The sequence below is a fragment of the Chanos chanos genome, chromosome 6 (assembly GCF_902362185.1).
Source record: "Chanos chanos chromosome 6, fChaCha1.1, whole genome shotgun sequence".
In the NCBI taxonomy this organism is placed as follows: Eukaryota; Metazoa; Chordata; class Actinopteri; order Gonorynchiformes; family Chanidae; genus Chanos; species Chanos chanos.
Window position 1 is genome coordinate 45930753 of NC_044500.1, and position 118805 is coordinate 46049557.

The 118805-nt window shown below is 41.4% G+C and overlaps 5 protein-coding genes across 5 annotated transcripts; all 5 read right to left on the minus strand.

Annotated features, from left to right (window-relative positions):
• Positions 1 to 11544: 11544 nt before the first annotated feature.
• Positions 11545 to 16311, minus strand: LOC115815466 (tripartite motif-containing protein 16-like). The gene is made up of 6 exons (XM_030778421.1): positions 15724 to 16311; positions 14554 to 14649; positions 14092 to 14325; positions 13766 to 13925; positions 13476 to 13535; positions 11545 to 12080 (listed from the first exon to the last, which is right to left on the minus strand). Exons 1-6 carry the CDS (start codon positions 16309 to 16311, stop codon positions 11545 to 11547), a joined length of 1674 nt encoding a protein of 557 aa, XP_030634281.1.
• Positions 16312 to 20095: 3784 nt separating this feature from the next.
• LOC115815467 (uncharacterized) lies at positions 20096 to 52938 on the minus strand. The gene is given in 25 exon segments (XM_030778422.1): positions 20096 to 20628; positions 21694 to 21753; positions 21890 to 22049; positions 22196 to 22429; positions 22675 to 22770; positions 28056 to 28658; positions 30288 to 30446; positions 30531 to 30736; positions 32957 to 33155; positions 33157 to 33476; positions 34518 to 34577; positions 34714 to 34873; positions 35016 to 35249; positions 35480 to 35530; positions 35533 to 35577; positions 36444 to 37035; positions 39264 to 39376; positions 39511 to 39596; positions 39687 to 39799; positions 45856 to 46369; positions 48349 to 48408; positions 48545 to 48704; positions 48895 to 49128; positions 49377 to 49472; positions 52345 to 52938. Coding segments are annotated over 25 exon segments (5682 nt in total).
• A 1971-nt stretch (positions 52939 to 54909) lies between these two features.
• On the minus strand, positions 54910 to 63864 carry LOC115815468 (tripartite motif-containing protein 16-like protein). The gene is made up of 7 exons (XM_030778423.1): positions 63271 to 63864; positions 61957 to 62052; positions 61474 to 61707; positions 61142 to 61295; positions 60940 to 60999; positions 55164 to 55654; positions 54910 to 54915 (listed from the first exon to the last, which is right to left on the minus strand). Exons 1-7 carry the CDS (start codon positions 63862 to 63864, stop codon positions 54910 to 54912), a joined length of 1635 nt encoding a protein of 544 aa, XP_030634283.1.
• Positions 63865 to 64365: 501 nt separating this feature from the next.
• LOC115815469 (tripartite motif-containing protein 16-like) lies at positions 64366 to 74718 on the minus strand. The gene is made up of 7 exons (XM_030778424.1): positions 74125 to 74718; positions 70761 to 70856; positions 70298 to 70531; positions 69996 to 70155; positions 69800 to 69859; positions 68662 to 68739; positions 64366 to 64457 (listed from the first exon to the last, which is right to left on the minus strand). The coding sequence occupies exons 1-7, from the start codon at positions 74716 to 74718 to the stop codon at positions 64366 to 64368; spliced, it is 1314 nt and encodes a 437-aa protein (XP_030634284.1).
• Positions 74719 to 77096: 2378 nt separating this feature from the next.
• On the minus strand, positions 77097 to 90305 carry LOC115815471 (tripartite motif-containing protein 16-like protein). The gene is made up of 6 exons (XM_030778425.1): positions 89712 to 90305; positions 89291 to 89386; positions 88803 to 89036; positions 88551 to 88710; positions 88404 to 88463; positions 77097 to 77668 (listed from the first exon to the last, which is right to left on the minus strand). Exons 1-6 carry the CDS (start codon positions 90303 to 90305, stop codon positions 77097 to 77099), a joined length of 1716 nt encoding a protein of 571 aa, XP_030634285.1.
• Positions 90306 to 118805: the final 28500 nt, after the last annotated feature.

The following is a 118805-nucleotide window of genomic DNA, read 5'->3' on the forward strand; positions in this document are numbered from 1 at the left end:
ATTCCTGTGTGTTATTTTCAGAGGCAACACTATTCCCAGTGTACGAAGGCCTTGTGCTTTCCCCCGCTGCACTCCTCCCTGCTGCTACAACCCTCCCCGCGGGTTCAGAAGTTGAATCCCTCAAGATGTCTTTATCTGCCCTCTCAGGGCACGAACGTCTAGTGCAGGGCTGGGCAAATCCGGTCCTGGAGGGCCAGTGGCCTGCCGGGTTTTTGTTTTCACCTCTTAGTTATCTGTTGATTTCCACCTTGCAAACAGGTGTGCACGCTCTTCAGCCAATCACAGATTGTATTTAGTTAGCTGACAAGAAAAACAGCAGGACCATGGCCCTCCAGGGCCATGTTTAAAACTTTGTTTAAAACTTTTTATTGGTTTATTAAACAGTAAATTAAATTTAGTATTTGAATAAAGTTGTTTCTCCTTGCATGAACTCTCTTGCAGCTCTTTCTTCCATTACAGCAATTTGAAATAAACTTACTCTGATACTTGAAAACCACATCTCTGCTCTTGCTTTACAATAAAGGACCTGCGCAATACTTACTGTATCAAAGGATTAGGTATAAAACTATTTCTTTGGGCGAAATTCCCAGTGGCGTTGTAGGTACATACGTTGTCCCAGGGGGTGCCCTTTTCCCTACCCATCGACCCTGGCCTCCTCCTCCCCGGTCACAAACAGTAGCATACAAAAAAGAGGCTTTCAGAAAAAGCATCAACGTAACTGACAGACAACTTAACCACTTGAATTATTGTAAGATTAAATAAGATTGAACACTTGTGTATATTTTCTGGTATAAAGTACGCCGTACCCTCTCGACACTACATTTCAGACACCGCTCTACCGAAGCTTTACAAGAAGGTGCACTTTGTTATTTTGTAAAATAAAAAAACGTAATTATATATAAAAAATAATAAAATTAAGGAACAGCTTGGCTGCATGCGATTTTTTTCTTAATGCATTTGCTATTCAGTTGTCAAGCATATACATTGAATTGGTTTTAATAAATTTAATGTACTTGTAATGTGCACTGTGCAACTGTATTACCTAGGAAAATACAAGTATCGGATCGGGACTTGGTATCGGCAGATACTCAGTATCAAATGACTCGGATCGGGATCGGGGGCAAAAAACTTGATCGGGACATCCCAACCTAAATGGCACTATTCATTCTTGATGCTCACAATATGCTGTCGAAACCGACAATTTCACTCAATGCCAAACCACATTCCTCCACGCCATGTCTACACGTAAGGTGTTCAAATCTTATTTTCTCTGTGCCTGCCATGCTGACCAGTAAACGCTGGCTGGCATTGTCCGACCACCGTGTCTACTCCCTACTCTTACTTTAATGACTTCACAACACAATTATAACTAAACTGAAACTTAAAACTAAATTTTAATTGATTATAAGTAGTAGAAAAAACCTTGAGAACTGAAAGAAAAAAACTCAGGCACACCACAGCACACTCTCACTCACACATGCTCCGCCCACTCACTCCCAGCATCCACTGTGAGAGAGAGAGAGAGAGAGAGAGAAACAGAGACAGAGAGAGATGTTGATATGAGAGACTTTATATTTGTTTATCTCTGATGTGACTTTAGGATTGAATGGTGAGGAGGGATCCCTGTAAGAAAGTTTGTATTGATGTGAGTGAGTGTGTGTCAGAGAGAATGAGTTTATACATGTTAATCATTGAGTGTGTCTGTTTTAGAGTCAGTGTGAAAATGTGTTTATGACACATTGTGTATGACTGCACATGTATGACAAAACAGAGAGAGAGAGACAGAGAGAGAGAGAGAAACCTAAACAAGAATCTCCGATCAGTTTGGTTTCTCAGAAAGTGGCATCATGGTTCTGTGTGAGAGAGAGTAAAGCAGACTAGTCTTAAAGTGTCACAAACACCTGAGTTTTATTCAGAGGTTTGTCAACGTGATAGAGGGAGAGGAAGAGATCCAAAGATAAAGAGAGAGAGAGGGGGTACACTGTTCTCAGACTGATATTATCAACAATGTAATGAATTCAAGAACACATGAACAAAGTGGATTACAAATGAAGCTTTTTCAGAGTCAAGAATCAAAACTCAAATTCTAGGAGAATAAAAACTTACGCAATGTATGTATGACAGTCTTCCTGTACAAAATTCTCCTTCTCTGATTCACACACAAACTCTCAACAATGGGTGCACACTGAGCTTCACAAAATGAAGGGGAAAAAAACAACAAACACATTCAGAGAAAATTACGTCCAAACCTACACTCATAACCCCGTCCTTTCCTCCTGATGTCTTTATATGACACTGATATAGAAACCCCTCTACCCCCACTCCACTCAGTCTCCCAGTAACAGCGTTCAGACACAATCTCTCTACACAACACCTGAGGCCAATAATCAAATCTCTCTGGATGATCGGATAGGCCTGTTCTGTGTCAGTCCATGTCACCACTCTGTTTCCCTCAGACAGACAGAGGTGTTTATGTGCTGTGTTGGGATCCAGTGTGAGATCACAGGAATCTGGTGGAGTTGAGGAATAAAAATCACAAATGAACATCAAGACATTTTAAAAATGAAAACTTAAATGACTGAAATCAGTAAAAAACATTAACAGAGACATAAATGAAATGTAATATTCACTTTATGTGAAACCTGTGTTGCATTACATTGAATTAAAATATTTAAACCAGAATTTTTTTTCAAATCTCAGCTGTTTGTCATATAGATAATCTTTCTCATTTTCCTTTTTTAAAGGTAAATTTGATTCCTTCTCAGGATCATGATAACCACCAAACAGTTCCCTCTCTCTTTCTGTTTCCTACTGCCTGTGACACTTAGCCTAGACTCCCCCCCCCCCACACACACGGAAAAAAAAAGCATCATTCTACACTAACTGCAATTTTTAATCAGACTTTTGGAACAACACATATAAAAAATGATAATATTTAAAATTGTACACAAAATAAGACTCATAAATATCAAAAAGAAGTAACACAGATAAATATCCATTTGTGTTGATTTGACACTCCAGCATCAATACATTACCCATCCCCCAACACTGAAAACCAAGAGTCAAGACTAAACCAATTCACGTTGGTGGCGTGTATACCGGCGGCGCTGAAATGAGTTTCAAAGTGGGGGAGTAAGAACATGAGGTAAACCCAGACATTTAGGGGGGGTCCGGGGGCATAATCCCCTGGGGCAAATTTTCTTAATTCTAGCAGCTGAATGCACCATTTTCCTGTAGTTTGAGACAGAAAGTGAAAACCTAAAGGCAGTGTCATTACCAGGACGTCATAGCGTATGCGACATTGCAACTTCACCACTTCTAATTTGACGCAATCAAAACTGTCAAAACACAGACACCAGAGCTGGAGAGCTGGAGCTTTGAAGGCACCAGCAGGATAGGAACGTATTTTCAGCGTCTAGGGTAGCCTACTTTAGATGGAATCACAAAGAAATTGTGCTTTACAACCAAGTAATCTCTGTTGGTCATTCCAATATCATCAAAATACATTGCACGCAGCCAGTGTACGCTTCGCCCTCCTTCTTGAACATTATCACGTTACATACATTGCGGTCTAGACATAAGATTGCTTGGTGGTCATCATAACCAGGAGTGAAACATTAATCCTAAAATAATGTACATTGGGCTTGCCATGAGCTCCATCGTTTACCAGCAAGAATGTGTTTCTGCTCGTTCAGTTTTTATAGATCAGCTAAAGAAAGGCGTTGTGACACCACTCCCGTCGCCCCAGGTGCAGACTGGTTTTATATTATTCTTGATGACTTCGCACAAACCCGAAAAAAATGCAGCAATATGTTTGTGAAACTATATATTCACACTATTATGAATGAATTGTGATTTATTTGGTAGCATTTCGTAGAGTGACTGATTTTAGTGATTGCATTAGCACTGTACAAAGTTGGAGGTGCACTATTTGATAGACTCCCCCGCTCCCCCTACCACGGGCTTCCAGTGGGGAGACTTGAGGTCAACCTACCCCCACCCACCTCCCCATCTTGTACTTCTGAGTGGGAGACCTTCCCGGGCAGTATCCTACTTACCTCAGAAAACTACAATCAGGGCGCCCACTCCGACGAGGCTAATTGACCCACACAGTGACATATCATTGACGTGATGTGCAAATGAGCGGTAGAAAACTGATCGCGCAAATGTCACCATTCCGAATTTGTTTGTGCGGGCGCCGGGTGCCGCCCCCTGCAAGATGCCACTCTGGGCGGCTGCACATGCCTAAATCCTCCCCTGCCTAGACTGATTACAGCTACTAATACGGTCTCATTTTAATGCATTTCCCAACACAATCAAGATAGCAAAATGTGGATCCTACGTCCGTGTTTATGCATCTCTTCTCACATGACGTCTTTCCAGCCAATCATGCTTGTTGTGATGATGAACGTGACTCACGAGCATGGTTGCTACTGGATTTTCAACTGGAATTTCAACTAGGGTGTCGTTAACTTAACCATTAATCAAATTCTCTTCACATTTTTGAAAATTTTAGGTATTTTATATTGAATGCAGTAACTTACGGGTATTCTATTTACCCAGTGCATCGATATAATTATCGTGTTATAGTTATCGTCATAATATTACAAGCTGTGAGTTTGCACCAATATGGCTAGATTTGTAGGCGGTGTCAAAAAGTTATTCGTCTCAATAAATACACATTTACGCCTATTTGTTCTCTTGGTTATGACTCGCGTACGATCATTTCCCCCAAAATTCGATAGATAATTTTAAGCCTGTGGTACCATACTTTAACATTTCCCATCTGGCAACGCTGGAGAGGTGGGAGTGACAAAAAAAGTTTGACCAAGATGGCTAAATGCTACATGTTGCATGAAAACATGTATGTGATTAAAAGATGTATGGGCAACGATTTATGTCTACATCAACATCGGTTGTTGTTTACATGTTACGTGAACTTATTCGGGGTCAGAGTGGTAGAAAAAACTTTCTCAACAGCTCTGGTTGGGGCAAGTAGACCACTGTAGACCATCATTTCAGCACTCGAACTTTTGAACTAGGTGGCTTGCTTACTGTATTCGTGATCACGCCCCCAGTGCTAAATTTCACAGTGCAAAATTTGCAAGATGTTTCGGTGTGTGGAGACCTAGCATTATTGTGATTGTGTAATGTTTGGAAACTGTCAGCAGTAACAGTCATAACTGTCAACTTCACTCATCAACTCTCTCTCTCTCTCAATTCGATTCAATTCAATTTAATTCAACAAGCTTTAGTGGCATGTCTGTAATATATGTACTGTTGAGAAAAAAAGTAGATCATTTTACGCCAATAAATATTAATAGTGAATTAACAAGGAAACGCTAAAGCAGAACAGGAAACAGGGCAAGTGACAACAACAACAGTAACACTGTTATATGAGAAAACCAATAATATTAATAATAATAATAATAATGATAGCTAAGAAATCACTAACGCCATCTATGTTGTAATCATTCAGCTATAAGTGATTGCATGCATGGGTGTATTTGTGTGTGTGTGTGTGTGTGAGAGAGAGAGAAAGAGAGAGAGAGAGAGAGAGTCTCACATTTTAAGAACTGCTCTCTGGTTTTGGGTTCAGGGAGAGGAATGATGTCAGTGTTTGTCACTAGAAAAACAAAAGGATTCATTAGACTCATTATTAAAGTGTTCGGAACAGAGAGAGAAATAGAGTGGAAATATTTTAAAATTAAAGGTTTCAAATTCAACAGTAACAGTATCTAAATTTTCAACATTGACTGGAAAATCTTCCAAACTCCTCCTTACAGAAATCCTCCAGTTGCTCTTTCAGCTGAGAGACAGATTTTCCTACATCCTCAAAAGAGAGGTGTGGACTGACAGTGATGCTGGGTAAGTCTTCAGATCCAGGAGGGGAACAGAGAGATGAGAAACTCTACACACGTACACACGCACACACACACACACACACACACACACACACACACACACAGAAGGATACGTAAGTGCAGTCCTCAATAGTTGCGATGATAATCTGCTGTTGTAATGATAATCTGCTGTTTTCTTTTCGTCAATGCACTTGGAGATTTGTATCAGTTTCATATCTTCACAGCACTGTGTTCTCCCTTCTCTCAGAACTCTCCAATTATACTCAACGTTTGGCCACGAAGCGTGAAGGAACAGATGAGGCATCCTCCAAAAGCAGAGAGGGGAGGGATAAAGGGGTGATTTACATCTCATTTTTATTACAACACTTTGCTTTGTGCTGCCCCCTCGTGGACGGCTAGTTTAATTACATTAAAAATGCAAGAAAATGGAAAAACGTTCGCCAATATTTATCAATTTTAATGCGATTTCAAAACAAACACACCTCAGGATCTTGTAAGTGCAATGACGTCGATTATTAATATATGTGGATATTTCGTGGCATTTGTAATTTAATAAGCTTCTCATATGGTTGATGAAAAACCTCTTTTCCCTAATTAGATAGGTGGTGTCTGTCACCATTAAAATATAATATGCATAATGTAACAAGACATGTAAATTAAATCATATTCAGTTTTTCAAAAATGTTCAAATAATTACTTTAGATCCAGATGACAGTTATCAGTGGTCAATGCACATTTACACACATTCTCATTGAGCTGTAAGAGAAGTCCCTGTACATACCTCGCAAAGTTCTATCAGTTTGTTGTGACGCTGGCAAATCTGGTCCTGTAGTCGTGTGGAGGCTTTGACCAGCGTGTGTTTCTGGAGGGCAGGAGATTCATAGTGAGGCTGGAGGTGAATCTGACAGTATGAAACCAGACATGTCAGACAGGACTTGACGGCTTTTTCTTTTTTACCAATACAAAAATCACACTCCACATCTCCAGTGTCACAGTGAGCAGCAGGAGGAGCAGCTTGGAGTCTCATCTTCTTCAGTTTCTCCACCACTGCAGCCAGCATAGAGTTTTTATGTAGAACTGGTCTTGGTGTGAAGGTGTCTCTGCACTGGGGGCAGCTGTAGACTCCCTTCTGATCATCCTGATCCCAGCAGCCCTTAATACAGCCCATACAGTAACTGTGTCCACAGGGAATAGTCACAGGATCCTTAAGGAGATCCAGACAGACTGGACACATGAACTGGTCCTGAAACTCTGAAATACTGGCCTCTGCCATTTTACTGATCACACACTCAGAACAAACGATTAAACACACACTGATCAGGAAGCTGAGATCAGTTTCATGTCTCTGAAAGTGAAAGTGACTTCCCGATTCTGTGTGAGTGTAAGGTTGTCTTAAAGTGGCAGATCACTCATAATAAATGGAGAGGTGTGGTGTGTGTGTGAGAGAGAGAGAGAGAAAGAGGGAGAGTCATTGTTTTGGGACTTTGCTGACCTCTGGTGGCCGTTTTTGGTCCTTTGTATTGGTATTTTTTGGGTTTTGTGATTACCCCACCCTCTTGTTAGCTACCTCACCTGTGTCTCATTTTCAGTGCTATGTGCCTTGATTGGATCACTGTCAGAATGTATTTAAACCCAGTTTCCTGTCTTGTTCTTTGCTTAGTCTTTGTGATGTTCTTGGTGTGTTTGACCCCAGCCAAGACCTGAGCCCTTGTGTTTTTGGATTCTCTGTTATCTTTTACCTTTCCCCTGGATTACTCTTTTGGATTGCCCATATTGGATTTACTTTCAACTTCTCCTTATTGGACTTTTGGACCTGAACTGTTAACGTTATTGTTTCTGTCCTTGGTTTTTGTGACCAACTGTTTTTCTTCTGTTTGGATTCTTGTGACTGTACCATCATTTCACTGCTACTGTACATTGTACCTTGGCATGTGACACATACATCTTTGAAACTTTTCCTGGAATTGCAGTCCTCTGAGCTTTTGGATTATTGTGACTTTTTAACCTGGAATAAACTAGTGTATAATTGAAACGGAGCTATTTCCGTATCTCCCCGGGGGGGGGGGGGGGGGGTTGGCAGTGGCCAATTGGGGACGTCTCCACACCACCCCCTGCAGCTGCCCTTATTGGGGTGTTGAGCCCCAGAACGTGTCCCTCCTCTGTGGCCACAACCAGTGACTTGACCTCTCATCCTCCTCTGCCAGTTCCCTGATGGCCCTCTGTAGGCTCATCCCAGTCATACCAGTCACACAGAGAAGTTGGATTGCTGATTTACCCATGAAACCCCTGCATCCAACTTCCACTGGGTGGATGACTGCAGTCCAGCCCGCTTCGCTGCACTGTGCTACCAGCTCCCAGAACTTGATCCGCTTGAACTCATGTGCTGCTGCTATCCCCTCCTCCTAAGGGATGGTGAGCTCAGTGATGAGGACCTTCTTGACAACCGTGGACCACATCAGGACATCTGGTCGTTTGAGTGATCTCAGCTGCTTGCCCAGATCACCTGACATTTCCTATGCCTTTCCAGGAGTAAGCAGAGACGTTGTCTTTCCTGCTGCTGGCTTCTGTCGGTTCTCTCCCGGCTTGAGAAAGGGAACGAGCGGTCGATGGAGACCTGAGCAGTTGTTTGTCCCCACCCTGCGCTTCTCCAACAGCTCAGCACCGGGTGGTGCCTCCACCTGAAGCGGCCCTCCGCCAGCGTAACCCTGAACCCTGACAGGATGTGCTGGAGGCCTGTGTTGCTGTTGCTGCCCGGCGGGCACTTGTCCTCACTCCCAAACCGCTGGGAGAGGTGTCGGGGACACGGAAGGGTATCGTACGCCGCCCTTATCGAGAAGCTGAGCCGCGCTTGCGGAGTTCGCCAGATGTCTGCCCAGCTGATGCCTCTGCTTGTGGTGGCCTCCCACCGTGTCCATGCGCCTTACTGGCCCTGGGACACTGCCTTGATGAGGTAGCGCTCCTGCTCCACCCGTGTGACCTCCTCCACGATCATGGTCTTCCTCTGCTCCCTTGTGGCTCTGGACCAGAACTGCGCTAGTTCTCCCCAGCCCAAACATGTGATTGTAAGGTTTGATTTGATTGGATGCTATAACAGTGATAAATGATTTTAAAGTTCTACTCTGTCTAGTCTGATCAGTGTTGAAAGATAAGACAATGTGACCATGTGCTGGTGCATCAGCTTTTACTGTATATACATATGACTGTAGTCAAATTCACAGCAGTGCTGGAGAAAAGAAAGAGAAAAAGTAATCAGCATCATTTCTCTGTCACCTTCACTGTGTTTTATTCTATACATGAGTTCCTTACACACAAGAGTGGAGCAGAGCTCCAGATGTCTCACTGTCTGTTTATGGGAATGACTCATCTCTGATCATGAAGCCATGAGGGATTTTTCATCAAACTCTACAGAATTCATTTTCATGTGTGAAATACAAAGAAAATGTACCCACTGGCTCAGCATACAGCCACAGAGAAACTCACTATAGAGGAACCTGGGAATGCAGGAATTTTTTGTGAATAAAACTTGGTGACATAATTACTCTCCATCACCAGATAAAAAATAAAAATGGTTTCATGTGTTAGGGCTGTAAATGTAAACATTCCAGATTCTTAATTCTTTTTTCTCTGGACTAAGTTTCATGTAAAATGTTACACTGAAGACTTTCTGCTACCTCACAAAGGGTAGAATTTAGTTTTAAGAATTTAAGGCATCTTTGATGATTCATAGCTAGTCCAGTGACTTTCTAACTTGGTAGACACAGAGGACAGACATAAGACAGAGAGAGCAGACACCAGATATAGAGGACAGAGATTAGACACAGAGGACAGACAGACATAGAAGACAAACATTAGTTACAGACTTTTCTCTTCATCTCTACTCATCAAACCATTGTGTGAGAATCAGAGGATCAGATCTCAGGAATGTATCTTTGCTAAATGTGTTTATGACAAATTTTGTATGAGTGTGATTATATGAGAATCAGAGAGAGCGGGAGAGAGAGAGAGCGAGAGAGAGAGAGATTCGTAGGCTTGAGGCAGGTGGTGGGGGTGTGTAGATGGAATCATTTCCTCCCAAGGAAATAATTCAGCGAAAAAATGAAGCAAAGCACTGGCACACAGATAAACAGCCTATAGCTCCATACCTAAATCCTGTTACCTCACTCTCCTTATAGCTCCATACCTAAATCCTGCTACCTCACTCTCCTTATAGCTCCATACCTAAATCCTGTTACCTCACTCTCCTTATAGCTCCATACCTAAATCCTGTCACTCTCCTTATAGCTCCATACCTAAATCCTGCTACCTCACTCTCCTTATAGCTCCATACCTAAATCCTGTTACCTCACTCTCCTTATAGCTCCATACCTAAATCCTGTTACCTCACTCTCCTTATAGCCAAATACCTTAATCCTGTAACCTCATTCTCCTTATAGCTCCATACCTAAATCCTGCTACCTCACTCTCCTTATAGCTCCATACCTAAATCCTGTTACCTCACTCTCCTTATAGCTCCATACCTAAATCCTGTTACCTCACTCTCCTTATAGCTCCATACCTAAATCCTGTTACCTCACTCTCCTTATAGCTCCATACCTAAATCCTGTTACCTCACTCTCCTTATAGCTCCATACCTAAATCCTGTTACCTCACTCTCCTTATAGCTCCATACCTAAATCCTGCTACCTCACTCTCCTTATAGCTCCATACCTAAATCCTGCTACCTCACTCTCCTTATAGCTCCATACCTAAATCCTGTTACCTGACTCTTCTTATAGCTCCATACCTAAATCCAGCTACCTCACTCTCCTTATAGCTCCATACCTAAATCCTGTTACCTCACTCTCCTTAAAGCTCCATATCTAAATCCTGCTACCTCACTCTCCTTATAGCTCCATACCTAAATCCTGTCACTCTCCTTATAGCTCCATACCTAAATCCTGTTACCTCACTCTCCTTATAGCTCCATACCTAAATCCTGTTACCTCACTCTCCTTATATCTCCATACCTAAATCCTGTTACCTCACTCTCCTTATAGCCCAATACCTTAATCCTGTTACCTCACTCTCCTTATAGCTCCATACCTAAATCCTGTTACCTCACTCTCCTTATAGCTCCATACCTAAATCCTGTTACCTCACTCTCCTTATAGCTCCATACCTAAATCCTGTTACCTCACTCTCCTTATAGCTCCATACCTTAATCCTGCTACCTCACTCTTTTACAAGGAAGATAGAGAGAGAGAGAGAGAGAGAGAGAGAGAGAGAGAGAGAACAATACAGGGCTTTCTTACTGGCATTGTCAATGATTTAATGAATTCAAGAACATATGAATAAAGTGGATTACAAATGAAGCATTTTCAGTGTCAAAAAGCAAAATTCCATGAGAACAAAAACTTACACAATTTATGTATGACAGTCTTCCTGTACAAAATTCTCCCTCTTTGATTCACACACAAACTCTCAACAATGGGGACACATTGAGCTTCACAAAATGAAAGAAAATAAACAACAAACACACTGAGAGAAACTTCCCACAGTCAGAGGATGATCATTAGAGTAATCTCAGCTACAGTCACAGCACTCCTTTACTACAACCTCCATCCATAATAACAAAATCAAATGTTTATCATCTAACAATGCAACACAGTCATTTTATCATAACTGGACCATTGTATTTTATTCATTTTGGACGGTGGCATAACCTCACTTTTGTCCCTGTCTCGACATAAAACCCAGGATAGAGGGGCTGAGTGAATGTGGTCTGGACTCTGTGGAGGAGGGTCATTGTGTCAGAGACGCTGTAGAAGGACAGAGTTCCTGCCCTGTGGTCCACATACACTCCTATTCTGGAGGAACTGGGAACTATGGGGATTTTAGTCACTTTACTATTGTGTTTAAATAAGTAATTAGAGGGAGGACAGTACAAACCCCAGGACTGATCATTACATCCAAACAAAGACTCATAACCCCGTCCTTTCCTCCTGATGTCTTTATATGACAGTGATATATCAACCCCTCTATTCCCACCCCACTCAGTCTCCCAGTAACAGCGTTCAGACACACTCTCTCTGCACAACACCTGACACCACTCATCAAATCTCTCTGGATGGTCAGGATAGGCCTGTTCTGTGTTACTCCATGTCACCACTCTGTTCCCTTCAGACAGACTAAGCTCTTCATGTGCTGTGTTGGGATCCAGTGTGAGATCACAGGAATCTGGTGGAGTTGAGGAATAAAAATGACAAATGAAGGTCAAGACATTTTAAAATGAAAACTTAAATCACTGAAATCAGTAAAAAAAAAAAAATTTAACCGAGACATGAATGAAATGTAATATTCACTTTATGTTAAGCCTATGTTTCATTATATTAAAATCGAATTGTGAAACCAGACCTTTTTTTCATCCAATCTCAACATTTTGTCACATAGATAACCTTTCTCATATTCATTTTTAAATGAAATTTTGATTCCTTCTCAGGATCATGATAACCACCAAACAGTTCCCTCCCCCCCCCCTCTCTCTCTCTCTCTCTCAGTTCAGCTCAACAAGCTTTAGTGACATGTCTGTAATATATGCACTGTTGCCAGAGAAGATCATTTTATGACAATAAATGTTAACAGTGAATTAACGAGGGAAACACAATAGCAGAACAGACAGAAACAGAACAAGTAACAAGGAACAACAGTAACAATGTCATGTGAGAGAACCAATAATAATAATAACAATAATAATAATAATAATAATTGCTGAGGAGTTATTTATTTTAGCTATGTTTATGTTGCAATCATTGAGCTATGAGTGACTGTATGCGTGCGTGCGTGCCTGTGTCCGTGTGTGTGTGTGTGTGAGTGTGTATGTGTGTTAGGGATGGAAAGATTCACCGATTCGCACAGGTACACCGGTATAAAAGTTCACGATGTGATTGCCCTGATTAAAAAGTGAGCACCAGATACAATATGGAATGAACTCAGGATGCATCATTTCTAACATCTTTACATGGGTAAAATCTGATTTATTTATGTATAATTATTAGTGGAGGCCCTATGCCTTTATTATTTAGAAATGTGATCAATAATTTGAGACCAAGAATTCTATATTTAGATCGATTCCTCTTCTCTAAACTGTTTCTAAAGCACACACACACACAAACACACACACACACACACACACACACACACACACACACACACACACACACACACACACACACACTATCTCATCTCCACTGCTGCCAGTGGCCAGTTCTCCTCAAGTCTCTCAGCCAAGTCTCACACCAGTTGGAGTCTCCTTAAGAAGAACCAAAGAACTATAATCAAACTATCTGGACCATATTGAATTGTATAGCATCATATTCTTTTGAATCCCATCTTATCGTGCTGAAGCGCACTGTGCTGAATCAAATCATGTTGAATCGCACTGAATCACAATAGGGGTGAATCATATCGTATCACGTTAGTAGTTGGTTCATATGTATCTCTAATGTATTGGAACATTGGCAATGCATCGAGATGTGTATCGCATCGGCCTCAATAATGGAGATGCACACTCCTAATGTGTGTGTGTGTGTGTGTGTGTGTGTGTGTGTGTGTTTGTGTGTGTGAGTTACTCACATTGTAAGAACTGCTCTCTGGTTTTGGGTTCAGGGAGAGGAATGATCTCAGTGTTTGTCACTAGAAAAACAAAAGGATTCATTAGACTCATTATTAAAGTGTTCACAATAGAAAGAGAAACAGAGAAATGAAAGAGAAATGATTTGAAACTAAATATTTGTGTGTGACTCACATTGTCACTATAAAATAAGAGGACTCATCACTGAACTGTTCACAATGGAAATGGTCTGAAGTGAAATATTCTTCACAATGTTGCAGTGACAATGTCTACAATAATATATAATCCCTACCTTTACTTAAAAGTCTTCCAAACTCCTTCTTCCAGAAATCCTCCACACACTCTTTCAGCTGAGAGACAGATTTTCCTACATCCTCAAAAGAGAAGTTTAGAATGGTGCTAATGCTGTGTAGGTCTTCAAATCCAGTAGGGGCACAGAGAGATGAGAAACTCTACACACACGCACACACGCACACACACACACACACACACACACACACACACACACACAGATACATAAGTACAGCTTTGATGGATGGAAACAAAACTTTATACACATGTTACTGAGGAGAAGTCAGTTACTGTTATATTGGAGATCACTTTGTCCTCCACTGTTACCTGGAGGAAATGGATGTGATCCTCTGTGTGTGAAAGCTGCTCCAGCTCAGTGTCTCTCCTCCTCAGATCAGAAATCTCCTGCTCCAGTCGCTCCAGGACTCCTTCAGCCCGACTCAATTCACTCTTCTCCTGATCTCTGATCAGCTCTGTCACCTCACGGCACCTTCTCTCAATGGAGCGGATCAGCTCAGTAAAGATCCTCTCACTGTCCTCCACTGCTGCCTGTGCAGAGTGCTGTTAGGAGACACACACACACACACACAGAGGAGGGGGGTCCATTACAATCACACACTTCACTCAGCTCTTACTCAGCCAGTCTGTTCCCTACACTGTGACTCAGTGGGATTGGACAGTAGCCAAACACTGGACTCCTCACTGACTGACTGGAGGAGAACCCTGACTGAGCCCTCAAATGACTCCTCCAGCAGCCAGCTCTTGTCTTCTCCTCTGCTCAACACTCACCCTCAGAGACTCCACAGCCTGTCTCAACTCCTGCACCTCCTTCTCTCTCCCCTGGATTCTCTGCTGGGTTTTCCTCTGACTTTCTCCCAACTGTTTCTGTTACACAAATAAAACACATCATCACACTTGGTCCATTTACACACAGTCTTCTGTATCCAATAAATCTCAGTGTGATAAAAATTCTGACTGTTTAATTCTGAGCCTGTTTGCCCTCAGATACCCTGTTTGCCCTGTTTTTTCTGTCTGGTTGTGGCGTAATCCCCTTTGATTACGAATTTAAACCTGTAATTTTAAAATGAAGATGTGGAGTATTTAATGAGTATCCTGTAGAAAGAAATAATTCCAGTCATAATTATCATAACAGTATCAGTGGAGACAATCATCATGTAACTGAATTAAAAGGGAATGTGTAATTAAATAAAAAGGAATAGGTATTTAACCCCACAAATGCTCTGCCTTTTTTCCTTTAGTTTTAAATACAATCAAATGGATGTAATAAAATGTAATTACAATGTTCCCTACACTGTATATATATACACTGGTTACAACAATAAAATTAGTCTTTGAAAGAATATAAAAATAGAAAAAAATTGGCAGTTTAAGCTATTGAGAAAATAGCTGTGATATCTCTGTGATGATCGGTTAACGTTTGCAAAGAACTGTTTTACTTGAGCAATATTTCCTCAGTAGTTGTGAGTATAATTTGCTGTTTTCATTTTGTCGATCCACCTGCATCGATTTAAAATCTACACGACACTTTGTTCTCCCGTCTCCCAAAACTCTACACTTTCAGCACATTTCCTTACATTGCCCCCTTGTGGTCAACCTGCCCTATTACATTAAATATGTGAATAGTGCAAATGGAAAAATGTTCGGCAACAATGACTGATTTAGATGTAATTTTAAAACAGCGCCGCCTCAGGAACTTGTAAGTAGAAGAATGCTAATGTTTTTTTTCCAAACAAGTAATGAATAAATATATAAAAAATAAAAGCAGCTCCACACCCACTGACTAAACCTCAGTGTGACAGTAGAGCTGTGTCATGGTTGGTGTGACTTCATGACAAAATAAACAGCTTTTGTTTTCCTAAATCAAGATGACAGTTATCAGTGGTCAGGGCACATTTACACACATTATCACTGAGCTGTAAGAGAAGTCCCTGTACATACCTGTCTTTCAGTCCTCTCTGCTGCCACTGATATTGTTTTATGGTCTCTGTGTTCATCCACCATACACAGATAACACATGAACTGTTGGTCGGTTCGACACCAAAGCTTTATCAGTTCGTTATGATGAGGGCAAATCTGGTCCTGTAGTCGTGTGGAGGCTTTGACCAGCGTGTGTTTCTGGAGGGCAGGAGATTCATAGTGAGGCTGGAGGTGAGTCTGACAGTATGAAGCCAGACATGTCAGACAGGACTTGACGGCTTTTTCTTTCTTCTTAATGCATAAATCACACTCCACATCTCTAGTGTCACAGTGAGCAGGAGGAGCAGCAGCTTGGAGTCTCGTCTTCTTCAGTTTCTCCACCACTTCACCCAGTATAGTGTTTTTATATAGAACTGGTCTTGAACTGAAGGTCTGTCTGCACTGGGGGCAGCTGTAAACTCCCTTCTGATCATCCTGATCCCAGCAGCCCTTAATACAGCCCATACAGTAACTGTGTCCACAGGGAATAGCCACAGGATCCTTAAGGAGATCCAGACAGACTGGACACATGAACTGGTCCTCACCAACAGAAATACTGGCCTCTGCCATTTTACTGATCACACACTCAGAAATAAGAACAAATGATTAAACACACTCTGATCAGGAAGCTCAGATCAGTTTCATGTCTCTGTAAGTGAAAGTAGGAGTGACTTCCTGGTTCTGTGTGAGTGTAAGGTTGTCTTAAAGTGGCACATCACTCATAATAAACAGAGAGGTGTGGTGTGATGTGTGTGTGTGTGTGTGTGTGTGTGAGAGAGAGAGAGTTAGTTTATCATTGTATATGTTTGTGTTTGTGTGTGACAGTAAAAGAGAGAGAGAGTGTGTCTCAGTGATTCTGTGTGTAATTAATGAAAAGGAACTGTCTTGCGGTCTTTGTCTTGCCTCTCACAGGAACAAGGCTTCATTTAATTTTTGTTTATTAAGCTTGTTTGCACTCCTATTTTCACTTAGATAATGTGTGTATGTTGCATAAATTTATTTCTTTTCAGTTTTGAAGTTTCAGAGGTAAAAATTACATGTAGAAATGAGTGAAGCAAAGAGGAGGAAGCTTACAGACTTCTTCAAAAGTCAGACATCACTACTGATCTAGTTTATCTCGCCAAATGTGCCCGAAGCCATTTGTATCTTTTGGTAGCAGTATATTCAGTAGGTAATCCAATCACGATTTCATTTCTTGATATAAAAGTACCAAACTGAATGGCCAAGCTGGTCCACGTTTATTGTCACTTGGTGCATTTTCAGTCTGTTGTCAGATTTGTCATCATCATGTCATGTCACGAGGGCTTTCACTTCATATGAAGGTTTTTCCTCTTTGTCAACTCTCCTCATTGAAATGCAGAGTTGAGCAGAACAGGGGAGGTGATGAGGGGGGAGCAGAGGAGCTTGGGGAGGAAAGAGGAGCAGGAGAGGGGAGCAGTGTAGGAGCAGCAAGAGAGAACCTACCTGACTGCTGGAATAAAAATCTATTTGAATATTTCACCAAGACTTATTCATTTCTTACCTGACTGTTGGAATAAAAATCTATTTGAATATTTCACCAAGACTTACCCATTTCTCATAGTTAAATGATGATTGAAATTTTATGGGATTTTGAAAAGTCATGGGAAGGTTTGGAGATTTGAAAAGGTGTTGGCATCCTGTGTGTACTGCAATATTGTAAAGATATAAATTAATACCATTTTAATGTAACTATTAAAAAGACTGTTCTTTTCATATTGCTTTGTATTATTATTCTCTCCTTTAGTGGTAAGAACACAGTTCCTATATTTGATACAGATACACAGGAGAGTGCACTTACAGAAAGATGTTATTGTCATCAGCTGTAGTTTTGCACACTGCCAACAGTGTCTAGAATGGCTTTGAGTTACCACCTTACAATAAGACTACCCTTATAAAGGGTTTGTGAATGGTTTATAATTAGCGTATTAATTAGGTTGTGAACACTTTATAAATCATTAATAAGCTGTTATAAACCGTTAGATAAAAAGCGAAATGGTCATCTGTTGCTTGACAAATAGTGATCCCACATTTATCTGTACTGTTAAGTTTCTGATCTCATTGGTTACTTAGGTTACTTTGTCTTCTCCATCAGCCAGCATTTATACCTCTCAGCCCCATCAGATATTTGTGAATACGTTAGTAACATTTAACCACCACTGGCATATCTTAATATTTAAAAGATTTCATTTGGCATATCAGATTATTGTATATGAAATTTTCATATCAATTTAGATTCAGATTCATACGCTAAGGCTTTTATCAATATTATTTACCCTGACATTTTCAGCATGCTATCAACAGCCGTCCTCATTATTATCACGGGTTCTGATATGACATATACTATCATATTAAAGTGGTATATTGTGATGCATGTTGGGGGGGGGGGGGGGGTAGATGGGCGGAGCTTCCCAGCATGCTTTGGGGCCATGGACTGTTGTTTAGCCCCAGTTTGTTATTATTCAGTTTATGTTTCCCATTGCATCATGAGGAAGTGTATGTGTATTGTGCATCATGTAGTCTTTGTGTTGTGTTGTTAATTCTTGTCATAGTTTAATGTTATTGTGCACCGTAAATGTAATTGTCAGCATGTTACTATGTTACTTTTTAGTTTGCACTGATGCAGAATAAAAGGTTGTGTTATCTCTCTACAGAAAACTTAGCAATCCATTAGTGAATGGTGATGTGTTTCACACTTTACAATAAGGTCTCCATCTCCACTTATAAATGTAAGTATTTCATCAATAGGTGGTTATGTGTTTCACACTTTACAATAAGGCTCCCTTTTGGCAGTTATAAATGTTAGTAACTCATTAATAAAGGGTGATATGTTTCACACTTTACAATAAGGCTCCCTTTTGGCAATTATAAATGTTAATAACTAATAAATAAATGGTCATAAAAATGAGATGAAACGAACAGTTTAACATAAAGTAAGCTAAGCAACTTGCAAAATCTGAGATTTAACAGAATAGACAGATGAAAAGTGCCGCAGCGACTTAATCTTGCCAAATTGTGAGCCCACATCGATGTATGAAAACTGTCTTATAACTTGTTTATAGGTGTTTATGAATTATTTATAAAGTGTTTGCAATCTAATTAATAACCTAATTGTAAGCCATTTATGAATCCCTTATAAGGATAACTATATATATAACTATATATATTCAGAACCCACCTATCCCCCAATGCCTAACCTAATTAAACATTAAGACAAAAAAACCCTTGTCTTGTTTCTATGTTTGTTAAAGAATTCCAGGGGCGCAATACAAAGGAGTAAATTGATGCTCAGTCTTATGATGTCTGCTTATGAGATATTAGGAATATGACTGATGCACTGATTGTAAGTCGCTTTGGCTAAAAGCGTCTGCCAAATGCTAAATTATAAATGTAATTGTAACTATATATATATATATATATATATATATATATATATATGTGTGTGTGTGTGTGTGTGTGTGTAACTATAATAACTCTAATCAGGTCAGAAATATGTTTAACACAGTACACCTGACCAACTACACCACAACATAGACTGGGACAGATCATTTTTATTCAAATTTAATTACTTAAAAAAACAAAACAAACAAAAACACAAAAAAGGCCAACAAGGCTTAGAGGCAAAGGAAAGAAAGTAACAAAGTGAAAACAGACACTATCTATTAAGAAACAATATCTACATGCATGCAAAATTAAAATAAAATATACAAACTAAAGCTCCCAAACTGACCAAAAACAGGAGAAAAACAAACGATGGACCCTCCCCATTTTTTGGGGGTTTGTTGGTGAATAAAATGACAAAAGTGTTTACAGAAATAAGAGATTGCACAGTGGGTTATCAGAGCTTCTGATTGCACAGTGAGTTATCAGTGAGAAGTGTAAGTGATGACTGGTGAAATGTAGTGTAGTCTGACCAGCAGTGAGTTTCCAGAGGATCCAGAAACTTCTTAATTACAAAACACCACCTTTCACCATTCTCTCACAGAAAGAGTGTGTATTTGTTTGAAATAAAATGTGTGTGTGAGGGAGAGAGAGAGAGAGAGAGAGAGAGAGAAAGAGAGAGAGAGAGCGAGAGAGAACCAAATACTGCTTTCTTATTGGTATTCTGAATGATTTAATGAATTCAAGAACATATGAATATGAATCAAGAATCAAGAATCAAAACAACATGCACATTAAGAGAAACTTCCCACAGTCAGAGGATGATCATCAGAGTAATCTCAGCTACAATCACAGCACTCCTTTACTACAACCTCCATCCATAATAACCTAATCATGTCTGTCATCTGATAATACAAAACAATCATTTGATCATAACTGGACCATTCTATTTTATTCATTTTGGATGGTGACATAACCTCACTGTTGTCCCAGCACAGACATGAAACCCAACGTAGAGGGGCTGAGTGAATGTGGTGTGGACTCTGTGGAGGAGGGTCATTGTGTCAGAGACGCTGTAGAAGGACAGAGTTCCTGCCCTGTGGTCCACATACACTCCTATTCTGGAGGAACTGGGAACTATGGGGAGTTCAGTCTCTGCATAATTGATAAATGAGTAATGAGAGGGAGAGCAGTAAAATCTCCAGGACTGATCGTTACATCCAAACAAAGACTCATAACCCCGTCCTTTCCTCCTGATGTCTTTATATGACACTGATATAGAAACCCCCTTATCCCCACTCCACTCAGTCTCCCAGTAACAGCGTTCAGACACACTCTCTCTACACAACACCTGATACCACCCATCAAATCTCTCTGGATGATCAGGATATGACTGGACTGTGTTACTCCATGTCACCACTCTGTTCCCTTCAGACAGACAGAGGTGTTTATGTGCTGTGTTGGGATCCAGTGTGAGATCACAGGAATCTGGTGGAGTTGAGGAATAAAAATGGCAAATGAACATCAAGACATTTTAAAAATGAAAACTTAAATCACTGAAATCAGTAAATCAAAAATTAACAAAGGCATGAATGAAATGTAATATCCACTTTATGTTCAACCTATGTTTCATGATATTAAATTCAAATTTCCAAACCAGACAGTTTTTCATGTAATCTCAACTTTTTGTCACATAGATAATCTTTCTCATATTCATTTTTAAATGTGAATTTGATTCCTTCTCAGGATCATGGTAACCACCAAACAGTTCCCTCTCTCTCTCTCTCTCTCTCTCTCTCTCTCTCTCTCTCTCCCTGTTTCTCTCTATCCTTTTCTTACTATCTCTCTTTCCTGCTCTTTCTCTGTAAATCTACTCCTCCTAGTTAATTCTGTTCATCTAATTTGAGGGCTTTATAAGTTGTGAAAATATCACTAAAGCAAAATCACTAAAGGGGGAGGGATCAAAGGGGGCGGGGCTTATCTGCTGTTGTCTTATTGTGACTGTGGAATGTTTGAAAACTGTCCGCAGTCTAACAGTCATAACTGTCAACTTCACTAATCAGCTGTCATACTCTGTGTCTCAAATGTTAATTCACTTTTTATAAAAGTTTCTGTTGTCTTTTTATGTTTTTAATTTCTTAATGTCTTTCATGTACTTAGTTAAGTCATGATTCTTTACTCTCTCTCTCTCTCTCTCTCTCAATTCAATTCAACAAGATTTAGTATCAGATATGTTACCAAAGTAGATCATTTTATGACAATAAATGTAACACTGTTATGTGAGAGAACCAAGAATAATAATGACAACAATAATGGCAATAACGATAATAAAAATAATAATAATAATAATAATAATAATAAATTAAAGCATAACAGTTGTTAAGGAGTTAAGCTATGTAGGAGTTGTTAAGGTTTGTTGTAATCATGTAATGACTGAGCTATGAGTGTCTGCATTCAAGCATCTTTGTGTGTGTGTGTGTGTGTGTGTGTGTGTGTGTGTGTGTGTGTGTCTGTGAGTGTGTGTGTGTGTGTGTGTGTGTGTGCGCTACTCACACTGTAAGTACTCCTCTCTGGTTTTGGGTTCAGGGAGAGGAATGATGTCAGTGTTTCTCACTAGAAAAACAAAAGGATTCATTAGACTCATTATTAAAGTGTTCACAATAGAAAGAGAAATAGAGAAATAGAACAGAAATGACTTGAAATCAAATATTCTTTGCAGCATTCAAGTAACAGTATCAAAATCCTAAACCTTTACTGAAAAGTCTTCCAAACTCCTTCTTCCAGAAATCCTCCAGTCGCTCGTCCAGCTGAGAGACAGATTTTCCTACATCCTCAAAAGAGAGGTGTGGACTGACAGTGATGCTGGGTAAGACTTCAGATCCAGGAGGGGAACAGAGAGATGAGAAACTCTAAACACACACACACACACACACACACACACACACACAGAAACATAAGTACAGCCTTGATGGATGGAAACAAAAGTTTATACACATTTTACTGAACAGAAGTCAAGCGCTGTTATATTGGTGATCACTTTGTCCTCCACTGTTACCTGGAGGAAATGGATGTGATCCTCTGTGTGTGAAAGCTGCTCCAGCTCAGCGTCTCTCCTCCTCAGATCAGAAATCTCCTGCTCCAGTCGCTCCAGGACTCCCTCAGCCTGACTCAATTCACTCCTCTCCTGATCTCTGATCAGCTCTGTCACCTCACGACACCTTCTCTCAATGGAGCGGATCAGCTCAGTAAAGATCCTCTCACTGTCCTCCACTGCTGCCTGTGCAGAGTGCTGTTAGGAAACACACACACACACACACACACACACACACACACAGAGGAGGGGGGTCCATTACAATCACATACACATACTCAGCTCTTACTCAGCCAGTCTGTTCCCTACACTGTGACTCAGTGGGATTGGACAGTAGCCCAACACTGGACTCCTCACTGACTGACTGGAGGAGAGTCCTGACTGAGCCCTCAAATGACTCCTCCAGCAGCCAGCTCTGGTCTTCTCCTCTGTTCAACACTCACCCTCAGAGACTCCACAGCGTGTCTCAACTCCTGCACCTCCTTCTCTCTCTCCTGGATTCTCTGCTGGGTTTTCCTCTGAATTTCTCCCAAATCTTTCTGTTACACAAATAAAAATCATCACACTTGGTCCATTTACACACAGTCAGTTTCTGTATTTAATGAATCTCAATATGATTAAAAAAAAAAAGTCACTAAGTCAACTGTTTAATTTCAAGGCTGTTCGCCTTATATATGTAACTGTTTGGCACTCCGTTTGTGGATTAAAGCCCAAATTCTCTCTTTCATCATGAATTTACATCAGCAATTTTAAAATGAAAACGCTGGGTATTAGTTTAAGTTTATTTAGAGCCCAATATCACTGTTTACAGTCTCAAAGGGCTTTACATGCCCACAGGATTACAACAGAACAGAGCAGGGTGGCACCCCCTGACTTGATCCTCATAGCGAGCAAGAAAAAACTCCTCAAAAAACCCAGACGTTAGGGAAAAATAGGAGAAATCTTGAGAAGGACCACAAAGAGAGGAGACCCCTTCTAGGCCAGCCAGGCGTGCAGTAGGTGCCAGCCCAGAGGGCAATTTACAAAACAACACAGTGATAATAAATGAAAACACAACTAGTAGGTAGTATGAGGAATGACAAGACAGCATGGGGCTCAGTTGGGGTGGACGGCACAGCTGTAGCAGCGCAGGAGGACACGAAGCCGCAGCAGCCATCGGGATGACGGTGAAGAGGGATGACATGGAGGGTGGGGGGGGGGGGCACACCTAAGAGAAAGTAGCCACATACAAACCAGACACTCATGCTCAAACAGATGAGCCACAGCCATGCAGGAGATGAGGGAGGGAAGGAGAGCATTATTGGAGTAGCGGCACTTAACAGATGAAATAAGCTAAATAATTTTATAGATAATTTTGTATTGAAAGTTGCAAGACTAGTGGCTGAGGAGGGCGCAGGAGGAGCAGGGCCACGCAGGGGGAGCAGGGCCAGGGACAGCAGGGCACAAAGTCATTCAGCCGGCCAGGGGAAGGTGCCACATCCAGGAAGGAGGCGCAGACATCGACCACTCACACAAAGAGAAGAGAGCAGGTTAATGACAGAAACTGACCAGGTGAAGATAAGAGCAAAGGAGAGGGAGGAGAGAGAGAAGATGAGAGGTATCTAAGCCGGCAGCTACTGGGCTAAACTATGCCAGGAGAGACTACAGAGACTGAGCTTTACCGGAAGACTAGTTTGAGATTATGCTATCATACGACACGGAGAATAAATGAGTCTTAAGTTTGGTTTTAAAGGTAGCAAGACAGTTTGCCTCTTTAATATCTATAGGTAGGCTGTTCCAGAGAAAGGGTGCGTGGTAGGCAAAGGCGCGATGGCCAGCAGACTTCTTTTTAACTTTTGGAACAACTAATAATTTAGCAGCCTGAGAGCGCAGGGTGCGGGGGGGGGGCGTAGAGTGTAATTAAATCAGAAAGATAGGCCGGTGCAAGCCCATGGAGAATTTTAAATGTTAATAGGAGGACTTTAAAATCAGCCCTCATGTGAATTGGGAGCCAGTGAAGGGAAGCCAGGACGGGAGTGATGTGATCGAACTTCCTAGTTCGGGTCAGGATTCTGGCAGCAGCATTCTGGACAAGCTGAAGACTTCTGGTGCTAGAGGCGGGCAAACCAGAGTACAGAACGTTACAGTAGTCGAGGCGAGACGTGACAAATGCATGGACAATGGTTTCTGCATCAGCTAAACATAGTAGGGGCCTAATTTTGGCGATATTGCGGAGATGATAAAAGGCCGTTTTGGTAGTATTCTTGATACGAGTGACAAGCGAGAGACTAGAGTCAAAGATCACACCAAGGTTTTTAGCTGTAGAATTTTGCGAGAGAATACAGTTGTCAAATTTTAATTTAAGATTATTAAAAAGATGCTTATGCGCAGGGGGTCCAATGACTAGCATTTCTGTCTTACCTGCGTTAAGCATCAGGAAGTTTGAGGACATCCAATTTTTAATGGCACAGAGACACGCCTCAAGGTTAGCAAATTCAGAGCAGTCACTGCGCTTGATTGGTAAGTAGATCTGAGTATCATCAGCATAACAGTGGAAGTTAATGCTATAGCTGTGAATAATGTCTCCAAGAGGGAGCATGTAGATAGAGAAAAGGAGAGGGCCAAGGACCACCCCCTGAGGGACACCACAGTTAAGCTCTTGATACTCAGATGTCACATTATTGTAGAGGACACACTGCTTTCTCTCTGAGAGATAAGATTTTAACCAAGAGAGCGCCAGGCCACGGATGCCAATTTGATTTTCCAGGCACTTTAACAGTATGGTGTGATCGACTGTGTTGAATGCTGAACTCAGATCGAGAAGAATAAGTATTGAGGTATCACCAGCATCCATGGCTAGTAATACATCATTAGTCACTTTAGTTAATGCGGTTTCAGTGGAATGAAAACGCCTAAAGCCTGACTGAAACACTTCAAAGAGGCTGTTGGAGGACATATATACGATGAGTTGCGCAGCGACAATTTTTTCGAGTATTTTAGAAAGAAACGGGAGATTAGAGATTGGTCTATAATTATTCAAGCTTTCTGGGTCGAGGTTAGGTCTTTTAAGTAGGGGGCTAATCACGGCTGTTTTAAAAGCAGAGGGTAGAACGCCCGACTTAACTGACAAATTTAAAAGGTTGAGGATTGTAGGGCCGAGGATCGAGAAAAGTTCTACGTAAAGTTTAGGAGGTAGGGGATCAAGCAGGGAAGAGGCTGGTTTAGCGGAGAACACCAGTTTGGAGAGCGCGTCTAGGGGCTCAAATTGGGTTAAAGTGTGCACATCCTGATTAGGCTCTGGGGCAGCGATGGGGAGTATACCGGCGCATTGATTTTGTTGACTGTTTTGAATATCACAACGGATTAAGTCTATTTTTTGTGAGAAAAAATTGACAAAGTCGCATGCGGTAATAGAACTGGATTGAGGGGAGTGATTCTGGGTCAATTTTGATACCGTATCAAATAGAAATCTCGGGTTGTTTTTATTGAGGTTAATTATTCTTGAGTAATAGGCGGATTTGGCCGTGGAGAGGGCGCATTTATAGGCTATTAAGCTATCATGCCAGGCGAGGCGGAAGACCTCCAGTTTAGTGGCGCGCCAGTTTTGTTCAAATCTTCTGCACGCTTGCTTCAATACACGTGTATCATTATCAAACCAGGGTGTTATATGTTTACGCCTATTTTTTAGCGTTAATGGTGCTACCGTATCTAAAGCACTGCGGAGGGTACAGTTTATACTATCTGTCAGATCGTTCAAAGACCCTTGTTGATCATCGAGAGACCTGAGGGCAGCAGGAAGTAAGTTAGCGAGCGCGGCAGTGGTGGAAGCATTAATGCGGCGGCGGCGGCAAACCACGGTAGAGACTACAGGAGGAGAGGGGAGTGTGACCTGGAAGGTAACAAGAAAATGGTCAGATAAGGCAGTGGAATAGGGAGAAACAACCACATGAGAGACGGCTAGGCCGCGAGCTAGAATAAGATCCAAGGTGTTGCCATTGGAATGAGTGGGCTCGCAGACGTATTGGTTGAAGCCAAAAGTGTCTAAAATAAATGTAAATGCTTTATTAAGAGAATCAGAGCTGTCATTGATGTGGATATTAAAATCCCCCATTATAAGGATTTTATCCACCGTAGTTATAATGCTAGAGATCAATTCAGCGAAATCATCGAGAAATTGACTGTAGGGCCCAGGGGGCCGATAGATCACTACTATGAGGAAGGGTGAGGTAGAGCAGGATTGTTTCCGAGAGAGCAGCTCAAAGGAGGCAAAATTTGGTGCATTAAAGATGCTAGGCGAGAATTCAGTGTTATAAATTAAGGCTATACCCCCACCTTTCTTCGCTGCTCGAGCAGCATGTGAAAAGGAATAATTGGGGGGTGAGGCTTCATTTAAAGGAAAATAAACATCTGGCTTCAACCAAGTTTCACACAAACCCATCATGTCAAGGCTAAGATCAGAAATAAGATCGCTGACCAGCAAGGCCTTGTTGGAGAGTGATCTAATATTAATAAAACCGAACTTCAGGGTTATCGGGCTTACAACGATCGAATCGGAAGAGCGGGTCAGTTGAATTGGAATTAAGTTATTGTGGGAAATAGGCTGTCTAAATCTAGGCCGAAGTGGTCTGCGAGGGCGTGAGAGTACGCTGATAGCAAAAGCCAAATTGCTGCTGACAGAGGGATGACCATAGAGCGAGTTATGTTGAGCAACTAAGGCAGAATGAGGACCAGGCTTACAGAGGGAGCTAGTCTCTGCTGAAGCCCCTCCACTAAATGAATAACTAGACAAGTTGCCTGTAGTAATAAGTAATTACAATCATAATTAATATAAGAGTATCAATGGAAGTGAACTAAAAGGGAATGTGTTATTAAATAAGGAAGAGAAGATATTTAGCGCCACAAATGCTCTGTCTTTCTCCTCATTTTAAATAAAATCAAATGTGTATAATGAAGTAATAAAATGAAATTAATCAATGTTCTCTACACTGTATACATACCACAATACTACACCAGTTACAACAATAAAATGGTTCTTTGACAGAGAGCAGGAAAAATACCTGTTTGTCAATTTAAGCTAACGTTTGCCCAGGTTAGAAAATGTGATGATCTCTGTGATGACCTGTTATCGTTTGGGAAGATTTGTTACTCGACTAAGATTCCTAAGTACAGTCGGCCCTCCACATTCACTGGGGTGGTGGCCCAGGACCCCTGCCAAGTTTTAGAACTTTTATGAAAGCACTTTTTGGGAACAACTAGTTTAATTACATTAAAAATGTGAGTAAATGGGGATAAAACGTTCACCAGTATTTGTTCATTTTAATGCATTTTCAAAACAAACACGCTGCAGGATCTTGTAAGTACATCGACGTCGATTATTAGTATATGGATATGTCTTGGCATTTGTAATGACAGCACTATATAATATGCTGAATATCCTCTTTCCCCTAATTAGTGAGGTGGTGTCTGTTAAATATCAAAAAAAAAAAAAAAAAAAAGTAGAAAAAAAATAGAAATCTCTGTGATTGCACACACGCATTGCGAACAGTGAGCAGTGAACTTGTCCTCTGCATTGAACCCATCCAACAGACCGGTAGTGAACACACACCAGAAGTAGGAGCAGTGGGCAGCATTCCTTGCACCCAAGGTGCATTGGGGTTAAGTGCCTTGCCCAAGGGCACATACCCATGGATGTCAGGGCTTATGTAATGAATTACATTATGTAATAAGCCATGTAAGTTGGAAATAATAATTAAATAATTACTTTAGATCCAGATGACAGTTGTCAGTGATCAGTGCACATTTACACACATTCTCATTGGGCTGTAAGAGAAGTCCCTGTACATACCTGTCTTTCAGTCCTCTCTGCTGCCACTGATATTGTTTTATGGTCTCTGTGCTCATCCACCATACACAGATAACACATGAACTGTTGGTCGGTTCGACACCAAAGCTTTATCAGTTCGTTATGATGAGGGCAAATCTGGTCCTGTAGTCGTGTGGAGGCTTTGACCAGCGTGTGTTTCTGGAGGGCAGGAGATTCATAGTGAGACTGGAGGTGAGTCTGACAGTATGAAGCCAGACATGTCAGACAGGACTTGACGGCTTTTTCTTTCTTCTTGATGCATAAATCACACTCCACATCTCCAGTGTCACAGTGAGCAGCAGGAGCAGCAGCTTGGAGTCTTGTCTTCTTCAGTTTCTCCACCACTTCGCCCAGCATAGTGTTTTTATATAGAACTGGTCTTGGACTGAAGGTCTGTCTGCACTGGGGGCAGCTGTAGACTCCCTTCTGATCATCCTGATCCCAGCAGCCCTTAATACAGCCCATACAGTAACTGTGTCCACAGGGAATAGCCACAGGATCCTTAAGGAGATCCAGACAGACTGGACACATGAACTGGTCCTCACCAACAGAAATACTGGCCTCTGCCATTTTACTGATCACACACTGAGAAATATGAATAAACGATTAAACACACACTGATCAGGAAGCTCAGATCAGTTTCATGTGTCTGTAAGTGAAAGTAGGAGCGACTTCCCGATTCTGTGTGAGTGTAAGGTTGTCTTAAAGTGGTAGATCACTCATAATAAATGGAGAGGTGTGGTGTGTGTGTGAGAGAGAGAGAGAGAAAGAGGGAGAGTCATTGTTTTGGGACTTTGCTGACCTCTGGTGGCCGTTTTTGGTCCTTTGTATTGGTATTTTTTGGGTTTTGTGATTACCCCACCCTCTTGTTAGCTACCTCACCTGTGTCTCATTTTCAGTGCTATGTGCCTTGATTGGATCACTGTCTGAGTGTATTTAAACCCGGTTTCCTGTCTTGTTCTTTGCTTAGTCTTTGTGATGTTCTTGGTGTGTTTGACCCCAGCCAAGACCTGAGCCCTTGTGTTTTTGGATTCTCTGTTATCTTTTACCTTTCCCCTGGATTACTCTTTTGGATTGCCCATATTGGATTTACTTTCAACTTCTCCTTATTGGACTATTGGACCTGAACTGTTAACGTTATTGTTTCTGTCCTTGGTTTTTGTGACCAACTGTTTTTCTTCTGTTTGGATTCTTGTGACTGTACCATCATTTCACTGCTACTGTACATTGTACCTTGGCATGTGACGGATTATTGTGACTTTTTAACCTGGAATAAACTAGTGTATAATTGAAACGGAGCTATTTCCGCTCTTGAGTCTGCACCCCTATCTGGTAGCTCAGTTGATAGAATATCAGCTCGTCAATTCCATTCCTGACCCTGACAGAGAGAGAGTGTGCCATTCAAAATTCATACATTTGTTTTTACTGTAACTCTAATGCCAGTTTGAGAGTCTGCTGCTCTCTGCTGGAGACAGAGAGAATTACAACAAATACCCTCTGTAGAAGATCACAGAAAGACAGACTTAATACATACAGTCTTTACACAGACAGTCCTCAGTTACACCGCTGTTGGAGCCGCGCGTGCACTGATGGGGGGGGGGGGGGGGGGGGGGGGAGGATTGGGGGTGGTTGGCAGTGGCCAGTTGGGGATGTCTCCACGCCACCCCCTGCAGCTGCCCTTATTGGGGTGTCGAGCCCCAGAACGCGTCCCTCCTCTGTGGCCACAACCAGTGACTTGACCTCTCATCCTCCTCTGCCAGTTCCCTGATGGCCCTCTGTAGGCTCGTCCCAGTCGTACCAGTCACACAGAGAAGTTGGATTGCTGATTTCCCCTTGAAACCCCTGCATCCAACTTCCACTGGGTGGATGACTGCAGTCCAGCCCGCTTCACTGCACTGTGCTACCAGCTCCCAGAACTTGATCCGCTTGAACTCATGTGCTGCAGCCACCCCTCCTCCTAAGGGATGGTGAGCTCAGTGATGAGGACCTTCTTGACAACCGTGGACCACATCATGACATCTGGTCTGAGAGTTGTTTGAGTGATCTCAGGTGGGAAAACAAGCTGCTTGTCCAGGTCACCTGGCATTTCCCATGACTTTCCAGGAGTCAGCAGAGACGTGTGTCTTTCCTGCTGCTGGCTTCTGTCGGTTCTCTCCCGGCTTGACAAAGGGAACGAGCGTTCGATGGAGACCTGAGCAGTTGTTTGTCCCCCACCCTGCGCTTCTCCAACAGCTCTGCCGGCTTCCTCAGCACCGGGTGGTGCCTCCACCTGAAGCGGCCCTCCGCCAGCGTAACCCTGAACCCTGACAGGATGTGCTGGAGGCCTGTGTTGCTGTTGCTGCCCGGCGGGCACTCGTCCTCACTCCCAAACCGCTGGGAGAGGTGTCGGGGACACGGAAGGGTGTTGTACGCCGCCCTTATCGAGAAGCTGAGCCGCGCTTGTGGAGTTTGTCAGACGTCTGCCCAGCTGATGCCTCTGCTTGTGGTGGCCTCCCACCGTGTCCATGCGCCTTGCTGGCCCTGGGACACTGCCTTGATGAGGTAGCGCTCCTGCTCCGCCCATGTGACCTCCTCCACGATCATGGTCTTCCTCTGCTCCCTTGTGGCTTTGGACCAGAACTGCACTGATTCTCCCCAGCCCAGTCCTGCCTGACTGTCTTGTACTCAAAACATAATGATGATTTAGAACAAAACTGAAGATATTAATTCATGATTTACAAATTGGAATATTATTTGTGGATCCTGCCTATAAAACATCTGCTGTCCGTATATCATTAATTATTTTCTGTCACTGGATTCATAAATTCATGTTATAATAAGTGAAAACAGGCCCTGAATGAGAAATGAGACTTTACTAGGAGTAAAATCATGTCTTAGATCATCTCATCATAGAGAAGGAGAAACATCAGGATAAATGATACACTGCTCACTCTCATTAGTGGAGGCTCTTTTAATGTGAATCCACTGGCTTTTTAAATATCATTATGGTTTATGTATTTGATGTGTTTGAGTACTGTTAATAAGGGATAATTGTGATGGCTGTGAATTCTTTGTCTATTTTAATATGAATTTTCAAACGAAATTCATGTGCATTTTGCAGAGTGTCATGTCTTGGGCAGCTGTGATGTGAGTTTGATCTGATACCAGAGAGAGTTTGTGTCATGTGACTGTAAGGTTTGTTTTGATAGGATGCTATCAAAGTGGAAAATGATTTCAAAATAGTACCCTATTAGTCTAGTCTGATCAGTGTTGAAGGATAAGCCAAAGGGTAGAATTTTGTTTTAAGAATTTAAGGCATCTTTGATGATTCATAACTAGTCCAGTGACTTTCTAACTTGGTAGACACAGAGGACAGACATAAGACAGAGTGAGCAGACACCAGACATAGAGGACAGAGATTAGACACAGAGGACAGACAGACATAGAAGACAAACATTAGTTACAGAGAGAGAGAGAGAGAGAGAGAGAGATTCGTAGGCTTGAGGCAGGTGGTGGGGGTGAGTAGATGGAATCATTTCCTCCCAAGGAAATAGTTTCAGTGAAAGAATGAAGCAAAGCACTCACACACAGATAAACAACCTGTAGCTCCATACCTAAATCCTGTTACCTCACTCTCCTTATAGCTCCATACCTAAATCCTGTTACCTCACTCTCCTTATAGCTCCATACCTAAATCCTGCTACCTCACTCTCCTTATAGCTCCATACCTAAATCCTGCTACCTCACTCTCCTTATAGCTCCATACCTAAATCCTGTTACCTCACTCTCCTTATAGCTCCATACCTGAATCCTGTTACCTCACTCTCCTTATAGCTCCATACCTAAATCCTGTTACCTCACTCTCCTTATAGCTCCATACCTAAATCCTGCTACCTCACTCTCCTTATAGCTCCATACCTAAATCCTGTTACCTCACTCTCCTTATAGCTCCATACCTAAATCCTGCTACCTCATTCTCCTTATAGCTCCATACCTAAATCCTGTTACCTCACTCTCCTTATAGCTCCATACCTAAATCCTGCTACCTCACTCTCCTTATGGCTCCATACCTAAATCCTGTTACTCTCCTTATAGCTCCATACCTAGATCCTATTACCTCATTCTCCTTTTTTCACAGGGACGAAAGGAGTTCAGAAACCTAAACAAAAATCTTGGATCCGTTCAGTTTCTTTAAAATTAGATTCCTGGTTCTGTGTGAGGCAGAATAAAGCTGAATCCTCTTAAAGTGTCACAAACACTTTCAGTTTTATTGAGAGGTTTGTCAACATGATAGAGTGAGAGGGAGAGAGAGAGAGAGAGAGAACAATGCAGGGCTTTCTTACTGGCATTGTCAATGATTTAATGGATTCAAGGACATATGAATAAAGTATATTACAAATGAAGAATTTTCAGTGTCAAGAATCAAAACTCTATTCTAGGAGAACAAAAACTTATACAATGTATGTATGACAGTCTTCCTGTACAAAATTCTCCTTCTTTGATTCACACACAAACTCTCAACAATGGGGAAACACTGAGCTTCACAAAATGAAAGAAAATAAACAACAAACACATTAAGAGAAACTTCCCACAGTCAGAGGATGATCATTAGAGTAATCTCAGCTACAATCACAGCACTCCTTTACTACAACCTCCATCCATAATAACCTAATCATGTCTGTCATCAGATAATACAACACAATCATTTGATCATAACTGAACCACTCACTCACTCTCACTCTCACTCATTATCTAAGCCGCTTATCCTGATTAGGGTCGCGGGGGGTGCTGGAGCCTATCCCAGCGCACATAGGGCGAAAGGCGGGGAAACACCCTGGACAGGTCGCCAGTCCATCGCAGGGCATAACTGAACCATTCTATTTTTATTCATTTTTGATGGTGACACAACCTCACTTTTGTCCCTGCCTCGATATTAAACCCAGGATAGAGGGGCTGAGTGAATGTGGTGTGGACTCTGTGGAGGAGGGTCATTGTGATAGAGACGCTGTAGAAGGACAGAGTTCCTGCCCTGTGGTCCACATACACTCCTATTCTGGAGGAACTGGGAACTATGGGGAGTTTAGTCTCTTTATTATTTCTGTATGAATGAGTAATCAGAGGGAAAACAGTCCAAACTCCAGGACTGATCATTAAATCCAAACAGACACTCATCACCCCGTCCTTTCCTCCTGATGTCTTTATATGACACTGATATATAAACCCCCTTATCCCCACTCCACTCAGTCTCCCAGTAACAGCGTTCAGACACACTCTCTCTACACAACACCTGATACCACCCATCAAATCTCTCTGGATGATCAGGATATGACTGGGCTGTGTTACTCCATGTCACCACTCTGTTCCCCTCAGACAGACAGAGGTATTTATGGGCTGTGTTGGGATCCAGTGTGAGATCACAGGAATCTGGTGGAGTTGAGGAATAAAAATGACAAATGAACATCAAGACATTTTAAAAATGAAAACTTAAATCACTGAAATCAGTAAAAAAATAAATAAATAAAAATAACATAGACATAAATTAAATGTAATATTCACTTTATGTTAAGCCTGTGTTTCATTATATTAAATTCAAATTTTGAAATGAGACACTTTTTATCCAATCACAACTTTGTAACACAGATAATCTTTCTCATATTCATTTTTAAATGTAAATCTGATTCCTTCTCAGGATCATGATAACCATCAAACAGTTCCCTCTCTCTCTCTCTCTCTCTTTCTGTTTCTTACTGTGTCTCTTTCTTGCTCTTTCTCTGTAAATCTACTCCTGCTAGTTAATTCTATTAAACTAATTTGAGGGCTTTATCATCATAAGTTGTGAAAATATCACTAAAGTAAAATCACTAAGGGGGGGCAAAAAGGCTTATCTGCTGTTGTCTTATTGTGACTGTGGAATGTCTGAAAACTGTCAGCAGTCTAACAGTCATAACCCTCAACTTCACTCATCAACTGTCAACCTCTGAGTGTCAAATGTTAATTCACTTTTTATAAAAGTTTCTGTTGTCGTTTTATCTTTTTAATTTATTAATGTCTTTCCTGTACTTGGATAAGTCATGATTCTTCTCTCGCTCTCTTTCTCTCTCTGTCTCTCTCTCTCTCAATTCAGTTCAACAAGATTTAGTGTCAGATATGTTACCAAAGTAGATCATTTTATAACAATAAATGTAACACTGTAATGTGAGAGAACCAATAATAATAATGACAGCAATAATGGCAACAACAACAACAACAACAACGACATTAATAATAATAATAATAATAAGAAGAAGAAGAAGAAGAAGAAGAAGAAGAAGAAATTAAAGCATAACAGTTTTTAAGGAGTTAAGCTGTGTAGGAGTTGTTAGGGTTTGTTGTAATCATGTAATGACTGACTTATGAATGTCTGCATGCGAGCATGTGCGTATGTGTGTGTGTGCGTGTGCGTGTGTGTGTGTGCGCGCTACTCACATTGTAAGAACTGCTCTCTGGTTTTGGGTTCAGGAAGAGGAATGATCTCAGTGTTTGTCACTAGAAAAACAAAAGGATTCATTAGACTCATTATTAAAGTGTTCACAATAGAAAGAGAAACAGAGAAATGAAACAGAAAATACTTGAAATGAAATATTCTTTACAACATTTAAGTAACAGTATCTAAATCCTAAACCTTTACTGGAAAGTCTTCCAAACTCCTCCTTCCAGAAATCCTCCAGTTGCTCTTTCAGCTGAGAGACAGATTTTCCTACATCCTCAAAAGAGAGGTGTGGACTGACAGTGATGCTGAGTGAGTCTTCAGATCCAGGAGGGGAACAGACAAATGAGAAACTCTAAACACACACACACACACACACACACACACACAGATACACAAATATAGCCTTGATGGATGGAAACAAAACTTTATACACATTTTACTGAAGAGAAGTCAGTTACTGTTATATTGGTGATCACTTTGTCCTCCACTGTTACCTGGAGGAAATGGATGTGATCCTCTGTGTGTGAAAGCTGCTCCAGCTCAGTGTCTCTCCTCCTCAGATCAGAAATCTCCTGCTCCAGTCGCTCCAGGACTCCTTCAGCCTGACTCAATTCACTCTTCTCCTGATCTCTGATAAGCTCTGTCAACTCACGGCACCTTCTCTCAATGGAGCGGATCAGCTCAGTAAAGATCCTCTCACTGTCCTCCACTGCTGCCTGTGCAGAGCGCTGTTAGGAGACACACACACACACACACACAGAGGAGGGGGGTCCATTACAATCACACACTTCACTCAGCTCTTACTCAGCCAGTCTGTTCCGTACACTGTAACTCAGTGGGATTGGACAGTAGCCAAACACTGGACTCCTCACTCACTGACTGGAGGAGAGCCCTGACTGAGCCCTCAAATGACTCCTCCGGCAGCCAGCTCTTGTCTTCTCCTCTGTTCAACACTCACCCTCAGAGACTCCACAGCCTGTCTCAGCTCTTGCACCTCCTTCTCTCTCTCCCCTGGATTCTCTGCTGGTTTTTCCTCTGACTTTCTCCCAGCTCTTTCTGTTACACAAATAAAACACGTCATCACACTTGGTCCATTTACACACAGTCTTCTGTATCCAATCAATCTCAGTATGAGAAAAATTCACAATTTCAACTGTTTAATTTTGAGCCTGTTTGCCCTTATATATCTGACTGTTTTTAGCAGTCTGGTTTGGGCACAATGCCCATTTTGTCCTTTGATCACAAATTTATATTCCTAATTTTAAAATGAAAATGCAGAGTATTTGAGTGGCCTGTGGTAATAAATAATTCCAGTTATAATTATTATAACAGTATCAGTGGAGACAATCATCGTGTAACTGAAGGGAATGTGTAATTAAATAAAAAGGAATAGGTATTTAACCCCACAAGTGCTCTGCCTTTTTTCTTTTAGTTTTAAATATAATAAAATGTAATAAAATGTAATTACAATGTTCCCTACACTCTATATATACACCATAAGATTACATCGGTTACAACAACAAAAGTATTCTTTGAAAGAATATAAAAATAATAAAAAAAAATGGTCCATTTAAGCTATTGAGAAAATAGTGTAAATGGAAAAACCACAGATATACATACGTATATACATATACATATGTATCCATATCTGTAGGAAAACGTTCGGCAACAATGACTGATTTAAATGTAATTTTAAAACAGTGACGTCTCAGGAACTTGTAAGTACAACAACGCCGATTTTTTTTTCTCCAAGTAAAACTGCTTCAACCCAAAAAATAAATAAAAAATAAAAAACAGCCCAACACCCACTGACTAAACCACAGTGTGACAGTATAGCTGTGTCATGGTTGGTGTAACTTCATGACAAAATAAACAGCTTTTGTTTTCCTAAATTGAGCTGTAAGAGAAGTCCCTGTACATACCTGTCTTTCAGTCCTCTCTGCTGCCACTGATAATGTTTTATGCTCTCTGTGCTCATCCACCATACACAGATAACACATGAACTGTTGGTCAGTTTGACACCAAAGTTCTATCAGTTTGTTGTGACGCTGACAAATCTGGTCCTGTAGTCGTGTGGAGGCTTTGACCAGCGTGTGTTTCTGAAGGGCAGGAGATTCATAGTGAGGCTGGAGGTGAGTCTGACAGTATGAAACCAGACATGTCAGACAGGACTTGACGGCTTTTTCTTTCTTCTTGATGCATAAATCACACTCCACATCTCCAGTGTCACAGTGAGCAGGAGGAGCAGTAGGTTGGGGTCTCGTCTTCTTCAGTTTCTCCACCACTTCAGCCAGCATAGCATTTTTACATAGAACTGGTCTTAGTGTGAAGGTCTGTCTGCACTGGGGGCAGCTGTAGACTCCCTTCTGATCATCCTGATCCCAGCAGCCCTTAATACAGCCCATACAGTAACTGTGTCCACAGGGAATAGCCACAGGATCCTTAAGGAGATCCAGACAGACTGGGCACATAAACTGGTCCTGAAACTCTGAAATACTGGCCTCTGCCATTTTACTGATCACACACTCAGAAATATGAACAATCGATTAAACACACACTGATCAGGAAACTCAGATCAGTGTCCTTTCTCTGTAAGTGAAAGTAAGAGCGACTTCCTGGTTCTGTGTGAGTGTAAAACAGTTTGTCTTAAAGTGGCAGATCACTCATAGTAAAGGAGTGTGAGGAGTGTGATGTCATTATAATAGAGGGAGAGAATGAGAGAGATAGAGAGAGAGGGAGAGAGAGAGAGAGAGAGAGAGAGAGAGCACATTAATAGTCCTTCACATATGCTGTATACATTAAAAATATACTAGTTTTAAAACAGCTTTAAAATGATCAGTTCACGATTTAAAAACTGCAATAATTCAGTGGTGCCCAAATATTTTGACTTATTTGGGCATATATGGTGTCTAATCCAATGTATAATAATAGTAATGAATAATAATGATTCTAAGCAAAATGATCTTCATGTCGTATTAGTAATATGTATTTAGATTTAGATCTTAGGATTACTTTATTGGTCACATAGGGAAGTTTATCTTTGACATAAAGAATGCTGCCACATTTAGAACATTAACAAACATTCACAATATGAATTAAAAGCAAAGTGCAGTACAGTGCATTCACAGAATACATTAAAAACTAGGCGCTGTCTTTAGTTGTAAGTCTGTAGTGTTGACCTGATGGAAGCAGTTTGTATTCTGAATGCAGGACATGGCAGTGCTGTGAAATCATTGATCTTTTTTGTCAAAAAATTGTTTGGACGGTGATGCTCCCATACACCCATCACTTTCTTTGCTGCGTGAACCTGTCTGTGTTTCATATTTTAAATGAACTGATAAGATAAGATAGTGCTTGTGAGGATACTGGATGTTTAGTGAGGGGAAGATGTCCCTCAAAGTCCCTGAAACAATGTCAAAAACTCACACTCCCATTATTTGTCTCAAAGAAAAACGAGGTGTGGAGGGAAGAGAGATTTTGTTATAGTCCTGATTTCATTTCCTGCATGAACTTTTTTTAGTCTTTTTGATTTCACCCACAGCTGCTCTTGATGTAAGATGCTGACACATCACAACTTCACTCCATTCATATGCAGACTTCACACACACACTGTGAGAATCAATTAAAAATGGTGGTAACTGTCAGGTCTCTGTCTGTACCTCCCTGTCTCCTGGCCAATCAGAGCCAAGCTGGATCTGATAGGTTGAATACCTTGTTAGTTAATTAATGTGTGCACCTTTGCCCGGTTTGCTCCCTTGCTGTGTCTGTGTATATACACCCCTGTGTTTTCCTCTGTACCTTTGTGAAGTCTTACACTTGTTGTCAGAACTGAACCGGTCATTGGCTGTTTCCGAAATGGCACACTAGTGTACTGCATACTGCATACTGGCCCAGTATACACTGTGTACTGCACACTACTCCACACGCTAGTATACAGCATGGTATGCAATTATGAGAACTTTCGTGTAGTGTACTACACGTTTGCTATCGGTTGGGCTATTTGTTCTGTTAAAAACGAACAACACATGACTACATCAAATAGTGGCCCTATAAGAAAGCATATGAAGACTTATTACACCAAAATATGCAACTGATACATTTATATTCGGAACTGCAGCTGGGGTTGAAGTTGGAGCCGCTTCTGTCGCTACCCGCCATGTTTTTTGAAATTTTTGGCCGTTGTAAATCACCGTGTTGCATCATGGGATGCAGTACCCGACGAAGTGAGCTCCGGTTGTATACTGCAAATTTTCGCCAGAGTAGTACATCATCCTGGTAACTGTCGTGTACCGCAAAATTTATATTTTTCATGTGCTGCATACTACTTACTATTTTTACGTCATGATCAGTATGCGAGTAGTATGTAGTATGCCATTTCAGACACAATCATTGTCTTCCTAGTTGCCCTCTTCCTCTGTCTAGCCTTGTTCCTCTGGTTCACCCTATTCTCACTCTTAGCCTTCCTGTGTATTGACCTTAGATTGACCTTAGATTGTTCTTGACCTCAGATCTACCCAGCCCCCAGTAGCCAGTTCATAGTGGACCAGACCATGTCTGGTTATTGACCGTGATCTGGATTAGGATTTGGATTTCAATGAAGAACTGCCTACACTTGCACCCACTCTCCTCTCAGTTTGTGGCAGTAACATGTTTTTCTGTTATGATGCCAGTGAATGTTATTCTTTGTTTTATTTTTTATCACAATACCTGTTGTGACAGCCAGACTCCCAGAACATCAGCACCGATGCTGAGTTTTACACATGTGCATGGGGAGAGAGCTCTGATGGAGACACGGTGGAGACATGGCTGACTGCCCTCTGATACACGACACCTGCGGCTCATGGAAACCCATCAGCTGCAGGAGGAAAGCAGGAGTGTGGGGAGGAGAAAAGAGGAGAGGGTTCTGAGGCAGTGCTGCTGCCCCCGGAGGAGACCGGCACCGGCCGAGCGGAGCGGAAGAGGGAGAGTAGAGATTCCAGCCTTGGGTACGGGTGTCTCTCCCAGGTCCTCAGCCTGGTGACGACTGGGCGCTGGAAGCTTCCGGCTGAGCCGCCACAGGAAGTGCCCGCTGTTTGCTGGGTACAGCAGAGGAGAGAGACTCGCTGGCTGAGCAGGAGACCCAGGTGGGGTCTGGCCCCAAACATCTCACGCCGGCTCCATCCCACCATCCTTTCCCGATTCAGCCCCCACCCCGAGGCCCCGGATCCTCTCCAGATCACCCCTGCATGGAGCTCCTCCGTACCTGCACCCCCTTGCACTGCTCCCAGTGCCCCAGCGCCTTTGACACACATGTATGCACGTGTGATTGGGTTTATTAAATAGAACATCCCTTTCAGGGCTGAAATGGTAACTAGGGTCATGTCTCCTTACCACGCTGTGACCCTGTTTATTTAAGTTATTACAGATAAAGTAGACTGCTCTGGTTCTCTGTTGGGCAGCCCTGTACTGGCAACCTCAGAACCCTCTCCTCTTTTCTCCTCCCCACACTCCTGCTTTCCTCCTGCAGCTGATGGGTTTCCATGAGCCGCAGGTGTCGTGTATCAGAGGGCAGTCAGCCATGACTAAATGTAGGAAGTATAGTCACATTTCCACAATCTGAAGCTATCTCAGATCATTATCTTATCTCATTCAAAATATTTCTTAGTAATAATATATACAGCTCGCCACGCTATCATAATAAACGTACGTTTACGCCAGCTACTACGCAGAACTTTATCAATAATCTCCCAGAGTTATCAACTTTGACTGGAACAATGTCACACCCCACAGAACTTGATCAGGCAACTGAATCTTTAAAGTTAACATTCCGCAACACCTTAGATAATGTGGCCCCACTTAAAAGGAAAATAATCAGAGAGAAAAAAATAGCTCCCTGGTATAATGAGCACACACGCGCCTTAAAACTTACCACTCGAAAATTAGAACGTAAATGGCGCCAAACTAAATTGGTAGTATTCCAGTTAGCATGGAAGGAGAGCCTCCTGAGCTATAGAAAAGCTCTTAGTGCCGCTAGATCAATGTATCTCTCCACCCTAATAGAAGACAACAAAAATAATCCTAGATTTTTATTTAATATCGTATCAAAACTAACTGGGAATAAAAGCACCTCGGAAACAGGCACACCATCAATGTTCAGTGGCGACGCATTTATGAATTTTTTCAATAGCAAAATTGAAAATATCAGGCAAACAATCCAGGCTATAAATTTTAAACCAGATAATTTGATCACTAACACTGTAGATAACAATATAACTAGGCCTATATCAGATCAGCGATTAGAATGTTTTACTCCCCTTCAGGCGACCGAATTGACCTCACTAATTTCTTCATCAAAATCACCAACTTGCGTACTAGATCCCTTACCTACACGTTTCCTTAAGCAGATACTGCCAGTAGTCATCGAACTGCTTTTAAAAATAATCAATTCCTCCCTTAGTACTGGCTATGTACCAAAATCTTTTAAACTAGCAGTTATCAAACCCCTAATTAAAAAACCTGACCTTGACCCCTGTTCATTGTCCAACTACAGGCCAATATCTAACCTCCCCTTTATTTCCAAGATCCTAGAAAGGGCTGTAGCACAGCAGTTATGCTCATACTTACATAAGAATAACATCCATGAACTGTATCAGTCAGGATTTAGGCCTCATCACAGCACAGAGACAGCACTGGTTAAAGTTGCAAATGACCTCTTACTGGCCTCTGATCAGGGTTGTGTCTCCTTGCTTGTGCTACTTGACCTCAGTGCAGCCTTTGACACCATTGATCATACCATTCTCCTTGATAGACTAGAAAATGTTGTTGGAGTTAAGGGAACGGCCCTCTTATGGCTTAGGTCCTACTTAACTGATCGTTATCAGTTTGTTGATGTAAATGGTGAGTCCTCTGCACATACTGAGGTAAAGTTCGGAGTCCCGCAAGATTCTGTTTTAGGCCCACTGCTTTTCTCTTTATATATGCTACCTCTAGGTAATGTTATTCGTAAACACGGTATTAGCTTCCACTGCTATGCTGATGACACACAGTTGTATGTCTCGGCGAAGCCAGACGAGAGACACCAACTTAACAAAATTGAGGAATGTCTAAAGGATATTAGGCACTGGATGCTTACGAATTTCCTCTCACTCAACACTGAAAAAACAGAAGTACTTGTACTAGGATCACATGCAGCTAGGAGTAAGCTTTCCGACCACATAGTTACTCTGGATGGCCTTTCTCTTTCATCAGGTGTGGCAGTAAAAGATCTTGGTGTAATTATTGACTCCAGTCTTTCATTTGAAGCTCATGTAGATAATATTACCAGGATAGCCTTCTTTCATCTTAGAAATATTAACAAGATAAGAAATGCATTGTCATTTCAAGATGCTGAAAAATTGGTTCATGCTTTCATTACCTCTAGATTAGACTACTGTAATGCCTTACTGTCTGGATGCTCTATTAGGTGTATAAATAAGCTACAGTTAGTTCAGAATGCAGCGGCCAGAGTTCTTACTAGAACCAAAAAATATGATCACATCACCCCTATCTTATCCACACTGCACTGGCTCCCAGTCAAATCTCGTATTGATTATAAAATCTTACTATTAACATATAGAGCATTAAATGGTCTTGCGCCACAGTACCTGCGCAAACTCCTGGTCTTTTATGATCCACCACGCCTACTTAGATCAAAAGGTGCAGGCCATTTGTTGGTACCTCGAGTTATGATGGCTACAGCAGGGGGCAGAGCCTTCTCTTACAGAGCCCCACAGTTATGGAATAGCCTCCCAATTAATGTTCGAGACTCAGACACAGTCTCTATGTTTAAGTCAAGGCTGAAAACTTATCTGTTTAGCCAAGCCTTTTGCTAATAGCTCTTTACTAGGCAAAGGAGCAGATCTGGAGGGTTCTCGGGCATAGATTGTTTGGTGAACTGGGATGTTTGGATGCTGTCGCCCCCCCACTTTAACATGTTCACTCAGGTTTGTTGACTGTGGAGTGGGTGGCCGCCTTGTGTCCCAGAGTGCCATCATGTCCATATTACCTTCTAGCTCTCCCTTTTAACTATGCTGTACTAGTTAGTCTTGCTGGAGTCCCTGCCTGCACTCGGCACACGATGTATATTTACCTTTATGTGGAAATGAACATCTAACAATGTGCCTCTCTCTCTCGCTCTCTCTCTCTCTCTCTCTCTCTCTCTCCCTCTCTCTCTCTCTCTCTCTCCCTCTCTCTCTCTGTCGAGCCACACGTGCTACTCCTGAGACACCAGTGATCCTGACTCCTCCCGCCCTCTGGACTGACCCATCCTGGTGTTATCATCTTCCATCCCCCGTCAGCCTCCTGTCTACATCACCATCCCCTTTGTTCATGCCCCAATTTACTTTCAGCTGTAACTGCCCACGTGGTCGGCACCTATTGCACACCTGTCTGACTAAGGAGGGGTCTCCTCTCTCTGTGGTCCTCCTCAAGATTTCTCCCATTTTCCCATTTCCCTCTTGGGTTTTTGGGGAGTTTTTTCTTGCCCACCATGAGGATTAAGTCAGGGGGTGCCGTCATATTTTGATTTGACTGTTGTGGCCTGTAAAGCCCTTTGAGACTGTAAACAGTGATATTGGGCTCTAAATAAACTTGAACTTGAACTTGAACTTACTAATGTGTGACTGCATGTTTACAGACACAACACTGATAATTATTGATGACTTATGAAAACTATCAATAAACTGTTTATAAATCATCAGTAGACTGCTATAAACGATGTACTCTGAGGTTATATTTTACCTGAGTTGTTTTTTGTTTGTATCCATCTGCTCCATATGATGTTTATCTAGAACCAGCACTCTCCTCACCGTATCATTGGTTGATTACTGTGAGGAGAAGTGGCAGTAATGGGATATATTCATGTACTGCTGTGTAATGAGATGAATCTCCAGACTCAGACAAACATTTTTGTCATTAGAAAATACAACACATTCATTGTAACTTCATAATTATAATGAGACATTTCCAAAAGAGAGAGAGAGAGATTTTGCCATTCAAAATTCAGACATTTCTTTTTTATTATAACTCTAATGCTCTAATGCCAGTTTGAGAGTCTGCTGCTCTCTGCTGGAGACAGAGAGAATTACAACAAATACCCTCTGTAGAGGATCTCACAAAGACAGACTTAATACATACAGTCTTTACACAGACAGTCCTCAGTTACAATGGTCTCCCAAATTATTCAAACCCCAGTTACAGACTAATATCAAAACCAGAACCTGAGAGAAAGAGAGAGAGCAAAGCAAAAGAACACACTACCTCTTTGTAGCTCAGGTTCACTGTCCAGCTCAAGCACCTCCCTGAATTTCACAGGAACTGCTGAAATTACTTCCCTCAGAACTTTCTGTCGGAGTCAACTAGACCTGACACCAGCTGCTTCACTCAGGTCGGCCACTGTCCTCCAACAACCACTGACTCTAAGGCTCTTTAACTTCATCAGTCTCATTAGTTACATCTGGTTCAATTCATCTAAATTTACTTCACTTTCTTACAGGCTCTCCTTAAATGAGCACGTATGGCTGGAGATGTCAGTGCTCGAGACTGAAAAAAAAGAAAAACAGTGTCTCCTCATTAATGTTAAGATTCTAGGATGCATCTCTAGTCACTTTAAGAAACAAAGACCATGCTCTTAAAACAGACTGATAAAAAGGGGTGGTCATGGCAGACAGGTCCATCACCTCGAGCTTTAACAAACACAAATGTCTGTCATACCCCATGTCCTCTATACGCCTTAAAAGCACCCATGCCGTTCCAGCCCATGTCAGGTCCTGTTGGTACAGGAGCCGCTGAGCTGCCTGCATATGAGGGGCCTTTGTTCGGCTGTGTAAATCAAGTTTCAGTGATTGCACACACACACTGTGAACAGTGAGCAGTGAATTTGTCCTCTGCATTTAACCCATCCAACACACCAGTAGTGAACATACAACAGACGCAGGAGCAGCCTCCTTGGTGAGCGCCCGGGGAGCATTGGGGTTACGTGCCTTGCTCAAGGGCACACAGCCGGGGATGTTGGGCCTGGGAATCGAACCGGCAACCCTCCAGTCACAAGCCCGGTTCTCTACCCTTTAGACCCAGTTAGGCTTTGTCCTCCCTCCTGTGTTGGTAAACAGAGAACAGGAGCCCTGATCCAATGCTCCCCTGACCAGTTTTCTCTGTGTCTGCATCGTGGGAAGAGTCACACACCTTTCCCATCATCCCCTCCCAGTTCTTTTCCTGATCTAGACTCCGAGGCATTTCATGCCTGCTCTACCCTACTGCAAACCGTCTGGTAATAACCCCCCATACCCCATAATAAAACCCTCTGACTTGTCTGAACTTACTTTAGCTGAGGAGAGAGAGAGAGAGAGAGAGAGAGAGTGAGGTTTATCATTGTATATGTTTGTGTTTGTGTGTGACAGTGAGAGAGCGTGTGTATTAGTGATTCATGATTAGTGTGTAGGAGAGAGAGAGAGAGAGAGAGAGAGAGAGAAAACAATACACTGTTTTCTTACTGATATTCTGAATGATTTAATGAATTCAAGAACATATGAATAAAGTGGATTACAAATGCAGCATTTTCAGTGTCAGTGTTTTGCCCTTAGAAAGACACTCACACAGCAGCTCCTTCTTTACAGGCAGCTTTTTAATAAAGGCCCAGATTCCACATCAACACGTTTTCTTTTCAACCTGTGCCCTCCCTGCTTTTTCCATCCTTATTAGGTTTTTTTCTTCACAAAAGATCCTGGTCACTACTAGTGTCATCACACAAACGTTAAGATTTTAAAGTGACCATACCTTATTTAACAGCATTACTAAAACATTCAGCTCAAACATGTAAAATATTAAGGAATGAAACAAAAAACTGCAAAACGTCTCCTTTTCAGTTTAAGGTTTACATTTCTTCTGTAATGCATGTTTTAAAGTTTACATTTCTTCTGTAATGCATGTTTTAAAGTTTACATTTCTTCTGTAATGCATGTTTTAAAGGGCACAACATCAAGAACCCAAATTCTAGGAGAACAAAAACTTACACAATGTATGTATGACAGTCTTCCTGTACAAAACTCTCCTTCTCTGATTCACACACAAACTCTCAACAATGGGGGCACACAGCTTCACAAAATGAAGGGAAAAACAACAACACACACATTAAGAAACTTCCCACAGTCAGAGGATGATCATTAGAGTAATCTCAGCTACAATCACAGCACTCCTTTACTACAACCTCCATCCATAATAACCTAATCATGTCTGTCATCTGATAATACAACACAATCATTTGACATTATGATCACAACCATACCATTCTATTTTCTTCATTTTGGATGGTGAAATAACCTCACTGTTGACCCACCACAGACAGTAAACCCAGGATAGAGGGGCTGAGTGAATGTGGTGTGGACTCTGTGGAGGAGGGTCATTGTGTCAGAGATGCTGTAGAAGGACAGAGTTCCTGCCCTGTGGTCCACATACACTCCTATTCTGGAGGAACTGGGAACTATGGGGAGTTTAGTCACTTTATTATTGTATCTGAATGAGTAATTAGAGGGAGAACAGTCTAAACTCGAGGACTGATCATTACATCCAAACCAACACTCATTACCATCTCCTTTCCTCCTGATGTCTTTATATGACACTGATATATAAACCCCCTTATCCCCACTCCACTCAGTCTCCCAGTAACAGCGTTCAGACACACTCTCTCTACACAACACCTGACACCACCCATCAAATCTCTCTGGATGATCAGGATATGACTGGACTGTGTTACTCCATGTCACCACTCTGTTCCCCTCAGACAGACAGAGGTGATTATTTGCTGTGTTGGGATCCAGTGTGAGATCACAGGAATCTGGTGGAGTTGAGGAATAAAAATGACAAATGAACATCAAGACCTTTTTAAAAATGAAAACTTAAATCACTGATATCAGCAAAAAAAATTTTACAGAGACATGAATGAAATGTAATATTCACTTTACCTTAAACGTATGTTTCATTATATCAAATTCAAATTTCCAAACAAGACACTTTATATTCAATCTCAACTTTCTAACATAGATAATCTTTCTCATATTAATTTTTAAATGTAAATTTGATTCCTTCTCAGGATCATGGTAACCACCATAAAGTTCCCCCCCCCTCTCTCTCTCTTTACATTTTTCACTCTCTCTTTCTTGCTCATTCTCTGTAAATGTAGTCCTCCTAGTTAAATCTATTAAACTAATCTGAGGGTTTTATTGTCATAAGTTATGAAAATATCACTAAAGTAAAATCACTAAAGGGGGAGGGATCAAAGGGGGCGGGGCTTATCTGCTGTTGTCTTATTGTGACTGTGGAATGTTTGAAAACTGTCAGCAGTCTAACAGTCATAACTGTCAACTTCACTACTCAACTGTCACACTGTGAGTGTCAAATGTTAATTTACTTTTTACAGAATTTTCTGTTGTCTTTTTATCTTTTTAATTTCTTAATGTCTTCCCTGTACCTAGTCATGATTCTTCTCTCTCTCTCTCTTTCTGTCTCAATTCAGTTCAACATGATTTAGTGTCAGATATGTTACCAAAGTAGATCATTGTATGACAATAAATGTAACACTGTAATGTGAGAGAACCAATAATAATGACAACCAATAATAATGACATGAAATAATGACAACAACAACAATAATAATAATAATAATAACAACAACAACAATAAATATAGCCAAGGTGATGGCGGGCCCTTGCACCTCCGGCGATCTGGACCCGTGACATTTCGTCATCCAACAATGCACTCATATCTGATGTGTGTGTCAAATTACATGGTCAGCAACAGCTAAAGGGATTCAGGCTTACAGCCATACAACCACAAAATATCAGCAAGTTAGTTGCTGAGGTATTGGCAAGTAAACACAAATATTAAATTTATATTAATGTTCATGTGTGTCTTTGCACGATATAGACAAATTTATGAGAATTTATGAGGAGAATTTATGACACATTGCTGTCCTGCGGGGCAAGACATGTAAATTCATCATTTCACCATCTCAACACCTTGCAACATATCAAAAATCCCTTGTCAATTTAAAATCTGCAGCATCTTGACATCATACGTAGCAAATCTGACATGAATCCAATGTACTGTTTAGGAGGAGAAAGTCAAAATGTAACACGTGTCAAAACGCACCAAATCCAAATTAACTCACTTTCTGTTGGGAATGGCTCATACAATGAAACTGCAAATTTGTTCGTCTTGGGGAGACCTACATGCCTACAAAATTTGGTGCGTGTAGCTGAAACTACATGCCGACACAAGACTCAATGCCATATGGGGGCGCTATGGAGTCCCTGGGCCACACCTGGGGCAAAGCCTCCGTCTCTGAGTAACTGTCACAAGCACTAATGTGTGTACCGAATTTCAGGAGTTTTCACCCATTGGAACCACCTCAAAAATGGCCAAGTCTTGAAGAAAAAGAATAATAAAAATAATAAGAAATAAATAATCCTTAGGAAAGCAATAGGGGCCTTGCACCCTTGGTGCACGCGCCCTCCGGTGGACACCGGAGGCACAACACCTTCGGTGCTCGGGCCCTAATAATAATAATAATAATAATAATAATAATAATAATAATAATACTAACAATAATAATAACAATAATAAGCTAGAGCTTAACAGTTGTTAAGGAGTTAAGCTGTGTAGGAGTTGTGAAGGTTTGTTGTAATCATGTAATGACTGAGCTATTAATGTCTGCAATCGTGCATGTGTCTGAGTGTGTGTGTGTGTGTGTGTGCGCATGCGTGTACGTGTATGTGTATATGTGTGTGAGTGTGTGTGTGTGTGTGAGTTACTCACATTGTAAGAACTGCTCTCTGGTTTTGGGATCAGGGAGAGGAATGATGTCAGTGTTTGTCACTAGAAAAACAAAAGGATTCATTAGACTCATTATTAAAGTGTTCACAATAGAAAGAGAAACAGAGAAATAGAAAAGAAATTACTTGAAATTAAATATTCTTTACAACATTTAAGTAACAGCATCTAAATCCTAAACCTTCACTGGAAAGTCTTCCAAACTCATTCTTACAGAAATCCTCAAGTCGCTCTTTCAGCTGAGAGACAGATTTTCCTACATCCTCAAAAGAGAGGTGTGGACTGACAGTGATGCTGGGTAAGTCTTCAGATCCAGGAGGGGAACAGAGAGATGAGAAACTCTAAACACACTCACACAAACACACACGCAAACACACACAGATACACACACACACACACACACACACGCACGCACGCACGCACACGGATACACAAATATAGCCTTGATGGATGGGAACAGAATTTTACACAAATTTTTACTGAGGAGAAGTCACTTACTGTTATATTTATCACTTTGTCCTCAACTGTTACCTGGAGGAAATGGATGTGATCCTCTGTGTGTGAAAGCTGCTCCAGCTCAGTGTCCCTCCTCCTCAGATCAGAAATCTCCTGCTCCAGTCGCTCCAGGACTCCTTCAGCCTGACTCAATTCACTCTTCTCCTGATCTCTGATCAGCTCTGTCACCTCACGGCACCTTCTCTCAATGGAGCGGATCAGCTCAGTAAAGATCCTCTCACTGTCCTCCACTGCTGCCTGGGCAGAGCGCTGTTAGGAGACACACACACACACACACACACATACACACACACACACAGAGGAGGGGGGTCCATTACAATCACACACTTCACTCAGCTCTTACTCAGCCAGTCTGTTCCCTACACTATGACTCAGTGGGATTGGACAGTAGCCCAACACTGGACTCCTCACTGACTGACTGGAGGAGAGCCCTGACTGAGCCCTCAAATGACTCCTCCAGCAGCCAGCTCTTGTCTTCTCCTCTGTTCAACACTCACCCTCAGAGACTCCACAGCCTGTCTCAGCTCCTGCACCTCCTTCTCTCTCTCCTGGATTCTCTGCTGGGTTTTCCTCTGACTTTCTCCCAACTGTTTCTGTTACACAAATAAAACACATCATCACACTTGGTCCAGTTACACACATACTTCTGTATCCAATGAATCTCAGTGTGATAAAAAAGTCACTATCTCGACTGTTTAAATTTGAGGCTGTTTGCACTCATATATTTAACTGTTTTGGTTTGGTTTAAAGCCCAATTTTCCCCTTTGAGTATGAATTTATATCTGTAATTGTACAACAAAAACACTGGGTATTTGATGAGTAGCCTGTAGTGATAAATAATTACAGTCATAATCAGTATAAGAGTATCAGTGGAGACAGTCATTATAGAGGTGAACTCTAAAGGAATGTGTTATTACATAAAGAGGAGAAGGTATTTAGCCCCACAAATACTCTGCCCTTTTCCTTCTCATTTTAAATACAATCAAATGGACATAATGTGATAAAGTGAAAATAAATCAATGTTCTCCACACTGTATACATATCACAATATTACATTAGTCACAACAACAAAATCATTCTTCGACAGAGAGCAGGAAAAATGCATTTGTGTCAATTTGAGCTGACGTTTGCTCAGGTTAGAAAATAGCCTGTCATCACTGATGGAGGAAGTACTCAAACACTGTACTTAAGTAAAAGTACAAATAAACTGACAAAAATGTACTCTAGTAAAAGTAAAAGTACCACATTAACCTTTTTACTTGAGTAAAAGTAGGTAAGTACCTGCTTTTAAATATACTTAAAGTATTAAAAGTAAAAGTACTTGCTGAATGTATTCCCTTATGCAATGGTCTACAATATCATTAAGTGTGCCTACTGTATGTATATTTTGTTTAATACATCAGTAGTATGGGCTATGCCATTTCAATCAACAATGCTGCAGATAATGCTACTGATAACACTGGCAAACAATCTCTTATCAATTATTTGAAAGGTTATTGTTTTTATTGTGTTTACCCTCTGTGACACAGTTCACACTTGGACTTACGATTCTGTGAATCAGAATTTCAGGGGTGACCTGCAGAGTTAAATGCCAGTAAGCAAAATAAGAAAGAGGACTGCCTATACCTTTTGAAAGTTTTTATTTAACTGTAAATAAAACCAAACACAATATAACGCAATGCAAAACCATTGTGTTATATTGACTGCAGTAAACACATTCAAGTCAAAGTTGTCTGCCTGAAACACACCCAACAAAGGAATAAGCACTGATCCTAACACAGGACTTCAACAAATTATCTATTAGAAAATTTATACTTTTGCCAGACTGTTCTTACAGGAGACGGAAATTTGGTTTGGCTCAATATAAGCATGCCAAGTAGGGTTGACAGTCTGACTTTTAAATTCAGTGTAATTAAGACAAAGGTATCTTAAAAGTAATTACTACGATGTTAACCCTGTCATTCTATAATATCAACTCATTTTAAACTTTAACTCTGAAGGAGCACAGGGCTAAAGAGCCCCTAGCCACACAAGCAACATAACCAACCTCTGTTCCCGAGATCTAGCATCCAAGCAAACACCCAGGACCAAGACTACATTGCATTAGCAACATGCATGTGTTACCTGCCAGTTAACGCTAGATTATAATAATTTAAACGTGTTTACTTGTTCCTAGTGATGCATTTGAACAAGAGGCTAGCAAGGTTACATAAGACTTCACTAACCTAAATTAATTTAACACGCAAAAGTCAGGTAGCATTAAGCAACTTAATTTACCTCAATACGTTTCTTCAAATTTGACGGCGAAGTTTTGAAAGCTAGTATTTCGTGTTTTCGAGGGAGACAAAGATGGCACCGGGATCTCCATGAATCATTTTTAGAACCGGTTATCTCAAACAACTCTATTAAATAAGGCCATGAGTGGCGCATCTCTAATGACTGAATCTCCGTGGTGGCCTTTCTCGAATCCATTTTGGGTGTTTTATCACCGGTTAGTGCTGCTGCTGATGCTGCTGCTGCGGGCGCACCCCACTCTTGTTGAAGGAGGGTCTAACATCACCTGCCCGCTTTGATTGGTTCAGTGGACCAATTCCCCTCTCGCCATTGATTACTTTAAAACCAACAAACAAACAAAAAAACGCAACGTGACTGTAACGTGTAACGCAACGCATTGTAGAAATGAGTAGAAAGTATAGATATTTGCTGTAAAATGTAGTGGAGTAAAAGTCAAAAGTACCCACAACTAAATCTACTTAAGTAAAGTACAGATACATGAAAAATATACTTAAATATAAATATACTTAAGTACAAATATACTTAAGTACATTCCACCACTGCCTGTCATCATCTGTCATCGTTTGCGAAGAGTTTTAGTTGTAATGATAATTTGCTAATTGTTTTCTTTTTGTCGATGCACTTGGCCGTTTGTATCAATTTAAAATCTTCACAACACTTTGTTCTCCCTTCTCACAAAACTCTCCACGAGACGCCCTCCTCCAACAGGAAGAAAAAGACGAGTAGAGCGGTGAGTTTTGGATCCAAGTTTTATGACAGCACTTTGCGTAACGTTGCCCCCTTGTGGACGCCTAGTTTAATTACATTAGAAATGCGAGTAAGTGGGAAAACGGTCGCCACACGATTTCAAAACAGAAATGCCTCAGGATCTTGTGAGTACAACGACGTCGATTTTTAACATAGGGATATTTTTCGCATTTGTAATGATAACATTTCATAAGATTCCTGTATAGTTGCTGAAAAACCTCTTTTCCCCAATTAGAGAGGTGGTGTCTGTCACCATTAAAATATGAATTACATTATGAAACAGGCCATGTCAATAAAATCATATTCAAGTCTGTCAGTCAGAAATGTTAGAATAATTACGTTGGATCCAAATGACAGTTATCATTGGTCAGTACACATTTACACACATTCTCACTGAGCTGTAAGAGAAGTCCCTGTACATACCTGTTTTTCAGTCCTCTCTGCTGCCACTGATACTGTTTTATGGTCTCTGTGTTCATCCACCATACACAGATAACACATGAACTGTTGGTCTGTTCGACACCACAGCTTAATCAGTTCGTTATGATGAGGGCAAATCTGGTCTTGTAGTTTTCCTGTGGCATCAGTCACATTGTGTCTCTTCCCTTTGAACAGTTTTTCATGTTGTTCAAAGTGAGTTTGACAGTAGGAATCCAGACACACCAGACAGGACTTGATGGCTTTGAGTTTTCCCCCAGTACAAACACCACACTCCACATCTCCAGGTCCAGCATAACAGTGAGCAGGAGGAGCAGCAGCTTGGAGTCTCGTCTTCTTCAGTTTCTCCACCATTTCTGCCAGTATGGCATTTTTTCCCAGAACTGGTCTTGGACTGAAGGTCTGTCTGCACTGGGGGCAGCTGTAGACTCCCTTCTGATCATCCTGATCCCAGCAGCCCTTAATACAGCCCATACAGTAACTGTGTCCACAGGGAATAGTCACAGGATCCTTAAGGAGATCCAGACAGACTGGACACGCGAACTGGTCCTGACCTACTGAAATATTGGCCTCTGCCATTTTACTGATCACACACTCAGAAATGTGAACAATCGATTAAACACACACTGATCAGGAAGCTCAGATCACTTTCATGTCTTTGTAAGTGAAAGTAGGAGTGACTTCCTGGTTCTGTGTGAGTATAAGTTTGTCTTAAAGTGACAGATCACTCATTAATAAACAGAGAGGTATGGTCTGTGTGTTTATGTGTGTGTGTTTGTGTGTGTGTGAGAGAGAGAAAAAGAGAGAAAAAGAGAGAGAGAGAGAGAGAGAGAGAGAGAGAGAGAGAGAGAGAGACAGAGAGAGAGACAGAGAGAGAGAGAGAGCAAAACAGACTGGGGAGGGGTTTTACAAACGCACCTGCAGTCTCACCTGAAGAAACTACATGTGTATTGTTGCTGTAGTGTCGCTCTGCTGCTCTCTGCTGGAGACACAGAGACTTACACTGAACACTGAATTTCCATTTAAGTTATTAAGCAGTTCTCTACAGCTGAGAGAGGTAATCCTCATTCATAGACACTGATCATTTTGAATAGCAAGTCTGAAATAAGAAGTTTACTGCAGGATCAAATACACACAAAACTGAATACCCACAACCTCCTCTCAGGGAACTGCACTGGACTTTGAGAGGGTGAGAGAATAAGGTGATAGCAACAGCATGTCTTTGGTTTGTGTGTAAAAAACTGATCACATATGTGTGGTAAACTGACAGTGAAGGTAGTGAATTAGGTTCAGTGTTGGGGACACAGAGCAGAATAAAGTTGTTGAATGTGGGGGAAGAAATGTTTTAGTGAGAAGTCGTGTTTTCATTAACAGTCTGTTTAGAGAGCAGAGCCCACCTCTTTATAACTGTTCTCCTCATGGGAACTGATGCCCTAAACATCTTTTTCGTTAGAGCATAATAACCAGTTAACAACATCTATAATAACACATTAAAACTCCCTCATAAATGCTGGTCAGAAATGAACTGCTATCACACAATATCTGTAATTCATTTTACTAAATAAAACACCCCCTTCAGGCCTAAAATGGTCTCTTTTCCACCCTGTGACCCTGTTTATTAAAGTTTAATTACAGATAAAGTAGACTGCTCTGGTTCTCTGTTGGGCAGCCCTGTACTAATGTGTGACAGCATGTTTACAGATACAACACTGGTAGTTTATAACTATTTATTCATGATTTATAAATTATTTATTGATAATTTTTGATTATTCATGAAAACTATGTATTATGAGGCTATTATATGTAAGGTGTTTTTGTTTGTCTCCATCCGCTGGTCACATGATGTTTATCTAGAACCAACACTCTCCACACCTTACTATTGATTGATTACTGTGAGGAGAAGTGGCAGTAATGGGATATATTGATGCACTGCTGTGTAATGAGATGAATCTCCAGACTCAGACAAACTGGAAGTCTCTGGAGGGTCTGTGATCACTGATAAACAAACACACAGATATCTGTATAGAGATGGTGTTGGAGGCTGACGTCATGACCACACCATCTGTGGTCTATTGATGGTTCTGGGCAGAGCTAAAAGGAGTCAGTCAGATTGAGTTTAGATTCAGTAATGATGTGGTATGGTTGACATGACCATTAGACTGTGTCATATGCTCTATGACTGAGTTGAATGTAATAAGAGTCACCCTCTCCAGAGTCAGTGCTGTCAGAATATCTACTGAATGTAAAAATCACACAGGATTCAGACAGAGAGACACTCAGTTCAGTTTTCATTAATTTACTTCAGTTCATTCAACTCAACATAGACACACTTCTCAGATTTCTTGTTTTTTTTAAATAGATTAGAAATGACGTACCTTCTGTCTCAAAGGTCAGCGGTCAAAATCCAAATGACAAAAACGTACATGATGATTTTACTTGACTGTCCATCTCTGGTTTAAACAAAATCTCCAAGCATCGGGGGAAGACTGAGCATCATAAAATGATTTTATCAGGACAAAATCAACACAGTCATGAAAAGAAACCTCTCAATCAACACTTCAGATATCTCACCAGAAAACATGTAGAGAAGAATCAGAGGATGATCATTAGAGTAATCTCAGCTACAATCACAGCACTCCTTTACTACAACCTCCATCCATAATAACCTAATCATGTCTGTCATCTGATAATACAACACAGTCATTTGACATTATGATCATAACTGAACCATTCTATTTTAATAATTTTTGATGGTGGCATAAACTCACTTTTGACCCTAAACCACTAAAAAAGTCTCCTCTGACCCTAAACCCAGGACAGAGGGGCTGAGTGAATGTGGTCTGGACTGTGTGGAGGAGGATCATTGTGTCAGAGACGCTGTAGAAGGACAGAGTTCCTGCCCTGTGGTCCACATACACTCCTATTCTGGAGGAACTGGGGACTATGGGGAGTTTAGTCTCTTTATTATTGTGCCAGAATGAATAATTAGAGGGAGAACAGTACAAACTCCAGGACTGATCATTACGTCCAAACCAACACTCACGACCCCGTCCTTTCCTGCTGATGTCTTTATATGACACTGATATATAAACCCCATGACGCCCACTCCACTCAGTCTCCCAGTAACAGCGTTCAGACACACTCTCTCTACACAACACCTGATAACACACATCAAATCTCTCTGGATGATCAGGATATGACCGGACTGTGTGACTGTATGTCACCACTCTGTTCCCCTCAGACAGACAGAGGTTTTTATATGCTGTGTTGGGATCCAGTGTGAGATCACAGGAATCTGGTGGAGTTGAGGAATAAAAATGACTGATGAACATCAAGACATTTTAAAAATGAAAACTTAAATCACTGAAATCAATAAAAAAACATTAACAGAGACATGAATGAAATGTAATATTCACTTTATCTTAAACGTATCTTTCATTATATCAAATTGAAATTTCAAAACAAGACACTTTATATCCAATCTCAACTTTCTAACATAGATAATCTTTCTTATATTCATTTTTAAATGTAAATTTGATTCCCTCTCAGGATCATAACCACCAAAAAGTTCCCCCTCTCTCTCTCTTTTTACATTTTTCACTGTCTCTCTTTCTTGCTCTTTCTCTGTAAATCTACTCCTCCTAGTTAATTCAATTAAACTAATCTGAGGGTTTTATTGACATAAGTTATGAAAATATCACTAAAGTAAAATCACTAAAGGGGGAGGGATCAAAGGGGGCGGAGCTTATCTGCTGTTGTCTTATTGTGACTGTGGAATGTTTGAAAACTGTCAGGAGTTTAACAGTCATAACTGTCAACTTCACTACTCAACTGTCACACTGTGAGTGTCAAATGTTAATTTACTTTTTACAAAATTTTCTGTTTTTCTTTATCTTTTTAATTTCTTAATGTCTTTCCTGTACCTAGTCATGATTCTTCTCTCTCTCTCTCTCTCTCTCTCTTTCTGTCTCAATTCAGTTCCACATGATTTAGTGTCAGATATGTTACCAAAGTAGATCATTTTATGACAATAAATGTAAACTTGCAATGTGAGAGAACCAATAATAATGACAACCAATAATAATGACATGAAATAATGACAACAACAACAATAATAATAACAATAATAATAATAACAACAACAACAATAAATATAGCCACAAGCGGTGATGGCAGGCCCTTGCACCTCCGGCGATCTGGACCCGTGACATTTCGTCATCCAACAATGCACTCATATCTGATGTGTGTGTCAGATTACATGGTCAGCAACAGCTAAAGGGATTCGGGCTTACAACCATACAACCACAAAATATCAGCAAGTTAGTTGCTCAGGTATTGGCAAGTAAACACAAATATTAAAGCTATATTAATGTCCATGTGTGTCTTTGCACGATATAGACATCGGTGTCATGATTCTAAATAAAATTACAAAAAGGAGAAAAAAACTGTTTCTTCGGAAGCATACAATACTGCCATACTGCTGTAGGGGTCGTCAGGTCCGTAAACCATGTTACCCATAATTCCCTGCTTGACCGCATGGGTAATCTGTACCCATCTTCTCAGGTTTCACTGTAACGGTATTGGATACAGCAATGAAGCAGCTACCATACAGTGATGACGCAATTTTCGCCATAAAACCGCGGAAAATTCTTTTCCTTTCCAGCCCCGCAATTCTGCAACTCCCTAGCAGCGGCTCGCTCTAGCAGCAGCTCGCTAGCAGCGGGTGTCTCTTTTCTCTGCCGAAGAAAAGGACAGCGTAACAAAGAAGCGAGACATTTGTACAACCAAAGTTTAATTTACTTTCTCTCGCGCAGTTGCAACTTTACCTTCTACCGGCTAGTTACACTGTAACGCACAGTATTCGACGGAAGAAAAGGCGACCCTAAACCGACCCTAAATCCCTTTTTTATTTCTTTAAACGTCGATTAACTAAACCAAGAACCCTTCAAGATCATCGTACGAGCCACCGAGCCCCGAAGATCTTCAAGTGACAAGGAAAGGAACTTCTCTCTGGACCTGTGAATCGCACTGCTCATCAGACTACCAAAGACGCACCTTCGGTCGCCACGCAATGAGCTATTCAAAGTAAGGCTGGCATCTGGGCATACTTTAGTATTAAGATCATACGCATTTAACGTGAAGAAAGTGTTATCATTTGAATTCTTTTATGATTTAAATGTACACACTGTATTTCATGTACGATGCGGTTTTTAGCCGTTTGCTATTTTCTTTTGGTTACAACTAGTGAAGGATAGATCTGGCATGCATTCTCTCTCTCTCTAACTCCCTTTTTCTGATTGCACACCTCCAACATTGGGATTGCAGCGTGACTTAAGGGTTGGGTAGAGTTGTTGAGTTTAGGGCCTACTTACTTGAGATTAGCTCTCAAGTTAGACATTCTTTGGTCTCTCGCACACATGCGCTTCTCGGTGCCACCCCCACTCTAGTTGGTGCCTAGCACACACGCTTGCGCACTAAATCCTCATACCACGCATACCTCTTCTGTTCGCCTGCGCAGCCTCTCTCCAAAGAACTCCTCCCTCTCTCTTCAGTGCGCAGCTGGGCACACGCCCACATACACGCACGCGCTCTCTCTCTCTCTCTCACACACACTCACACACACACACACACACACACACACACACACACACTCACTCATCTCTGGTCTAAAGGCGCTTTCGCACCGGAGGAACTTTTCATAGTTCTTAGAACTGTTGGAGAAAGTACCCCCTTTTTGGCGTGTTCGCACCGCAGGAACTTAGAACGATTTTAGTTCTAAGAACGCCGTTTTGAGGGGCTTTTTTAGCCCCTACTCCAGGGTAGGTACTTTTGCAGCACAATAGGAACCTTGTGACGTAGGTGTACAGCCATTGGTCCAGATGCAGGTATACGCTGATTGCAACCGCCATTTTTAAAGATCCGTGCAAAATATAAAGTCTTAGAACGTAGTTCATTTAGCTTTTGATATTCATGTCTCAAAATGTCTGGAATTGCAGGAGGGGGCACATAGTTTTTATATTTTATTTTACCGGTATTTTATATCCCCCAACAATGACCATTTTGCAACGTCCAATGTATATTTGTACATTGAGGAGGTAGCGTACACTCCGCTTCGGTAGGTGCTTGTGTGGCTGTGATCCGCATTTTAACCTAAAATAAGAATGCGTTTATCCAGCTTACGATTTTAGGGCTGCGGCGGGGGAAAGGGGGAAAAAAAAAACACGATGCCGCGAGCAAGGGTCAGGCACAAGCGCTATGCTAGCACCCGAAGAGTACTATGCCCATCAAGTCATTCACTGCTACTGCGGTGGTAAATGCATAAATGCATTGGGAAATTATTTTCTCCATTGGACTGGGTCTATCGTCATACAGTTTTATTTTCGTTAATGAGAAGGCAGTTATAGGTTATCTAATGTGCAATCAATATTTCTGTCATTCAAATTCAATAAAACTCATTGCGTATACTGTAGTCTAGTTTGTCGATTTCTTTTGCCGCAGTAATGGTTCTTTTTTTCCTTTTGGAAGTATTTAAAAGGTCTTAAAAGTCATTATAATTTGTACTTCAAAATGTGCAGCTATCCTGGTTAGTCGTAAACAACAGCTCTTAGCTGCTATACCGTCGGCCGGCTTACGTCACTTCAGCGTTCCTACTGGCGGTGCGAAAGCAAACAGAAAAAAGCCCCTAGAACGAATGTAGTTCTAGGGGAAGCTCCACAGGGGGTAGTTCCTATCGAATTAGACCCTAGAACTGTTCGGTGCAAAAGCGCCTTAACACTCATTCAGTCCTACACTGAATACCTGTACATAGACTCATTACCATTTTGTTACCATTTACCCTTTGATCATTCTATTTGCTGCTGATTATTGATTGTACCATATTAGTATTAGTTTGCCAATTAGTATTGATTGTGTTAATAAATAGTATCATTGAAATAAACTGTTGTCCTGTCTGTTCCTGCCACAGTATTCATTGAATGCCAACCTCTGCCATCAAAGCACTCCCAATTACCTTCACCAATCTGGTTGTTCATGAGTGTTATGGGTTTAGTAGTGTAATTGTAATACATTAGTACTGCAATACTCTCTAAGACTGTAGCACAGTGTTACAGCTAGCTTACCCCATTAATCTTGGTTGTTTAATTAATAAAATATTGAACACCCAAATTAATAGTTAATAAATTTTATGAGACTGATTTATTAATCCTATCACACCTACATCTTTTGGTGTCCCTGTGTTAGGACTGCAATTGCACCTACACTGCCCACATGGGTGAGTTAGCAACAACGCGACTCAAAGCTGATTTTGCCTGTGACTCATCCACAATTTTCATACAGCTTGTCAACCGTTATCCACGATTTAATCACCAAATTAATACCACACCACAATTAAAAGAGGTCGTTTTTAACGAAGCAAAACGTCTCCCAATTTCGGTGATTTAGCAACACTGCTAATGTGCCCAAAACACATAATCAAACATGACCGCTCTTCTTGTCCAAATCAAAACACATAATCAAACATGAACGCTCTTCTTGTCCAAATCAAAACACATAATCAAACATGACCGTTCTTCTTGTCCAAATCAAAGACATGTCGAGGGGTATGACGTAAGCACCGCTAGACCAACCTCGACGGTACAACTCATTAATTTGATTGATTAGAAAAGAAAACACCTTTTCTGTTATGAGATGGTGGCGGTATAGCAGGGTGTTACTCTGGGCATGTGGATATCATCATAACCAATAACCTGTGAAGTTTTAGCCCTATCAAGCAGTGCATGGAGAATTTATGACACACTGCTGTCCTGCGTGGCAAGACATGTAAATTCATCATTTCACCATTTCAACACCTTGCAACATATCAAAAATCCCTTGCCAATTTAAAATCTGCAACATCTTGACATCATACGTAGCAAATCAGACATGAATCCAATGAACCGTCTAGGAGGAGAAAGTCAAAATGTAACACGTGTCAAAACGCACCAAATCCAAAATAACTCACTTTCTGTTGGGAATGGCCAATACAATGAAATGGAAAATTTGTTCATCTTGGGGAGACCTACATGCCTACAAAATTTGGTGCATGTAGCTGAAACTACATGCCGACACAAGACTCAATGCCATATGGGGGCGCTATGGAGTCCCTGGGCCACACCCGGGGCCAAGCCTCCGTCTCTGAGTAACTGTCACAAGCACTAATGTGTGTACCGAATTTCAGGAGTTTTCACCCATGGGAACCACCTCAAAAATGGCCAAGTCTTGAAGAAAAAGAATAATAAAAATAATAATAAATAAATAATCCTTAGGAAAGCAATAGGGGCCTTGCACCTTCGGTGCACGCGCCCTCCGGTGGACACCGGAGGCACAGCACCTTCGGTAACAGTTAACAGTTGTTAAGGAGTTAAGCTGTGTAGGAGTTGTGAAGGTTTGTTGTAATCATGTAATGACTGAGCTATTACTGTCAGCAATCAAGCATGTGTCTGAGTGTGTGTGTGTGTGTGTGTGTGTGTGTGTGTGTGCGCATGCGTGTACGTGTATGCGTGCATGTGTGTGTGTGTGTGTGTGTGTGTGTGTGCTACTCACATTGTAAGAACTCCTCTCTGGTTTTGGGTTCAGGGAGAGGAATGATGTCAGTGTTTCTCACTAGAAAAGCAAAAGGATTCATTAGACTCATTATTAAAGTGTTCACAATAGAAAGAGAAACGGAGAAATAGAACAGAAAATACTTGAAATGAAATATTCTTTACAACATTTAAGTAACAGCATCTAAATCCTAAACCTTTACTGGAAAGTCTTCCAAACTCCTCCTTACATAAATCCTCCAGTTGCTCTTTCAGCTGAGAGACAGATTTTCCTACATCCTCAAAAGAGAGGTGTGGACTGACAGTGATGCTGGGTAAGTCTTCAGATCCAGGAGGGGTACAGAGAGATGAGAAACTCTAAACACACTCACACAAACACACACGCAAACACACACAGATACACACACACACACACACGCATGCACACAGATACACAAGTACAGCCTTGATGGATGGAAACAAAATTTTACACAAATTTTACTGAGGAGAAGTCAGTTACTGTTATATTGGTGATCACTTTGTCCTCCACTGTTACCTGGAGGAAATGGATGTGATCCTCTGTGTGTGAAAGCTGCTCCAGCTCAGTGTCTCTCCTCCTCAGATCAGCAATCTCCTGCTCCAGTCGCTCCAGGACTCCTTCAGCCTGACTCAATTCACTCTTCTCCTGATCTCTGATCAGCTCTGTCACCTCACGGCACCTTCTCTCAATGGAGCGGATCAGCTCAGTAAAGATCCTCTCACTGTCTTCCACTGCTGCCTGTGCAGAGCGCTGTTAGGACACACACACACACACACACACACACACACACACACACACAGTGGAGGGGGGTCCATTACAATCACATACACATACTCAGCTCTTACTCAGCCAGTCTGTTCCCTACACTGTGACTCAGAGGGATTGGACAGTAGCCCAACACTGGACTCCTCACTGACTGATTGGAGGAGAACCCTGACTGAGCCCTCAAATGACTCCTCCAGCAGCCAGCTCTTGTCTTCTCCTCTGTTCAACACTCACCCTCAGAGACTCCACAGCCTGTCTCAGCTCCTGCACCTCCTTCTCTCTCTCCTGGATTCTCTGCTGGGTTTTCCTCTGACTTTCTCCCAACTGTTTCTGTTACACAAATAAAACACATCATTACACTTGGTCCATTTACACACATTCTTCTGTATCCAATGAATGTCAGTGTGATAAAAAAGTCACTATCTCGACTGTTTAAATTTGAGGCTGTTTGCACTCATATATTTAACTGTTTTGGTTTGCTTTAAAGCCCAATTTTTCCCTTTGAGTATGAATTTATATCTGTAATTATAAAACGAAAACACTGGGTATTTGATGAGTAGCCTGTAGTGATAAATAATTACAGTCATAATCAGTATAAGAGTATCAGTGGAGACAGTCATTATAGAGGTGAACTCTAAAGGAATGTGTTATTACATAAAGAGGAGAAGGTATTTAGCCCCACAAATACTCTGCCCTTTCTCTTCTCATTTTAAATACAATCAAATGGACATAATGTGATAAAGTGAAAATAAATCAATGTTCTCCACACTGTATACATATCACAATATTACATTTGTCACAGCAAAATTATTCTTCGACAGAGAGCAGGAAAAATACATTTGTGTCAATTTGAGCTAACGTTTGCTCAGGTTAGAAAATAGCCTGTCATCATCTGTCATCGTTTGCGAAGAGTTTTGTTACTCAATTAAGAGTCTTAAATAGTTGTAATGATAATTTGCTAATTGTTTTCTTCTCGTCGATGCACTTGGCCGTTTTTATCAATTTAAAATCTACACAACAGTGTTCTTCTCTCTACCAAAACTCTCTACGAGACGTCCTCCTCCAACAGGAAGAAAAAGACGAGTAGAGCGGTGATTTTTAGATCTAAGTTTTACTACAGCACTTGGCGTAACATTGCCCCCTTGTGGACGGCTAGTTCAATTACATTAAAAATGCGAGTAAGTGCAAAAACGGTCGCCAATATTTCTTAATATTAATACAGTTTCAAAACAGAAATGCCTCTGCATATTGTAAGTACAACGACGTTGATTATTACTATATGGATATTCGTCGCATTTGTAATGATAACATTTCATAAGATTCCTGTATAGTTGCTGAAAAACCTCTTTTCCCCAGTTAGAGAGGTGGTGTCTGTCACCATTAAAATATGAATTACATTATGAAACAGGCCATGTCAATAAAATCATATTCAAGTCTGTCAGTCAGAAATGTTAGAATAATTATGTTGGATCCAAATGACAGTTATCAGTGGTCAGTACACATTTACCCACATTCTCATTGAGGTGTAAGAGAAGTCGCTGTACATACCTGTCTTTCAGTCCTCTCTGCTGCCACTGATACTGTTTTATGGTCTCTGTGTTCATCCACCAGACACAGATAACACATGAACTGTTGGTCGGTTCGACACCACAGCTTTATCAGTTCATTATGGTGAGGGCAAATCTGGTCTTGTAGTTTTCCGGTGGCATCAGTCACATTGTGCCTCTTCCCTTTGAACAGTTTTTCATGTTGTTCAAAGTGAGTTTGACAGTAGGAATCCAGACACACCAGACAGGACTTGATGGCTTTGAGTTTTCTCCCAGTACAAACACCACACTCCACATCTCCAGGTCCAGCATAACAGTGAGCAGGAGGAGCAGCAGCTTGGAGTCTCTTCTTCTTCACTTTCTCCACCATTTCTGCCAGTATGGCGTTTTTTCCCAGAACTGGTCTTGGAACGAAGGTCCGTCTGCACTGGGGGCAGCTGTAGACTCCCTTCTGGTCATCCTGATCCCAGTAGCCCTTAATACAGCCCATACAGTAACTGTGTCCACAGGGAATAGTCACAGGATCCTTAAGGAGATCCAGACAGACTGGACACATGAACTGGTCCTGATACTCTGAAAAACTGACCTCTGCCATTTTCAGAAATATGATCAATCCCTGAAACGCACGCTGATCAGGAAACTCAAGGGACTTTGATTTCTCTGTAAGTGAAAATGTTAGTGACTTCCTGGTGCTATATGAGAGTGAAAGAGTTTATTTTAAGGCCAAAGATCATTTATATTTCACAGAGAGGTGTGTCACTTTGATAGAGCAAGAGAGAGAGAGAGAGTGTGTGTCTGTGTGTGTGTGTGTGTGTGTGTGTGTGTGTGTGTGTTGTTTAACCTGGAATCTGCCCTTACAAAATTGCATGTGTAATTCAGAGGCAGTGTCAGTATGAAACTCTGCTGCCCTCTGCTCACATGTGTGTGGAGTCACTAGACAAACTCAACTAGTTCATCAAACAGATATATTTCAGTCTCTTTTACAACAGCTATAGCAGGGGCGGATTTAGGCATGGGTGACATCGGCAGCCACCCAGGGTTGCATCTTGCCGGGGGCGGCAATTGAGCGATCAGTTTTCTATCGTTTATTTGCATGTCACGTCAATGATATTATGTCACCGTATGGGTCAGTTAATCTTATCAGAGTGGGCGCCCTGATTCTAGTTTGTGAGCTAGATAGGCGACTGCCTGGGAAGGTCGCCCACTCAGAAGTACGAGATTGGAGGGGGCAGTGAGGGAGGGGTTCACCCAGGGCTCTGTACAAGTTAGAACCACGCCTGAAGTATGTACACTAGCAATGTATAATATTTTAATCTTGATAAGTTAAACCTGTAATGTTTTATACGTGCCATTATCACGTTCATGTTTAGTGAACTGGTTTACATTCAGTGTATTCTGTTGGATTTGTGGGTTAAATAAAAGGTGTTCAAACTCTGTAAGTAATGTTGTCGTTACCAGCCCTGGAAGATTGTTGCATAGAATTGTATTTTTATTATTTAACAAATTATATTTGTATTCCTGTCTAGTGATGTCTACGAGTAAATGTTTATTGATTAAAATGTGTTTGTGATGCTTTACACATTTGTTCTCATCGAATTAATTGCGACTTCTGTAGCTAGTCATAGTTGCCCAATATGGCGCCTGCACTAGAAATCCTTGTAATGCAGCTCTTGCTGATTCATCCTGAGGCAGAAAAGTTAATTGATCACCATTTAGACGCCATCTAGTGGCTAGTATTAGAATTGTATGTCGCGATTTCTTTATTCCCTTGTGTTCCTTTGTACAGAGACCACACACACCAATTCATATTGCTGTTCAGTCAAAGACTTAAGAGAGGGTGGATTTCCGTAACCTCCCGTCTTTGCCCAGTCATCCCTCTGACCGAGGACTAGAGTGATTTCAGTTGGACCCCAGCATACATACAACTTCAGATGTTCCACACGTGAATGGGACAGGGCACAGAGGTCCAAATTTATTTATCTGTCTCCTTCTTTTTTGGTTTGTACATTGTACATTTTTTGCTTGGCATTTTTTTAAAAATAAAAAACATTAAGAAAGGAGCTGAAAACAGACAGCATTCAAATGTTCAACTGAAAAATGAATTATTCTTAGCTATTCTTGTATTAAATTAAGTGACATTTTAAGTGTGTGTAACTTACAAAAAGCTCTTCTCTGGTCTTTTGAAGAATGATTTTGAAATTTGTCACTATAAAGTAACATACTGATTATCCACCTGATCAAAATGGAATTGTAATCAACTTGACATTAAATAAAATATACTTTATTCTGTGTTTTCAGTGACTCCAACCTGCACTATCTAGAAGTGGCATCAGATTGTGCTAGTTTTGTTTGGATTCTTCTAGACATTAAAACGACTGATTGTTTCTAAGCCCTTTGAGAGTGTCAGGCCTCTCTCTCTCTCTACCTCCCTGTCTCCAGGCCAATCAGAGTCCATTTGGACTGGTATTCCAGAAAGTAGGTTTAAACAGTATCATCATTAACAGTGAAATACAACCCCCCCCCCCCCCCCCGCCCACACACACACACACACACACACACACACACATACACATACATTCACACATACACACACACACACACACACACACACACACACATGCACACATACACACACACACACTCACACACACACACACACACATACAGACACAAACACAAACACCCTCGGCCACTCTTGTCTGTCTTTCTTCCCTTGTCATCCAGAGATTGTCTTCATCTGACTCAGGCTGTAGTAAAGTGTGTCTGAATAAGAGGAGATAAGGTACTGCCAGGACAGGGAAATGTCTCCATCTAGTGGTGGCATTATTACTCTCCACCACCACATAAAAAAAATTAAAAGGGTTTGATGTGTTAGGACTGTAAATGGTTGAGAAACATTTCAGTCTCCATATTCCTTTTTTTCTGGACTAAAGAGATTAGATTAGGATTAGACAATGAGGACAAACATTAGACACAGAGGACAGACATTAGACTCAGAGGACAGACATTAGACACAGAGGACAGACATTAGACACAGAGGACAGACATGAGACACAGAGGACAGATATGACAAAATGAAAATGAACATTAGAGATGAGAACAGACATTGGACATGAGCTCCAGGAGTGATGAGGAAATCAGGACTTTGTCTCCATCTGCTGGTCACATTACATCCATCCAGCACCAACAAGGATGAACTGCCAATCAACAGTCTGAGTGATCTTGTTTCCGTGGGAACAGTCATTCACACACGAGTCCAGATGTAGTACTGTAATGTGTGAGTGTGTAGTGAGTGTGATGACAGGTTGACTGTACAGGTGTGTGTATGATGAGGATTAGAAACACAGTCAGGAAGACTGACAGGAGCAGACTTTTCTCTTCATCTCCACTCATCAAACCATTGTGTGAGAATCAGAGGATCTGATCTCAGGACTGTGTCTTTGCTTTGGTTTCATTTCATCCTTTTCACCCTCATCTTTCTTCACTCAAACGTTCACTAATGTGTGTATTTTATTTTAGTACAGAAGTTGAGTAATGTCGGTCTAATAAGTGCATTTTATCTAGATCAGACTTAACACAACACTCTTATCATCATTAAGCATATTACTAAAACTAAGCCAACTATGCCGTGTGTAATAACTCAGTACTAATCAGGTCAGAAACAGGTTTAACACAGTACAACTGACCAACTACACCACAATATAGACTGGGACAGATCATTTTATTTCAAATTTAATCACTTAAAAAACAAAACAAACAAAAATACAAAAAGGCAAACAAGGCTTAGAGGCAAAGGAAAGAAAATAACAAATTGAAAACAGACACTAACTATTAATAAACAATATCTACCTGCATGCAAAATGAGAATAAAATATACAAACTGAACAAAAACAGAAGAAAAACAAACGATGGACCCTCCCCATTTTTGGGGGGTTTGTCGGTGAATAAAATGACAAAAGTGCTTACAAAAATGATAAGAGGTTTGTGTGTGATTACACAGTGTAAGTGATGACTGGTGAAATGTAGTGTAGTCTGACCAGCAGGGCTGTGGTCACAGACAGACTGAGTTTCCACAGGATCCAGAAACCTCTTAATTACAAAACACCACCTTTCAGCTTTCTATTACAGAGAGAGTGTGTATTTGTTTGAGAGAAAATATATGCGTGCGTGTGTGTGAGACAGAGAAAGAGAGAATGAGGGAGAGAGAGAGAGAGACAGACAGAGACAGAGAGGAGTTTATCATTGTATATGTTTGTGTTTGTGTGTGACAGTGAGAGAGTGTGTGTGTATCAGTGACTCTGTGTGTAGTAGAGAGCTTTGAGCAGAGATGTGTTTAAGAATGTTTGTGTGTGTTTTCCAAAAGAGAGTGAGTCTATACTTACTTATCACTGTATGGGTCTGCATGTTTCGATGACAGTGAGGAAGAGAGAGGGTGTTTCTTTGACATAATAGGTGCATGTGAGCACATGCATCAGACAGAGAGACAGAGAGAGAAAACAGTACCCTGTTTTCCTACTGAGATTCCCAATGCTGATGAACGAATTCAAGAACATATGTATGAAGTGTATTACAAATGTGACATTTTCAGTGTCAAAAATCAAAACTCCAATTCTAGGAAAACAAAAACTTACACAATGTATGTATGACAGTCTTCCGGTATAAAATTCTCCTTCTCTGATTCACACACAAACTCTCAACAATGGGGGCACATTGAACTTCACAAAATGAAGGAAAAAATTAACAACAAAACCCATTAAGAGAAACTTCCCACAGTCAGAGGATGATCATTAGAGTAATCTCAACTACAATCACAGCACTCCTTTACTACAACTTCCATCCATAATAACCTAATCATGTCTGTCATCTGATAATACAACACAATCATTTGACATTATGGCCACAACTGGACTATTATATTTTATTCATTTTTGATGGTGGTATAACCTCACTGTTGACCCTGAACTAAAAATGCCTCCAACCCAAAACCCAGGATAGAGGGGCTGAGTGAATGTGGTGTGGACTCTGTGGAGGAGGGTCATTGTGTCAGAGACATTGTAGAAGGACAGAGTTCCTGCCCTGTGGTCCACATACACTCCTATTCTGGAGGAACTGGGGACTATGGGGAGTTTAGTCTCTTCATTATTGTGTATGAATGAGTAATCGGAGGGAGAGCAGTACAAACTCCAGGACTGATCATTACGTCCAAACACACACTCATAACCCCGTCCTTTCCTCCTGATGCTTTCATATGATACAGCTATATCAACCCCATCACCCCCACTCCACTCAGCCTCCCAGTAACAGAGTGCAGACAAACCCTGTCCACCCAGTACCTGACCCCACCCATCAAATCTCTCTGGATGATCAGGATATGACTGGATTGTGTTACTGCATGTCACCACTCTGTTCCCCTCAGACAGACAGAGGCGTTTATGTGCTGTGTTGGGATCCAGTGTGAGATCACAGGAATCTGGTGGAGTTGAGGAATAAAAATGACAAATGAACATCAAGAAATTTTAAAAATTAAAACTTAAATGTCTGAAATAAGTAAAAAAAAAAAATTAACAAAGACATGAATGAAAGACATGAACAATAAATGTTAAAAGTGAATTAATGAGGGAAACACAATAGCAGTAGAGACAGAAACAGAACAAGCAACATGGAACAACAGTAACAATGTCATGTGAGAGAACCAATAATAACAATAATAATAATAATAATAATAATAATAATAATAATAATAATAATAATAATAATAATTGCTAAGGAGTTATTTATTTTAGCTATGTTTATGTTGCAATCATTGAGCTATGAGTGTGCATGCTTGCGTCTGTGTGTTTGTGTGTGAGTGTGTATGTGTGTTAGGGATGGTAAGATTCACCAATTCACACAGGTACACCGGTATAAAAGTTCACGATGTGATTGCCCTGATTAAAAAGTGTGCACCGGATACAATTTGGCATGAACTCAGGCTGCATCATTTCTAACATCTTTACATGGGTAAAATCTGATTTATTTATGTATAATTATTAGTGGAGGCCCTATGCCTTTATTATTTAGAAATGTGAAATACTAAACTGTTTCTCAAGCACACACACACACACACACACATACACACACACACACACTCACACATACACACACACACACACACACTCATCTCCACTGCTGTCAGTGGCCAGTTCTCCTCAAGTCTCTCAGCCAAGTCTCACACCAGTTGGAGTTTCCTTAAGAAGAACCAAAGAACTATAATCAAACTATCTGGACCATACTGAATTGTATAGAATCATATTCTTTTGAATCCCATCTTATCGTGTTGAAGCGCACTGTGCTGAATCAAATCCTGTTGAATCGCACTGTATCACAATAGGGGTGAATCATATCGTATCACATTAGTAGTTGGTTCATATATATCTCTAATGTATTGGATCGTTGGCAATGCATCGAGATGTGTATCGCATCGGCCTCAGTGATGGAGATGCACATCCCTAGTGTGTGTGTGTGTGTGTGTCCGCGCGCGCACTACTCACATTGTAAGAACTGCTCTCTGGTTTTGGGTTCAGGGAGAGGAATGATCTCAGTGTTTGTCACTAGAAAAACAAAAGGATTCATTAGACTCATTATTAAAGTGTTCACAATATAAACTGAAATAGAGAAATGAAAGAGAAATTACTTGAAATTAAATATTATTTACAACATGTAAGTAACAGTATCTAAATCCTAAACCTTCACTGGAAACTCTTCCAAACTCCTCCTTACATAAATCCTCCAGTTGCTCTTTCAGCTGAGAGACAGATTTTCCTACATCCTCAAAAGAGAGGTGTGGACTGACAGTGATGCTGGGTAAGTCTTCAGATCCAGGAAAGGAACACAGAGATGAGAAACTCTACACACACACACACACACACAGACACACACACAGATACACAAGTACAGTCTTGATGGATGGAAACAAAACTTTATACACATGTTACTGAGGAGAAGTCAGTTACTGTTATAATGGTGATCACTTTGTCCTCCACTGTTACCTGGAGGAAATGGATGTGATCCTCTGTGTGTGAAAGCTGCTCCAGCTCAGTGTCTCTCCTCCTCAGATCAGCAATGTCCTGCTCCAGTCGCTCCAGGACTCCTTCAGCCTGACTCAATTCACTCTTCTCCTGATCTCTGATCAGCTCTGTCACCTCACGGCACCTTCTCTCAATGGAGCGGATCAGCTCAGTAAAGATCCTCTCACTGTCCTCCACTGCTGCCTGTGCAGAGCGCTGTTAGGAGACACACACATACACACACACACACACACACACACACACACACACACACATACACACACACACACAGAGAAGGGGGGTTCATTACAATCACACACTTCGCTCAACTCTTATTAGCCCAACACTGGACTCCTCACTGACTGACTGGAGGAGAACCCTGACTGAGCCCTCAAATGACTCCTCCAGCAGCCAGCTCTTGTCTTCTCCTCTGTTAAACACTCACCCTCAGAGACTCCACAGCCTGTCTCAGCTCCTGCACCTCCTTCTCTCTCTCCTGGATTCTCTGCTGGGTTTTCCTCTGACTTTCTCCCACCTGTTTCTGTTACACAAATAAAACACATCACACTTGGCCCATTAACAAGCAACTGGTTCTTGAATCATAATCAGTACAACAGTATCAGTGGAGAATCATCATGTAACTGAAATGTAAAGGAATGTGCTACTGAAAACAAAAGAACAGGTATTTAGCCCCACAAATGCTCTGCATTCTCACTTTTCTTTTTGAATATAATGAGTAGAGGGGAGTAGAAAAGATTCATCAGTTTAAGTTAACGCTCGTCCAGGTTAGAAAACAGCCTAAATATCTCTGTGATGATCTGTTATCGTCTGCGAAGAGTTGTGTTACTCCTGTAAGATTCCTTAATAGTTGTTATGATGATTTGCGAAGTGTTTGCTTTTTGCTGATGCACTTGGCCGTTCGTATCTGTATAAAATCTACACAACACTTTGTTCTCCCTCTCCCCAAAACTCTCCAATTTTACTCTCCATTTTGCCACGAAGAGTTAAGAAATAAAGGAAGTGTCTGCATTAAAGAGTAATCCTGCCCCCTAAGGGAGCAGAGATCGAAGTTACATTTACATTTAAGTTTTACTACATGACATAGCGTTGCATTGCCCTCTTGTGGTCAGCTAGTTCTATTACATGAAAAATGCGTATAAATGGAAAACGTTCGACAGTAATGATTAATTTAAATGTCACTTTAAAACAATGGTGCCTCAGAAATGTTAAGCACAATAACGTTGATAATTAATAAATCGATATTTCATGGCATCTGTAATAACAGCATTTTCTCAAAATATCCTCTTATTCTCTTGAAAAGCTTCTTTGTCTTAATTAGAGAGGTGACACATGCTGTCATTGAAATTTACATTGCATTACATGACGAACCTTGTTAATAAAATCAGGTTCAGTTCATCAGAACTTTTAAGCTACAGTAATTTTTCAGTTCGTATTTTTGGGGTCTGGTCCCTCGTTAAAGTATTATACAATGCCCTCTGCACCCTCACTCACAGTTTCAAAATGACTAAACTGTCTTCAAATGTTGGGATCTGTGCTCAGTCTAAACTAAGTGGAATTACACTGATTGTGATGGAATTCAGGTCACTCTCTTGTTATTCCAACTCAATTCTGTTTGTCCTTCAAGATTATTATTTTTTTTTTGATCAAGAGGACAATTCAAGTTCTTTCAGAAGAACTGGTCTGGGTTCTCAGCTCATTCATAATTTGACCTCAGCCCTGGACTTAAGAGTAAAATTGAATTTCATTCATAAGACCTGGTTCAGGCCCTTTGCTCATTCATGATTTGACCTAAGCCCTGGACTTAATACTGGTGTCATAGGATTTATTGACAAGTAACAACCAATGAGCTGATAAATAATAGTGACACAGAAAATCCCTCCCACAAGAACTCATTATGGTGACACCACAAGACAAAACAAGTAAAGCTCCCTCAACTAAAAAAAAATACAAATCAGCCCCACACCCACTGACTCCAGATCAGTGTGACAGTGGATGTGGATGCAGTCAATGTTCACACTCAGTCAGTGTCACAGTTGATGTCACTTTATGACAAATTAAAGAGCTTTATAAACAGTGCTTGTTTTTTTTTTTTAAATCCAGATGACAGTTATCAGTAGTCAGTACACATTCACCAGTGGTGGAGGAAGTACACAAACACTGTACTTAAGTAAAAATACAAATAAACAGACAAAAATGTACTCTAGTAAAAGTAAACGTACCACATTGACCTTTTTACTTGAGTAAAAGTAAGTAAGTACCTGCTTTTAAATATACTTAAAGTATTAAAAGTAAAAGTACTTGCTGAATGTATTCCCTAATGCAATGGTCTACAATATCATTAAGTGTGCCTACTGTATGTATATTTTGTTTAATACATCAATAGTATGGGCTGTGCCATTTTAATTAACAATGCTGCAGAGGATGCCACTGATAACACTGGCAGACAATCTCTTATCAATTATTTGAAAGGTTATTGTTTTGATTGTGTTTACCCTCTGTGACACAGTTCACACTTGGACTTACGATTCTGTGAATCAGAATTTCAGGGGTGACCTGCAGAGTTAAATGCCATTAAGCAAAATAAGAAAGAGGACTGATTATACCTTTTGAAAGTTTTTATCTAACTGTAAATAAAACCTAACACACCTAACAAAGGAATAGGCACTGATCCTAACACAGGATTTCAACATATTATCTATTACAAAATGTATACTTTTGCCAGACTGTTCTTACAGGAGATGGAAATTTGGTTTGGTACAGTATAAGCATACCAAGTAGGGTTGACTGCAGTCTGACTTTTAAATTTCATTTTAGTGTACTTAAGACAAAGGTATCTTTAAAGTAATTACTACGATGTTAATCCTGTCATTCTATAATACCAACTAATTTTAAACCTTAACCCTGAAGGAGCACAGGGCTAAAGAGCCCCTAGCCACACAAGCAATATAACCACCGCTGTTCCCGGGATGTAGCATCCAAACAAACACCCAGGACCAAGACTACATTGCGGTAGCAACATGCATGTGTTACCTGCCAGTTAACGCTAGATTATAATAATTTAATCGTGTTTACTTGTTGCCAGTGGTGCATTTGAACAAGAGGCTAGCTGAGGCTACATAAGACTTCACTAACCTAAATTAATTTAACATGCAAAAGTCAGGTAGCGTTAAGCAACCTAATTTACCTCAATATGTTTCTTCAAATTTGACAGCGAATTTTTGAAAGCTAGTATCTCGTGTTTTCGAGGGAGACAAAGATGGCACCGGAATCTCCATGAATCATTTTTAGAACCGGTTATCTCAAACAACTCTTTTAAATAAGGCCATGGGTGGCGCATGTCTAATGGCTGAATCTCCGTGGTGGCCTCTCTCGAATCCATTTTGGGTGTTTTATCACCGGTTAGTGCTGCTGCTGATGCTGCTGCTGCGGGCGCGCCCCGCTCGTGTTGAAGGAGGGTCTAACATCACCTGCCCGCTTTGATTGGTTCAGTGCACCAGTTCCCCTCTCGCCATTGATTACTTTAAAATTAACAAGCAAACAAAAAAACGCAATGTGACTGTAACGTGTAACGCAACGCATTGTAGAAATGAGTAGAAAGTATAGATATTTGCTGTAAAATGTAGTGGAGTAAAAGTCAAAAGTACCCACAACTAAATCTACTTAAGTAAAGTACAGATACATGAAAAATGTACTTAAGTACAGTTACGAAGTACTTGTACTTCGTTACATTCCACCACTGACATTCACACACATTCTCAATGAGCTGTAAGAGAAGTCACTGTACATACCTGTCTTTCAGTCCTCTTTGCTGCCACTGATACTGTTTTATGCTCTCTGTGTCCATCCACCATACACAGATAACACATGAACTGTTGGTCGGTTTGACACCACAGCTTAATCAGTTCGTTATGATGAGGGCAAATCTGGTCTTGTAGTTTTCCGGTGGCGTCAGTCACATTGTGTCTCTTCCTTTTGAACAGTTCTTCATGACGTTCAAAGTGAGTTTGACAGTAGGAATCTAGACACACCAGACAGGACTTGATGGCTTTGAGTTTTCTCCCAGTACAAACACCACACTCCACATCTCCAGGTCCAACATAACAGTGAGCAGGAGGAGCAGCAGCTTGGAGTCTTGTCTTCTTCAGTTTCTCCACCACTTCAGCCAGCATAGTGTTTTTATATAGAACTGGTCTTGGACTGAAGGTATGTCTGCACTGGGGGCAGCTGTAGACTCCCTTCTGATCATCCTGATCCCAGCAGCCCTTAATACAGCCCATACAGTAACTGTGTCCACAGGGAATAGTCACAGGATCCTTAAGGAGATCCAGACAGACTGGACACATGAACTGGTCCTGACCTACTGAAATACTGGCCTCTGCCATTTTACTGATAACACACTCAGAAATATGAACACACACTGATCAGGAAGCTCAGAACAGTTTCATGTCTTTGTAAGTGAAAGTATGAGTGACTTCCTGGTTCTGTGTGAGTGTAAGGTGGTCTTAAAGTGGCAGATCACTCATAAAAATCAGAGAGGTATAGCATGTGTGTTTATGTGTGTGTGTGTTTGTGTGTGTGTGTGTGTGTGTGTGTGTGTGTGTCTGTGATGGACTGGCAACCTGTCCAGGGTGTTTCCCCGTCATTTGCCCAATGAATGCTGGGATAGGCTCCAGCACCCCCCTCAACCACAATTAGGATAAGCGCACCTAGAGTCTCACCTGAAGGAACTACATGTGTATTGTGGCTGTAGTGTAATTCTGCTGTCTTCTGATGGAGACAGAGAGATTTACACTCAACACTGAATTTCCATTGAAGTTATTAAGCAGTTCTGAACAACTGAGAGAGAAATTTAGTGCAGGATCAAATACACACAAAACTAAATACCCACAACCTCCTCTCAGGGAACTATACTGGACTTTGAGAGGGTAAGAGAATAAGGTGATAACAACAGCATGTCTTTGGTTTGTGTGTAAAAACTGATCACATATGTGTGGTAAACTGACGCTGAGGATATTGAATTAGGGTCAGTGTTGGGTTCAGGGTTCAGGTCTGATAGAGATTACAATGAGGAAAATCTTTTACTCATAACGTGAAGAAGACTTTGGATAAAAGATAATAATTATTGAATTTTATACGATAAATCCAGTCACAAAGGACATGGAAACCAGTGCACCCTTTCTTTACACTTTATGGTTTGTCTGTCTAGATGAGTAAAATAACATCCAGAAAGGTGAAAATGAAAATGAATATGATTAAAGGGATTATTAATATGTTACTTTCAAAAATCAAACATGCAAGAAAGAGATAATCATATAAATATATAGATAATTGTAAAGGAAATGACACAGAGCAGAGGAAAGGTGTTGAATGTGGGGGAAGAAATGTTTTAGTGAGAAGTTGTGTTTTCATTAACAGTCTGTTTAGGGAACAAAGCCCATCTCTTCATAACTGTTCTCCTCATGGGAACTGATGTATGTAAATGCCTAAGAAATCATTTTCGTAGATGATAATAATCATTTAGCAACATCTATAGCAACACACTAAAAGTCCTTTATATATGCTTTATAGGTTTGAAACACAGCAAAATCAAACAATATATGTAACTGGGTTTAATAAATAAAACACACCCTTCAGGCCTGAAATGGTTACCAGGTTCATGTCTCCTGTCCACCCTGTGACCCTGTTTATTGAAGTTTAATTACAGATAAAGTAGACTGCTCTGGTTCTCTGTTGGGCAGCCCTGTACTAATGTGTGACTGCATGTTTACAGATATAACACTGGTAGTTTAAAACAATATACTCATAATTTATATATTATTTATTAATAAGTATTGATGACTAATGAAAACTACGTATTCTGGGGTTATTTTATGGAAGGTGTTTTTTGTTTGTCTCTGTCTGCTGGTCACATGATGTTTTTCCAGAACCAACACACTCCACACCTTACTATTGGTTGATTTCTGTGAGGAGAACTGGCAGTAATGGGATATATTGATGTACTGCTGTGTAATGAGATGAATCTCCAGACTCAGACAAACTGGAATTCTCTGGAGGGTCTGTGATCACTGATAAACAAACACACAGATATCTGTATAGAGATGGTGTTGGAGGTTCATGTCACGATCACACCATCTGTGGTCTACTGATGGTTCTGTGGGAAAGCTAAAAGGAGTCAGTCAGATTGAGTTTAGATTCAGTAATGGTGCTGTATGGTTGACATGACCATTAGACTGTGTCATATGCTCTATGACTGAGTTGAATGTAATAAGAGTCACCCTCTCCAGAGTCAGTGCTGTCAAAATATCTACTGAATGTGAAAATCACACAGGATTCAGATAGAGAGACACTCAGTTCAGTTTTCATTAATTTACTTCAGTTCATTCAATTCAATATAGACACACTTTTTTTCCCCCAAAATTAGTAATATTTTATTTAATCAGGTGTATGCGAATAAATGGATAAGAAATTATGTACCTTCTGTGTCTGGGTGTGAGTTTATTTTATAACACATTCTTTCCCAAAGTACTTTGGAATGTCAGATTCCAAAGTACTTTGGTAAAGTGATTTAATCAGGACAAAATCAACACAGTCATTAAGAGAGACCTTCCAATCAACACTTCAGAGATCTCAGCAGAAAACATGTAGAGAAGAATCAGAGGATGATCATTAGAGTAATCTCAGCTACAATCACAGCACTCCTTTACTACAACCTCCATCCATAATAACCTAATCATGTCTGTCATCCGAGAATGAAATGCAATTATTTGACATCATCACTAAAAGTTGACCATTTTGCTTTTATTAATTTTGTATGGTTGCATAACCTCACTTTTGATCCAACCCAAAACCCGGGATAGAGGGGCTGAGTGAATGTGGTGTGGACTCTGTGGAGGAGGGTCATTGTGTCAGAGACGCTGTAGAAGGACAGAGTTCCTGCCCTGTGGTCCACATACACTCCTATTCTGGAGGAACTGGGAACTATGGGGAGTTTAGTCTCTTCATTATTGTGTCTGAATGCGAAACGCAGGGAAGAGCAGTACAAACTCCAGGACTGATCATTACGTCCAAACCAACACTCATTCCCTTCGCCTTTCCTCCTGATGTCTTTATATGACACTGCAATATGAACCCCTTTCTTCCCACTCCACTCAACCTCCCAGTAACAGCGCGCAGTCACACTCTCTCTACACAACACCTGAAGATACCAGTCAAATCTCTCTGGATGGTCAGGATAGGCCTCTTCTGTGTCACTCCACGTCACCACTCTGTTCCCCTCAGACAGACAGAGGTTTTGATGTGCTGTGTTGGGATCCAGTGTGAGATCACAGGAATCTGGAGAAGATGAAATGAAGACTGATTTTAATCAAATCAGTCACCAATCAGACATTAAAGTTAAAGTTAAAGTTAGAGAAGTTGAAGACACTGTATGAGTGAAAATCAAGTATTTGATTAATCATTGAGACTTTTAAGAAAAATGAAGATATTAATGAAGTTATGGCATTTTGCTCTCAATCCAGAAGAAAAGTCTATTAACCGACCAAGACTTTCTCTCTTTCTCTCTTCCTCATCTCTCCCTCTTTCTTTATCAAACTGTAAATCCTTTCTCCTCTACCTGAAAGTCCATCTGAGACAAAACTAACCGTAAACTTGCACGTGTACAGTTATCACCTCAAATTTTGTGACAGTTCTATGTGTGTATTGGCAGTTTCCCATGAAGGAGTGAGTTGTATATCACCTCATGACTTAGTATAGATACCTCTGATTGAATGCTAGATTTCTCATCATTTGATCATGTTTAACTACCTCCATCAGCTCATGCAAAACAAGGACAGAATAGTGTTTGTCTGTGTGTAAATATGGTGCAAATGTGTGACTCACACAGCAAGAACTCCCCTCTGGTCTTGGATTCATGAAGAGTGATTTTTGCCACTATAAAAGCAAAAGGACTGATTATTATTCTACTCAAAATAGAACTGATTTGAGATTAAATATTCTTCATGAGGTTTCAGCTCCAATATCTAAATGCTCAACCTGTACTGGAAAGTCTTCCAAACTCCTCCTTCCAGAAATCCTCCAGTCGATCTTTCAGCTGAGAGACAGATTTTCCTACATCCTCAAAAGAGAGGTGCAGACTGACAGTGATGCTGGGTAAGTCTTCAGATCCAGGAGGGGAACAGAGGGATGTGAAACTCTATACACACACACACACACACACAGACACACACGGAGAAAGAGAGAGGGAGAGAGAGAGAGAGAGAGAGATAGAGAAAGAGAGAGAGGGAGGGAGAGAGTGTCCGACAGATTGAGAGTTAAACACAGTTTACATGTATTTTGCTTCATCCAAATCAATTAGCGCTATTTTTGAGACCACTTTGTCCTCCACTGTTACCTGGAGGAAATGGATGTGATCCTCTGTGTGTGAAAGCTGCTCTAGCTCAGTGTCTCTCCTCCTCAGATCAGAAATCTCCTGCTCCAGTCGCTCCTGAAGTATTTTAGCCCAACTCAGTTCAGTTTTCTCCTGTTCTCTGATCAGCTCTGTCAACTCACGGCACCTTCTCTCAATGGAGTGGATCAGCTCAGTAAAGATCCTCTCACTGTCCTCCACTGCTGCCTGTGCAGAGCGCTGTTAGGAGACACACACACACACACACAGAGAAGGGGGGTTCATTACAATCACACACACACACACAGCTCTTACTAGCCCAACACTGGACTCCTCACTGACTGACTGGAGGAGAGCCCTGACTGAGCCCTCAAATGACTCCTCCAGCAGCCAGCTCCTGTCTTCTCCTCTGTTCAACACTCACCCTCAGAGACTCCACAGCCTGTCTCAGCTCCTGCACCTCCTTCTCTCTCTCCTGGATTCTCTGCTGGAATGTATTCCTTATCACCCCCAGTTGCTTCTGTACAAATTCAAAACATTGTGAAATAACATTACTACCTTGTCTGAAATGTCTGTTTCTATTTCAGACTCTGAACCATTTTTGTATTAATGTCACTGTTTGAAGATTAAAGGTCTTATCTTTGAATTGGACTTTGTGTTGATTTTGGTGTTGAAGATGCTGACTTGATTTTTTTTTTTTTTTTACAATTTTTTTATTATGTTGTATAATTATAGGGTGATTGTCTTCATTGAAAATGTTTCTTCAGATAATGTAATAAATTTTTTAAGGATTCTTCATTCACATGAATTGTTGTGTTTGTGTTTTAGGAAAAACTCTCTAAAACCCTTGTTGAAATATATTATCTAAGAGAGGGTTTCTAAGTTTTTGTTGAAAACAATGACACCAATTTGCCTCTAAAACATGGAATTTCTTTTCAATCCCAGTGGAGTAGAAGTCCTTTCCTTCCCCATGGAATTTATGTAATCATCGTGTAATTTCAATTACATTCCAATTTCGTCAGTGGTTATTCCAGTTCAACTTCAATTCAACTGACCTCAGCCCTTAGAATGAAGGTGGAGTAATAAGAATGAAAGTGGAGTAATAAGAATGAAAGTGGAGTAATAAGAATGAAAGTGGAGCAATAAGAATGAAAGTGGAGTAATAAGAATGAAGGTGGAGTAATAAGAATGAAAGTGGAGTAATAAGAATGAAGGTGGAGTAACAAGAATGAAGGTGGAGTAATAAGAATGAAAGTGGAGTAATAAGAATGAAGGTGGAGTAATGAGAATGAAAGTGGAGTAATAAGAATGAAGGTGGAGTAATAAGAATGAAGGTGGAGTAATAAGATCTGGTCCCAAAATTTGATCAAAGAGAACATGGAAGATAAAGCTCAAGACTCTTAGTAACAGTGACACAGAAAACCCTCCTACAGGATCTCATTATGAAGACACCACAGGACCAAATAAGTAAAGCTGCCACGGCAGAAAAAAACAAAAACAAACAAACAAACAAACAAACAAATGACTCCGCCTCAGTGTGACAGTAGAGGAGACCTGTGTCATTTGGTGTTTGTATGTCTTTATAGTTGATGTTGACTGTCCAGTGTTCAAACTTATTGCCACTCATTCAGGCAGAGAATCTTAAGAGTACCATTAGCCGTACGAACATTATGACAAAATAAACAGCTTTTGCTATCCAAATGACAGTTGTCAGTGGTCAGTACACATTTACACACATTCTCATTGAGCTGTAAGAGAAGTCCCTGTACATACCTGTCTTTCAGTCCTCTCTGCTGCCACTGATACTGTTTTATGGTCTCTGTGTTCATCCACCAGACACAGATAACACATGAACTGTTGATCATTTTGACACCAAAACTCTCTTAATTTGTTGTGGTGAGGGCAAATATGGTCTTGTAGATGTCCAATAGCCTCAATCACTTTGTGTCTTTTCTCTTTGAAAAGTTCTTCATGTTGTTCCAAATGTGTTTGACAGTAGGAATCCAGACACACCAGACAGGACTTGATGGCTTTGAGTTTTCTCCCAGTACAAACACCACACTCCACATCTCCAGGACCAGCATAACAGTGAGCTGGAAGTGCGCAGTCTTGGAGTCTCGTCTTCTTCAGTTTCTCCACTACTTCAGTCAGCATAGTGTATTGACGTAGAACTGGTCTTGGACTGAAGGTCTGTCTGCACTGGGGGCAGCTGTAGACTCCCTTCTGATCATCCTGATCCCAGCAGCCCTTAATACAGCCCATACAGTAACTGTGTCCACAGGGAATAGAAACAGGATCCTTAAGGAGATCCAGACAGACTGGACAAATGAACTGTTCATGAAACTCTGAAATGGCCTCTACTATTTTACCAGACATGCTGTTGATGCAGAAAACAAAAAAAAAAATAGTTTCCAAAAAAAAAAAAAAGAAGTTACTAAAAAAAAAAAAAAATAGACACAACCTAAACAAGAATCTCGGATCAGTTTGGTTTCTCTAAATGTGGTTTCCTGGTTCTGTGTGAAGGGGAGTAAAGCAGACTCTCCTTAAAGTGTCACAAACACATACAATTCATTAAGAGGTGTGTCTGTGTGAGAGAGGGAGAGGTAGATCTAGAGAGGCAGAGAGAGAGAGAGAGAGAGAGAGATTATGTCTGTCTGAACTGTGACTAATTGAGCGTTACGTTGAATCCCACTCTATTTATCTTAGTTCTGTGGGGCTGGGTCCACCACTGTGGATTTCGGCGTGGAAAATGTATACATCTGCAACAGTCTCAAAAATTATTCACGTTGACAAACAAAGACAAAGACATGAGTGGCACACCCAAGTGAGACAGTGGTGGGTTGGCAAGGATTTGTTAACCCTTTTGAATTACTCATTGTAACATGAAAATTCTTCATGGTCTGCCTGACCAACACTGGGCTAGTGCCTATAAAGATTATGTTAATTGGGAATTCTTACGTCTGCAGGAATTGTTGTAAAGATTAAACCTCATTCAACATTTAAAAAAAAAAAAAAGCTGAAAAGGTGTGGTGTCATTGAAAGATTTGTCAAGTGGCTGACGCGTCTAAGTCGCAATGTGGAAAATGTTCGTCGTGAATTTATGGATTTTTAAAAAACAAATCTAGAGTTCCTCAAGAAATCAGTGATTCCCCCTGTTACACTGGCTCTGGCGTGACTGAAATCCCACCGCTGCACCTATCAATTTGTGTGTGGAAATTTGCGTTGGAGTTTGAGACATGGTCATCATGTAGTTAACTGGTCCTCTTTCTGGGGTAGACCTGGCTTGCTAAAAGCGGACGGCCTGTACCCTAATGGGCGTGATGCCGCTGTTTTATGAGGCAACACAGATAGATGTTTAAGTCATCTATGACATTTTTTGCTAGACTAGGCCAGATCGCAGGTGATTAGAGAACTTGCTAAGGAAAAGCCCTCAGAGGCTGCTGAGTCACATGAGTCAATGACTCCTCTCCTCCACCATAAGGCTAAGATCAATATGACTAGTTATTCATTTAGTTGAGAGGTTTCTGCAGAGACTGCCTCCTTCCTTAAGCCTCCTGGTCCTCATTCTGCCTCAGTTGCACAACATAACCCGCACTATGGTCATCCCTCTGCCAGCAGCAATTTGGCTTTTCCTATCAGCGAACCCTCACGCCCATGCAGGTCATCTCGGCCTAGAGTCAGACAACCCATATCTCACAACAACTTCAGCTGACACCCTCCTCCAATTTGATCGTTGTAAGCCCTATAACCCTGAAGTTAGGTTTTATCAGATCGCTCTCCCATATGGCCTTACCAGTCAGTTATCTGATCATTGATCTTAGCCTTGACATGATGGGTTTGTGTGAAACTTGGTTGAAGCCAGATGTTTATTTCTCTTTAAATGAAGCCTCATCCTCCAAATATTCTTTTTCTCATGCTGCTAGAGCAGTGAAGAAAGGTGGGAGTGTAGCTCTAATTTATAACACTGAATTCTCTCCTAACATCTTTAACGTGCATAGGCAGTGCAGAACAAAACAGTTTTAAGTCTAGATTTAAAAGTGGTCAGAGGTGGGGTGCTTCTGAGGTCCTCTGGAAGTTTGTTCCAGCTATGTGCAGCATACTAACTAAACACTGCCTCACCGTGTTTCTGCTAACCTTGGGAATAGTTAGCTGACCAGTCCCAGATGACCAGATGACCAGGGGTCCAGGGGCTTCATATGGTGAGAGCAAGTCAGAGATGTATTTTGGTCCTAAACCATTGAGCGATTTGTAAACAACCAAAAGAATTTTAAAGTCAATTCTTTGACTAACTGGGAGCCAATGCAGAGACCTGAGAATTGATGGAATGTGCTCAGCTTGCTTGGTTTTGGTTAGAACTCTAGCAGCAGCGTTTTGGATAAGCTGTAGCTCTCTGAGAGCTTTTTTTCTGTAGCGCTAAAAAAAAGACCATTACAGTAATCCAACCTACTAGAGATAAAGCCATGGATTAGCTTTTCTAGATCTTGTTTGGGGATGAATCCTCTAATTAGGTTAGGAATATGCAGGGGTTTTTTTATATTGTATGTTGTAGAAGTTTTACTCTTTACTCAGTACTTTCTGTTCTTAATATTTATTATTCAATACTTTTTGGGGCTTTTTTTTTTCCTCAGTAAATATTATGCGTTATTTATTTGTTTTATGTGGCACTGTGGTCCTTGTGTAACGCAATCTTGTTCCCCTGTATGCATGAGTCATGCATATGCGGAAATGACAATAAAAGCAGTCTTAGTCTAAGTCTAATTCTTGCTATATTTTCAAGATGATAATGGGCTGATTTTGTTATTAAGTTGATGTGGCTATTAAAACTTAAATCTGAATCCATAATTACACCTAGATTTTTTGCCTGGTTTTTAGTGTGAAGAGAGACATTCTCAAGGTGAGAGTAACTTTCAGCCTTTCTTTGTGCCAAAGACAATTATCTCAGTTTTGTCTTGATTCAACTGAAGGAAATTCAGGTACACCCAATCATTGATCTCTTTAATGCACTGGAGCAGCAAATCTATGGGACCATAGTCGTTTGGTGAAAAAGCTATGTAGAGTTGGGTGTCATCTGCATAATTATGGAAATTTTGTTATTATGCATAATTTTGCTTAACAGTAGCATATACAGGTTAAATAACAGAGGCCCGAGGACTGAGCCTTGGGGAACTCTGCATGTCATGTTGATTCGCTCTGATGCATAGTTCCCGATGGAGACAAAATAGTCCCTGTCCCGCAGATAGGACTTGAACCAGTTTAGGGCTGAGCCAGAAAGTCCAACCCAGTTTTCGAGTCTGTCTAACAGTATTGTATGGTCTATTGTGTCAAAGGCTGCCCTAAGACCCAGTAGCACTAGAATTGAAATTTTTCCAGAATCTGTGTTTAAATGAATGTCATTTAGAACCCTAATAAGAGCAGTCTCAGTACTCTGATGGGGTCAAAATCCTGACTGGAAGTTGTCAAAGGAGCCATTTGAGGTTAAGAAGTTGCTGAGTTGCTGGTAGACAGCTTTTTCAATGATTTTACTTACGAAGGGCAGGTTTGATATTGGTCTGGTTGGGAGAAAGCGAAGAACAGCATTTGGCCTGTTTACTGTCTAGAGTTTGACGTCACTACAGACAAACAGAAAGCTCCACAGCAGCGATGGGACAGACGGTCTCAAACACATCAGACAGTAGATGACCTGCCGCGTTCCAGTCTACAGGGCGTCAGGTCCAGAAACACACACAATCTCTCAGACATCCACCCCAGTTCAAGGCCTAGTGTCTCTTTACCGGTGTCAGGTGATGTAGAACTATCCTCCAGCGTCACAGCGGAGAAAGACTTCCAAGTCAGATCACGGCGTGGTACAAACAGGTCTCAGACACACAGCAAATAAAAGCTTTCATGGTGCAGAACTGCCAAACCTGCAGAGGACTGCATTAATAAATTTGGTGTGTTTGTTTACAAACCGCTCATAGGATGTAAACTGAGATAAGTAAAGTAATAGGATTTGAGAGGCTAATATTGAGAATAAAATTTCTGAGGCCAGAGAAAAAGCAGGCATATCCCATATCTATAAGAGCTTAAAGTGATATCTTAAAAATAGATATAGCAAAGTTTCATCATTACACAGTACAGCCCACTTAGTATGACTTGATTATTATAGGAGGTAATCCCTGCCAAAATTAAAATGAAAACGGTAAAAAGAAAGTTCAAACCCTGTTTTGCCATTTCTTTTCCAATACCTGTGCGTACACATCCTGCCAACATGAAAAATGAAATTAGATAACTCAATGTTCATATTAATTTTCACAACAAACACAAGTCTTTTCTGACAATAATGACATTAAGATTAAAATATCATTTTGTCATTTCACTTCCTTAGTTAGACTTTACCTTTCAACAGATTTTGCGCTACAAATGAGACAAAGAGCAAACGAAAAGACAAAGCTGATAAACCAATGGCAAAGTCCTGGTTTGTGATGTAATTTTCGACATCAGCGCGCTGTATCTGACAATACTAGGAGGCAAACGCCTTAGCGTTAGCTGTCCTTGTTTCTCTGATGTTTCTTCATCCTGCTCATGCTGTTGTGGGAGAGACTCCCCGGTCAGGGCCAGATGTGACCGAGTCCCTTCTCCACACTCAGTGTTCTGCTTCTTCTTTTTTAAAAATAAAGTCTAAGTTTCAAAAAGCAGTCAAAGTCTTCAGGAGTCCGATGCAGTGTAAGTTTATTGCATTCAGCAGTGAACAAAATGCAACAAACTGAGTCAGGTCCCGGGGAGTGACTGAATATGATACAGAAAATCATGCACTTATATCTAAAATTTTACCTGTATGCTAAACCTATGTAACCAATAAACGCATAACACGGTTGTATGGTAACACCCCTTACATCATCGGTGTTTTGCATGGTCCAACCCATTCGCTTCCAGAAATTTCCCCAGATTTTCCCAGAATTCATTATTCCTGCACCATTATATCCGACTTGTCCATGTTTGGTTAAATAAAAAAAAATATTCAACCGTGTCCTCATTTTACCTCGGATACCCAACCATGTCCCCAATTTCACCTCAGACACTTTACCCTTAATGCCGGTGTTAACTTATCAAATGTTGGGCTAGCTCATGCAAAAAGGCCTTTCTGCTTTGCCTTTCTGCTTTTTTGCACTGGCTGTGCCTCTCATGTGGTTCAGATTACCCTATTTATGCTGTACATACAACCTACTGTAAATATTTTGTCTGTTATGTATATACAACCCATACATATACACTCCCCTTTCCCACTCTGTCAGCTTCACGTCATTGTATAACATAATTAATATATTATACATGTATATTATCTGTTTATATTGCTCACCACTGTCTATAATGCTGTACATACTGTAAGATACAGCATCACTTGCTGCAGTATTCACTTATACCTGCACTTATCTGTAAATAATACTATGCTTTTGCACTTCTGGTTAGATGCTAACTGCATTTCATTGGCTTTGTACCTGTACTCTGCCCAATGACAATAAAGTTGAATCTAATCTAATCTAATCTAATCTAACCTAGTCTCATACAGTCAGAGCACAATTAGAGTAGTCGTCCAGAGAGTTGTGAATGCTGATATAAATTGTTTTCACTGGTTTATGTGCTGAATTGTTTTCACTGGTTTATGTGTTGCGTTGCGTTGCGTTGCATTACGTTGGGTTGGGTTGGTTTGGGTGGGGTTGTGTTGCGTTGCGTTGCGTTGCGTTGCGTTGCGTTGCGTTGTGTTGGGTTGGGTTGGGTTGGTTTGGTTTGGGTGTGGTTGTGTTGTGTTGTGTCATGTTGTGTTGTGTTCTGTGTGTTGTGTGTGTTGTGTTGTGTTGTGTTGTGTTGTGTTGTGCTGTGCTGTGCTGTGCTGTGCTGTGCTGTGTTGTGTTGTGTTGTGATGGATGAAGTAAAGGCTGTAAAATACAGTGATCCTAACTTAACTTTGTCTCTCTGCTGTTGCCTCTTACACGTACTAGCAGTCTAACTGAGCTGGAGGGAGGGGCAAGACAGGTAACTCAGTCACTGACCTTTCAGTCCATATAGAGTTTACTATACAGTTTACTATATTGCATGGCCTGGGACAGTGGTCAAGATATCGGATCGGCAGAATACAATTCATTTTTCTACATCTGTTAAAAAAGTTTAAAACATGCACAAAAGTTTCAGTCTTTCACAGGTGTGCACGTGCAAAAGCCAGTGTTTTTTTTAACATGTTCTCGATTTACTAAATAATTTGCATTTTGCCCTTGTTTGTGTGCAGCCAAAAAAAAAAAAACAAAAACGTCAAAACTCACCGGAGCAAAACAAATCACAAAATGTCCCGTGTAAATTTCGCAGTGTGCTTGATTTATTTTAAAACTGTCATATAGAAACTGACCAAGAAAGACCGAGAAAAGCCTTTTGTAGAGGTGTGTGATGAATTCAGAGCGTGGTGAGGAGATCAGAGCTTTGTCTCCCTCTGCTGGTCACCTAACACCCATCCAGCAGCAGCTCCTCTTTATCACTGAGCCATTACTGATAAGGAAAGTCAAACTAACAGAATAGTTATTGTAATATTTACATGATAACTGCAAATTTCAGGATGCTTTGGATGAACAATATTTATATTTTTTTTCTTTTTTTTTTTAACATTGCTTACAATTTGAGAGAATTAGGTAAGTTACATAAAAGGTTTTGGGGATGTAGAATATAGTGTTTTTAGATTACTCCAAGTTTTGGAATATTCACACAGTTGAAAACAAGCAAAAAGGAGGAGTTTTATTCTGTAGAAGTCCTCCCCAGTGCCACAAATGCACTATAGTTCATTTAACAAACAAACAAACAAAAAAACCTTGTTCATGAGGCAGAGGATAATATTTACCTGCTGATAATATGGTGTTTTAGACAGCAGGTGTTCTAAGCACAGGATAGATTTGTCTGTTATTTTGCCTTGAAACCCAGAACACGAGTAAACTGTGTATACCTTTGTCCAGGGAGACTGTGTCTTATTCAGTTACTGGTCCAACTGCAACATGGCAAATGTGTCAGTAAAAGTGTGTTTTTTCACTGTGCTGTGTCATGACATAACCTCACATCTGACCCAGCCCGAACCCAGAACCCAGGATAGAGGGGCTGAGTGAATGTGGTCTGGACTCTGTGGAGGAGGGTCATTGTGTCAGAGATGCTGTAGAAGGACAGAGTTCCTGCCCTGTGGTCCACATACACTCCTATTCTGGAGGAACTGGGAACTATGGGGAGTTTAGTCTCTTCATTATTGTGTCTGAATGCGCAACTGGAGGGAGAAGAAAATAGACTCCAGGACTGATCGTTACATCCAAGTTCACATGTTTTGCCCCATCCTTTCCTGCTGATGTCTTTATATACCACTGCTATGTGAACTCCTTTATCCCCACTCCACTCAGTCTCCCAGTAACAGCGAGCAGATGTACTCTCTTTACACAGCACCTGAGACAACCAATCAAATCTCTCTGGATGATCAGGATATGACTGGACTGTGTAACTGTTTCTCACGGCTCTGTTCTCCTCAGACAGACAGAGGTGTTGGTGCACGGTGTTGGGATCCAGTGTGAGATCACAGGAATCTGGTGGAGATGATGGGAATGATCTTATCATCGAGGAACTGATCTTATGTGCCATTAAGAATTTCATATGACAGAATAACATATGCAGGTAATTGAGACTCACATTGTAAGAACTCTTCCCGGGTTTTGGGTTCAGGACGAGGTATGATCTTGATGTTTGTCACTATAAAAACAAAAAGGCTGATCATTGCCATTCTTGAAATGGATCCGACATAAATGAAATACTCATTCAGATATCTAAATTTCCGACCTTTCTTGGAAAGTCTTCTAAACATCTTGTTACAATAATCCTCCAGTCGCTCTTTCAGCTGAGAGACAGATTTTCCTACATCCTCAAAAGAGAGGTGTGGACTGACAGTGATGCTGGGTAAGACTTCAGATCCAGGAGGGGAACAGAGAGATGGAAAATGCTATAGACACATATGGCATACATGAAAACACACAGTTTACACAAACAGTCAAAAAGCATCATTTTCAAGAAAATTTTGTCCTCCACTGTTACCTGGAGGAAATGGATGTGATCCTCTGTGTGTGAAAGCTGCTCCAGCTCAGTTTTTCTCCTCCTCAGATCAGAAATCTCCTGCTCCAGTTGCTCCAGGACTCCTTCAGCCTGACTCAATTCACTCTTCTCCTGATCTCTGATCAGCTCTGTCACTTCACGGCACCTTCTCTCAATGGAGCGGATCAGCTCAGTAAAGATCCTCTCACTGTCCTCCACTGCTGCCTGTGCAGTGCGCTGTTAGGAGACAAACACACACACACACACACACACACACACACACACACACACAGAGGAGGGCGGTCTATTACATTCACACACTTCACTCAGCTCTTACTCAGCCAGTCTGTTCCCTACACTGTGACTCAGTGGGATTGGACAGTAGCTAAACACTGGACTCCTCACTGATTGACTGGAGGAGAACCCTGACTGAGCCCTCAAATGACTCCTCCAGCAGCCAGCTCTTGTCTTCTCCTCTGTTCAACACTCACCTTGATAGATTCCACAGCCTGTCTCAGCTCCTGCACCTCCTTCTCTCTCTCCTGGATTCTCTGCTGGGTTTTCCTCTGAGTTGTTAATATGTGCTTCTGTTTCACAAACAAGCAAATTGATTAATTTTAACATGGAGACCATTCTACTGCTAATGAAAGATTTCAGATCATTCACAGTTTTGACATGAGCGTTGGCTGACTGATGTACCCATGCGTATTCACTCCTCTTAGTGCTTTATCACTGGGGACTAGAGACAGAAACAGTCTGCCTTTGCTACAATGACTGAATATACTTTTATGATGTTCTTCATGGGCCGATAATTAAAATCAGGCCTGAAAACATCTTATTTGATGATAATCAATATTGCAATCAAGATTTTTCTTTATGGCAAAGCTCCATCTGAAATTTTAAGTTTCATACCGTTTTCCTTGTTCTTTCCTCCTCTGCAGACACTGTGTCATGTCCACGATGATCGTCCATAACACACAGCAGACACACACACTGTTGGTCAGTACGACAGAAAACTTCTAACAGCTTCTCATGAAGAGAGCAGATCTTCTCCTGTAGTTGTCCAGTGGCATCAATCACATTGTGTCTCTTTCCTGAGTGAAGCTCTTCATGACGGCCAAAGTGAGTTTGACAGTAGGAATCTAGACACACCAGACAGGACTTGATGGCTTTGAGTTTTCTCCCAGTACAAACACCACACTCCACATCTCCAGGTCCAGCATAACAGTGAGCAGGAGGAGCAGCAGCTTGGAGTCTCGTCTTCTTCAGTTTCTCCACCACTTCAACCAACTTGTCTCTCCTGTATACAACAGCTTGTGGACTAAAAGTCTGTCTGCACTGGGTGCAGCTGTAGACTCCTTTCTGATCATCCTGATCCCAGCAGCCCTTAATACAGCCCATACAGTAACTGTGTCCACAGGGAATAGTCACAGGATCCTTGAGGAGATCCAGACAGACTGGACACATGAACTGTTCATGAAACTCTGAAATACTGGCTTGTGCCATTTTACTTTCTACATACACTCACAGTTACGAACATGTGATTAAACGCACACAGAGCCGGAAGCTCAGATCAGTTCCATTTCTTTGTGTGAGAGTAGGAGTGGCCTCTTAGTTCTGTGTGAGAGACAAAAACACAATAGTCTTAAAGTGACCAAGCACTCCCATTTCGCCGAGAGTTGTGGCAGTGTGATGAGGGAGCAGAAAAGGAAAGATGAAGAGAGAGAAAATCTCACAGTCTGATGTGACACATGAGAGGGTGTGGCTCAGATTCTGTTAAACAGATGGGGACCAGTGGAGTGTGGGGTTGATGTATCATTCAAAGTTCTCCAGTGGTGCCCACCTGCAGTCTGTGTACTCTCTGGTGTTTTTAACAGAGTAACCATATGATGCACGACACCCACTGTAGACGAGTCACAGTATTACAAAATTAAACCACAGCACTGAGAACTTGTGCAGTGTGCAGCACTGTGTAATAACACTGTCTGAAATGGTGAAGAACTGAAACAGAAACATGTCTGTACAGGATTTAATCTGTTTATCACTGCCTGCTCTGCATGTGATTCAGCAGGAGATACAGGTTCACATATTAACTCTCTCTTTCTCTCTCTCTCCCTTCCTCACACCTACACACACACACACACACACACACACACACACATACATACACACATACACACACACACACACACACACACACACCCATATTCACCTGCAGTAAAGGAGTCAATTTGATGTTAAGCCTGTAGACTTAGAACCTTAACTAGTAACTCAGTAAAAAGAAAGTTATTTTCATCAATCATTAATAGTTCTCAAATAACAAAGGGGAGAGGGGGAGACAGACAGAAGCACATTTATGTACCTCAGATATTTCCAAACTAGTTTTCCTTTCCATCTATGTGCAAAATATATAAATATTCGTAATGACCGTCATCTGCAACCGTAGTTGACTGGAAATTAATTGGAGTTATGTTCATAGATTTATAGATTAAAAAAAAGACAACCTTTTACTTTCAGTTTCATTTTTAATTTTGCATTTCAAACAGCCTCTAAAACAGAGTAATGTCCATTCCTATGCCTTTCAAAACTTATTATATGCTATTTAACATCAGTCCTGTAGATGGCGCAGTGTCAGCAGCGATGGGGAAGCCTGTAGTTCTGGCAAAGGTCTACAAGCAAAGCGATGGAAGAAAACGCCAGAGCATTTCTCATATTAACCTGTGTCTGGTTTTCCATCACTCTACCAGTTCCGCCTGAGACCAGTTATACAACCACCCTCAGAAAACAGAGCCATCAGAGCGAGAAGACAATGCACAGCTAATTTTTTTCTTTTTAAGCTAAATTTGTCTTGAGGCACTTGGTGTGCCTCTGTTACTAAGCAAGTAGACACAAACCATATCCTGTCATGAGTAAGAGGCTGTTGGATCTTCTTGCCCATTTTACCTTTTGTTTCTTGAAAATTGCTCACATAACTACCTCTCCGGCTCTGGCAAAGCTAAAGCCACTTTAGAGCATATCTCTGACATGAGCCCTTACACAAATCCTTAAAAAAAAAAAGAAACTTCTCCGTTTCGCTAGAAACTATTTAGAGGCAAGTTGCGTCCTCACGGGCCACGTGCTTGCATCTCCTTGTTCTCCGACTGCTGCTGCTGCCAGTCGACCCGAGTTCTGAACCGGGTAACGGTGGATTTTCCCATGTCAACACGCTGCCACTCCGTCACATAGACTCTCACCAGGCCTCCCCCTGGGCAGCACAGAGCACGTGGACGTCTTGTAACTCCTCGTAAACTGGCAGCAGATCTTAGAGCATCAGACGTGCCCTAGAGATGCCCCTCTCCAAAATGGGCATGGCCCGGCAATGGTGGACCACTGCCCTGCTCTCACTGCACACCGTAGGAGAAAAGCACTATGCTAGTGTGGTATGTATTAGACAAGCCTCAGAAGGGGCAAGGTTCCAGCAGTTACCTGCAGCGGATGAAGACAATAGTAACTAAGTTACATGAACAGACAGTCTTAAACACTATACAACAACAACAACAATATTAAGGACAATGTTGTTGATGATGATGATGATAATGATGATGATGATGATGATCTGACGTAGCGCAGGAAAGTTGTGTGAGGCCAATGTAGCTAAGAAATCATTTACCATTCCTATCTTTAGGGGTGCTAATTCATTTAAACAGCCAGTATCTGGGCACTACCTAGCCTTACACCAAGAAGATCATAAAAGGGTAATCAATGAAGAACAGCAAACGGCTGTTGATGTTTTGTAGCGTATGGCTACTTAAATTTCATAGCAGGACCGCATGTATGGCCGCTTCTCTATTTCAGCCACTAGATGGCAGTAGGAGACTCCAGTGGTTTACGTCTCTTCCTTCAACTGAGTACTGACAGCGTTGAATCTGCAGTCATTTTCTATGGCTCTGCCTTATACTTGTATACAGTTTTCGCTGTGTTGAAATTACGACCGGAGATGTACCATTTCCCTTGGCTCCCTCTTTCTTTTCTCTCTCTCTCTCTCTCTCTCTCTCTCTCTCTCTCTTTTTTTTTCTTTAACACTTTCCATCCTAATGAGCAATCACTGGAATTGCAAAGCAACTGTGAAATCACACCTCTTTTCTTATAGTCGATCAGGAGAACAATTCAGAAGTGATGTTACACTAATAGATACACGCCCTTTTTTTTTTTTTTTACCATGACTGTTCACCATCATTTTGGATGGTTGGATGAGCTGAGTCTGTTTTGTGTCAACAGGGTAAAGGGTCTCAGGATTCAACCGCAAAACAGAAAAAGACAGAAAACCTAGACTCATCTTCAGTCTCTGGTGTTATTCGCTCACTGTCTGTCCAACACTCAAGCGCTCTCTGGCATTAGAACTGCGGGTTCTCCAACGGCTCCTGTCTGACACTGTGAAGGAACGGGATGATTGTCCACATGTATGTGGATTTCCATTGGCATGGCATCCACCAGCTTGTAGCTGTGACCATAAAAACCTGGTTTTTAATTTCTCTCTCTCTATATTTCGCGCCCTCTCTCTCTTTCTCGTGCTTAAGCTTCGCGCGCGCACACACACACACGTGCACTCACTCAGTTTCATCCATTTCAGCCCTTTCACTTATGCCTCGGAAGCGTGATGAATGAGCGATGTTTTGAGTTGGGAGCCGCGTGTTTACGATGTTCAAACTGAACTCACAGATAACGAGTCATAGGGTCCGTAGAGCCGCAGTCCTTTGTGTGAGATATTTGGCTGAGGTGACATCGGGTCGAAAGGTGATTTATCAGCGAGTTAGACCATCAACTTTCTTTAACCTCATTCCTCAATTTCTGGAGTCCGAGCTCCATGCAATCCGAGAAAGCTTTGTCCTCCGTTTAGCTGCGCGCGATGACAGGAAAGAATGCGGATCACCGTACTGTTTGTTTTTGTCCTTCGCGTCCGAATGATTGATCAGACCAGAGGAAAATGAACATAAACAAATAAACTAAAGAGAATAGCTAAACCCATTCTGGTCTCTGGTTCGCTCTAGTCAGTCACAGACGAAGGGGGGGGGGGTAAACTCGCACTGATGAATTGAGTATGATATATATTTTCCTGTTCCTCTGTTATCTTGGCTGTCTAACGTTACCTCTATGCCTGACTCACAATGTTAGCTTTTGCTAGACTTTCAGCGTTTCTTTTCTTTTTTTCTTTTTTTTTGAAAATGCGCTTTGATGTGGGGTTGGCTTCAAGCTTTTGGTTAAAGTCATAAGTGTGAGATTCTGGTGAAGGTTCGCCCGCTCTCTTGCCTTTCAGCGACTCTTCTCATTGGTCAGTATCAGGGTAAACAACACGTCTTTTCAGGCCTTTTGTTTTCTGTCTTTTTCATCTCTCATCCCTCTTCCGGCAGAGACTTTGGCGCTTTATCAAACATCACTCCCTATTCAGCGGTAGAGTGTTCCATTCAGAGCAAGTTCCCACTACAACCAGGGCCTCCCTGACAACGGTGTGTTTCTCTGTTAACTCCAGTACGACGCTGTAGCCATGGGGTGGACAAGATCTGCTGTAGTTCCCATACAGCTCTTTTTTTTTTTTTTAACGCAAATGTTGAGTAGAATCTAGAGGTTTTACCGAACGTATTTCATTTTTACATATTCATAGTTATTAGCGGCAGTTTAATTCACGGTAAATCAAAATGAATGTGGCCATTTAAGAGAACTGCTATCAGAATAAACCCCAGAATTGCAGACATAGATATTAACCGGACAAATGTATCATCCAGCTCACAGCATTTTTCTCACATAGACGTCAACCGCTGGCAAAGTCATGTGGGGTTAGCGGTTAGCGGTTAGCACCGTCACTGCACAAGAAAGAGGTTCAAGGTTTATGTCCCGGTTCCTTTCTGTGTGGTGTTTGCATCGCGGGGGTGGGTAGCATTTTTCCATAGCTATAGACACGAATCCTAGGGGTGTACAGACACTCCTACTGTTTCCCTGAGAAAAGCACGGGTTCACAACCGCCACTGGTCCCTGGACACTGCAGGGTGGCTGCTCCTACACAGATAGGGATGCCGTAAATGCACAGGACGAATCCCCACGCAAGGATCAGTAAATGAAAAGATGAAACTTTCAAAGTGTTTACTGTCAGAAACAAAGGAGAGAAGGACTTGGAAGAAATGGAAGACCACATTTTCCTGTATTAAAAAGCCCCCCCCACTTTCTCTGTCTGTCTGTCTGTCTCTCTCTTTCTGGGTCTGTGTGTGCATTTGTGTGACAGTGTGTGTGTGTGTGTGTGTGAGACAGCGTGAGTGTGTGAGCATCCCATGAGCCATGTGTTTTTAATGAGCGTGTGTGTTTTGTGTGTCAGTACATGCACTCCTGGCCGGTGCGTTATGCTGTAAATCAGTGTTGTTTGACAGCCCATCTGGATCCAACAGACACGATGACGGTGAAGCTTGTGTTCAGTCTCACTCACTGCCAGCGTCTGAGATCATTGTAAGCGTTCGTCTTTCTCAAGTAATGTGACTTTAATAGTATATAGGCATACAGATTTTTTTTTCTCTTTTTTTCTCTTTTTTTTCTCAATCACATCAGATCATAAAAGGCATTAGCACTGCGATGCGGCTCCAGTAACCCTTCAAACAACGATGGCCGTAAGTCCGGACGCTTAAGTCAAACACACAGCACCTTAGAACTCGCTAATCACCGACCTCTCTGACACTGTTGTCATTATTATACACACGCTAACTTTCTCTCCCTTGCTGTCTTGCTCTTACTTTTTTTTTTTTTTTGAGGCGGAGGTAGTGTTGTGGAAACCCATGTTTTTTTACAAAGAGTCTCACGGCTGTGTTATGTTTCGAAAAAGGAGACATTCCGGAATCGTGGCGTCTTCCGAGGTTCCGTCAGTTGCCTGCGTCTCTCCGTCCTGTCACAGGGACCAGCCTGGGAAAGGGCTGGAATTATGTCATTGCTCCAGACTTCCGTGCGGATGGAAGAAAGGAGAGAGAAAGAGAGAAAGAAAGAGAGAGAGAGAGAGAGAGAGAGATGACTGTAAGGCAGGAGGAGCTGAAGGCAGCTTTCTCACTAGGGGGGGTTGGCAGTGGAGGGCAGAGTGCTGGAATTTGCCGGAAACGGGGGGAAAATGGCAGAAAATTGCCACCCCACCAAGAACCACCTGCATCACTCATTGTGTGTTTCACCCCCTACGTTCACCACTTCACTCCCCAAACACCCCCTTCTCCTTTTCTCCTGCGTATCTCTTCTCCCTCTCCCTCCTCCTCCTCTTTCCTCCTCTCTTCCTATACTCCCTCTCTGAATTTTCTTTCTCTTTCTCATTTGACTTTACATTTACCCTTTAATATTGAAGTATGTACTGTTTATGCCCCCCCACCCCCACCCCCTTTCTCCCTCTCTCGGTCTCTCTCTCTCCAGAAAAAACGACAACGAGAAAAAAGATGACAACGAGAAAAAAAAATGTGAGTGATCATGCTCCACTGTTCCCATTAGAGCCTAACATGGTCTCCTGTTTTTCTTCCCTGTGGAACATCTGTGCTCTAGATACTGTATGACTGGTAGGTGTCTGTGTGGTAAAACCAGGTGATCTTGCCCTGGGCCCTGTACACTACTCTCGCTGAACAATCTACCAGACTGAAGCCCAGCAAAGGTCTACCAAGATGTTGAACACTGGCAATTTGTTTGTTTGTTTGTTTGTGTGTTTGTTTTTTTTTATAAGAATTTAGATCTTTTAAAATTGCGCACTTGCACAGTGTTGTAACAGATCAAACGGCAACACGTTCAAAGCTTTCACTTAATCCATATGACGCCTTTGTGTCTGGCTTTTTCTTTTTCCCCCTGCAAATCGGTGAAACTTTGCATTTTCAAACCACTGTCATGCTTGAAATATCCTGAATAATCCTTTACATAAACTTGTCTTCATGTTGTTCTCACAGAGGCTACAGTTGTAGATTTGGCAACGGAATAACCAGTGTAAAAAAAAAAACCCAGAACTTAGTTTCTGAGTAGAATTAAATAAGTTCAGTGGTTCTGGATCTAAAATATAAGCAATTAACGAGTGGAACCGCTTCAAAGTGACACATCAGGATAATTCTCAGCAAAAAAAAAAGCAGAAACAAATCAACACCTTCTTGGCCGGTCAGGGAAGAGTATGTTTGTCAGCTCCATAAATCTGCCTGAGTGGAGGGATGTTCTCTCTCTCTCTCTCTCTCTCTCTCTCTCTCTTTTGCCTGTCATTTATCATTTTAATGGCAGCCTTTGCCAAAGTCTGCTAATGGTTTCTGACCCCAACATAAATCAGGTAGGCGTGTTTGTTTTGTCACTGCTGTCCTTTCTCAGCAAATCTTCTCTAAAACTTTTTTTCTCTCCCTCTCTCTCTCTCCACCATTACCTGTTCTTCTTGTTGCTCTTTTTCATTCTGAACTTTAGCAGAGGTATTTGTGTCCTGTCCAATTCTCCACAGTGAACTTTTGAAATAAAAGTGTTTTTTTCCCATTTTCACACATTTTCTCTAAAAGGGAAGGAAAAAAAAGGCACAGAGGTGTATAATAACAGTAATTTTGGCTCTACATAAACTCTGGAATACTGAAGTACGTGATGTGTACGCTCTACCCCCCCTCCCCTCTCTCCCCCCTCCCCTCTCTCTGTGTTAGTATCAGTATGTGTATGACTGATTTTGACCTCTCTCCGTAGAAGTGGTTGCATTCCTTGTTGGTGTTGGAAGAGGTGGATAGTACCCTGAATGGAAATCCGTGAAAACAGAATGAAGAAGAACACTGTGATGTCATAAAGAAAACCACTAAAGCGCCCAGACAGCCAATAGAATGCTCCATTTCACTGGAGTCAAACAGTTTCAGCTCCCTGTGCACTGGTTCACTCCATGAGAATCTCATGTTGTTTTCTCCCTCACTTACTGTGCTTACAGAAGGACTTTGGGAAACCGTTAGCAGGAAGGTGGGACCCATGAGATCCTCAACAGCTCCCAAACTACCAGATGTTTACAGACTGAGATCTGAGTATAGGGCCCCTGTGAGTCTGATAGGATGGAAGAACCACTGAATTAATTCAGACTGGAATAGGTTGATCAATCTGCACAACAGAAAAAGTGTTGTGTTGTTGCTGATATTACTTCCCCATCTGGTCAGAAGAGGTACTATCCCTACGGTCATTACTTTAGATTTTACAGTATAATCACAATAGGCCGCAATCTACATCACAGTAATGACTCCATGGAAGTTATGTCACTTGGTATTTAATTGCCAGCTCCTGAGAAATGAGGTAATAAGAGTGTGTAGAGTGTGGTCCTGTATTTGTATCTGTGTTTTTGTGTGTGTGTATGTGTGTGTGTGTATCTGCATGTTGGGTGTTCCAGTTTTTGAGGGTGTCTCAGGGCTGTGTTGATCTCAGACAGGAGATGGATGGAGGCTCTGCCCCCCCCCCCCCCCCCAGTTCTTCTCTTCCTCCTGGGCTTACAGAGAGGAGGAGCAAACACCAGTATGAATGTCTTGTCATATGGTGTGACGATGTCCTGTCATATGGTGTAACGCCATTCGGACAGGGGTCACAGGTACGTTGACAGAGAGACAGGCCCATATAAATTTCTTTTTTTCTTTTGTTCACATTTTACCTGTCATCTGTTTCCTTCAGCTGATTGGTGAAGCTCACACGTCATTTAAGATTTGAAACGTTTGTTCACTTAGCGCACTGAAATAAAACTTTAAAAAGGAACGTTTATATCTTCTTTCTTGTTTACTCTCCCATTCTGTTTTTTCTTTCTTTCTTTCTTTTTTTCAGAAACTCCTATACAGTTGGGTTTCAGCATGCAGTGTTCACGGCTACAAAATTACTGCATCACTTTTAATACAGCTGGGCTGGTTTTGCTGAGAGGAGAGATGAAGCAATTCTTCGGAGACTATCGTCAGAAGCTGGCTTCCATAGGCCAGCCTTGAACAGCTGCCTGGAGGAATGGCTCAGCAGTTTTGATGGGTGATGACTGAATGATGACTGGAGCTCGGCTTCTAGACCACAGGGTCTGCTGTATTACACGCTAGTGCAGGATCACACAGGATTGCTAAACATGGCAATTAATCAGGGAAGTGCTGAAACGTACTTACATCACCATCTTTTCCTCTGCTTTTACTCCTTCCTTCTCCTGCTTGTTCACCCCAGCTCACACATTCCTTCTCTCTCTCCTGTGCCTCTCCTTACAATCTCTCTCTCTCTCTCTCTCTCGCTCTCTCGACATATGTTTGTCGGAAGTACAAAACAGAACAGAGCCCAGGAAATGATCTGATTGCAGTTTTTAAAAGTTTGATGAAACCTAAAATTGGGATTGATTTCAGGTTGTACAAGGTCATGACTGCAAGGTCATGACTGCAAGGTGATGAGTGACCTTGAGGTTTTTGAAACTCAGTGCTGCTATAAAGGAGAAAACGTACAAATTAAGACAACCTTTTTCTGCAGAGCTGAACCAATGGTTCGTCATCTTCATGTTTTCATTTAGTTTTCTTCCATTTTTTCTTTCACCTTTTACTGTGAAATGGAACATACTGTATGAAGCGTTGTTTTTTTTTTTGAAGATTTCTGTTCTGTTTTCTTACAAAAGCAATGGCTTTGTTTTTCTCTCTCTCTTTTTTCTCTTTCTCTCTGTAAAACACGTGTGGAGGTCGTTACCAGGTTTTTGGGCTTAATACTGAGTTTTAACACAATCAAGCGAAACATTATCACGTTCAGAAGCTGTGATAAGTGATGAGGGGTGTGTGTGTGTGTGTGTGTGTGTGTCAGTGAGTGTGTGTGTATGTGTGTGTGTGTGTGTGTGTGTGTGCGTGTGTGTGTTTGCTGAGTGTGTGTGTGCGTGATGTGTGTGTGTGTGTGTGTGTTTGCTGAGTGTGTGTGTGTGCATGAGTGAGTGTGTGTGTGTGTGTGTGTGTTTGCTGAGTGTGTGTGTGTGCGTGAGTGAGTGTGTGTGTGTGTGTGTGTGTGTGTGTGTGTGCGTGCTTCCTCCTACCACAGGCTGTATATAGTAAGATTTAATTTGAGTATTATAAGTCTCCAAAGTGTCTGGAGTTCATAAGTTTATCCTGTTCCCCATTTCACCTGTGGATATCTTTGTGTAGTTTAGGATAAGTTGTAATTATTCCAACCAAGCCAGCTAAGGATTGTTGGCTGGGAGATTTTCTTTCCTGGATTACCATGGAGATGAAACAATGTGTTTATGACTGTGGTGAAAATGAGTTTACTCAAAATACATCGACCTTTGATTTTTCAGCTAGTTCAAAAATAATCCATCATCTTTCACAATATTTGTCATGAAAATTTAATAAATACCGTGTTTTCACTGGCATGTATATTATTCTTTGGAATAACTGACAGTAATTATTACAATATAATTACTGTAAAAGTTCACGACTTCTGTTTTATTATAAAATAATGGATCCGCTTACATTTGTGGAATGCGTAACGAATTTAAAAAAAAAACAAGAAAAGAAAATATGGTTAGAAATCTTTAAACACCTCTCTCTTTTTCTTTTTTGCAAAGTCCACATCTGTCAAAATCCAAAACTGATCCGAACCGAGTGAAAGAAATCTGCGCTGGTCTCTTTAAAATAAACCATTTGACAGTCAAGCCCAGTCTGAAACCAGTTTGTCTGTCATGACAAAGTTGTCTCGTTCAAAGACACAGTCATAGATCTACTACTGTCACTGACAACTTAAATCAAGTGGAAAAACAAAAACCAACCCCCCCCCCCCCCCCAAGACTTCTTAAAAATTAAATATTCACTTTATACCCCCTAGATCACAATGTTGGCTTTACTTAAGAGAATAAAGTCTGTAAAAATGATCTTGTGTATCAGACAGCGCTGTTGGGGAAAGTGAACAGGCTCTGGTATCTGGTGATTTTGCACAGTGGCGAAAGGCCAGATCTCTCATTTTCATAGCTTCACCTCAACAGCAGTTTTACTTCATCAGTTCTTTTTTTTTCTGTCTTTCATTGTGATGACTGGGATTAAAGGCTTAGTTCAGTTTTCAGGTCAGTCGGAGGTCAGTTCCACTCAGTGTGTTTGTTGTTCATGTGGAGGTGAAACGTCTCGGGCTAAAAAAGAAAAAAAAGAGAGAGAGAGAGAAAGAAAGAAAGAAAACATAACTCAGAAATTGAAATATCTTGATTAATTTTCACTGTATTGGTTTCCTAAGTGAGGGGAAGAATGTTGTCAGATGTTGTGAGACGCTGACAGACACAAACGGATTCCCCTGCGGCTGGAGAGGATGGTGACTGAAAAGCAGTGGACGTCTCTTCAGCGTGGACAGCAGTTGTGCTGTTCAAATTCAGCAAGTTTTTAGCATCTCCACACTCCACACACACCCTGTTAGACTCGCCCTGTGGGCCCAAGACATCCCACCCACAGACAGAGAGAAACCATCAGTAACTGACGCCTAGCAACATGTTGGCGCACACCACACTTAACCTTTTCCTCCTCTTCAACACTGATTTGACAAGAATGCCGGTCTAGAAAAGAAAGGTTCTTCCACACTGAAAGTGTATTTATTTCATCATAGCATCTTCAGGATTCTGGCTCATAGCCGACATTTGCTATCCTGAGCGAGGTTATTCACGCGGTGTTATGTAGGCGCGGGTCGGTGCTGGGCTAATGTTACTTTTCAACTTAGTTTCTTGTAAAACCCCCCCGGCCCCCATTCAACCCCCCCCCCCCCTTGCTTTTGCTGTGAACAAGATTACATGTTGAAATCGAGAGAGCTCTTGTTGTGAAGGAAGTCTCTGTCTCAGGTTCTGTGAGATTCAGTCTCTGAAGGTCTTTAATCTCTTCTCTTGTCTCACTCAGAGTGAATCCCATTTGACATCTCTGGTTTAAATCACCTCTGTGGATACACCTTGGCCTGAGGAGAAGATTAACAACACTCACATCTTTAACTCAGGGTTTTTTTTTTTTTAATCAGAACAAAAGGATCATTCTGTTTGCTCCGGGCAGCGTGGAAACCTAAATAAAGTAGTTGTGTGTTTATGTTTAGGAATTTTTGTTTTGTTTAAGTCTCTTTCCTTGCCCAACAGTCTCCGCGGCCTTAGACGCGGTCGAGATTTTTTTCGGACCAGAGAAGTGTGGAGAACCGTTACAAACACTTTACATTCTACCAATAACTTCGCACAACTGAAAATGAATACAGCGACACATTTCGAAATGGCTGCCACCAGCACAGGTAATACCGGCTAATGCATCCCCAGCCACAGTCACAACCCATGTATTAACGCCTCACGTAATATCATTACCCATTAAAGGCTTCTTTCTTTCTTTCTTTCTTTCTTTCTTTCTTTCTTTCTGTGTGCCTTTCTGTCTTACCTTCTTTCTTTCTTTTTTTTTCTCGTCAGTTAAATAAATCAGTTTCCCATCAGTTTTTTCTTATCAGAAACATTATAACAGTGATAGGTCATATAATTATCTCTTTGGTAGAACTGTCTTTCTTTTTTGTATATTCCAGATGTTTTTAGGACCGACTAGAAAACAGTTGTGCCAATACTTTGTGCAAGAGAGAGAGAGACAGAGGGGGGAGAGAGCGAGAGAGAGACGGATCAGGGGCTGTGACCTTTGACCTGATATTAAGTTTTGTTTATAATCATACAGGCTGTAAGTTTGTTTAAAAGAGTGGGGAACTAAACACTCTGATGGCAAATGTACACAGAGTATAATGAATGTCTGTATCTGAAATCTCTCGCCTTAGTGGTCTGTGTGTGTGTGTGTGTGTGTAAAAAGATTTAGTGTGTAAAGACAGAGAGAGAGACAGAGAGAGAGAGAGAGAGAGAGAGAGACAGAAAGAGAGAGTGAGAGACAGAGAGAGAGTGAGACAGACAGAGAGAGAGAGAGACAGACAGAGAGAGAGAGAGAGAGAGAGAGAGAGACAGAAAGAGAGAGTGAGAGACAGAGAGAGAGTGAGACAGACAGAGAGAGAGAGAGACAGACAGAGAGCGAGAGAGAGAGAGAGACAGATAGAGAAAGAGACAGAGACAGAGACAGACAGAGAGAGAGTGAGAGAGAGAGAGAGAGAGAGTGTTGACAGAGAGAGAGAGAGAGAGAGTGTTGACAGCATGCTGTGATCAACACCAAATCGCTCATTTCCTCTCTCGTAATTACGGATGATGAGTGTTTGTACCAGCTGAAAGGTCACGTCGTAAAAATAGAACCCAGTCTTAATTACTAGTAATTAATTAGGGATTGCTTTAATTGATGCTTGTTTGTCCTCCTCAAAGAGGTTCAAAGTTTTTCCAAAGAGACTCAGTAAAATATCATGTAGTTACCACACTTGAGAATTGATTAAAGTATGGATTTTCTGACTGGGAACTAATGGGTGTACAGGTGAAATGGGTCTACTTGTCTGCATCAAACTGTCCCCAGCTCTAGAGGGAACTGGTACAACTATGTGAGAAATATTAAAAACCAACCGAAAAATTTGAACCAGCGAAAAAAAAAAAAAAAAGAAAAAAAAAACATATTTGGGAACCTTTTTCTGAAACTGTCTCACAGCCAAAGAACGCACTATTTTTAATTCATTGACCAAATTAGGATATAATATGTAGTATCATACGCTGTACAAAACAAGGACAATGATATTTAAAAAATTATATCAAATAAACTTCTGCTTCCGTGAGAGAGATGAAGACGGAGATAATTCAGTGAATACGTGGGTATTAGTGTATTAAGTCTCTATCCACACAACATACACTTAAATGAAGAATACAGGATGAGTCCAGGTGACAGGTTTTCACCTTATTTTTCAGTCCTCAGACAGACCAAAAAAGTTTGTTTTTTTTTTTTGTTTTTTTTAAATTAAATCAAACAATACACAGAAGAGATTTGGGCGTGCTCATGTAGCTGATGTTCCTTTCTAGAGGGGCTAGTGTTTTTTCTTTCTTTCTTTCTTCTCTTTTTTTTTTTTTTACATCTGAACTGTGTTTAGAGCTCTCGCTCATCTGAGGAAAGCTCAGGGCTGTACTGTATCCTGCCCCTGGGGAAACACGGACGACAGGAACACAACAGGCCTGAGAGTGTGAGATTTAACACAGTGTGGCATTCCACGAATGATGTTTAATACACAAGTCACTGCAAAATGAGATATTTTAGAACTTTTGCAACCTTTGGAACGGTCGTAATTTTCTGTTTCCACACATGTCGCTTGATATGTATCAGATGTCTTCAGCATTGCAGGGGCAAAACAACAACAACAACAACAACAACAGCAACAACAAAAGTGCACTCTGGATTTTTTCCCTAAATCCATACCATTGACTAGAATAATTACTGTGTAAGTCTGAGTGTCTGCTGGTCCTAGCCTAAGTCTTTGCTTAACGCCCATTGCACATTCACCTATAGCAATTCACCTACAACACATCCACTTACAAAACATCCGCCTATAGCAGGGGTCCCGAACTCCGGTCCTGGAGGGCCGAGGTCCTGCTGATTTTTGTTTTCACCTCTTAGCTACCTGTTGATTTTCACCTTGCAAACAGGTGTGGACACTTTTCAGCCAGTCAGAGATTCTGTTTAGTTGGTCTACCAGAAAAAGAGCAGGACCCCGGCCCTCCAGGACCGGAGTTCGAGACCCCTGACCTATAGCATATTAACCTTACAGCATGTCCACCGATACCTTATCACCTGTAGAATCTCCACCTATAGCTTATCCATCCACAGTATATTCATCTATAGAATGTCCACCTATCACACACCCACCTACAGAATATCGACTTATAGCATGTCCTTAAATATCGTATCCACCTATAGCATATCCACCTACAGTAGATTCACTTGCAGCACATCCACCTATACCATATTTTTCTATATCATGTCCACCTTCAGCATGTCTGCCTATAGCACATCCAACTATAGCACATCTGTCAATACTGCAGCATCCACCTATAGCTTGTCCATAAGGAATATTGCGTATCATAAAGAAGAGCTCTATAGCCTACTCTGAAACCCTTTTTACGGGTCTATATGCGTTTGTCTCTGAATGCTCCTCACGTACGTGGCTGGAGTTTGCGCTCTTTTTTAACGTGGTCACTATGTCTCCGGCACCTGCACAATTCCAGCTTCCCCTGCAGTGTGTCCCAAAGTCAGCCACATCCAATTAGTGTCAATAACACAGACATTTTCTGTCCCTCTCTGGGAGACAGCTCTTTTCTTTGGCTGCCATTCACTGCATGGAAAGACGCCCTCAGTCAGTCTCATTACAATCCGAACCAAGAACAAAACTGTACGAGAAGACCATATGCTCCCGTGACCGAAAAAAAAATGAACCTATTATTTTCTCTGTGAATCCTCTGAAAATACACTTCCCCCATGAACGTGATGTTAACGGTTTTAAATGTTCACGTGGTATAGAATGTGTTGAGAGGTCTACATGAGAAATGCCCAGTGATGTCTATTCTATAAATCCTGTGTGTGAGGATGACAATTCAAATGTTATTTTGGCCCCTGTGGTTTTTTCAATGCTCCTTGTGTGTCATGACTGGACACACCCTCTGCCTTGACTCTCTTTCTACCACCCACTGTGTTTATGGGTGTGGTTATGTCTGTGAGTACACACACACACACACACACACACACACACACATACAGACGCACACAATTTGGTGTGCGTGTGTGTGTGTGTGTGTGTGTGTGTGTGTGTGTGTGTGGTGTGAAAGTGAGAATTGTGGCTGTACACCGATGAGTAAAACAGAGGTGCCGAGATGTCACTTGAGGTTAGAGGGGTCATGACCTCACTTTTCCTGCCCGGGTCTAACCTCCCAGATTGCTGTAACAAGAGCTCGGCATTGTGGGAAAACAGTGAGAGAAAGTGGACCCTGAGGGTCTGGCACACGTTCATCTTACAAGCCCGAGAACTGAGTAGTGTGTGTGTGTGTGTGTGCACTATGGAGCTGAGAAAACTGAACTTAATACGACGGTATCAATTCCTGAAATGTAATAATTAATATGAACTGTGTTTCTGTGAAATAATAATAATAATAATAATAATAATAATAATAATAATGATAGTGGTATTGTAATAATAGTTGTGTTTAACTGTATTGTGTATTGTGGGGTCCATGTACGTCCCCACAGTGTGTGTTCCGATCCTATGGTCTTATTAGGACCATAAAATGTGGTGTGATCTGATCAAAGCTATATTACCGTTCTTTAGATCCTCCACTGAGAAAAAAACCCAGCCATTTAAACCCGTCATCAAACTGATGTGACAGATCCACCGGAGAGATGAAATGACTCCATCAAGATGAACTCCATATAGTCTACTCAGACCAGTGGGACCCTGCTCACATCACAGGCTGAAGCATGAACTCCATATAGTCTACTCAGACCAGTGGGACCCTGCTCACATCACGGGCTGAAGCATTTAACTGGGCCCTGTCCCACTCTTCAGCAGCACTCAGCTTCCTTCTGACCTTGCCCCTGTAATTAACGCAATGAAATTGTGGCTTTAATGAGGCCTTTCATGAGGGCATGTTTGTATGGCATTTCTTCAGCACTCTTTCAGGCCTTTCAGGAATTTGGACGTTGTCTACAGAAACGGACAGAGGGTAAGAAAGAACCATGTTTTTGAGGCGTTTGGGCCAAGGCCTGAGATCCTACAAACACCTGAACCACTTGTTTGGCTCACGTCTGATGTTGTCATACCCCAGTTCCCTTGAGTTAATCTACACAACTAGATTAAACAAAAAAAAAAAAGAAAAAAGAAAAACATAACCCCTATTTGAGTGTGTAAATATACATAATACAAATCACATGAGAGTTGTTATGGCCAATCACACTTTATGGATTATCACACTTGAGTTCCTGACCCAGTATTTTCTCCTAATGAAGGTGGGTGGACAGCTAGTTGTGCCTCCTCGGGGTTTCTTTAATGAGAGAGGTGACTGAAACACTCCCAGTGAAGGGATAAAAAGTCTGTCCTGTCCGAGAGACCCGTGAGACCAGAGATGATGCAGGTTCCGCTCCACAAGGTCTGTCTCACATGGGGGTCCAGCGGCAGGACCGGAGTTGAATGTGAGCGTAATTACCTTCATGGATCATTCTCACCCATTTGGAGAGTCTCAGGAAAGGGTTGAGGGGAAGGGGGGTCTCATTACAGTCTGTTTCTCTCTCTTCATCTCCCTCTCTCTCTCTCTCTCCCTCTCTCTCTCTCTCTCTCTTTCTCCCTGTTGCTCTGTCTTCGTTTTGTGCACAGCAGGTCAACAGCTGCTTCTGCATAAATCACACACACACACACACACACACACACACACACACACACACACACACAAAGAAAGAGAGAGACAGAAACAGAAACCCGATCAGGTATGTACCAGAGAGAGCCGAGGCCCTCAGATAACTCCAGAGCCTGTGACTCTGAATCCCTGTAGAGCCAAACAGAGTCAAACATGACCATGCTTTTCGCACAGTTAGACTTTACATGGGACAACAGATACTACCTCCGTTTGTCCCCGCCCTCCCGGTGTTCTCCAGGGGACATTTTCGACCGTAAAGCTTATCTGCATATCTGGCAACTATAAATCCTTCCAAGGGTTTCCAAGCCTGTTAGGTGCATCATTTCTTTCATGACATGCTGTAAAGATGCTTTTTTTTTTTTTTTTTTAAATTTCTATTGTTTCAACTTACCTTCTTTCTGCAATTCTAGAAATAATGTTCTGCTAATTTTACCACATATTTTCATTCCATTTGTTTTGTTTTGTTTTGTTTTGTTTTTTTCTCATCTCTCTACCCTCACCGTGAGCAACAAAGCAACAACAAACAAACAACAACAAAAAAACCCCACCCACTTCATATAGTCCAGCCAGACCCACTTTTGTCCTCAGACAATTCAGTTTTCCAGTATTGATATCATTAATCCTCCATTCCTGCCTTTTGTTCAAATCTCATCCCCACCCCCCTCAACCCGCCCGACGTGACAAGACACGCTTTGGCCCGGCCCTCTGAAATTGCACCGCGCTTTCACAGCAATTTATGTGTCAACTGTTATTGTCTGTGAAGGCGCCTAGCGCTCTAGAGAGAGAGAGAGAGAGAGAGAGAGAGAGAGAGAGAGAGAGAGAGAGAGAGAGAGAGAGAGAGAAAGAAAGAGAGAGAGAGAGAGACAGACAGAGAAAGAGAGAGAGAGAGAGAGACAGAGAGAATTCTTGTTAGCGCTGCTGCGGTGTCTGAGAAGGGAATAAGTCTGAGTATCCCCTTCATTTGCTGGGAAAACGTTGTCTGTCATGTGGTATATGTGTGTGGCTTATGAGTTCATTGAACAGAGAGATGTAGGGTTGAAGATTGTGTGCAGAGCATATTTTAAAAGGTTTTACACTGTGTATGTTGCTACCATGAAACATAAACTGCTGGGTTACGTGTGGACGTGAGAGTCTTTTGACCCAGTTCTGTCAGAAAAATATTGTCTTTTTGGTATTTGATTTCAGAACCTAATACCATTCTCATAAACGAAACTAAAAGGTTTAAGTCTAATCTTAAGTTAAATCTCTAGTTTAACACACCTTGATTCTGACATTCGGGGTTACCTCTGAATTAGGCTTGTGTGTGTGTGTGGATCTGTTTCAGCGTATACCTTTGCTGTAGTAGATGTTATCACTAAGGGCTCTCCGGGGTAACATCAATATGGATGTCCACTAAGAGGCTCAGATGTGATCAGTATGAAGAGGTGAGAGGGAAAGCCTGTTTTGCTTTGGTGAAGAGAGAGTGTGTAGCATCTAGTCTTTCTCTCCACGTGCTCGAATCAGTGCCAACCGCAACACTGTTAAACTCGCCCAAAGGTCAAACTTCTATCCTCATGCACATTCTCACGTTTACATAAATCACTCCTTTATCTAATGACCGCATGGCTTCTCTCTGTCTTCCTCGTTGGCTATCTTTCCTTTCTTTCTTTCTTGCCTGCTTTTTTGTCTGGCCTACATATTTTCATGTGTGATTTCAAGAACATCAGACAGCGTAGCAAATACATATCTATTTATTGTATGTGTAAATTTACTGACAGCGTACTTTCCAAATGTACTAGCTTGTGTTTCACAGTAGTATCCTCTTTTGACACTTAATGGCTTATCCTTTAATTGTTAATGATTAATGGTTTTATCCTTTAGCCATACATATATATATAAGCATATATACGTGTGTGTGTGTGTGTGTGTGTGTGTGTGACCAAAGGATAAATCTCTTCATTTGGATAGACCAACTGGCAGTTTCCCTCAGTCTGATTTTGATTGGCTGTTACTGATAGTATCTAGGAGTTCATTGGCTCTGAATCAGATCCCAATCAAGTTACTTTGGGGGCTTTTTGATCATAACCCATAACCCTGTCTGGCCGACAGATCAGTGCAGATGGACCCAACGTCCTGTCCTGTGCTTTCAGAAGCACTGCTGAAATGTTTGACTGCTCTATCCAGACAGAACAGGAATCACTCAACTAAACATGATGTCAGACACACGGCTCAATATTTCTCTGTGGTTAACAATGCTGTAGAGTCAAAGAGAGATAGTTCCTCACTCATTTCTTGATGTCATGATGCCTCTCTGAGCGACCAGAGATCACTGTTTTAACTGTCCTGAAATGAGCGAGAGAAAGAGAGAGAGAGAGAGAGAGAGAGAGAGAGAGAGGGAGAGAGGGAGAGAGAAGATACTGTGGTACCCACATGAGTGTATTTATCAGTAAAACAAAGAAAGAGATATTGCCCGCGCTCAGTCTGAATGATTCATCTAAACATCTTGATATAAAAGTACAGGCTGTAATTCGGCTTGACTGAGTTCACAGAGATAAGAGTGAAAACAAACTACAGTGACCTCCATCACTCTGTGACCACTGCCTCACTTCTCCAGTGTTTCTGTAAAGGTTTAAACCTCAAAGACCCCGTTCACTGGCAATTACAACACTCTCTTCGTGTCCCACATGTAAAGCATATGATGAAAAGAAGAAGAAGAGAAAAAAGATTTTGTAAAAGAAAAAGAAAAAAACTCATTGGAGATCCACAGACACATCATTGTACTTCAGCACTGTGGGACAGAGCACAGAGCCACGAAACCACAACATCACTAACAGTGTAGCAACATAATACAGTGTAGCAGGGACGGTACTCTCTTTCCCTCTCTCTCTTTCCCTCTCTCTCTCTCTCTCTCTCTCTCTCTCTCTTTTTCTATTTTTCTTTTTGGTGGCGTGTCATTGTCTTTCTGTGTAAAGTCAGAATGATCCCAGGTGTACATATGATGTGTGCACACATGCATAAGAGTGCGTGTGCGTGTGTGTGTGTGTATGTCTATGTGTGCACGTGCGTGTGTGTGCGTGCGTGTGTTTGTGTATGTGTGTGTGTGTGTGTGTGTGTGCGTGTGTGTGTGTGTGTGTGTGTGTTGCGTGCTCATTAGCGTTGTTGCTGACAGACAGACTGGGGGTCTTAATGAATTCCACCCACTGTGTCACCCCTTGAAAGGTCGGCGCTGGGTCACTTTTGGACATGGGCTCCCAGACAACAAACACACCCCTCTGCTTTCCCTGTCTGACTACAACATCTCACTAATGATCAGCACCAGTACCACTGAGTTCACGTGGTTGACACCACACTCAACCATGCATTTCATTTATTGCTTATTAATACCTATGCCCTTGTGTGTAGCAAGATAATAGAAAGAGTCTAAAAATGTTTCATACCAAATCTCTAAAATCTCTTACATTTGAAACCAAAAATCTTATCATCAATAGCACGTAATTATCACAAAATTTCTTCTCAAAATGATTTCTTCAAAAGCTTAAAATATTAAATGTTCAACTGATTTAGTTTGTACAAAATCCCTAAAGTCAAACGCTTTTAAAAAATAATGTGTTTTCCAGTTCTCTGCATGACAACACAAACCATGGCAGCCTCTTTTTTCTATCACCTAATGGGATTAATTATAGCTCTGAGACATATGGGTTGGGGAAAATGAGGTCTTTTCTCTGAAGTAATGAGTGACAAGTTATATCTCTCTTTCTCCAGCTCCTCAGACAATGGGCTGAATTAGTCCCCGTTGAATCACCTCTGTGGAAAAAAATCGCCTCACAGCTGCACTGCAAGTCAGCCCAGAGGCTCAGAGTCAAACACAAACCCTTTAAAAGAAAAGAAAAGAAAAGAAAAAAACCCTCAGAAAACAGTCTCTCACAAACAAAGCACTGGGCTCTGGAATTGTTTTAACTGCTTTTGAAGTTTGGATGCTGGCTCCTTCAACAGGGACGACGATGTTTCTTATGCACTTCTCGTAACAATGAATCGCCTCGATCTGAATTGGAATTTTGATCAGGTTTTATTGGGATCCAGAGCAACTGCTTACAGAGCTCCTTCTCTCCTCACTAGATGTTATCTCGTAGTAGAAGACTGGAAGAGGAGATTTACAGTATAAATATATGTGTACGTCGCGGTCAGAAAAAAAATTTGAAATATTCTCACCGGGGTGTTTTCAGCTCTTGTTTTATCAGCATGTGTCTAGAGTTCATCACTACGTGGTATATTTCAAAATAATATTCAAATTTTATGACACTTGGAAATTCTTGAAGTATTATCGGCTGTAAATTTTTTCTTTTTTTTTTCCAAAATGAGATTCCAAACCTTTAGGGGCTTTGCGGTGCTGCAGTGTAAATGGAGTTCAAACACGGATCTGCTTTTCGACAGGGCATTTGAGTTTGCAATTAATTCTGATGTGGAGTCCTGAGGGAGGAATCTAGTCTTTGCCAAGCCTCAAAATCACTTGTCTAGTGTTTATCTTTGGCTAAATGCATCTCCAATACACTGTCATAACAGCTCACCTCTCCACTTTCACAATAGCAACCGTTGTTTTGATGAAACCTATTGAATGTTTTGACTGCTTTCACGTTACACTGACGCCCTCCCTGGGGTTCACTCAGACCCCTCCCTGGGTCCAAAGCGGCTGTTACACAATACAACTCGTCTGGTCGTTTTTGCCTCCTCTGACCAGTTTTACACCAATTTCACAAATTCTGACCCCCTGTGACATCTCTTGTTCTTTACAACAAACAACTCAGAGGCCTCTCACTCACTCCAGCCGGTTGAGAGCAGTTCAACTTCAGGTAACAAGTTTCAAAGTTTTCAAAACGAGTAAGTGTGTGAACATAACCTGAACATATGTATCCTGAGGCGTTGACATTCCATTTGTAAGGTTGAGGTGGTTCACGGTTTAGCCATATAACAAATGTCGACATATGCATTGCAATATCGGAGTTTTTTAAAGGTTAGTCCACTTTACCCAGATTGCTAGCAAACCCAGCAAATGAGCAAATATTAAAGATGCAAAGTTAACAAAGACCAAAGCCTTGTGCAGGCCTGCAAATTGACCAGTGCAATCATACACAGCTGGACCAAAGTCGCCCGAGTATTGTTTTGTGTAACACCTTCGTAAGCGCTGGCCTCCAGGAATTACCCGACAACCATTGTATGCATGTATGTGTGTGTGTGTGTGTGTGTCTGTGTGTGTGTGTGTGTGTGTGTGTGTGTGTGTGTGTATGTGTGTGTGAGGGGGGTCCACATGTGGGGCCCAGATGTGCTTGTGTGAACTGATGTTGTGATGAGACTGTTGTGTGATGTGGGTGAAATTTGTTGCCGACAGCCCTGTGGTACAGAGCATCTGTTTCACCATCCATGGGTGTGAAGAAACACAACATGCCAATGACGATTACCCCAAAATGAAAATGTTTCCAGAAATGCAGCATGAATAGAGCGGTCAGATCTGATTTATTTAGAATTGTGCTGAGTGGACAAGTACACTGTAATGCAAATGAAACGCGAGGTTGGACACAACCTTTTTTAAAACCTTCGTAATGTTAAATAAATAATATTATAACAATATATACATAATATATATATACATCCCTTTCCTATATGTCACACAAATGCACTCACAGAGTAAGAAATTCCAGAACTCTCTCTCTGTATATATATATATATATATCAGGGTTTCCGTTAGCCGGTAATTACAATAAATTGAAAATTTGCCGGTCGAAATGTCCTTTAATAATACAAATTAAGAAGTCGAAGAGAGAGAGAGACGTGGCTTATGTGCAAGCTGCAAAGACACATTAGACAGATTTGATTTCAAGTTGGCAGCAGAGGACTTTGTTGCAATGACAAACGGGAGAATACAAAAATGTTACCTAGTAGCCTATAGGCTACTTTTGATGCCATGTAGGCCTATCCTTTTCTTTAAACAGGCTACAGATGTTACACGTTACAAATGTTTCGTAATAGCCTACATTTCGTTGAGGTTTTGCTCAATCATTACTGTTCGTTTTGCTTAATCGTTACCGTAGGCTTCCACACAGCAAAAACATGTTGTGAATTTTGCCCTCCGAAATTTCGCTCTGGGGACATGGTCACCAAAACAGCAAGCAAGTCACCTCCCTCAAAAGTCTGAGTGCTTAAATGAAGGTCTGCAGTGGTCTATTTGCCCCAACCAGAGCCGTTGAGAGAGTTTTTTCTGCCGCTCCGGTCCTGACTAAGTTCATGTAAAATGTAAACAACAACCCGTGTTGATGTATATACAAATGGTTGCCTATACATCTTTCATTCATATACGTTTTCATGCTACATGTAGCCTTTAACCCATTTTGCCATTTTGCTTAGACTTTTCTTCTCCCAATGCTCTAGAGAACGTTTCATACCAAACGCATCTCACGCTGAACTGATTGGTTCTCGTGAGGTTCTCATTTGCATGAAGTTGAGAATTCGCCAACTCAATTTCGCTTGACTCGGCGAATTCGCTTCCGATTTCGCCAATCAGGGCGAATTTCGCCCCCATTGAACCTGAGTGAGAGTGAAGCGAGATTCACTGCAGTGGAAGCGTACCATTACTGTGCATCAAATCGTTGTCATTCTCTCATCAACCTAGGTGGACATTATATTTCCGTTTGTAACATAGACGGTTTCAAATTGGTCTGGTAACATAAATTCTTTCTGGACACTGGACTGGCAAGAAAAAACCTAGTGGAAACCCTGATATCCTGATATATATATGTATGTATGTATGTATGTGTGTATGTGTGTATATATATATATATATGTGTGTGTCTGTGTCAGTGTAAAGTATGTATAGTTAATAATATATAATAGATATGTACTATCAAGGTCCTCTGTTCTGAAACAGGTTTAAGTCTGTGCAGCTCTCTGCTGGTTATCTGTGAGGTAAATTGAGAGTCAAGATACTCATGCACAGTGTCTCATGTCTCATATCCAGAGGAGAGGACGGTCGCACTTTTATTAATTAAACCAGCTCACCGCTGTGAAAGTCTCTTCTCGTTAATTGCTGTAAATCATGATTGCAAGCAGAGATGTTATTGCCCTGGGCTCACGTCATGTGATCCACGTCGTCTGAATAATCAAGACACACTGATGGTGAATACCTTTCAGCATCTTTATCAAATCCCTCCCCCCCACCCTGCCATTAGTCTTTTATGGACACCAGACGGACGTGCACTCAGCCTGATTTGACATGTGACTGTCAACGTAGCCAACAACATGTGCTACGTCTCACTCAGAGTCTGCCCCCAAATGCTACCTCTCACTCAAATTCAGCGCATGTTCTCAGCCGACGGAACCTGAAATAGGATAATTTGCCCCGTGCTGTCAGTCACTGTCTGAATACCCCAGACAATAACAGGACCAGAACCGTTTTCCCTTTGAGGGTAAATGACTGGTTGTGCCCGTCTTGTTCTTGAGAAGCAAGCGTCTTCGACGGTCCCCTTGGAATTGAGCGATGCCCCCCACCCCACCCCAGCTCACCCTCCTCTCGGCCCTTGCCTGTCTGACTTATTCGCTCCCTCTCTTTCTCTCCTGTCAAACAGTTAGTCATTTTCTGCTCCGCTGAGCGTGGTAAGAGTTGGCTGGATGAAGGCTAAAGTGGAGTTGAATCTAAATCAATCTCTCTCAGACGCCGGAGACCCATCTCCTCCATCATCCACATGTTACACAGCCAGTAATCTCAACGTCACCCCCCCTCCCCCCTCCCCCCTCTCCCTCCCCCTTGCCCCTCCCCACACCCACTCTCCCGCACCTGACCCTGCACTCTTTCCATCAGGTTTCCCTGTTCCTCCAAAGCCGCTTGATCCACCATCGTTCATTAACCCCTCGGCAGAGCGGTAATCGGCTCAGGGAGCGCCGCGACAAAACCATCGCCATGTAGACGTATATGTAAATGGCACCGATAACGCGCCAGGGCTCCTGCTGTGTGAATCACACTGTGTCTCCAGATGCTGACGTTTAAAGGCCCTGCCTGTTAAAAGAATCATTCCTATATTACGATTTTGCCCCCCCCCCCCCCCCCCCCCCCCCCCCCCCGCTGCTGTCAGTATCGATTAAAGGGACAATTGGTCATTCGAGTGTGTCCAGCATGAGAAATCTGTTGAGGATAGCGAGTGGTTTGCTGTTACTCTCCTGAAGTCAGAGGAGTTCTCTGGCAACACGTTATGGGGAATGGCCCCATCTGTACATTTTCAGTTTTACAAAGTTCTGGCTGGGGGAGGACAACACACAGCCAAGGCAAGGGGGGGGGGGTACACAAAGGTGACAGAAAGGGGGTGGGGAGCGGAGGGGGGGTGGGGGGGTGCATGCAGAAAAAAAGGTTGCGATTCAAATGTACCTCTTTTCACCCTTATGTTCTCTAACACTCAAATTGCAGAATCCAGATGGTCCTTAGAACACTGTCGATTCTCAAAACAGTTCCTCTGAAGGTGCTGCCAAGGGTAATGATTAGTGTGTGCAAAGCTTTCTGACTACGACACCAACAGACAACAACCAACAACTGCTGCCTATCAGACAACAGAGGTTTTTTTTTTTTTTTTCCTTTTCTTTTCTTTTGAGTCTTACACGCAATACCCCAGATGCCCCTGTGATTCAGGCCAGACCAGACTCATGGCCCATGACTTGTGGGTACCTCTGTGTTGGCAAACTCCACAGCCTCTATGAGTTACCCACGTAGCATCCAGTAACTCTCAGATCACAGCCCAAATCTTTCGTCTTTTGATTTTGATCTTTAAACTTAGCCCACCAGTGAGTAAGGCTATGTGAGGACGTCTACGCTGCATTGCTCTCCTGATGATCCTGTTTCAGGTGCTCTGTAGGACAGGAGATAGCAAACAGGCCAAAGTTATGTAAAGTGTTGCTGAAAAATCATGTTATCTACTTATTAAATAAGTTGTATTTTCTTCCAATAGTGTGTGAGTGTTTGATAGTTTCTGGACTGACTGTTTTTCAAAGCATTCATCGGATTGATGTTACCCTTGACAAAGCCACCAGCTTAAACAGTTTAGTTTATTCTTGTTTACTGCAAACAGAGTAAGCTTGTCATGGTAGACTAGTTACTTTGGTCCAGGGTAGTCAAGAAATTAAACTATGTAAGATTATCTCAGATGGTTCAAATTAATCTTCTCAAAATCTATCTGATGTGAAGAATTGGAGTTAGAGGACACAACATTACGCAGAAGTACGGTTTTATAACTCCTCTGTCCTCTGGGCCTATTGTGTAAGTCTTGCAGTCATTGCCTGTAAGAGGACCGAAGCCAGGGTTTTGTTAATGATCTTCAGCTTCATCATACAATGAAGGCTGCATCCCAGCAAAAGCTATGTATTCAAGCCAAGGCATCTGTCCAAACACATTTGCAGTTTTTTTTTTGTTTGTTTGTTTGTTTGTTTGTTTTTGGTTTTTAGTGCGTGAGTGGCAATGTCCCGCTAGAATTGCTGGGTTTTCACAAGATCAGAGAGATGTTCCTCAATGACGGAGGCTGTGCAGTGAAAGAACCCCTGATTTCATCTAAAATATGTTATTGATCATATCAAAGTGAGAATGATCTCATTGTCCCCTCCTCCCCTGCCATCCAAAAAAAAAAAAAAGAAAGAAAAAAAGTTGTGAAAAAAGGATTATGAAATCTTTCCTGAACTCATCCTTGTCTATCCCGCCGGCTTCTGAAACACTTCACTCAATGTCATTAGCGTTTTAGGCTAACACAATGCTGGCACTCCCTCAGTCGGCTAAAGGCAGATGGAAAAGTCATTGTGTTCAGAAGAACATCTGGCTTCTCTTTACCTCTTGCTTGCGGGTCGGTCTTCTCCGAATCTGTTGAAAAGCAGCTTTTCTTCAGAGAGAAATCCCCAAATGTCTTTGTATTGTCATTCTTGCAAGCAGAGTTTGGGGGGGGGGGGGGGGGGGGGGGGGGGGGGAGCTAGCGTGCATAGCATCAAGATTTTTTTTTTTTTTTTGAAATACAAAGTTTCTGTGGTCATCTCATCTATCCTGCCTCTTCAGTCAGACCTCCCAGCTGTCTGAGTCGTTCATTGACACTTGTTTTATATTATTGAAATGGGCTGATATGTGTTCTGGAACCACAGCTTTTGGGCTTAGTTAGCACGCAACACTTGCGCCCTGCATTTCCACGCTAGCTTAGCGGATGTTGCTCATGTGTAGAGTTTACACTCCACTTACAAACTGAGTTAAATGCCCCGGTAGTTACAACTGTAAGAGATATTAGCTTACACTGTTTTATATAATACACATTATGGTGACATGAAAATAAAGTAAATCTTGACAGTCATAAGAAGGTTCAGGAAAAAAAGAGACTCATTTAAAAACAAAGAAACAAAAAAAAAAACAATTCAGCTTTGTTGACTGAAAGAGACACACCAGGCAAATATATCTAAAAGTGCTAATAATCTGATATTAACCCGGCATGAAGCTAATTCCAACAATTTTCTCGACACTGTTCACCTGGCCTGTAATGCAAATGTATCTGTATGAATTCATCCACAATGTCCTCTGAGGAGGATCTCCTGCTGCCAGGCTTCTGAGGACGGAACAGTGTGTTGTTGTCTGTTTTTTTTTTTTTTTCTTCCTTCTCTCCGCAGTGATGTGTCAACAGGCTCAATTAAAGCAAACCGTAAAACCATCGTCGCCTTTATAAATAATGCAAACTCTTGACTGGATGCTGGAAGAATGATGATGAAGAATGAATGATATAGACTTTTTGGCGGAATGGTTTGGTCTCCGGGGAGGCTGTGAAGAGGGTTTGTTTTTGTCGGAGGGGGTTAAAAGCAGCCTCTTGACAAGGACAACAGCAACAACAATGTTCAAGGCCAAGACGAAGGGAGTAGCTCGATCCCGAGCTTCTCTCTCTCTCTCTCTTAATTTGATTGTGCCTTCTTTCCTTTTTCTCCTTTGAAACAAAGAGAACCACTTCCACTGACTGAAGACCCCCCCCCCCCCCCCGCCCCCGTGCAGTAGCCTGTCTAATGCCGGTCCGGAATGCCTCTCTGGGATTCCTGAGGGGCCCGGGAGTTGCCGGGGGGGAGGGACAGGTTTGAGGGGTTTTTTTTTTAGCCCCTCATGGCAGTTGTCCCACAGTGAGGAGTTTCTCAATAGATCCTATGCACTGTTGTACATCAACAGGAAGGATGCTTGACAATAAATTGCTTGCAGATAGTCGATGTTCCTTTTTTTTCCCCTGGTATGTTGTCTAAGGAGGGTGAAAAGGAGGGATGAGTGGAAGTGTGAAAGACGGCTTAAAGTAAAGAATGGGAAGTCATTGCAACATGGCTGAAATACTGTAAAATGTGCTAACAGATACCTATTTATCACGCAAGTAGCCCTGAAAATCAAACCATGGAAAGAGGTTTTTCTAAGACAAGCTGTTGAGAAGTGAAGCTATTGCAAAGGCAGACTGGGGTGGGTAAGTTTTCTTAAGAAATTTCGCCATCATAAAACTGAATTTTTGTCTCAGTGGTTATCTGTAAGTGTTTAGGAGTGGATGAGAGGAGTGTTGCGTGGTAAATGATCCCCCCTCCTGTGCTGATGAAACCCAGGAAGATCAGATGAGCTGTTTGGGTGAGTGAAGGAGTCTGGGGAGTGTGTGAACAACCAGCTGTTGTTTTCTCTGTATCATTTTGATCGCAGCTGCTGTCAGAGGAACTCAGAAATATTAGACTCCAAATGAGAGATGGAGCCAAGAGTT

What these genes read in the sequence shown, in the direction of transcription:
- LOC115815466 (XM_030778421.1), bottom strand. Translation starts at nt 16,311, where the DNA reads ATGGCAGAGGCCAGTATTTCTGTTGGTGAGGACCAGTTCATGTGTCCA. An exon ending in AGGCTGTGGAGTCTCTGAGG is followed by an intron (nt 14,326 to 14,553) that starts GTGAGTGTTGAG and finishes GTCTCCTAACAG; the next exon opens with CACTCTGCACAGGCAGCAGT. An exon ending in CAGAGAGCAGTTCTTACAAT is followed by an intron (nt 12,081 to 13,475) that starts GTGAGTAACTCA and finishes CAACTCCACCAG; the next exon opens with ATTCCTGTGATCTCACACTG.
- LOC115815469 (XM_030778424.1), bottom strand. Translation starts at nt 74,718, where the DNA reads ATGGCAGAGGCCAGTATTTCAGTAGGTCAGGACCAGTTCATGTGTCCA. An exon ending in AGGCTGTGGAGTCTCTGAGG is followed by an intron (nt 70,532 to 70,760) that starts GTGAGTGTTTAA and finishes GTCTCCTAACAG; the next exon opens with CGCTCTGCACAGGCAGCAGT. An exon ending in GGGGAACAGAGTGGTGACAT is followed by an intron (nt 64,458 to 68,661) that starts GCAGTAACACAA and finishes CGACCTTCCCAG; the next exon opens with GCAGTCGCCTATCTAGCTCA.
- LOC115815471 (XM_030778425.1), bottom strand. Translation starts at nt 90,305, where the DNA reads ATGGCACAAGCCAGTATTTCAGAGTTTCATGAACAGTTCATGTGTCCA. An exon ending in ATCACATCCATTTCCTCCAG is followed by an intron (nt 88,711 to 88,802) that starts GTAACAGTGGAG and finishes ATGTGTCTATAG; the next exon opens with CATTTTCCATCTCTCTGTTC. An exon ending in CCGGGAAGAGTTCTTACAAT is followed by an intron (nt 77,669 to 88,403) that starts GTGAGTCTCAAT and finishes CATCTTCTCCAG; the next exon opens with ATTCCTGTGATCTCACACTG.
- LOC115815468 (XM_030778423.1), bottom strand. Translation starts at nt 63,864, where the DNA reads ATGGCAGAGGTCAGTTTTTCAGAGTATCAGGACCAGTTCATGTGTCCA. An exon ending in ATCACATCCATTTCCTCCAG is followed by an intron (nt 61,296 to 61,473) that starts GTAACAGTGGAG and finishes GAGTGTGTTTAG; the next exon opens with AGTTTCTCATCTCTCTGTAC. An exon ending in CAGAGAGGAGTTCTTACAAT is followed by an intron (nt 55,655 to 60,939) that starts GTGAGTAGCACA and finishes CAACTCCACCAG; the next exon opens with ATTCCTGTGATCTCACACTG.